Source organism: Natrix helvetica, assembly GCF_964273705.1.
Source record: "Natrix helvetica genome assembly, chromosome: 4".
NCBI classification, from domain to species: domain Eukaryota; kingdom Metazoa; phylum Chordata; class Lepidosauria; order Squamata; family Natricidae; genus Natrix; species Natrix helvetica.
The window spans coordinates 59,971,358-60,077,183 of record NC_138550.1 but is presented as its reverse complement, the minus strand read 5'-3'; the positions used below and the strand labels follow the sequence as shown (position 1 = coordinate 60,077,183).

The window sequence follows — 105,826 nt, the reverse complement described above, 5'->3', positions numbered from 1 at the left end:
AAGATTATGTCTGCATACCAAACATGTGGATTGTTATCTAATTTCATTAATATATTCAGTGACATCAACAGTTGTACATTTTACTACTCCTATCCCATGTCATTGGCAGACAGTAGGAAGTGCTGTGAGATAATAATGCTGTGATGTCATTACTAAAGCTGTGATGTTATTCCATTTGTTGCTTATGGTGGGTATTTAAGAGAGGGAAGAAAGAGGCACAAAACAATGCCAGGTTTTGTTAAAGTTTACTTTGATCCTTTCCTTTGCATTTTTTCTTGTTTATTTAAAATGATTTCAACCAATTAATCAATCAATCAGAATAGAACTGGAAGGCACCTTGAAGGTCTTCTAGTCCAGCCCCCTGTTCAAGCAGGAGACCTACAGTGTTTCATACAAGTGACTGTCCAGTCTCTTCTTAAAAACCTCTAGTGATGAAACACCCACAACATCTGGAACTGCTTAATTGTCCTCACAGGAAATTTCTTCTTAATTTCAGATTGCTTCTCTCCTTGATTAGTTTCCATCTATTGCTTCTTGCACTGCCTTCAGGTGCTTTGGAAAATAAGTTGACCCCCCTCCTCTTTGCGGCAGCTTTTTAATACTGAAATACTGCTATCATGTTCCCCTCTAGTCCTTCTTTTCTCTAGACTAGCCAAACCCAAATCCTGCAGCCATTCTTCATATATTTTAGTCTCCAGGTTTTAATCCTCTTAATTGCTCTTCTTTGTACTTTTTTCAAAGTCTCAACACCTTTTTTGTAATGTGGTGATCATAACTCAGTGACGTGCGGTGAGGTTTATGACTGGTGAGGCACTGACACAGTGCTGGGTTTCAAATATTTTTAGACTTGTGGACTTCAACTCCCAGAATTCCACAGCCAGGCATGCTCAGTTCCAATTTAAAGCGACAGCATTTGTTTTTCCTCCTTTGCTTCTTCTTTCTTTTTCTTTTTCTTCTCTTTCCCCTCCTTCCTCCCTCTCTCCCTTCCTCCCCCTCTCTCAAACACACACACACACACACACACACACACACACACACACACACACACAGAAGTTGGATTGGACTATCTCTCCTACCCCTTCCCTCTCTCACTCACTCTCAAACAAACCCCCACACACACAAATGTTGGACTGGATATCTTTTCCAGTGGCTTGAAAGCAGCTCCTTTGCCATCCCCCCCCCCCCCATTCCCCTGCTGCCTTTCCCAAACACCTCCACCATTGCAAATGCAGCCTGCTGTCTGGGTGGGAAATGCCTGGAACACAATAAAGCCCACCTACCACCTCCTGCTGGCAGGCTGGGGTGAGAGGAGAGGCAGAGAAGCCGGAGGGGAGCCGAGCCGAGCCTTCCAAAAGAAAGAGGCTGGGGGGAAGTGTGTGTACTACAGCATGGCTCTTTGCCTGGCTTCCTGCCTCCTCCTGTGGTCTCCTCAGTGCTCGCTTGTGCTCTCCCTCCCCAAGTGTAGTTTGATTGCAGGTGGAGCCACATTGCCTTTTCAAACTTGTAATCAGTGAAGCTGGGCTAGATTTTTATATAGTTTTATCCAGCTGTGTGTGTGAGAGAGAGAAATGAATGGGGGCCTGGGGAGGAAGTCACTACACTTGGGGAGGGAGAGCACCAGTGAGGTTAAGCAGAGTCATCCACGGTGAGGCAGCAACTAGCTCAGCTTTTTCCTTTTACTTTTTTTTTTCATGATGAGAGTGGTGAGGCTGTGCCTCACTTGCCTCACCTGACTGCACGTCACTGTCATAACTAGATGCAGTATTCCACTGTGGCCTTACTAAGGCTTTATAAAGCAGTACTAATACTTCACGTAATTTTGATTCTATGTCTCTATTTATACAACCAAGGATTATATTAGCTTTTTTGGCTGCTGCCACATACTGTTGACTCATGTTTAAGTGATTGTCTACTGGGACTCCAAGGTCCATCTCATGTAACTTTTACGTTACACCATCTGTTACATGTAACATTGCATGTAACAGATCTGGGAGAATCCTGTGTGAGAGCGTTTGGAAAGGCTCTGCTAGTCAGAACATACCATGGGATAACCCAGGCTCCTCCAGCCTGGCACTCTGCAGATAATTCTTGAAATTTCCAGATTTCAGCTATCTTCTAAAGTTACTGTTACTCCTCAAGCCATTAAAGAGCACAAGGCTATAAAAAGCCAAAATGTTATTTTTATTACATGGTAACAGACAAGGCTTGTTCTTTTTTCATATTGAGAAGTAAACAGGGGGACCCAAACTAATTCTGACCACCTATATCTACCACCAGAATGTTAAAACCACCTCACTGAAATTAAGAGGCTTCTTCCTTACTCCCACCCCCAAGTGAAAAATTGATTCTCTTAAATTTCTTGAATCCCGATCTACACTATTACTTTTTATGAGAAAGACACTTGAGAAAAAAAGTGCTACTTATTAAATGAAGAGTTTAGTGTGAACCTGAGAAGGCAGACTTCTATTAAATACTGCATATTTCAGTATGATGTCCGATTGTAGCATCTGATTACCAGAGTACTTAATTTAAAAATACTAAACAGTGCAATTCCAAGTATCTACATTCAGAATGAGATCCATTTCAATGAAATTGCTTTCTACAAAGTCTGCAGGCCCTCAGATGCAATCATCTGAGAAGGGCAATCCAAGAAGAGTCAAATAGAAAGATGAGAAATCTAGTTTAGAAATTATATGTGCAAATCACTTCATTGATATAAATCTATCTCTAGCAGTATAACCCAAAACATTTTTTTAAGAAATAAAATCAACTTCTCTCTTTCCACCCACTTGAATATTATCAAATAAGGAGCGAGCCAACACATGATATTAAGAAATCCTTTCAATCTATAAAAATACATTAATATCAGGTGGGGAATGAAAGGGATCTCATCCAAAAGCAGTTTGGAGGAAGCAGAAGAAAGGGAAAAACATTCTAATACTATAGCTAAACATTTTTCAAAATTAAATCTCTTTATGTCTGTCAATCCTTAAACAAGATTTAGGCCTGATTATATTTTTAAGAAGGATATTATAATCCTGAAAAAAGGTATTCAATTTTTTAAAAAGCCAACATATATCCATTTATCATATTTAAGAAAAAGAGAGTATGAAAGATATTTCTTAAAAAGTTAGTGAAATCCTAGACAGCTGTTTCATAGGCCAGGTAGAGGTTCAAAAATTCTTCCATTTGCTCTTCACTGATCCTAAATAATGGGATTACTGATTAAGATATGCAAGTAATCCTCACTTAACCGGCACAACTGATCCTGGAATTTCAGTTATAAGTTGTTGCAATTGTTAAGTGAGTTATCATGTCACCTAACTCAATTTTATGACATTTTTATTAAAGTCTCATAAAGTGAATCACTATAGTTAATAATCAGCAAAAACTCAGAAATCTGCAAAGACATCACAAACTGTGGTTATGTGACCACAGGACACTGCAACAGATCATATATGCATCTGATTACCAAATGTGTGAAATGCAATCACATGACTGTATGTGTGCTTGTGTGTAGCAGTTATAATTTCAAAGATAGCTTGTAAGTAACATTTTTGGGTGTTTGCTTTTTGCTGCCAATCTGACTCCCTTTAGGATCCAACTTCTGCCGTGTCGATTTGCTGCACACTTGTGCTGCCACATTTGTTTTGCTTCCTTCCCTTTCTCTACAATATTCTTCAGCCTGGTAATCACTCATCAAGGTAACTAATTTGCAGATTTTGTCCCCCTCTTTCTAGACATGCAGTAAATTTAACAAATCAGATGGTTAAAGGGATTGAGATTGGAGGGCAGGCAGAGAATTTAGTTTTAGCCTCTAATGGTGAGGGAAGAAAAATCAACAAGTTTATCCCAAGATTTTTTGCTTTCTTTCTTGAACAAATGTAGATACCCAGGGCAGGATGGGGATGGGGAGAGAGGCAGGAGATGCTGCAGAGTCTCTGTGGTCAGACATAAGGGTGAATGAATAGCTCGAGGACTACCTGTAATTGGATTCCAGACAACTATATTATTTTTATAGCAGCCAAATTGTATAGTGCCTTTGGAAACAGATGACTCCAAGACACCTTGAACTAATAGGCAGAATACAGATAATTGCAATCAACAGTCTAAATCAGGGGTCCCCAACCTTTGTAGCCATGGCCTAGCTGGGAGTGGGGAGAGGGGAACCGGACCATTCGAGCGGCAGGTCGGGGCACAGGCACACAGCTTGACTTGTGCAAGTGGCAGGCCAGCATACACGCACATATGTGCACAGCTTGACTTGTGCAAGTTGAGCTCTCTGTGTGTTTGTGCGCAAATGTGTCAGCCCGCTGCTCATGCAAGTCAAGCAGTATGCACACATGTGCCAGTTCCAATTAGGCCACAGCCCAGTAGTGGGCTGCAGCCCAGATGTTGAGGACCCCTAGTCTAAATGGGAAGGAAATGATTGTGTTAATGTATATAAATTTGCAGACCAAATTGTATAGTTTGCTATTAGCACATCTGTTTTCAGTTTTGCACTAAGAGATCCTTTTTATAGGCAAAGAACCCAGCTGCAGCCACTGATGTAAAGAAAACAGAGAACCCCATCAATTTCAGTAGCCCAGGAACAGAAGGCAAGTTCCTTTCCCAAAATGTTGCAGTTATTGGCAGGGCTGGCACATCCTGGATGGAAGAACATTCACAATTAATGGGGGTTATTTTTTTTTCAATATTGTCAGAAAACAACAACAAAACACAGTTTTCTTATGTTAAACAATTACAGCTTTCTAGTATTGTTGGAGCAGGAATTAAAGTAGAGCGTGATTAAAGTAGAGCGGCCCACATTTTTCAAGCAGAACACTACCCAGACTAATATATTAAGTCAGATCAGACCAGAGGTTGGTTCCTACCAATTCGGACTGGTTCAGCCCGAACCAGTAGTGGAACCGGCAGCAACCCAGGCATGTCATGCCCCCGAACTGGTTCTCCAGGCAGCGTCATAGGCACCACCATCTTGGTTTGTTTTTTTTTTTTGCTTCTGCGCATGCACAGAACTATTTTTATTGCACTGTGCAAGCGCACGTCATGCACACACAAGCAAACAGGCAGTAGTGCCTGTCGGAACCCACCCCCAGATCAAACCTGAGCATTTAAGGCCCCTGGGGCACATCTGCCTGTTTGACTGTCCCTATCTGGTCTGCATGAGATCAAACAGAAATTAGAAATCAAATGTAAATATGTGTATGCCATGCACATAACACAACTGCATTGCTTTTATTTTGAATGTGACTATTGGGTTTTTTTTTATTTACATATGTGTGTCTGTGAGTGCCTACAGACCTTCAAAGCCCTTTTGGTTCAGTCCTTTATCTTAGCTCCAGTTTCTCATGTGGCCTCTTGTGAAAATTAATTGGCTACTTCAGGGTTAGATGTTCCTATCCTTCTGACTGCAAGTTTCATGTTTCAAGCAATTCTAAATATTTAAGGAGTTGTTGCAGATAATAATAAATGTACATATATGGAGAGAGAAAGGGAGGGAGAGAGTGAGAGATTTTCAATCACACTCCCAGACACCTTTGGCAAGAGGTGGCAAGAATCTGAATTTTAATCACATGATCATGGGGATGCTGCAAAGGTTGCAACTGTGAAAAACGGCCAGAAGTCAGTTTTTTCAGTACTGTTGTAACTTCAAACAGTCACTAAATGAACTGTTGTAAGTTGAGTTACAATGTCACCTAGCTCAATTTTATGTCTTTTTATTAAAATCTCATAAAATGAGTCACCATATTTATTAATCAGCAAAAACTCAGAAATCTGCAAAAACATCATGAACTGTGGTTATGTGACCGCAGGACACTGAAATTGATCATAGATGCAGCTGATTACCAAATGCGTGAAATGCAATCACATGATTGCATGTGTGTGTTGTGTGTAGCAGTCCTAGATACAAGCTATTCAAAGATCGCTTGTAAGTTACATTTTTGGGTGTTTGCTTTTTGCTGCCAAAAACCTACCTTCAAATCATGTTTGCATAACCATAATCTAAACACACTCATTGTGAAAAATGTACTATAGCTTTTATTTATGTTGGAGGAGTGAAATCAAACATTTGGATGGCTTACAATATTAAACGATAAAATTTTGCAAAACCTGTACACAATAGTATGTAAATACAGTGGTATCTTAGTACGCAACTGCTTTGAAACTCATCAAATTTGGTACTGAATCCATTTTGATGTGGAAATTTTGCTCAATACTCATCGTTTGTTTGGTACTCAACACACAAGCTAGAAATTGTTGGTGTTCAGCTACCTTGTGACTCACTATATTATTCCTTATGGGAAAAAACTGGTACTCATCGTTCTTGGTACTCATCACACCTCCTGGAACCAATTAACAAGGAGTACCAAAGCACCACTGTAATAAAAAAAAAGATAAATACACAACCCTAAGTAAAGATGGGGAGGGAGCAGGATGAGGAGGGGAGAAGGTGGGATCTGTTATTAGTTTGTCAACTACCTCCAATATGACAACCCCTCCTCATGGGAGCTCCAAGCCAGCTGACAGAGCCAGGTCTTAAGTTCTTGTGGAAGGTCAGGGGGGATGGAGCTAACTTCACTCCAGGGGGTGTGAAAATCATATTTATTTACAAGAGCTATTCAGCAGGTCAAAACAATTGGTGGTTTTTACAATATGGGCTATCATGGCTATTGTTAAAGGCATATTGTTGGTGAGATTTTAAATTGCATTCCTATAATTAACTTACTATACAGGTAGTCCTTGACTTATGACTACAGTTGGGACTGGAACTTCCATCACTATGTGATGAGGTCATGTTGTAGCTTTTAACAGTGGCTAAACAAATGGTCGTAAATCAAGGACTGCTTGTAGTTCATTTATTATGTTCAAAACAGAGTGAGAACCAAACCGTTCCTTTCCAAATGGTCCCTTCTCTAAGTTTGGGTATTAATTTCACATCTTCTTCTACATCAAATAAAACACTGCATACTGACAGGTGTCCCAAAGATGCTTCTTCAAGAGGCAACTGGACTTTCTGGTTTTTCTTTGAAGATGTTTCACTTCTCATCGAAGAAGCTTCTTCAGAACTTCTGAGAGCTGAAGAGGCTTCTTGGATAAGAAACGAAACATCTTTTAAAAACACAGAAAATCCAGTTGCCTCTTGAAATGCACCCTTTGGACAACTATGACCTGGATGACTGAGAATCTCCATTGCCATACTTACAGGTGATTCTGGTTCAGATTTCCATATTTCTCCTGAATATCTTCCCATCGATTGTAGTACCTGAAAAGAGGTGATTTAAGTCTTATATAGAAAGCAGGTGATCAAAAGCTTTTCCAACGGGCATTTTAAAAGATATTCTGCTTCTGGTCAAAGTTCAGAAATAATACATTATAGGGACTGTAAATATGCAAATATGCAAATCTTATTCACATAAATGGGAATTTTATAAAAGTGCAACTTCATTAAAAAAGCAGTCAAGACATGTCAGATCAGATTCTTTTGCACAATCTTTTTCTCATCAACAAACATGAGATTAGATTCCTCATCCACATAGCAATCTATTCATTTTTAAAAATAGGCTGTTTTGAATGACTAATACAGAATAATGCAGCTTTATCTCTGTTTCTAGTATTCAGTTTCATTTTCTCTTTTACATTGGAGATTTTTTCCTTTTCATCAGTATGCAAGCCATCCTATCACCATCAGAACTTTAGAGTCTTATTTAGCCAGACCAGGATATTCAGAGACAGCTCAGTGAAACTGCCTCTTTTGATACTCTAATGCCTTTTTAAGAACTCTCCATTTGCCATTTTCCGGGATTTATTTAAGTCCTAAATACACATATGACATCCAGCTTCTGTAAGTTTGGTTTTAGCTTTTGATATTTAATGCTTTTTGCTTGCTTTTGTCAAGCGCCAGGGAAATCAGGAGATTCAGGTAGTTCAAATGAGTAGAAAGATTTATTTATTGCATCATGACTAATGCTCTGTTTGACTCCTCCCTCAAGTTCAGCCTGGTCATCTCATATAGCTTATTTTTATTACAAGATTAATAAATAATTTATCTTTAAGTGGCAGTCATGCAAACCAACATGAGGATGCTTTGGGTTGGAAATTCATCCAAAGAATCATCACGAAAACCTAAGTGAAATTATTTGATGCAACAGACTCCCTACCTCTCTGGCTGCTCTTTCTCCAGCCTGAACAGCACCTTCCATGTAGCCGCTCCATTCTGAAGCTGTTTCAGTACCTGCAAAGAAGATCTTCCCAACTGGCTCACGAAGAATCCTTTGAAAGCAAGTGCAGATCATGAAATGCCTTTCTCTGATTATAAACAGTAAAAAATTATTCCTAACATTAGCATCTAAAAGGCATCACCTATGACCTTTTATTTCTGATCAACTTGAAACTTGCTCCAGTATATTCAGGGCAAAATTAAATGTGGTATTAATTGAATGCAATAAACATGCACATTTCCCCAGGCCCTTGAAACCGTAATTTGCAACAGGGGAAAGAGTCTCTGTTGGCAGAAATAGAAACTTTTCTTTAATGCAGTAACATGTAGCCAGGATGATGCATTATAATATACAACCATGTTTTCCCTTACCCCACTTCTCCATCAATGAGTCTCCTGAAAAACTGGCCAAAATAAATTCAGCTCTAGCCATTTTAGTGGAATTGAGATCTTGACAGCCCAAGCCCTATTTGCCGTTTGTAAGGCTGTGAAGACCATTTATTTAGACATTCAGGACAGGAGGCTACCCTAGCTCTGTTGTTGATATGTTTTTATGATTGGAAGATGCTCTTTACCTGAGGTACCATGGATTATTGTTCTAATTGTTGGGTTTTAACCTTTGCATATCACCCAGAGTTATTAGTGTGAAATAGATGGCCATATAATGAGTGGCCTCTCTTCTTTCTCTGCAATAAAGCAATATCAAGCCTGTCAAGCTTTTGCTGTTATATAGTCCCTGAATATATTTGGCAGCCAAGCCTAGATTGATGTGATAACAAGCCAAGAGAATGAATTGCAGTCCTAGCTTCAAGAATTCTCTAAAGGAATCCATCAATTCCTGATTGAAGGAGGTGTAAATTTGGGCTTTTATCTCTATCACCATCCTTTTATATATTGACTTGTGATTATTTGACTTCAAAGTACAGCAAAGTTATATACTTAACAGTATTTATACAATTGCATTATATCTATAATTCCGTTTTTATATTAATACATTTTTCAAATGTGTATTAGAATTAGCATTATCCTTTACACGTAAGCCTTGACTTACAATAGTTCATTTAGTGACCATTCAAAGCTGCAACGGGACTGAAAAAAAATGATTTATGACCATTTTTCACACAACCATTATAGCACCTCCATGGTCATATAATCAAAATTTAGAAGTTGGCAACTGACTCATACTTATGACAGTTGCAGTGTCCTGGAGTCATATGATCACCTTTTGTGACCTTCCAACAAGCAAAATCAAGGGGGAAGCCTCATTCAATTAACAACTGTGGCAAGAAAGGTCATAAAATGGGGCAAAATTCACTTAACAAATGTTTTGCTTAGCAACAGAAATTTGGGGCTCAATTGTGGTCATAAGTTGAGGATTATCTGTTTTAAATACCGGTAGCCATAATATATTACAAAATTGTATTTTTAAAGTGTTAAAGTAAATTTTATTAAATACATGTCCAGAGACTAATCATGTTAAGCGTCATTAAACTTTTAATTACATGTAAATGTAAACAAAATAAAACCATATCGGGTTTCTTGCTGGACCCGGTTATTACTTTTTGGATTTTTTTCAAAAATATGTGGTGTGAAAGCTATATGTGCCCCAGTGGTGGGTTTCAAAAAAATGTAGAACCTATTCTAACCTATTTGTGGCCTGTTTTGCGGGAGTGGCTTGGCGGTCATGTGACCAGGTGGGTGTGGCCAACTTGGAAAATGTGGTGAAACTGTGGGGAAGCCTCTGCACAAGCCTGAGCGAGTGAGAACAAGTTCCTGCCATTACAAAGGCTCTGGGATGAGGGATGGAATCTTCGCCGCGGGACAGTAAAGCTCCGTCCGCCAGAAGCAGCAGGACCAAACCCCTCTCCGAACTGGCCCTTCCTCCCTCTGAGGGCGAGGGACCCAGCTGCCCTGCTGCCTCTGGCTTCCTTCCAAGAGTCTCCGTTCTCCGGGGCTGTAGTTTGGCAGTGTGTGTGCACGCCTATGTTTTTCATGGCATGAAGCAACTCCAGAGCCCATCCACGACCCCTGGTGAAAAACAATTGGAAATGAGGCGGCTGTGAAAGACAAGGGAGCATGACCCATGCGGCGTGTACAAACAGCAAAAGAAGGAACAGAGGAGTAGTTCGGCTGTTTGAAAAGCCACGCATGGAACGCCTCTCCTGTTCCTTTTTTTTGCTGTTGTACATGCCGCACGGGGTGTGCTGCCTTGCCTTTCACAGCCGCCTCATTTCCAATTGGGGTGGGGATCCATGGAGAGGGACGGAAAAGATAGATTTCTCCCCCCCCCCATTGGAAAAAAGGCGGCTGTCAAAGACAAGGGAGCGCGACCCCGTGCGGCATGTGGCTTGTTCAAACAGCAGAAGAAGAAACAGGAGGGGAGGATTCATTGGACAAGCCCACGGGGGCGTGCTGCTCTCTCTTCTGACAGACTGGCTGAAACCCACCTCTGATGTGCCCCTCACATGGAAAAAGCTGTGCACAGTTTTGTTAGGAATGTTTTTGCAGGCTGATGGTGCATGTAAACAGCTTTAATACTCTAAAAAGAATGATATTCAACTTGATTAAATAAGAAAAAGGAAACGTAACTCTGATGATAAGACTATCCTATTTACTACCCAACCACTCGTACAAAGCTGAAAAAAATTATCCAAGAGTAATTTATAAATAAGACTCAGTTATCTGATACATATATAAAATTTTAGAAAGAAAACAAAACATAACAATAGACATGTACAATATCCAGAGATTATATCAGAGATATAATCATGGGACCGATTACATCTTATTAATAAATGGGTTTAATGGTGTTTATAGAAAACTGAGATAGTGGAAATATGGTGGAATTTGAGTTAATAATACTGTTTAAAGATAAAGAGAGGAATATGGAAGAACCCCAACAAGTGGGGAGGGGAGAAATAAGCACAAATTGTGTGTGGGGGGGGAAGTATTATATGTATTGATACATAAAAGAATATATTATAATTATAATGAGCATGTTAAGGTTAGAAGTTGGAGGATAAAAATATGTATACGTAATTATATTATTATTGTTAGCACTGTTTAAAAATATATTGACCTAGTTATTACACTGTCCACAAAATATGTTGGCTGTTAAAGGAAAACTGCAAATAAAACATATACAACAAAAAAACTCTTTCTTTCTTTCTTTCTTTCTTTCTTTCTTTCTTCTCTTGTAACTCATATTTTTTTTCTCTCTTTCCTTTTTCTTCCCTTAATTTCCTATTTTTATTCTTCTTTGTATTTTATAAATTGATAAAATAATGAAGTTATGATATAAAAAATCTTTTTCTATGAACTCAGGGAGCACACGTGCTCTTTTCTGCTTTAGGGTGTGTTTTTCTGATGTTTTTCAGAGTACCGTATTTTTTGCACTATAAGATGACTTCTCTCCCCCCCACCCAAAAAAAGTGGGTGGAAGTGTATGTGCATCTTATAGACCAAATGTTGCCAAAACCCCGGCCACCCATCAGCTCCCATCCTTCAGCCTCTGCCTCCAAGCAATTTGCCTCCTTGCAGCAAACAGCAAACAGCCTGGTCAGCATCAGCACAGCCTGATTCAGCATGAGCAGCTGATTGGCGGTTGGATCTGCCTTGCAGAATACCACCGATCAGCTGTTCCAGGCTGCGAGGATCACCACCACCCATCACCGCTGTTCCACCCATCGCCACTGCCAACTATCGCTGCCTCCATGTGCCCCATTTTCTGTCTCCACATGTCCAAATTTTTTGCCTCTGCGTACTATGTTTTCGGTCTCTGCATGTCATGTTTTCAGGCCATTCCAGGCAGCAGGGATCCCAGTCTCTGCCACCTACCCCCACCGCCTGGAACAGGCTAAAAATGGGGCATGTAGAGGCAGCGATGGGTGCCACCAGCACCAATGGAACCACTACCCCCACCACAACCTGGAACAGCTGATCAGTGGTATTCCGGGAGGCAGATCCAACCATCAATCAGTTGCTTGTGCTAAATCAGGCTGTGCTGAAGCTGACCTGGCTGTTTGCTGCAAGGAGGCAAATTGTTGGGAGGCAGAGGCAGATTCTTTCTTATTGTTTTCCTCCCCAAAAGTTAGGTGCATCTTATAGTCCGAAAAATACAGTAATCTATCAATAAGGTTGAAGTCCTGCTAAACTCTGAAATTAGCTCCAAATCATTGCTCAAGAAGGCTACACTTAATCATTCATAAATATTTCATGCATGACTTGCTGCAAAACATATCACTTTATGCAAAAATGATATAAAGCAAAATATTCTGTATATATGGGAAGAGTACAAAAACTTATCATGGCCATTAAAAACAATTATATTTATGCAGTCCCAATCTAGTAGTTTTAATGGTAAGTAAAATAGCAAAGGAATAAATGGATATAAAATCACTGAAATCCCTCACTCTTACTGGATCAAGGCATTAAAAACAATAAAGAATCTATCAGTTTAATATATAATTAGTATTAATATTCAGTTCCAATAGTAAACCCATTATAAATATAGATTTTGAACTGCAAATTAATATACACTATTTTATAGGATGATACATAAATTTAAATAATTCCTAGATATATTTTCCAATTACAAATATTATCTTGATGCAGGGAGTATTTGTTATCTATATAGTGTATAACTACAATTCTGGTAAAAATATTTAATTAATTGTGCAATTCTTTACACAATCACCAGAAGTTATATCTATGGAGCAAGTCCTTCATATTCTTCATTAACTCCTTAATCTTAACATTCCTACTTATGATTACCATACCTTCCATATTGAGTCATTATCCCGGGTGGAAAATAAGCTGTATAGCATCCTCCAGAATATTGCTCTTCACACCAGTTCTTCTCTTCATAGTGCACTGGCTATAAAATTGTCATTAACAAATAATGAAAGAAGACAAAAATAGATACTTTACAAAATAAACAGAACACTTTGAATTAACTAATTTCCCATGTCATTTCATTTCAAGGTGGCTGACTCAAAAGAATGTACTTAAATGAGTTGGGTGTATTTTCCTTGGTCTCTAATGGGCAATTCAGGCAACCATTCAAAGTAAATGAAGCTTTCACCTAGGCATTCACAGGACTATTTTGTTTTCAGTGTTAAGTTTTGGATATAAAATAAGATGAATGTCAACTTGCTGAAACCAGAATGGACAAATCAAACTAGCTGTTTTGTCAAGAAAATTCCACCTTACACAGGAAATTCATTACTGAATATCCATCTGCTTCTGACACTTTAACTTTTTCTCCCATGTCATTTTTAAAAATGTAATCATCTTTTTTTTTTCAGAAAAGAAAAAAATGACTTCAAGAACAGGTTCTACTGAAACTTACTTTTCTTCATATGAATATTCCTCACAAAACTATGTGAGGAAGCTGAATATTTATTCTATTATTAAAAACTTCATCTGCAAATCTTATGTTTTATATATATTGGATTTATATACTTCTTCATTAGCCTCTTTCCCCATTTCCAGATCTCTTGATATATGTGAGTGGTTCAAGAATACCTATTAAAATTATCAACTGTTGAATTACTATTTTCATATTTTTGTAAGCTATTAACTTACATTGTTTAATTCTGGAGGGTATTAAATAATCTCTCACATTTTGAACTATAAAATAATATATGAACCTTCTTTGAATGTACACTTATCAGATTCCTCATTTGCCCAATTTACATAATTGCAGAAAACCCTAGAGATATTTTGACAGTAATAAATAATTAAATTTGCCCTCACATTTGGACTTTTGCTAACCTGGCCTATGACTGAAATCAACCATTATCTTGAAATTTAGCTTTAATTTGGCTTCTCCAATTGTAGACACATATCTTAACATATTTGCTAAGGTTCATGAATTTTCAATGCTACTTTAAAAAAAAAATCCTGATATATCAGAAATTAAGTTCTTACATGTAAGGCTTCTTGTGTTCCCAGCACCTTTGCATAGAGCTCACAGATTTGTGTTTTCCTGTGAGAGAAACATTAATGAGATATAACTTGCCTCTTTGAAATATCTTTTGGTTTTATTTTAACTCATCTTTTAAGATTTGCCGATTTGTGTTTGCAAGGATTAAAGCTGTATTGTAGAAACTGCCTTCCACAGTCTTTTTTTGTTGATAAACATAGACATCAGAATTACAAACAGATCTTTGTATTTGCCTGGGACTTGGGATCATTGACAAAAATCTTACAAATGACCATTCAAAGACAAAAGATGAAGCATATGTCTTTCCCTACCAACAGCTGACCAGTGGGAGTTTCTATGTTCAAAAAGGGTTCATAAGCTGCCTTTTAGCAAGAGTCATGTGTTTTCTACAAACTGGTTCCACATATGGCTCTTTTTCAAATGCTTGCTCAAAAGAAATATTTTGAATCAATGCATGAAAACTGTAATCCCTATTTAGACAGATTTCCCAAATACTGTATGATTCTTGGGAGAGCAGCGAGGTCTAAACTATGCACGTGACATGGTAGTATGGTGCTGTTAATATTATCAAAAAATCCTCAGGCAGATAATTAATTATGCATCAGACCAGATATTTTTACTCTAGATGAGACAAAACGATCCACATTCTGGTTTTAACTGCTAATCTTTTGAAATCACATGGTACCGTGTGTGTGAGAGGGCGAGGGAGGGAGGGAGGGAGAGGGGGAGAGAGAGAGGAAGAGATTAAACCTCTCTTTACCAAGAAAAAATAGATACATATAAAGAAGTAATATTGACACTGTAGAAAAAAAAGAACTAATATTAAAATTATTGCTTTTTGTTTTGTTTTCCGTGCCAAGCAAGAATTGAGAAAGATATGTTAATATGCTACTCTGTGAATAAATACCACATAGAGATTTGAGGAGCTTGAAGCTATGAATGATTCCTATCAAGAGCAGAGATTCCCCTAAGGGTTATACATAGCAGGTTGGTCATAGAAACGGGTCAGCCTCAATATAATCCATTGGAGAAGAAAATGGTGGTCCATTCCAATTTGTCAAGAAAACTTAATCAACATTTACAATCAAGGGAAATTAGATAAAATACTAGAACATGAGCACCTGATGTCAGAAGATAGGTGCCAAACTACAGGACAAGAACAGATGACTGTGCTTGTGATGTAGCTGGATTAAAATGAAATCAACTTCTGCCTGTTGATTTGGCTAGAGAGAAATGGAAACTTTGATCCTATAAATATATTTGTGTATTGATACATTGAATGTGAAAACCAGGAACCAAGGTTTGATGTTGTCAGAGCAGAAATCTATTCCTGGTGAAAGGTGGATTATGCAAGTTTGTAGCTCAATACTGAAAAATGCACAATTATAGCAATAGGCAATGCCTACTCAATGCAAATTGAAAAGTTGATAATAGACTATTTTTCTAGGCTCAAAACATTTTACTCCACCATCACAAAAGTAAATAGAGTAAAATATTTTACTCTAATATTAAAATAACTACCCCACAAAATATTTTTAAAAACCTTATAAAGAGGGAGAAAAAAAAACATCATAAAGACCTTTGAGTTTCAAAGTCCACCTGCATAAAGTTGTTTTCCCAGTATTCTGAAATGTCAGTAGGTGGGGAATGGCAAAGACCCTGAGGGTAAAATATTTGAAATACCAAATCTCCCATAGAGAAAACCTTAATGTGGAGATATGGTTTTTGCGACTTTGATTTTCTGTGAAGCTGTCCAGATAGAATCATGATCTTCAACAAGCTAGAACAGCGATGGCGAACCTTTTTTGGCTCGTGTGCCACAAGTGGGGGGAGCGCAGAGGGGTCGTGTGCAGGCGTGCCACACCCATAATGCAACACGCCCCCCCCCAGTGCGCATGCACGCACAACGCGCAACCCCCCCATTTTTACATGCTTTTTTTGCCCTCCCCAGGCTCCAGAGGCTTTATAGGAGCCTGGGGAGGGCGAAAAGAACCTCCCCCGCCCCCCCGGAGGCCCTCCGGAGGCTTCAGGGACCGTCCGGAGGCTTCCCTGAAGCCTTCGGAGCGCTTAAAACCACCCTCCGAGCGGTTTTAAGTGCTCCGAAGGCTTCAGGGAACTTGTGGCACGCGTGCCATAGGTTCGCCATCACTGAGCTAGAAACTAAGAAAGAAGCTTCTCCTTGGCTTTCCAATGAATGAAAATGGATGGGGGGGGGGAGATTCCCCCTCTTTTTTATTTCTAGAAATATAAACCATTATGGATTCATACCTTTCTTCCTTGGTGAGATTAATCAGTCTTCTACATTTTCGGGCAAGGATGAAACTGAAATTTAAAATAAAAATGGAAGAAATAAATATTATTTCTTCTACCATTTAATCATTTCAATGCAGGATCAATTTATGTCAGTTAAGTTTTAATTATTTCCTAAAACACATTTCTAAAATCTTCAGATTCCAATTAATAGCATATTTCCCTATTGCAAAATATGAAGCAGTACTGGATTTTCAATCAACGCTTCCACATTTTTACAGAAGGGGAAGTATTTTTTCCTCAATTAAAGGTGAAACCCATAAAAGCTGCACAAAGGCACGATATACAATTGCTAAATAAATATTGTCTGTTATTTGTAACCCACATATGGGTTGATTACAGTAACAGTTTGTTAACAGTGGGTTTTGAAGTTTTAATCTTGCCCTTTTTATTGTTCTACTTTTGTCATTAATATAATAGATAGATGACAGGTTAATAATATGCAAATAGAATTAGTAGCTTAAAAATGTTGGGGGCCTATTTCATAAAGTGTGGGGAACTAATATTGTTGCAATATATTTACAATATTCAATTTGGGGGAATAATATGTGTATATATGTTAGTGTCTCTTTTTAAGACACCCTTTTTAATCTCTTGTTTGTTTGGTGTTTTTTTCCTTTTATTTATTTTTTCTTGTTTGTTCCTGTTAAAAAAATTGGAGTTTTATATTTTAACTTTTTTTGAATAAAATAAAAATAATAAAACTACTGAGAAATTACAAGACAGCTTTCAGTAAGGATTAAATATATGAACATTTATGCATTCTGTTTCAATATTTCTGTGTAACAAACATATTTTTAACCTAAACATATAAAAAGTAAAGCATATAAGATCAAGACAATAATTATTCCTATTTAAAATCTATGAGACATCTTCCTCATAGACAGATTGTCTATCCCAGCGATGGCGAACCTTTTTTGGCTCGCGTGCCACAAGTGGGGGGAGCGCAGGGGGGTCGTGTGCGGGCGTGCCGCACCCATAATGCAATGCGTGACCCCCCCAGTGCGCATGCACGCACAACGTGCGACCCCCCCATTTTTACATGCTTTTTTCACCCTCCCCAGGCTCCAGAGGCTTTATAAGTCACTTCCAGTTTGCTCAGAGGGTCGTTTTAAGCATTCCGAAGGCTTCAGGGAAGCCTCTGGACGGTCCCTGAAGCCTCCGGAGGGCCTCTGGGGGGCGGGGGACGCTCTTTTTGCCCTCCCCAGGCTCCTATAAAGCCTCTGGAGCCTGGGGAGGGTGAAAAATGGCTTTTAAAAAGTGAACTCAGCTGGCCAGCGTGCGCATGCGTGCTGGCCAGCTGACAGGGCAGCACCTCACGTGCCCTGAGAAATGGCTCCACGTGCCACCTCTGGCACGCGTGCCATAGGTTCGCCATCACTGGTCTATCCTATTGTATATATTTTTATCGATGAATAATCATGCACAAGTATACAATATAGTTACAACGGTTACTCGAGACAGTTAATTTTCTTTTAGAGCCTACTTTCCACCCTTCATCTCTGAAGCAATTCTTACCCAATTATGGCTGGAAAGCTTCCATCAGGCTTAGTGTCATCTAATGCCAACCCAATTGGGGCACCCTCATCTTCAATAATCATGGAACCACAATAATCTGGGGGAGGGAAAGGAAGGTCCATCCAGATATCAGTATTTCTACTAGGTTTAGTCAATATGATACTCCCTTAATAAAAGCTCCCAAGTGCTTTATTACAATTATCATTATGACAATAAGTAACATTTGGCATATCTGCAATTCTTTTGCAACAAAACAAATTACTGTAAATAGCATTATGAACTGTTAAGATAATCAGGAGTGGCTGCCTCATAGTAAGATCTCACAAAGAACTGTTTCTCTATCATCCTAAAATCAACTCATATGTGGATACTGTGAGTTAAGCTCAGAATCATATAGGTGGTATAAATGATTTAGGCTTAGAATTATGCAGTGATAAAAACACTGGAGTGTTTTTATAAAAATGGCTTCAGAACCATCATCACTGATTTTCTAAACATTACATTTCTATTATGCAACTGTGTTTTTCCTCTACAGTGCATCACAAGTATTGTCAAAGGTAAAGGGATACAACACCATCTTTAAAATATTCATCAATCTCAAGTAGGTCTCATTGAAATAATTGAAAGTAAAAAAGAAAATAAATGACATGGATTTGTATGCATGTGTGTTTGTGCGTGTGTATATATATGTGTGGGTTTTTATTAGTATTTTATGTTATTGACTCTGGCTGAATGATTTTATTATACGTGGTCTGTTTTCCTATTTTCCTGTTCCTTGCTTGTTTTAAAATATTAAATAATTATTATTACAATCCACTTTTGAAAATGGCAAAACATTTGTCATATATTTCAAAATCTTGAAGTGAAGAAGTGAAAGAACAAGACACTAGCACATTGCAGGACAACTCTATATGTGCTCTCTTGATTTTTTATACCTATGTAGTACCACAAGGTATACACAATATTATTTTCAATATATTTGCCCTAGGGATATATTTCCAAATTTTACACCAATGAAATATAGTATGAGATAAAGGCATGCTTTTGCACACACAAATCTCTTGGAGACCTTCATAAAAGTAGGAACTGATGTGTTATGTATAAGCTGTAAATGCATTATCCTTTTGCCCTGCCCATTCAATTAACATGAAATACCTTTTTTCTTCCAAAACGCATCCTTGTAGTATACTATACACTTGATGACTGACCCCATAGGAATCCGATTAATCATCTGATTCCTCATTGAAGGCAAAGGTGGGTTAAAATGAATCTTCAAGCTAAGCACTGGAGGGATGGCACTAATAATATATTGGGCCTTGAAAAGAAATGCAAACAAAATAGTTGTTACATAATATAGTCACACTTCTGTGGCATGGACGTCCCAGTTATAACAGATCAAGAAAACTGAGCCCCACAATAATACACATTTTGCATGATTGAATTGGAATCTCTGGCTTGTTAACAAGATCTTGTCTTATCTTGATCTCATCTGATCGCTCGATATGCCTACCCAATTCACAAATAGCAACTCAGGATGGCTCACATACAGTTAAGAAACAAAAATTATCTATCTCAAACACAGAAATACACAGTACAGTACTGTATAGCATAGCTAAAGCCAACTCCACATATTCCAAATTCAAAGCCCTTACAGGTCAAGTTCATCCAACAATGACCTAAGGGAAGCACTATTGTAAGTCTTGAAAGTCATATGGAAGGTCCACACAATTAGGTCCAACCACATCTCATACATTATGTGTCAAGGTAGTGATTTAAGAGCTGACCAGTTGCTGCAATGATGCAATGAAGTAATGATGTGAATGAGTCAGCAAGGTTTTTTGGCTGATATCCCTTTAAAAGCCTGTATAATAAGAAGAGGCCCTGTTAGGGCATCTCTCTCACTGTGTGTTTTTCCCTGCTGTAATTGCTGATTGTTTGACCTCTGCCTATAGTGCATGTATGTGTAATATATATTATTTTGTAGATAAGACCACTATTTTATAACAAACCTCTATTTGCTGTTATTGCTCCTGGGTTGTCTCACATAGTAAAGCTATGCACACTCTGATAGTATGGTTTTCTAAAGGGCAATTGCTGCAACAGTGAAGGCATCTTCCTAGGTCAGTGATGGCGAACCTATGGCACGCGTGCCACAGGTGGCACACAGAGCCATTTGTCAGGGCACGTGAGGCACTGCCCTGTCAGCTGGCCAGCACGCATGCACACACTGGCCAGCTGAGTTCACCCTTTTTTAAAGCCATTTTTCGGCCTCCCCAGGCTGCAGAGGCTTTATAGGAGCCTGGGGAGGGCGAAAGGAGTCTCCCCGTCCCCCCAGAGACCCTCCGGAGGCTTCATGAGCTTCCCTGAAGCCTCTGGAGCGCAAAAAACAGCCCTAGGGCAAACCTGAAGTTTGGAAATGGACTTCCGGTTTGCTCGGAGGTTCGTTTTGACTGCTCCGGAGGCTTCAGGGAAGCCTCCTGAAGGTCCCTGAAGCTTCTGGAGGGCTTCCGGTGGGGGGCTGTTCTCGGAGGCTCCCAGCACTGACTTTAAACTACTTAAAGTACTTGCTGTGTTCTAAGGCTCTGCCTTGTTACTGGATTAAAAAAAGCTTTTTGTTATTACCGAACCCTGGCTTTTTGTTCATCACACACAAGGCAGGCTTAGACCAGCCGAGAGTTGGATTCAGCGAGTGTCTCTTGAAAATGGGATGGGGCACTATCTATGGAGATTATCAATTATCCAAGTCATGGTTTGTCCCAAAGGTGTTTTTCCAAAAGGCAACTGGCTTTTCTTGTTTTTTTTCCTTGAAAATATTTTGCTTCTCATCCAAGAAGCTTCTTCTTGGATGAAAGAAGAAGCTTCCCCTTTCTGACTGAAAGATGGGGAATGGAAAGATGTATGTTCTTTGCAGTCATCTGGTTGTGTGAGCATTCAGCAGCATGCCTTCCTCATTTTCATTTTTATATTTGCCATTTTCCCAAGACTGATAAAAACCATGATTTATACAAATTGATATGTTACCCACAAGTGTCTCAAGCCATAATTTCATGTCACTTTAGAAGGGTTCTTGTGTGGAACTATGATTTCTAAGTCCATAGTTTTATTGGTGCAAAGAAACTGGAGTTTATCGCAAATAAGAAGCAAAAACCTTTAAGTTCTTATATTGGGACAATGCAGCTGTTTTTACTCACAGTAACAAATTTTTGTGATTGGAATGCACCCAATTAATAGCTTTGCTTTTATAGAATGTGTGTAGCACTTTCATTTCTTCTGTTCCTCATAAGAACAAAAACAAGGATGCAGATCTTAAAATTCAAATATTTAAATTACCTCATATCTTTCATGGTCCAATGTTTCTACTATGACATTTCCACCAGTCTGATCAACATATGTTACAGGCTTCTCTAATTTAACTCGTTTTCCCAGATATTCCATAATTTTTTCACTAATTTGTCCAGAGCCTCCAATGAACTTCCTCTCCTGGGAAGAGAATAGAAGAAAATGTAAATAAAATAAGATAAAATGGTGGCTTTCACATTCTTCACACATGTACAGTTATGTAATAATTTTGAAAGTAGTAACATGAATCATTTGGAAAGTATATTGGCATTAAGTACCCATTCTTAAAGGGTTGAGGCAGTCATCTCTTTCAAAAGGAAACTACTTTCTTCATCTATTTGATCATGTAGAGCAAAGCAAATTGGTGCTATATGCACATACATGCAGTGACAACAAGAAAGCTTTCCAAAGGACAGTTTTCTCAACCGTTCAAGGAAGCACATTTGGTGTTTTCTGCCAATTTGGTGTAATGGAACTAGGCTAGAAACAGGAAACTCTGAGTTATAATTCTATCTTAGGCAAAAACTAGCCAGGTGATCTTAGACTAGTCACTCTCTGAAAAAGAAAAGACAATGGCAAACCCACTTCTCAAAATATTGCCAAGAAAGCTTGTCTAGGCAGTCACCAAGAATCAAGTCTGAGTAAAAGCGCATGCACACACAATTGCAAATCCATGGCACAGCCATTCTCAGCACGCTTAGGATAAAGCTTTTAAACAAAAAGGTTTTCTCAACTGTGAAGAAACATCAAGAATTGAACTACAGATTTTTAGAATGCAACAGATATGTGCTCAATCTATATACCACAACTTTTCAATTACTCTCCAGGCTCAACATATCAATTAATTTTTGAAATAATGGAAACTCAGTTAATTACTTATGGGGCACCATGAGAGAACTTTTGTGCAAGAGTTGCACAGATTGAGAAGTGTCATGAGGGTCCAATGCATAACAGTGCAAAGAAATTAACAGTATACTCCACCTGGCCTCCATTGGTTGTTGAAAATATTCTGGCTGTACCTCCACACTGTTTAACATACCACAGGAACCAGAGAGCAGAAACCTCATGCGGCTCAGAGGTAACATCAACATTCACAAACAGAGTACCAAACCTCTTGGCAGCACTACATTCAAAACCAACACAAATACATAATATTAAATCAAATGTAATACACGTTGTGGTGCCTACTAGTAGACAAAAAACAGTGTGCCTTTAAATCATTTTCCTTGGTTGGAGGAAATCACTACTGCTTATCTTTCAACCAACAGATTGATTTATTTTTATCACTGCTTTTTTATTTAAAAATTCCTTTAATAAAACTAAAGTAGAAAAACCAAACTTATGGATACAAACTTTTAAAAAGAAAAAAACACACAGAAAACAATTAAAAACACTAATATATATGAGTCCCAGTCTCCATTTTTCCTCTCAGCTGTTTGGTTTTATTAAGCTCGCCTTGGCTTTTTACTGCACATTTTGAAGTTTTTTTTTTCTTTTAGTTTGATTCTTATTTTTAAAAGTTAATTGACTGGTTGAAAGCTCATTTAGTCTAACCCCTTCCTGAATTTTAATGTTAACTTTCTTTCATTGCTTTACTATTTTTGTGTTGGCTCTGAACTACTTTTGCTTTCCCTATTGACAACTTTCTGAGTAGTAAAACTTACCAAATCTATATTGGATATCACTACAGAATTTAACTCTTACAATGTTTTGGTCTGGATTTTTTTTTCTTTTTTACTTTTTGATTGAACTTTTCCTGTTTTTTTCTTCACTTCTGCATTGTGAGAAATATTGTTTTAATGTTCTCTACAACTATTTTGCTACAGTTCATTTATCCTTTTTGTCTTTGAAAGGAATTGTTTTGTTTGTTTGTGTAAGTTCAGATACAAAAGAGTCTGCTTTATATTTAAAATGCAAATAATGCACCAGTTTAAGGTTAAGACCTGGTAGGCTATCTTTGCAGAAAAAATGTTTTTTTAATCTAAAGTTAAAATTGAAAACTTTGGTTTAAAAGCTTGATGAAATTACCTGGGTTATGAGAGGCACATGACATGGATTTTGTCATTTGCTAACTAACATAGTTACTTTGTGTAGAAAGTTAGCGCCCATCCCTCTCCTAGAAGAATGAAATACTTTGAGGAATATTTTTAAAAAAGGCAGGATAAAATATTTTCCTTAAAAGAGAAATAAAAAATCTTAAGGGAGACAGAAACTCAGCCCCAGCTCCCTCCCCCCAGCAGATATTTTGTGCCCATTAAGAGAGACTGGGCCATCCTATCTATGAAACAAAAGACCTTCCGCTTCAGGATGATGGGATTAAGACATGACCTTCCAGGACATAATAGGATTAACCCACTAGCAGCAAAGGTCACCACATTGCACAATCTCCTAACAACATTGCATCACCCAGCAAACTTCAGCCAATAAAATACATGTTCTTACACAGGAGCAGGAAGTTCAAGTTCAAAGCCAAGAGAAGGGCTTCATGTGTTCAGTTGCACCAGAGAATCATGTGCTTGGTGGTTCTGCTTCATCATTAAACCATTTTTCCAATCAGCGTCCAGTGTCTTTCTCCCAGCTTGGAACTGAACCAGATGAATATTTCTTCCAACATTTGCATTTTAATTTGATTTATTTTCTCTCTTTTAAAAAGATGTTCAGGTTTCTTGGCTTTTAATATTACTAAACTGATAAACAAGTTGGAGAATAACTCCAGCTAAGAAAAGGTTTGTTAGTACAAATTGGGGTCTGGTTTATCTATTTGTAAACTCCAAACCTTTTTCCTTACAATTTATGCCCCTTCTGATGTCAGACCTCATTTTAATAACACGTGTGATATTATAAGATGCAAATATGTAACATGTTTCATTACATATAACTGATTTCCTATGCAAAGGGAAGCTTACTTTATCAACTTTTCTCTTGCATTTTCTTTGTTATGTTAACTATAAAAAGGAGTGAAATATGTCACTTGAGGTTCTCTCTCCTTTTTCATAGAAAGGGTACCCTAATAAACTGCTTTTAAATGATCTTCTGACTCGGTTGCTTATTGGGGAGGTAAACCAAGGCAGAACCAAGGGCCAGATTTGGCTTTCAGTTTCAAACCAACCTAAAGATAATATCCAGAGGCAAACAATCACACCCAAGCTAGAACTACAATGGGATGGGATGGAATTTAAGTCTATGCTGGCATATCTGAAAAAGGACCAGTTTCGCTGGAAAACAGGAGGCCTATTGCAGAAATTTAAAGGAGATTTGCATTTTGCAGGCTTAGAATTGACAGATTTGATGAATGTTGAATTGGACTTTCTCAAGAAGATAGACTTACACAAATGATGAACAATTTGGATTGGACTTTTCTGGACAGATGGATCAATTTTGGAAAGCAAATTTATTATATTTAACCAAACTTCCAGCTGACATCGCAGTGAGATCAGACACGAGGAGCAGGTCTCTGTGCTCCTGTGCCAAGTTCTCCCCATTGGTGGGCTCTAAAAGGAGCCAAAGCCGCCCTGTAGGGGTGGCGAAAAAAAGAGGGGCACCTTGTGAGACAGCAGAGAGTCCCAACTCTTCTGCTGGACCCAAAGTTTCTTTCCTGCTCAGCCATGATGAGAAAAGGCAGCCTAAAGATGGCTGCCATAAAGCTGGGGCAGCTGAGGAACACTTAAAACTGTTGCTGGAGCAGAGTTAGTGAACAGTGACTGGAACTGGGTGAGAGATTGCTTTTCTACGGAAAAGAGAAAATCACAACTATTTGTTAAAGCAGCGAGTAAGCACTTAGAGAAAAAAATTCAGAATTGAAAGAAAAGAATCAAAGGGAAAAAAGCAAAAAAAAATTTTTAATATAGAAAATTGGACTTTTAAATTGAGCAGGCATTGTTTTGTAAAAGCATTTTAAAAATACTGGAACTATTTACCTAAAAAACTAACTTTCTTTCTATATTTTGACTTATTATTTTACTAAAACTGGTTAACATTGAAATCTAAACTGAGAGTGCCATCTGCTGATAAAAGAAGAGTATAACATATTCTTAAATTCTGGAAATTTTGACAAGGATATGTTTTATGCACTTACAATGTGACTACTGGAGATTTAAATATGAGAATAAGGAAGATATCTTCATTAAAGAGACCCCTGAATGTTATAATATGATTGAACACATAAAGGGGATTTAAGGAGGTTCTGGAAAACTTCTGGGACTATTTAAAGGAACAGATTGATTAACTATGGAATACAAAAAAATGTGAACATTGAATTTTGTGGGGAGTGACTTTATGCTTGAATATATGGTTTTTGTATCATTGAACGAGAGTGGGACTTATTAAAATAAGATGAGATGTTCCATCAGGAGGGAATGAGTGGAACTTGGGAAGAAATGGTGTTGATGTTTCAAAGCATCAAGGTCATTCTGATAAGAAACCACAAGGTGATTAAGAACTTAATGCATGGCATAGACGAAAAACTGGGAAATATTATACAAAGGACAGTGAGTGACCAAGATGCCCAGGAGCCAATTGAAAGAGCAGATGAAAAAGCAGAACAGGTTAACCAGCAAACAAAACAAGACAACAAGAAGGAGACAATAACAAAAACAACTATGATCCAAGAGAGGAATAGGGGTGTTAGGGTTCTAAATACCATGCAGAAATAAATCATTGTCCAAGGCAAAACATCCTTAATGGTGCAATTTATTCCGCAAGCATGTTAGCACAGCTGGGGCCCTCTCTTTACCACCATGGCGACTGGTACACACATTTGTTCTTCGGCAATTCCCTCCTCCGAGGCCTCCCCCTTGGTAGGACTCTTCGTCACCATAAGTTGGGGATCCTCTTCCAGAGGTCGTTTAGGCTTTTCCCCCTCCGAGGCCTCCCCCTTAGTTGGACTCTTTGTCACCTTAAGTTGGGGATCCTCCTCCGGAGAATGTCTGCCCTTTTCCTCTTCCGAGGCCTCCCCCTTGGTAGGACACTTCCTCACCTTAAGTTGGGGATCCTCTTCCAGAGGTTGTTGGCCCAGATGACTCTTCTGTGGTGGCATCTGGGACCCTCTCTTTACCGCCGTGGTGGTTGGTGCGCACGTTTGTGGCATTGGGGCTGGAGCCAAGCACTCTGACGCTCTGTGGCCAAGTTGACAACAATGGTGGCATTTAATTGGGCCCCACGAGGAATGGAACCTAGTTACATCTCTAAACTCAGGAACCGTTTCATCACACTGCCTTGCTCTCCAACTTGCAGCTGCCCCCTTGGTAAACCCTTCTTCCACGGTGGAGATTGCTTCTCTGTAGGAAGGTGGAGTAAGAACCTTTTGGGGCATTGCAGATGCGCCTTGTCCTGCTTCCCATCTTGCAGGCCTGGCTTTGGTAATCCCTTCTTCCATGTTGGTGATTGCTACTCTGTAGGAAGGTGGGGTAAGAACCACTTGGGGCCTTGCAGGCGCACATTCTCCCGCCATCCACACTGCAGGCCTCTGTTTGGTAATCCCTTCTTCCATGGAGAATTCTTCTCTGTAGGAAGGTCTGGTAAGAACCTTTTTGGGCCTTGCAGGGGAGACTGGAACCGGTGGGGAGGTCAATCCCTCGGTTGGCCACTGCCCAGCTTTCTGCCATGGTGCCATCTGCTGAGGGAGGGCAGGTGCCCACTGGCATCCCTCCCATCCATGACCTGGGGTTAAGACCCATCCCGGGGTTGCCTGCTTCACAGGTTGCAGCTCAACCAATGATGGCTGGCTAAGGGGTTTTACGTGCCAAGGACCCTCCTGCTGGCTTGGAGGAGTTATGGGCCAAGTAGGTGCCCTTTGCTGGCTTGGATGAGTTATGGGCCAAGTAGGTGCCCTCTGCTGGCTTGGAGCATTTCCCCATGCTGATGGCAAAGGAGTTGGTAAATAGCATCTCTTCCATCCAAGTCCTGGGAGGAAAGCCCAATTTACTGCCCAATTTGCTTCATTTACTGGTTGCAGCCCCCTTTGTGGTGGCTTGCAAGTGACAGATGCTGGAAAAATTCCTTCTTCCTGCCTCCTTTGAAATTCCCATTTTGAAAGGGAATCTCTCTCCCATCTAGTTGCAGGGTGATATGCCATTTCATTTATTGCCGTCTGGAAGGAGCCCAAACCTCTGTTCTAGGGTTTTTTTTTTTTCCAAGCCTTGTTTCCAAGCTGGGGGGAAGGAGGGGGAGCATGCACTCACAATTTTGCTGAAGAAGTCCGTCTGAGATTTCCTTCGTCTTGTCGCGTCTCCTCCTGCATTCCTCCAGATGCAATTAAACTGGAAACAGCATTCCATTGCCTTTGAAGTTCCGCACTCAGCTTCTTATCACCAAAAGCTTCTCATTAATTCTTCGCTGATATTTACGCTGTCCTGGTCAGCATTGGGAATGCCGAGACCCCATCACCAGATCTTCCATCACCAGCCCTTCCCCCTTGATAGGGGGAGGGAGCTAGTGAAATATTTTTAAAGTAGAGAGTTGAAATAATGTTAGGGTTCTAAATACCATGCAGAAATAAATCATTGTCCAAGGCAAAACATCCTTAATGGTGCAATTTATTCCGCAAGCATGTTAGCACGGCTATGGAAATTTCAACTCTGAATTACATCCTGTAAGTTCACCTAGTTGAAAGTTCATGATCTCTCCCCACACCCACAAATCCATCACATGTTCCAATCATCATCTTCCACGCTGGCATGTACACCCATCTTCTTCCGGCCAGGTGTTGAGATGCTGAGACAAAAGATGACCTTGGCTTCTACAAAAGAATGTCAACAATCCATTCTACAATCCTACTCCTTTCTATTCCCCCCTCCCAACTACTACACTATTGAAACAGCATAGAAAATTATAAGAAAGTGTGGCAGGCCAAAGATCCTAAAAAGAACATAACTACAGGCCTGACAATGGGAGGCAAGTTAAAAAATGAACAATTAAAGCTTTAAACCAGGCAAGAGATGATGGATAGAAAGGATGTGTTTTTAAATATAATGGTGGCATGATTAAAAGTTAGAATGGGGATAGAAATAAGAGAGAGGGGGAATATTAGTATACATATTTTTATACAAATAAACCAAAGTAATAATAAGAGGGAAGATTAGAAATTGAATGATGGTATTATTTTTTGTGTTTAAACAATATTGTGATTGGCATTGGAATAACGTATTGGAACATTGAATAATTAAATAATGAAAGTCTATAATTTAATACAAAGATGTGTATTAACACTAGAACTATATAAGCTTGAGGAATGTAACAAATATGATTAATGTCACTATTTATTTTTGCACTAAAATGTACGACACCAAGGTGCCACACTGTTCATACATTGATGTGGATATATTGTAAAATAAAAAACTTGAAACAAAAAAGATTTTTTATTTTTAACCAGACAACAATTGACAATTATATTTTGGCTCACATTGAGGCTGCTTCAACAATGGATATGGTGAAGATATTTAAGGCAGGGGTGTAGGGTACTGGAAGATGAGATAATGTTGGCAAAGCTTCCAATAAAAATCTTAAGGAAAAGTTTTATTATTAAAAATCAAATGAAGATATTTGATCCTGAATGGATCAGAGATGATGATTGTAATGATTTATAGCAGTTAAGAAGCTATTGTAGACTATTTATGAAATGAATACAATAATAGATTTTTTTATAGAAACTCTGTCCAGGACCCCGCATGGCCGCTGGCCCACTTCTCCTTGCTCACTGCCACAATGAAGCAGGAGGCTGAGTGATGTACTCAGGGGGGCCTGGATGGGGCTGCTGAAGCCACCACAAGATGAGGCAGTTAGCAGGATGTTGATGCAGCCTGGCTGAGGATCCCTCAGGTAAGCTGGTGTGGGGCACATGAGGCAGCTCCACACTCCCTGCCTTGCTTTGTCCTACCACCACCACCACCACACTTTGTGGCCGCTGTACCAGTGTGTTGCTCAGCCTCCTGCTCCATTGCAGTGGCAAGCAATGAGAAGTTCAAACATTGAAGATGAACAAAGCAAGGCAATGGTGTCTGAAGGATGAGGCAGGCTACCATGGAGAATATAGTGCCGCCTCCATGAGGTGAGGTGAGTGAGCAAGAGAATAATCTAATCAAACCTCTATGTGTGTGTGAGTGAGTGAGAGAAAGAGCGAGAATGAAAGAGAACACTGCAGCCAGCCCTGGTATACCAGTAACTCTCTGAGATTGGATCGGATATATATGTGTGTGTGTGTGTGTGTGTGTGTGTGTGTGTGTGTGTGTGTGTTACAACCCCTGGTATGCCCAAATATGATCTCCCTTTATTTATTTATCAGCACAAATACAACACACAGACACACACACACACAGACAGACAGACAGACAGACAGACAGACAGACAGACAGACAGACAGACAGACAGACAGACAGACAGACATACATACATACATACATATATATATATATATATATATATATATATATATATATCACACACACACACACACACACACACACACACACTGGATTGGATTGCTCTCTTGGGCTCTCTCTCTCTCTCTCTGCAGCAATGGCAGTGGCAGTGTTTCAATGCCTTGCAGGATGCTTCTTACTCAGCCACTTTTCCTCTTTCTCATCTGTTCATTGCAGTGCACCCGGGATTTACTTTGACAGAGGTGGGGCTTGGAGGATGGTCAATCCCTGCTTGTGGCATGGCTGCAGACCACAATGGTGGAGAAGGCAGAAGGGAATCCCACCCAACAGACCAGCCTGGCAAGGGTGTTGGGGGTGGGAAACCAAGGGGCACTGAAAACAGCTGAAAGTGTAGCGTTCCAGCCCTGGAAGATACAATAGTTCACAGGGACAGTGTTGCCTGAAATTCTTGTTACTTGTTCCTTCTAAGCACACACTTTCTGCAATCCTCCAGCTGTTTTTGCCGCCCCCACACCTGCCAGGCTGGTCTGGTCTGGCGGGAGGCACTGCCTTCCATATTCCCCACTGTTGGGGTCTGTGGCCATGCCATGAATGGGGATTTACCATCCCCCAAGCCCCGCTGATATCAAAGTAGATCCTGGGTGCTGCACTACAATGGACAGACAAAAAGCAGAGCAAGGGGGGAGGATGAGGAGAAACAGGGAGAAGAAAGAAGAAAAGTGGAGCATCCCAGCCAGCCAGGCACTGAAGTGCTGTCACCACCACAGAGAGAGAGAGAGAGAGAAAGAGAGAACAAGAGAGTGATCAGATCCGGGGAGAAAGGAGCTGATGTCCCGACGATATGATGTGCGACCTCGGAGCTCCGAGATCACAGTCAACACTTTTGCCACTGGATGGTCCATTTGGACCTAAACTGTCCCAAAGAGACAGTGACAGGGAAGAGTACGTCTTGTTGATCTCAGGGACATCGAAAAGTCCCTGATTGATCCAAGAGAAGCTCTTCTTGCTGGCAACAAAAAGCACAGCCTCAATGCTGAAGTCGGGACAGCTCCACAATGGGAGGAAAGCAGAAAGAGAAAGTGTGTCCATCTGGTGAGGAAAACTTATTTTTATAAAAGACTGCCCAAAAAAGATTGAAGTTAAATTAAACTGGTAAAGAAAAGGAAATAAGTGGCGAAACTAAGCATTATTGGACAGAGTGTTATCTTTTTTTATTTTATTTTTTTCTATCGATAGAAGCACTGTGAACATTTTTTTACTTTTTAAAGTGAAAATATCAGATTTTCTTCTTCTATTTCTTTTTTTACCTATGGATTAAATGTTTTCCTTTATCTCTACAATACTGGTTGGGATGGATTCTTCCTTTTTATTTTGTTTCATTTAAGAATTTTGTTTCTTCTAAGCCTGAAACATAAAGAAGATATAAAAGGAATATAAAGAGGGTAGTGATATTAGAGAGAAAAGAAGTTACACTGCCACTTGGAGATTGGAGGTTGAGACCTGGAAACATTGCTTTTTCTTTTTTCCCTTTGATCATTTTGACCTTGCACTTCAAAGGCTTCAGCTTGTTTATAGAGAAGAGCATGGGTTGTTTACACAGGTGCTATCTGGATGCTTGTTGGTAGCTGGAAAGAAGTGAAAACAAAGATTTGTTTTTAAACTAGAGTGGCAGTATTTACTAATTGGAAGGATGGCACAACATCAAAAAGAAACCATAACATTACAACAGATTGTGTTTGGAATTCAAAAATTGTTAAAAACAACAGAGAGAATTGAGAAGAGATGGGAAAATATTGAAAATATAAATTTTAATGTGGTAAAACCTGATGGAAAAATGGAAGATATCCAGCAAATAGAAAAAGTGGAGGCTAGAGTCCTAAAAGCCCAAGGGAAAAATGAACAAAGAGGCAAGATAACTGTGGATATTGACAGTGAACTGAGTGTGGTTGGAGATGGAAAGAGTGGAACAAGGAAAGGGAAGATAGATGGAAAGGTGCTTTACTTCAGATTTCAAGGTATAGAAAAAGAAAAAAAGAGAAGAATTGATGGACTTAAGGAGAGAAACTTTGACAAAAACACTACTGATAACCAAAGATAAACTGATTGAAGAAGCTGATGAAGGGTTTTGAGATTTTATAAGATATGTAACGAGCAACAAGTTGCGAAGGGAAGTCCAAACAAACTTGATTAAGGAAATAACCAGAAGACTAATTCCACAAATGGCAAAAGAAATAGGACTACACTATTACTGGAAAGACACAGGTTGAGATATGAAAATCAATAATAAAACACTAGTTAAATTTAGTTAAAATTAGAGCATTATGTTAAAAATGTAGTGATAATGGATAAAGTTAGGTAAATAATTGATAATGATAACAATGTATACATAGGTATTGGTTTGATAAGAGGAAATTTGGTACAAAAATTTAAATGGTGAAAAAAGGGGGAAAAGTAAGTTAAACTTAGTCAAACTATTGTTAAATAAATGACTATAATGATAATAATGTAATAATTTGTATTGACATGATAAAAGAGAAACTGGATATAAATTGTAAACAATGATTAAGAAAAGAGGTCTAAAAATTTTGTTATTAAACATAATTAATTTTTATTATGAATGTGTTATAAAGGTATAATGTGGCTGGATGATATTGAAAATAGATAAGGGAATGCCACTATGTGGTTTTGTTTTAAATTTTGGAATGTTTGTTATAAGGAGACGTTAAAACAACTATAGTCATATGAGGGATGAGGGATGATGATAGCAATATATATAAATATATGTGATGTAAAATATATAACTTGATATGAATCATAGGTGATGACTGTGGAAGGGATGCATGAAAGTTCTTTGTAACCAATTGACACGCTTTCTACAATCTGTAATGGAAGATGTTTTTAAGATGTTTGTTTGTGTTTATTCAAAAAATTATGTATGTATGTATGTATGTGTGTGTGTTACAACCCCTGGTATGCCCAAATATGGGAGGGAACTCACTACTCCCCCTTTCTGTCCATCAGCTCACTGCAGGAGACCATCCAGGCAGAAAACCATATTTTTAATGTTGCCTTTTTATATTTGTGTTGTATTTGTGCTGATAAATCATTTTATACAACACACACACACACACACACACACACACACACACACACACACACACACACACACACACACACACACACACACACACACACACACACACACACACACACACACACATATATATATATATATATATATATATATATATATATATATATATATATATATATATATATATATATAAGAGTGATCAGATCTAACCACTGTGTGTGTGTTTCTGTGTGTGTGAGAGAAAGAGAGATCTGATCCAACCATAGAGAGTTATATCAGGGCTGGCAGCAGTGCTCTCTCTTTCTCCTTCCCTCCCTCCCTTCCCCCCCCCTCTCTCTCTCACACACACACGCACACACACAGGTTTGGTAACCTCATGGTGGCAGCACCAGCCATGCTCTCCATGGCAGCTGATGCGAGGCACGCAGGCCAATGCTCTTTGGGCGCCTGCCTCCCTCTACCACCTGCTGCACTTGGTCCCCATGCAGTCCCCACCTCCTCTGCACGTGTGGGGGGTGGGGCACCCAGCTGGGCTGGGCTTTGTGATTAAAAAAATGCATCTCCTGAAAATAAGCCCAAATGCTTATTTCCAGGCCCAAAAGAAAATAAGACAGGGTCTTATTTTTGTGAGAACATGGTATATAATTATATTATTGCAATATATTTATCAGTAATCAATGGGGGGGGATAATATTTGGATATGTTCTTTTATTTCTAACTATATGATCCAGAATTCCTCATTCATTCATGTTATATTAATGTTAAACACACACACACACAGAGAGAGAGAGAGAGAGAGAGAGAGAGATTAAAACTAAGAAATTAAACACTACATAAAAAATATACAAAGCTTAATTGCATCAATATTTAAGGTTATGGCCGAAGGGGTTTATCTGAGCTGCTGTTCAAATGGAAGCAGTACCAAACAAAACTCCCAAGAAATGCATTCTACAACTTCAGAAATACTTTTTCTGGACAAGTGATGAAAATTGGGGTTGCCTTTAGAAGGCATCTGAAATAATCAGTGGAACAGCTTGCCTCCAGAAGTTGTGAATGCCCCAACACTGGAAGTCTTTAAGAAGATGTTGGATAGCCATCTGTCTGAAACAGTATAGGGTTTCCTGCCTAGGCAGGGGGTTGGACTAGAAGACCTCCAAGGTCCCTTCCAACTCTACTATTGTATTGTATTGTATTGTATTGTATTGTATTGTATTGTATTGTATTGTATATTTCATTTAGACATGGTATGGAACCTAAAATTTTAGCTCCTGACTTGGTTGCTCTTGGTTGCAAAACTTTTTATTATCCTGATTCATTTGCATTACAGGTTTGATAAGAGGGCTGAAACGATATCACAGAACACCACATTTTCAATTAAATCTCAATTCCTGATGATGTTTCTGCTTTTTGGGTTCTCCTATATTAGTTATTTCTCCACATGTTTAAGAAGCAGAATAAGCAGAAATAAAGCAGAAATGAAGAAAGGAATAGAGATGAAAAACTGGGAACTGAAAGTACAGATAGAAAACCCAGCTACAGATATCTATAGAAATTCTCGGTAACGCAGGTCATGGTTGTCCCAAAGCTAGGATTAAGCTATCACATCTCTGGGTCCCCTAAGAACCAGCTAATGATTTCCCACTTCTGTGAGGGAAGGAGAGCTGGGGCAGACAATGCTGGTTCTTGCTGTTAGTTCTTTCTTTGTGCAACCAAGTTAGATTGGCACCCATCAGTTTCCATTCTGTTAAAACATCACTTTATGGAGAGTGTTTGAGGAATAACTAGGATAACCATCCTATTCTGTGAAGTTTAATTTTTCAGATAATTTTATTGTTTTATATATTCATATTCTTAATGTTTATCTTTTTGATAAATAGCAGGATTCCTTCAGGAATATGGCATAAATTACCATAAATAAATAATTGCAGATTTTAGTTGCTGAGGATTTTGTTTTTTTACTGTGATGGTTATTTTAACATTTATCCTGCAATATTCCCTTGACTATTACATTTGGCAATCCATCAGCTTTCAAGTAAGTAAATAAATAATGTAGTCATTAAATAACCAGCGAGTTTTGAGTGTAAAAAAAAAACTGTAAGCAAAAAAAAAAGAACATTTTTCCTTTTTTCATTTTCCAGATAACATTTCTTACTCATTTTTAGCAATAAAACATTCAGTGCTTAAAGATGGAGCTGGACTCTGGTGAGACCTGACATTTGGATATGTTTTAAATTCATGCTTCTGAGATGAGGGTAATATTTTTACATGTCAAACACTGGTGGAATGACTCATAATTTTAGGCAATACTGGGGATTTAGGTTTTAACAGTCATATAACTCATATATTATTTATCCCCTTTCTAGGTGCTTTATCATGCCAACAAATAAATAATGCATGGATTTATAAGAAGTACTTATTATCCTTGCTATTTGATCATAAAGAAACCAGTAACATTTGTCTGGCTGGCATAGCTTAGTCATGCTTAGCTTACAGACAGTACAAGTTGAAAGCAGTGGATTGTCACCAAAAATTTTGCCTTGTTGACATTTTGACATGTGTATGTTATTTTTCTTTTAGTAATTAAGTAATTAAAAATAACTCTGTGATTGCTTTCATAAAAATACACTTGCACATCAAACTATATTCGCTCTTCAATCCCAAGCACAACTATTTGAAGTCAAGAAATCAGGCAGAAAAAAATCAAAACAAATTGAAATCAAAATAACTCTGCTATCCCATATTACTGCAGACTCTAGAGCAGCAAATTCCGCCTTCCCTCTCCCGCTTCATGCATAAAGGATATTAAATATATTGCCAATATCCACTCTTTACCAAAGATTTCTAAAACATCCTGGGTACATATGCATGGCCATTTTCACAAATTAAAAAGCAAAACAGTTGAAGAAACCACCAAGCTACCATTTGCCCTTTGCATTTAAATACTTATTTTTGCTATGATGTGAAACTATAACATGTGAGCAATTTTACAATCAGATGCCTTTTATAGTAGCTGCAACCATGGTTGCTTCATACTCTACTGACTAGAGCAGAGATGGGGACTGGCCTGTGGTGCCTCTGCCGGCCAAAACAGGCCCTCTCATGGGGGCCATTTTCAGCCTCCCAGGTCTCTAGCAGCACTCTGCTAGCAAATATGGACCATATGAGACCCCACGAGTACGCTGTGCAGCCCTTTTCTGCCTCCAAGGCCACCCCCAGGTCGCCCATTTTCAGCTGGCAGAGTGCTGCAGGAGGCCATGGAGGCCAAAAAAGAGGCAGAGTGGGCGCACATGCCCCCCCATGCCCTGTTTTGGCCAGAAAAATGCTGCAGGAGGCATCCGCCCCATCTCTCCCCCCCCCCCGGCTCCCTTCCCCGCCAGCCCACAGAGGAGAACTACAATGCTGATCCGGCACTCGAAGAAATGTTTGATAACCCTGGGCTAGAGTGAGAGAGATACACAGTAAACAGTGCCCACAGAAAAACATCAGGAAAAGTATTGCCTGTAGAGATGAGTGAAAGAAAAAGAGGGTGAGTGTCCTGGAACAACTATCCCATCAGTAGCCAACTCCCAGTTGCTAAGGGGGAAAAGAACCTCGAGGAAGCCTCACCATTTATATGGAAGATGATGCACTACCAAGGATCAAGTCATCTTCCCTCAGAGGTGGGTTTCAAAAAGATTTATTACCTATTCTGTGAGTGTGGCCTATTTTGTGGAAATGGCTTGGAGGCCATGTGACTGGGTGGGCATGGCCAACTTGTCACTCACCAAGAGATGTCATGGATTGGGTAAAATGTGGTAAAGCTCACTTAACAACACTCTTGCTTAGCAACCAAAATTTTGGGCTCAATTGTAGTCATAAGTCAAGGACTATCTCTTCCTCTGCATGGCAGTCTTGTCCTAGTAAACTCCTTCTCCTTTCTGGCAATTTTCCTCTCTGTTAGAGGCAACAAAATGATCCAGACAATATAAGGTTTCCTACTGCATTAAGGGGTTGGACTAGATGACCTCTGAGTAGCCTTCTAGCCCGAAATTGCTGTGCTGTTTTCCTTCCTTCCTTCCTTCCTTCCTTCCTTCCTTCCTTTCTTTCTTTCGTTCTTCCCTCTGTGGCAGTGGTGGGTTCCGGGGCCCGGTGTCCTCCACATGAACACGTGCAGCATTCTACCTTCCAGCAACACCTCCACAAGCCTCCTCGATGCTCCAGCTGCTCAGTGGAGCATCATGCAGGTGCTATACATGCCGTGTGTAGAAGCGCCGAAGAGTTTAAAGACAGGTAATGACGACAGGGGGGGGCCCTCCAGAGCACCATACCGGAATGGTACCCAGTACTCCAGGCAGGGACCGGTACGCCCGTACCGGGGCATACCGCCTGCAACCCACCACTGCTCTGTGGGAAGCAAACAAACCTGCCTGAGGTTCATTTCACATTCCTGCCAGATAGAGATAATGAAATAATGAGCCTATAGAAATTTTGGTTCCATTCACACAAGTAGGGAATCATCATTCATATTGCACAAACCCCAAAACTTCAAAAACACAGAGCCATATAAGAATCCTTCCTTTTGTCCAGTTTGTTGTTCAGCTGACCCAGAAACAAACTGCTGAATGTCACTTTGCAAACCTCATTCCTAGCAGCTTTTCCATTTAAAATCCAAAGTTTGCAGCACTAAGACTTGTGGACTTCAACTCCCAGACTGCCACACCCAGGAATGGTCAGTTCTGATTTAAAGTCAGAGTCCCTGCGGGGAGAGGGGGCGGTATATAAATTTAATAAAACTCAAACTCAAACTCAAAGTGACAGCATTTGTTTTTCTCCTTTGCTGAATCTCCTGGCTGAAAAGTGAGTTTCCTTCTTTCTTTCTCTTTCTTTGTCTTTCTCTTTCTTTCTCTCTTCCCTCCCTCCCTCTCTCTCTCTTTTAGTTTTTAAAGCCTTTTTTCCCCTTGCCTGAACCAGCAGGGGGGAAAATCTTTTTTTTAAAAAAGCTTCTGATGGGAGAACAGGTTCGGGGGTATGGCCAGGCCACCATAACTACTGGTCCTATTGGTATGCCAGATTATTACTACCTCTTCTGGAGTATCAGACGGTACCGGGAGGAACCCACCTCTGCTTCCCCTTGCCCTTCTCATGGTCTATGAATTTACGGGAGCAGCAACTATGAAAGCCTCACTCCATCACAGCTTCTATTTTAAACTAATCACAATTCTCTCTCTCTCTCTCTCTCTCTCTCTCCCTCCCTCCCTCCCTCCCTCCCTCCCTCTCTCCTCTCTCTCTCTCCCCGTGTGTGTGTGAGAGAGATAGAGAGACAGAGAGAGAGGGAGGGAGGGAGGGAGAGAGGGAGAGGGAGGGAGAGAGAGAGGGAGACTGCGCGTATGAACAGGGTAGGAGGAGAAATGAGGCAATAATAGCCACCTGTGGGAAAACAGACTTTCCTTTGGGAATCACTTTCCATTTGAGCCTGACCCAAATCAGCTCAGCTGCAGAATATAGATAAGACTCCAATTCTGTAGACTAGCTCTTATGCACACATGTTTCGTAGAAGTTCAATGCATTCTGGGCTCATGTGATCTGTCAGATGGCTCAATTTTGAACATATCTTGACTTTTGAATAATTGAGTAAGGAAACTCTACAATTTACTGGACATCAACTAATCTCCATAATTTTAACAAGTATTTTTGATGCTGAAACTCATCAAATCTACCCAATATGTATCCACTCTCCCCTTCATGCATTTTCTACTGTGAAAGACAACATTCCAACATGCAATATTAGCAAATGCAAGTTTGATCCATTGGCTAGAAAAATTAAAAATTTAAAAATTGGAGATTACCCTTCTGCTCCATTGTATCCTAAGGAGAAGCCATTCAAAAAAACAAAAACACAAAAACACAATAACATATATTTTGATCACAAAGGCACATAAGAAATAAAGACGCACACAAACACACAGCTGTGGCTGATTTTAAAGGAAGAAAAAGAAGGTGCTCTAGTCTGCTGAAACTCTTTGCAAAGATTTGATTTGAAAACCATTTTCACACATTTTATTTAGAATTGAAAGCTAAGTTAGAGGAACACATAGCATTGCAGATTATTGTAATGGTACATTGTGTGCATTCTTGTCATGTTTTCCTATATGACCTCAATCTAGTTTTGGCAGATTTGAAATTGGTGTGGGTCATACAACATGTTAAGTCACAATGTGCTTTATTTACTGTAGTTGTGGCTTAACAAGTTATATGAACGACAATAGGCCTGGTAAATGATGATTTATGGCTTAGCTACATATGGTTTTTCAGTAAACCATGTTTAAATAAATAAGACATAGCATATCATTGGATGGTGGCATAACTGGCTTTCCCAATGACTGGGAAAATCTATTTTATCAGTAAACCATATGCTATACTTATATTTTCCAAGTTGAATTGCTGCTCTGAGAACTTCTCCAATTTCAGTAGCCAATATTCAAGGCAAACATGGGCATGCCGCATTTCATAATTCTGGGAAGAATTAAAGGATGTGGTGGCATGGCGATGACACGAAGTGAGTTGGACCTGGCTGGGAAAGTTTTCTATTTGAGGTGATGGTAGTGTGTGCCTTTCTTTTTAAAAACCATGTTAAACTTATTTTAAACATATGAAAAAGTTGTGTGTGCCCTCTGCACAAGATAGCGGAGGACAAAATGGGATTTCAGATTTCCTCTGTAATTTAGAAGATGGAACAAAACTATGTATCTCACTATTATCTTAGGAACACTCACTATAAACATAAATATTAAATGCTACAAAGAACAAATGTAAATGTTAAGATTGATTTATTGTATCCAGTTTTGATTAATGTGGTATATTTGATGTAGAGTAAAAAGTTTGACCATCCAAACAACTGGACTGGGCAAAAGAAAATCAAAGAGGTTAGTGCCTTCCATAAATTTAAGACTTCAGTTCTTATCACACTCAAAATATGGCTAAGGGCAAGGAATTGTGAGTGCCATAGTCCAAAATATTTGAAAGCACCACTTCCCCTTCTGGGTCCATGCTATCTAAAACATTAGCATCATTTTTGTCCAGGATTGAATGTAAACAGCTGCTAATTACTTTTAGAGATAGGTCTTCTGTTAAGGGCCACATTCCCTGGATGATATTTACTGGGAATCATGCCCACTGTTAGGAGAAGCCAGAGTACTAATATCCTACCAATCTGCTTTTTCTCTTGTTATTTGAGGCATATTTAAGGCACTTAAAACAACTTTAATATTGTTAAGGGGTTTACACGGGACAGACGATTTTCTCAATGGAGTTGTGGAATTTTGAGATGAAAAATGGTTTATTTCATAACAAAGAACAATTATTTTCTTTACAGAAGCATCAGGAGTTCTCTAATAGATTCCTTTTGTAGTAGCCTGACCATTAGACTGCTCTTCCTACATTTATTTATTTCCCATCATTCTGGATTTCTTTCAATTTGTTCCTCAAAATAGCTGATATCGGAATTGTTACTTGTTTGTTTCATACCATCTAGCACAATATATGTTTTAATAAATATAAAGAAAAACATTGTATCCTAGTTATTCTTTAAAGCATTAGCAGAAGTTTTTAACAACGTAAGTCTTCATGTGCCAATTTGAGACATGTTTTTACAGAGTCCACAATACTTACTTTTAAATAAGCAACTATAATTTGCTGCTAATGCAGACCTTTTATTTTAGCATTGTTATATGAAACACCTCCTTGCTCTTGGAGAACAGAGGTTAATCTAGGAAAGATGATGATATTGATGATGATTTCCAAAGAAACTACTTTAGAAAATGAGATTTATGCAGATTTCGGCTTCAAAATGATCTCATGAAGAAAAATAATCACCTGGCTTAAATATCAGAAGCAGTATGTACAGTATGTATGTGTGTGTGTGTGTGTGTGCATGCCTGCATGCATAAAACTCTCTGTATTTTACAGATCTAAATACCTAAACATTAATGTGCAAATTATGTCATCAGACCATTTAATTGTAAAATAAAATTGACTAAGGATTCATTTTCTATGAGGGATAGCATTATTTCTACCTAAGATTCTTTCTATCTTTCAAAATGGAATACTTGTTTTAGATGCTATTATCTTCTATCGTATAGACATGGTATACAATATAAAATTACTTCTCACTTCGTCCAGCACACTTTATCTAGCAACTGTTCCATGGTAATTTTGTCCCATTCCTCTGCATGAGGTGCTTTCCATGGAGCTTCATTAGGAATCTAGGAAAGGAAAGGACACACGTGAAAAGAAAAATCATAACACATAGATGATCATGCAACAGTTTAAAAATTAACCAATCTTTTTATTAGATTCCAATGCTTTTTCCCCAGACTACAACAATGGAATGATTGCTCTTCAAAATTAAAGACTTTCTTGAATTGTTTTAAATTGGTCAGCTTTTATAACAATTCTGTCACTTATGTTACAGGGTTTTAATAGAGGAAGGTATTTTGCTCTGAGCTGGCGTAATAGATGAGTTACATGAATGAATATTTTGAAGCGTTTTTTTTTTAATCACCAAATATTTGCTGATCAAAGATCACTCTTTGACCATGCAGCCTATTTCATAGAGTTGCTTTTTGTGGGGATAAAACGAAAGGAAATTCTCACATAAATTATGATTATTTTAAATCTAATTAATTAAATTTAACTAATAAACTAAATAAATATTTTTGTTTATCTAATGAAACATGACTTAGTACTATAAATAATAGTCTTGAAATTGGGTTGCTTAGGAAATTGGGCCTGTTTCATTCATGCTCTCATAAGTAAAAGAAAAATCGATCCCTTTTCCCCATGGAGGGACAGAGGTATCTTGGAAGTAGAACAAGTGAATGGAAACAGACCTGCGTTCTGGAGAACAGTCTGCTTTCCCTAGTTCTGTTGATGTTCAAATTAAAAAATAACTCCTCAGTAACTTTAAGATGTATAGACTTCAGCTTCCAGAATTCCCCAGCCAGCTTTTTGACCAAACAATTGCATCCATATCTCAAGTTGCAATTTGTCCAAATCTTACCTCTTTCCCCATTTCATCCAGTGTCCTCCATAGATTGTTATAGTCTAAATAAGCAATGGGATTCCATATAGGAGGGAAAGGCCCCTTGAAGGGATAAGATTTGCCCTATGAGGTCAATGAAAGAAAAAAACAACTCAAAACCCATAGTTATTCCACCTAGCTACAATTAAAAGGTCCATGAAATGATGTGAATCCTAATGTATATCATTTCCATTATACATCTGTATGGATCAGAGTAATATTAGTGCTAAGAAGTTGTATTAGAATACCATCTATAAATTGCCAGCCTAGGTAAGAACAACTTGAATAACTAAATGAGCAAAGAGAAAACAGCAGAAGGATTCAAAGTCATGACAATGGGATGTTGAAGAAGTTGCATTCTCTCTTTCTGTTCTACTTTCAACTCTGACTTAGCTGTTTTCCAAAATGTTAGGAAATCATCTGTCAGCGACCACATCCTTTTGGTCATGGCTTGTACCATCAGGTAGATTCAGCAACCACATTGATAGGAAGCCTACATGCCACCCACTTTTCTTACCCCAATCTCTTCACTATCCAATCTTGCCTTTTAAACTATATTTACTAGTACCAATATTTTGGCAATATCAAGAGTATAAGAGATTTATATTCTCTCCAGATCGGTACCTGATGCTAGAGGAGTTGGCGGCCTTTGGAAAACCAAGGGTTAATTAAGAGGGTTTACACTTCTACATAAGAATACTTAAGAATTATTTTCCAATTTCAGATAAATCCAGGATTATTGGGAATACCAACTGAAAAACATCAGAATGCTTATTCACTATTTAGAACATGTAAGAAATGCTTATCACAGTCTAGAAATGTTCATAATAGTGATAAGCCATATAAGGTAATATATAAGGATTTTTGACCAGATTGGCCTTTTTGTTTCCATCAATGTAGCTTAATTGCTTTCTATTCTTGATATCATTGGATTTGGTTAGGCTGTTTTCATAAGCATTTGATAAAGTATCTGGTTAAATTGAAAAATTAATTAAAAATACAAGTTAAGCATGATAATCACATGTTAATAAATTGATCACAATATGTATAATTGGATAGGAAAGATTTTATGAGCCAGGGTTACATCTCAATTTATTGGTATCTTTAATAATAATGTCTGATAGAAGATATACAGAATTGTATTCATTTAAATGTGCAATAATTCAGGTTTGAAAGAAGGCTTCTCTCTTTTGGCACCTTTACTTGTATACTCAGGATTCTATAAACAGGGCAGTAAAATCGAAACCTTGGAGAGACTTCAGAGCCCATAATGCCTAATGCCAGCTGGGTGATTTTGGTATAGTCAATTTCTTTCATAATAGACATCTGCTATTATAATTATTGTAAAATTCATGAGATTTGCCAAATACAATGTAATAACAGTAGTTTATATTTCTGCATTTCTCTAACATAAAGGTAAATGGCCCAAATAATTATTACTAATCTTCCTCTATGAAATAAACTAAATTTGTATAATAGGGCAATCAATTTGAGGCTTGTTTTAAACAATTATGTACTAAGTCCTGATATTGGTTTGGTGACCTAATTAAGGAAACTTCCCATACATTTATATTTCTCAGTGTAGCCAGTGGGTGGGTCTTTCTCCAAAAAGTTTGCTTTCACTAGAAAATTGCACTTTTAAATTATATCCTACTAAATTTTGCTTCTTATTTTTTAAGAGGAAAAAATGGAAAAAAATCACTATCAAACATAATTTTTGCCAATGAATTTTTGCATGTAACACAGAGTGGTCTGAAAGCCACAAAACTGGTATTGTGCATTACTTATGGCTCCCTGAATTTTCTGAAAGCAATGCACATATGGGGTTCTCTCCCTGCATTTTATCCTTAAAAATGAACTATGGTTTGGACTGACAATTGGTGTTAGCTATGTTAGCTAACACAAAAATATTCATGACTAGAGGTCAACCGCTAAACAGATTTGATAGGAGATGCCTGCAAAAGAAATAGCCAACTGGCTAAACTATATATCATCCCAGCTGTGTCTATCTTTCAATCTTTATGCTAAATAAAATATTCTGCCTATTCTGCCTTCCTGAAATAATAAGAATTGAAGAAAACTTTTGGAAATTATACAAATTGAAGAAAACAATTCAATCATATTTTTAGTCAAATGATTCTCATTAACCTTCAGAATACTTTCATATCTTCTTAATCTGAGTATTTAACAAACCATTCCAAATTATAAAATGTCAAAAATTCTTAAAGCTTTGTGAGTCTCCCACATCATAAAAGAAGAAGTTAAGAAATAGTTGCTCTTACATTGACATGATGAATAAGATGCTCAACTTCATTCACTTTGTAAGTCTCTAGTCCTAACTCCTTAGACAGCCGTAAAACACGATTTTGTGTGGGTCCCACATATGCTCCTCCCAAGTCAACATACTTGACATGCTTATTCTGGTTGAGGGGGAAAAATAGCATATTGGTAAATGAATATACGTGTCCCTAACATGAATGGAAAAAAGAAAAATGTGTGTCAATGATAATTTTTTGCATAATAATTACAATATCTTTTTTCCTGGTCAGAAAGGTAATCTTTTAAGGAATCTGCATATACAACAAGGATAAGATCTTGGCTCAAAGAAGTCTGATCCAATTTTGATGAAGCTGTTCATGCTTAAGGTAAAAGTAAAGGTTCCCCTTGCACATATGTGCAAGCCGTTCCTGATTCTAGGGGGCGGTGCTCATCTCTGTTTCAAAGCCAAAGAGCCAGCACTGTCCAAAGACACCTCCATGGTCATGTGACCGGCATGACTAAACACTGAAGGTGCACAGAAAGCTGTTACCTTCCCACCAAACGTGGTTTCTACTTTTCTATTTGCATTTTTACATGCTTTCAAACCGCTAGGTTGGCAGAAGCTGGGACAAGTAACAGGAACTCACTCTGTTACGTGGCGCTAGGGATTCGAACTGCTGAACTGCCAACCTTTCTGATCGACAAGCTTAGCATCTTAGCCCTGAGCCACAGCATCCCTGAGTTCATGCTTGGGTATGGTTAATTTTTATTCATTTGTTTGTTTAACTGGTGATTATAATTATCCACTCAACATATGATTAAGAGTAGCATATTTATTTTTAAATATTTAAAATATTTAAATATTATATTTAATATTTAAATATATATTATATTATATTTAAAAAACAAAAATAAATCCGTAAGATTACGTCATAAAAAGACAAAAAACATAAACCATTCAGATATATATAGTCACATACATTATTGGGAGGGTGGGGGGTAGAATTCATCCAAGGTCGTATGTTTCCCAAACTCAATGTTTGAATAAGAATAATTCTTTAATGCCTCCCTAAAGGTTTTCAGAATTACTGCCGGGTAGATTTCAAGGGGTATGTTGTTCTTTTGGGAAGGAACAGCAACAAAGAAAGCACATCTTCTGAATACTGCCAGTAAGATAGCCTGTATGGTAGGCCCTAGAGCAGATGTATCAAACTCAAGGCCCGGACGCCAGATCCAGCCTGTGGGGTACTTAGATCTGGTCCACGGGCCACCCTGGAAACAGCAAATGACTGGCCTGTGGTGCATGTAGCCCTTCCAAGCAAAAATGGAGCTTGGGAGGGCTACATGCGGAACTCTGGAGCTCCGTTTTCATTGGCAGAGGGTTGCAGGAGGCCGTTGCAGTTGAAAACAGACTGTTTTCTCTGGCAGAGCATTTGGGCCATTACAGAAGCCTTCAACATGAGTGATGTCAAGCTGGCCATACCCACCCTGGCCATGCCCATCCCAGCCCCCTGAAGTCAAACACAACCCTGAACTCAATGAAATTTAATTTGACACCCCTGCCCTAGAGCACACCGACTCTTTATAGGTCTTATTGGGCAGATAGAAAGCATTGAGATAGAGAGTTCTGCAAATAGCCTGGCTCTATACCATGAAGATTTTCATAAGACCAGCACCTAGGAGTGAACTGGTAAGCAGTGTGACTTATGAATTAGAACAGCAGTCACAAACGTCTGTGGCTTGGTGAGGGGGTGAGGGGAACTGGGTTGGTATGCACACAAGCGACTGGCGGTATGCACACACATACATACTCAGCTCAACTGCAAGTCGAGCTGCATGTGTGTGTGCGCAGGCCCATCACTTGTGCAAGTTGAGCATCGTGTTGCGTCAGCCCACCATTCACATGGCCCAGTTGTGAATAGGCCATGGCCAAGTAGTGGCCCATGGCCTGGAGATTGGGGACCCCTGAATTATAAGAGTTACATTGGGATAGTAAGACGTGCCAATAACTATTCATGCCACTGTATCCTGGATCAATTGAAATTCCCAAGGGGTCATCAAGGGCATTTCCATTAACAAAAATCCAGTCATAAAGTGACTAAGGCATGAGTGGCTGTCAACAGGGCTTCCTGATTAAAGGAGCAGATGCAACTGGAACATAACATGCAGAGCCATTTTGAACAGCAAAATATTGGGGAACCCTACGTTTTCACATTGTATAATGGAAAATTACACAGACACAAAAAGACATACACACACACATAGTACTTACTCTTACTGTGTAAGTTCTGCCTCCAACCCTGTCTCGGGCTTCTAAGACTACAACATCCAGTCCTGAGTCATACAATAACTTGGCTGCAGATAAACCTAAACAACAGAAAGCTTCATTGCACAATGCTACAAAAAATTTCATAACAATTTAAGTTTTGCAATAAATAAGCTACAAATAAAAATGTGAAAAATAACTCTTTAGCATTAAATTAAGAATATAAGACCAAAATCTTAGACAATGGCTAAGATTCCAAATTCTACTTTATTCTAGTTTTAGTTGATAGAATCTTGAGGGCTTAGCAGATGAGACTTTTATTATGTAACCGCCTATTCTAGTAATGAAGATTTAAAACAGATTTTCAGAATTTTGTCCTTCCATATCTTTTCACTTTCACTTTTTTTCTCTTTAGTGCATTTTGATAAGTAATGTATGAACTGTCCCTTCTGAAGCACGCTATAAACTTGATATCGTTCCAACAGCTACAGGAATAAAGTTGGATTCAATGGACATATTAAAATGTCTAACAATTTGAATATTTAACACCAAGAACAGAATTAATTACTGTAAGTGTGAAGTACAGAACATCCAATATTTAAGCTAGTGATTTTCAGTAATGCTAGTATACCTTGAAATTCCACAGGGTTCACCCAAGAACTCACAGCTTTTCTGGGCTTACTACCTATGGGAGGAGATGGTCTTTTTCCCAATTTGGAATGACAAGCCAGAAAAGGAGTTCAAAGGATGAAGGCTTGAGAAAGGTGGAAATAAAAAAGAGATTGACGGGTGATACTGCTGATATTGATGGGGATATGTGATGGTTCCTCCACTTTCTTGAAGCTGCCTGATAAGGCCAGATACCATGCTTTCATTGTAGAAAATGGAATTTTATAATAAATCCAATGTAACATTTTCTACAGAAGCATTTTTGTCAATGTCTGCACTTTAGGGAAACATAAAGGTTTCCCCTGACCACTTATCTCCAACTTGACACCAACAAATGGTGCTACAAGGACTGTTCTTGGGGCTGCCAAAATTGTCTGCGCTGCCACACTCAGCACCAGCTGTAGCTTCCAAATGTTTTTCAAGGGTAGTCCCATGTAGAGCATTTTACAATAGTCCAACCGTTAGATGACTAGGACTGAATAACTGAACATGGGGAGTCCTGATCCAGGAAAGGCTGCAACTGGCACATAATACAAAGTTGTACAAAGGCTCTCCTAATTGCAACTGCCACCTGTTCCTCAAACAGGAGTTGCAAGTCTAGGAGAACCCCCAAATTGCGGATGGGTTCTTTCTGGGGCAGAACCCAGAGTCAAAGATGACAGGTTCCAGATCCTGGAGACCCACATACCCAAAGCCATTTGGCCTTGCCAGGGTTCAGCCAAAGCCTGTTGTCACCCATCCAGGCCCCCACAGCCTCCAGGCACTGCAACAGTATGGCCATAGCATCACTTGGGTCATCAAGAGTGGAAATATAGAGTTTACTTTCAATATTCTTTCTAGTTCCTCCTTCAGGGTTCCTCCTAGTACTTTTCTAGCTTCTCATACTCCTTCTTCCTGATGTTGCATAGCTATATCTATCTCTGTGCTATCTTCTGGTCCTTGTCTACTACCACAATGTTTGGTTGATTGGCCAGTAGCTGTCTATCCATCTGGATGTCCCACAAGATCTTAGCCCTGTTATTCACCACAACCATCTGTGGCATCTGCATTTGGGATGGTCTAGCTCAGGGGTGTCAAATTCACAGGCAGCAGGCTGGATGCATCACACACTGGCCATGCCCACCCCATTTTAGCAAATGGGGGGAAAGTCATGATACATCACGTGACATCAACATGACGACGCAAGTTTGACACCCCTAATGTAGCTCATATCCTGTACGGATATTCCTGTACCCAATGCTAGCTTGGTTTGCTTTCAGTGTATGTTACTCCTGCCTGAAAATTACACCTTGCCACTATGTGTTGGACTGTCTCTTAGCCTCTTTGCACAGTCTGCACCTTGGGTCCTGTTTAATGTGGTAGACCCCTGCCATGCTTCAAGATCCGAGGGCCGTGCGAGGGGGTGAGCTCCCATTCTTGCCCTAGCTCTTGCTCACCTAGCAGTTCAAAAGCATGCAAATGTGAATAGATATATAGGTAACACTTCAGTGGAAAGTTAACAGCCTGGCCACATGACCACAGAAATGTCTTTGGACAACACTGGCTCCCTTGGCTCAGAAACAGAGATGAACATCAGCCTCTAAAGTCCTGATCCTGGAAATGTGTCTCTGAGGCCTCTTTGCACAGTCTGCATCTTGGGTCCTGTTTAATGTGGTAGGCTCCTGCTTCTATGGACTCGGTGTTCAGTGCCTGCTAATGGATCTGGTGCTAATTCAATCTAAAATCCAAGTAATTCTGTGGTTCTTAGTGCCCACTGAGCAAAGATCCTGTTCCAACATATTTAGTGAGGAATCAATAACATAATGACAATTATATAAACAAACATAAGCACTTCCAAGTATCATGTATTTTAATCAGGAAAATTGATTTCATTTTATTCTATGAAAAGGGAAAATATTTATTTATTTATATTTCTTACATTTCTAAATGTATATTTCCTATTTCTAAATTGCCCATCTCCCTAAAATGCCCTTCTACCACCAGCACTTCATATATACTTGAATTCTGGTAGAAAATGTGCCTTCCGGACATTTAGTATCTCCATTTCTCTTTGTTTATTTTATGAATAAAGCTTTGAACTTTGCCAGCAGAAAAAAAGAAAATATATATTTATAAATGCAAATAGGAATAGAGCATTCCCGAACCATAAATTTTGCTAATCCTGATCTAAAATAATCTCTGAATTACCAAAATTTACTGGCAAAATGAAAAAACAAAAATAAGCAAAAAGTTAATGAGGTCCTATTTACTTGTTTGAAATGATGATTTATGATGTAGCTTAAAGCATAGTAAAACAGAAGGTTGAATGAAATATTGTGCATTGTGACATTTTAGTAGCTTTAACTTTGATTTTTCCAAGACAAATATTAAACAAATTACACAAATTGATAAGCATACATTTTATATAAGCAACAACATTTTTTTTATTATGTTGGTTTATAACTTGATATATTATACTGTTTCAGTGCAGTGATATTTATATAATACAATTACAATTATTAATGTTTATTTAGATAGCTTAGACTACTGAGAAGAGAGAACAGAAAAAAATTGTTCTATCAATAATAATTATAATTTAACATGTCAATATTACAAGCATAAAATTATTTGGCTTGTTTATACAAAGTTGAATATAACATTGAAAAAAGAAACACTACGACTCACATAAAGTATTTGTTGTATAACAGAGGTTTTTAAGATGATTACTTAATATCAATGACTTCATTGTATTACTACTTAGGGTGTGTGCTTGTGTGTTAATGAAAGGGGGGAATAGATAATGGAGCAAATTTAACAAGATTTAACGTACCAAAAAGAGAAAGGAAAAAAAGGATAGTAACATTTAGATGGAGGATAAGGCTAATGATTCAAGCTTCCATAAGTAACTATGGCAACCTGTTTTCAGACAGCTTCCCCTTGGAAGATTACATTAGAGGAGATTGACATTGTAAGGGCTTTTATAGAGCTGCAGAGCTTGTTCCCGTTCTCATAGGAATTTGTATTAAATTTATGTGTGATTAAAATGTCAGCAGCCATGACTAAGGATTTCATTTATCAGAACATTCAACCTTAATATTATTATAAAACATGTTAGATGGAAAAGTAAAATAAGAAAAAAGTTAAATTCCCCCATTGTATAATTCAATAAATATATGTTTTGACTGACTGTAGACATGGAACAAAAAAAATACATTTTTGAGGAGGAAATAGGATTTGTTTCATGAAATAATTAGATATGCTGATAAAGACATTTCTTTCATTCTGCTATCACATTTATTCACATTTGAACATATGCAAAATGCTGGGTAAAATTCATTTTTGGTTAAACTTTTTAAATCAGTTAATCCTTGTCCACAAATTCGGTTCCTCTTAGAAAAAAAAAAGCAAAGCTTCGTATGGTCTCTTTTGGGTTTTTTTACTCAATTGTTTACAATGCTTAGGATCTGACAGTGGCTTTACAGGAGGTCCAGCAGCTATTCTGGACTTATTTCTTATTTCTCACCACTGCCTATGGGACAGATCTAGGGGTGGGTTCCTGCCAGTTCTAACCTCTTCTATAGAAGAGGTTCCACAAATATACAGTGCCGTTTAGAACCGGTTCCAGCTCTCTCCCCCCGCCCGTCCGCACATCACCAAGATGAAGAGCAAGAGGAGGAATTCTGGGAGTTGAAGTCCACAAGTCTTAAAGCTGTCAAGTTTGAACACCCCTGGTTTTTTTTTTCTAAAGGGTTAGGGGTGCAAGGGTCTTGTAACTTGAACAGCTTTAAGATTTGCGTGTTTCAAATGCCAGAGTTTCTGAGCCAACATTTTAGTTGCTAAGCAAGAGCATTGTTAAGTGAGTTTCACCACATTTTACAAGTTGGCCACGCCCACCCAGTCACATGGCTGGCAAGCACTCCCACCTGGTCACATGGCTGGCAAGCCACTCCAACCGGTCACATGGCCAGCAAGCCACTCCCACCCGGTCACATGGCCAGCAGGCCACTCCCACAAAGCAGGCCACACCTACAGAAGAGGTTCTAAAACAATTTGAAACCCACCACTGGACAGATCCTTTTCTTTTCCTAAGTGTTTGTATATCATTCATTCTGTTTATTACAGAAGAGCATTTAATCTCACCAGTTTAATTTTTTACCATCAGTATTCTGGAATGGGGCTAGAATAATTTTCTCTTCCAAAGCTAAATCTATCCTATGTAGAAGGTGTCACTTTATCCATGTCCCATGTTTTGTTGAACCATTCATGGCATTCTGAATTAATACCACCCTTCCTTGTAAATCACTCCAGCTGGTTGTATTGGAAGAGAATACATTTTCCAATTAACTGATAAATTCTTTAAAAACATTTTTAAAGGTAGGAAAAAGTTATGAGTGTCAGAAGAAATTCAAGGAAACTCTGGGAATAATTAAATTCTGATAGATTATTTCCAAATTAGAACAGAAATAGCTATGCATTTATTTTATTATTTTATTGTATCTTATGCTGTTTGATATTTTGTAAAAATTCTATGATCTATTAACATAAATAAAATTGTATTGACTCCTTAAACATTAAATGAAAGTATTAAATTAAATACAGTAGTTGAAGGGTAGCTTTAAGCTACTTCATTTTTCCATTATTTTTCTATAACTTTAGTTTAGATTCTTGGACCGTCTACATATTATTTACTGATCTAGAGAAAATTGAGGTGCATTAGGAAGATGTAATGTCAGACTAATTTTATGTAGCCTCCAGAATCTTCTAATGTTTCATATTGTTGCTGGTCCATCTTTCCTCTTCTAACTATATTGGGAATAATTCCATCCTAGCCAGATTTTTTTTCCATTAGTCAACTTCCTAAGAAAAAATGTTTCCCTACCCTGATTCAGAGTGTTAATTCCTAAGAAAATAGAGATAATCTATCTTCCTTCAAAAGTTTAAAAGCCCAGAACAACTTCATACATTTTACTGAAGTGAAGATAAAGAAAGCACTTGTTCAGAAACAACACAGTTCTAAGCTGCATAAATAGAGGGATAGAATCAAGATCACGTGAAGTGTTAATACCACTTTATAATGCCTTGGTAAGGCCACACTTGGAATACTGCATTCAGTTCTGGTCGCCACAATGTAGAAAAGATGTGGAGACTCTGGAGACAGTGCAGAGAAGAGCAACAAAGATGATTAGGGGACTGGAGACTAAAACATATGAAGAGCGGTTGCAGGAACTGGGTATGTTTAGTTTAAGGGAAAGAAGGACTAGGGGAGACATGATAGCAGTGTTCCAATATCTCAGGGGTTGCTACAAAGAAGAGGGAGTCAAACTATTTTCCAAGGCACCTGACGGTAGAACAAGAAGCAATGGGTGGAAACTAATCAAGGAGAGAGGCAACTTAGAACTGAGGAGAAATTTCCTGACAGTTAGAACAATTAATCAGTGGAACAGCTTGCCTCCAGAAATTGTGAATGCCCCAACACTGGAAGTCTTTAAGAAGATGTTGGATAGCCATCTGTCTGAAATGGTATAGGGTTTCCTGCCTAGGCAGGGGGTTGGACTAGAAGACCTCCAAGGTCCCTTCCAACTCTACTATTGTATTGTATTGTATTGTATTGTAAACTGTAAAACAGTTCATGCACATTTTACATTCTTGGGAAATAGGTGTGCATTCTCTCATATGAGATGTATGCAATTATATATAAGGGAATTTCAGCTAAGTGTACCTTAAATATCTCTGGGAAAGAAAAACAGGTAACATTTGCATTTCTTCTGTCCTTTAAAGCAACTCTTACTTACAGGGTAACAAATAATTTTATTTGTTTAATGTTCAACAAAGTATTAGGAACAATTATAAGTTTTAAAATCTTAGAGAAGAGCTAATTCTCCAGATTATTTTTATTCACAGGATTTCAATTAATATCCATTAATATGCTTAATAAAGTATCTACTGCTTTTTCTAAACAATAAAATAAATCATAACCGGAGGTGGGTTGCTCCTGATTTGGCCCAGATTGGACAAACTGGTAGTAGCGGCGGCGGGAGCGTGCGTGCGTCCTCAAGCGAACCGGTAGTAAAAAAAAATGGCAACCCACCTCTGATCATGACAAAATAGAAGTGGGAAAAGCTAGGGCTTCAAAACTTTACAAAAGGCTACTATAGGAGGATAGGGGCTTCCTGAACTTCAGGAGACAGAGTGTTCCATAGGGCAGGGGCTGCACAGGAAAGGCATGCTTCTTAGTTCCCATTAGATGACAATATTTGGAGGAAGGAACTAGGAGAATGCCCACCCTATCTGATCTGGTAGGATGGATATATTTCCTTAAGGAAGCTGCAGATAATCTTTCTCTGTGCCACATATACATTCCCTTCCCTCCTTCCAGAAGGGAAAAAAGAAGAAAATAAAGAACCAAGAGTGGAAATGGGATACTTTTTCCCCCTATAAGCCAGAGATGGGGAACTATGGCCCTTTTTTGACTGGTAGACATCAAACTTCCAGAATTCCTGGGAGTATGGCTGGCTCAGGAATTCTAGAACTTAGACCACAAATCATAAAAGGGCCATAGTTCCCCATCCCTACTATAAGTTATAGAGAGAAGAGAAGGTGAGAGATAAATGTATCAGGAATTCAAATCAATTCCCTCTGTGATCAAAACCAGACCTGGTTACATCTCTTACATGTTACCTTAACATCTGAGTCAAATGCTTCCTTGAAAGCAAGAGCATCATCTTTGCAGAGATACTAAAGATGTGATGCCTGATGGGGGAACAAGATAGGACAACCCTTTTTATTTGCAGATAAGACAGCCAATCCCCCAAAGCTGAGGTTTTTTTTTTTCATAGCTCCAATGTCCATTGATTGCATTACACTGTCTGAGATTTGGATTTAATAGCATTGAGATCATTAAAACTGTGGACACGATACAAATAATCAGATTACTGAGATTATTGCTACTGAGATATTGAACTTGACATTAGGCACCTTTATCTCCCTTCCTGTTAAATAACCAATTATGTTTTTGTTAATAAATGGCACCCGAATTATTCAATTTCACATTCCATTAAAGAGGAGGCAAGAGGGTGACAATAGATTTAGGCTCAAAAAATAATTGTTCAAGAACCTCATGAATTTAATTATTAATTTAGTTCATCATCATTATATATGAAAAAGAATAGAAAGAATGAAAGAAAGTTTTCTACTTTTATCCATATGCTTGATGAGATAAATACTTCCCATCATAGACATGGGGGGGGGGAGAATAAGCATTTTTTGAAACCAATATTTTACTTTGTTTTAATTTATATCATTCATTTCTCTATCAATTCACCAGTTGCCGGAAGAAAGAACTGCAATGGAGTCAGTCAACATTTTAGTTTCAGAAGATAATGCATGCATTTTTAATATCTAATTTCAAATGTCAAAAATTACAAAATTAGTCCAGGAAACATGTAGTTTGTACTTCTACATAGATGTACAAATTAAACTTTGCATGCACATATTGGGAGTTGGAAATATAATGCAAGAATTGTAACATTGGATGCCACTCTTATGTATGTTGACCTGAACAAGTTCACACATGATTTTTCTTACATATGTATTCAGAACAAAGGGCAAAATGGAACTTGCTCGTTAAATGTATCCTTTTATGTCTTCTTCTTTTCACAGGATCCTGATAAATTTTTATATAAGACATAGGAGTAGTTGAAGTGAAAAGCTTGCACAATGTCCCAAAGTTGCTTTTTCAAAAAGCAACTGGACTTTGTTGTCTTTTGAAGTCCAGTCTAGTTGTCTTTTTAAAAAGCACATTTGGGACAACTATGATCTGGATGGCTAAGAATCTCCATAGGCGGGGCAAGCGGCAGGTGGTTGGGCGGGGTGAGAGGTGATGGGGTGGATGGGGGTGGGGTCAGCCAGATGTGGTATTTGCCAGTTGTCGGAACGAGTTAAAATTTCTGTTCCCAGTTCACTCGAATGGGTCTGAAGTAGCTGAATCACACCTCTGCCTTCATACTATTATTTTTTAAGTTGCTCAGTACTTTTACTATCTTTCGTGCTTTTATTTTTTTCTTTCATGGATGCCATGTTTTTTGGAACCTTGTTTAAACCAAGTTAATGCCTTTTAGGCTTCCTCCACGTGAGTAGGAATTCACTTTTTCAATAGTAAGTATTATATGTCACGGGGGGCGGGGGTGGCCTTCAGGATTTTAGAGATGCTTAGGTAAATTACCTAAGATTTTCTTTGAGATGACAGATAATCTAGCATTAATAGACTCATGGAGATATAAAAATGGAGATGCCAGAGAATATACCTTCTTCTGATATAATACAGATATCTAAAAATCTCACAAATAAAATTCTGAAAGTGGACATTCTGCCTAAATCTTTCTCTGACCATAATCCGGTGCTTTTGGTTTTAAGAAAAAAGAGCTCGAGTTTTAGATGGAGATTAAATGAAGTTATTCTGCAAAAGGAAAGGATTGTAAAAGACTGTAAAAAGAAACTGCAGGAATACTTTGAGAATAATTTGGGAAAAGGTACAAGCTTAACAACAGTATGGAAGGCTAGTAAAGCGATTATGAGAGGCTATTTCATACAGTATAATCATTTAGAGAAGAAAAATCCCAGGAAAAGACATAAAAGATATTGGATGATATTAGACAGAAAGAAATTCAGTTGCAAAAGACACCTATGGATACTAACATTTTACACCATATTAAACTGTTATGGTAATAATTATCTATGTTAACTATACAGGTAATAGAAACAAAACTGAACTATGCCAAACAAAGACATTTTGACATCTACCACCAGGTAGATGGTTAGCATATTAATTAAGAAAAGAAAGAGAAATGACAATAATTGGAAAAAATTGTGAAGGCAATAAATAGACAATGAACTCATTAAAAAGTCCTTTCATAACTTTTACTCAAATTTGTATAAAAGACAGGAGATTGACACATTAAAAATAGATGAATACCTTTTAAAACAACAGTACCTAGACTAACACAAACTCAGAGACAACTTATGAATGATCCGATAACTGCTTTTGAGATATGAGAAGCTATTTTTAAAAATGAGGCCAGGCAAAGCATCAGGCTTAGATGGCCTTACAAGCCAATGCTATAAGTGTTTTGAGGATGAACATCTTCAACCACTAAAAGACACAATGAATTATACACTGCATGGGGAAAATATACCCCAGACATAGAAAGAAGCCAATATTGTGTTGCTCCTAAAGGAGGGTCAAGATGTTACAAAGACAAAGGACTATAGACCAATCTCATTACTAAATAAAGACTATAATCTTTTTGCTGCTCTTCTGGCAGAAAGACTAAAGAAGATTTTACAACTACATATACATGAAGACCAGCAAGCTTTCTGCTGAAAAGACAGCTAAGAGATAATGTGAGGGCTGTCCTAAATATTATTCAATATTTACAATATCATAATGAAAAACAGGCTGCCTTAATTTTTTTAGATGCAGAGAAGGCCTTCGACAACCTGAATTGGGGCTGTATGTTTAAGGTGCTGGAAGAAATGGACTTTGGAGTGAATTTTATCCAAGGAATTAAAGCAATCGACACATACAGAATGCAAAAATTGTTATAAATGGTGATTTAACTAATTCATGTGAAATTCAAAAGAGTACAAGACAACGATGCCCTTTGTCCCCTCTGCTGTTTATTTTGGTTTTGGAAGTTTTGAATAGAGTTATCAGACAAGATGACAAAATAAGGAGTATAAATATTAAGAAATAAGTTAATAAATTGAGGGCTTTCGTGGTGATCTGGTTATATTTCTCCAGAATCCAAAAAATAATATAGAATATTTGATGAGGAAATTGAATGAGTTTGTTGTTTTGGCAGGTTTCAAAATAAATAAACAGAAAACAACAATATTGATCAAGAATATGTATTCTCGGGATAGTGATATATTGAATAAAAAGTTGGGTTTTAGGGTTGAGGAAAAAGTGAAATACTTAGGGGTTATGTTGACAAATACAAACATAAAACCAGGGGTGAAATCCAACAGGTTCTGACAGGTTCTGGAGAACTGGTAGCGGAAATTTTGAATAGTTCCGAGAATCACCAAATGCCACCTCTAGAGTGCGATGGGAATGGAGATTTTGCACTATCCTTCCCCTGCCACACACCCCAAACCACACCTACCAAAACACAGCACGCCCACCAAGACACACCCACAAAACCGGTAGTAAAGAAATTTGAATTTCACCACTGCATAAAACATCTCCACACTCCTCCAGGCCCAGCTTGCTGAGGAGGGGGGAGCATCCCTGATGCCTCCACTTTCCCCCCCCCCTCCCCACGGCCCCAGCCATCACTGCCCAGCTTCCTCAAAGGTGGCAGCTTGCGTCTGGAGGTGCCAAATGGTGTTCTGCTGCGAAAGAAAGGCCAGGTCTCTCCACTGTCCAATGGGGGCGCTTCTGCCAGGCCAGTCACCCCCCCCTCCCGCTGGGCTTTTGTGATCAGCACTCAGCCAGGGGAGGGAAGTGCTTTCCCACACTGTCCCCTTCTTTTTCTTGGCCCTGCCATCAAGGGAGGAAGAAGGCCAGGCTTGAGGGATGGCCCCCACCCCACAAGTTCCAGCCCCACCATTCTCTCCCAGCCCTCTTTGATGGCGGCAACAGCAAATGTACTGCGATAAAGGCAGAATCCTGTTGTTGTGCAAAGGCAAGTGCAGGGACACTTTGCTCCCGCACTAAGGCTCCACCCATCGCCACCGCCATGACAGGGGGACAGCTCTTTCATCCCTCTGCTGCAACAGGGCCACAGGGAGCTGCAGCAGAGGGGTGAAAGAGCGCATTGAGGCTCCGTGTCATTATGGGCTTCAGGAGGTGGACGGGACCCTACCTCCCCCATTGTGAAGTGCGTGAGTGAAAAAGTTAACTCAATCAATTGCAACTTCGCAAGATCTTTTTCTTTCGCAAGAAGTTGGAGTTGATTGAGTGAAACACAATGGGAGTTGGGCTGGGGAGATGGCATGCTGGGCTGAGGAGAGGGCTCTGCATGCCACGTCTGGCACACGTGCCATAGGTTTGCCATCACGGCTATATATGTTGACAGCAGCAAGTCTATTGTATGCATAAAAATGGAAGCACACTTTAATAATAATAATAATAATAATAATAATAATAATAATAATAATAATAATAATAATAATAATAATAATAATAATAATAATAATAAAATTTATTTCTTAGCCGCACCCTCTCCCGAAGGACTCGGGGCGGCGTACAATAAAAAACACATAAAATACAATATGGACAATACACACACAAAATAAACGAATACGTGTACATGGAGGAGGTAGGCAGATGAATAAAGACAATTAAAAACACAATTTAAAATCCCCTAATAAAATTCCAAAAACCACAAAATTAAAAAACCCGTCAGGAGCAGTGTGAACGAACTATGGTTGAGCCAGGCCAGCTACTTGGAATAGGTGGGTCTTGAGCTTTATCCGGAAGGCGCGGAGGTCAGAGGTGGTCCTAATATCCGGGGGATACTTTGATTCTTACTATGGCTGAATGGTTGCAGAAGTTGATGGAGTTGGCTGAAATGGCAAAATTGACTACTTTGATTAAACAAAAGAACATAAGTACTTTTGTTTCCACATTGGGACCGCTTCTGAACTTCGTACTCGATGTGGAAAAGAATGAAACTCTGGCTTTGGGTTTTACCAAACAGACTGATAGATCTTTATAGAAATGTTTTGTTCATATTATTATGGAAAAATAAAAAGCTGTGATTTGATGTTAATGCCTTATTTTACTGTAACAGAGAGAGTTGGAAATCAATGCTTCTTTTCCTTTTCCCTATCTATCCTCACTTCTCTTCCCCCTTTCCACTCCTCCCCTCACTGCTCTTCTATTTACTTTCGTATTTTGCATTTTACAATACTCTGTATCTCAATAAAAAATATTTAAATGGGTAAGGGTGACTCCCCTTGTCCTCCCTTCACAGTTGTCCTTCTTTCTGATGAACCATTTAAGCTTCAATGAGTCCCCCAGGCTCACAGCTTCCTCCGCCATATGACAGAGTTCGCTTCTGGGTGAGACTTAGCAGAGGTTTCACCCCAGCATTCAGCTTCCTCCTGGTCATTGCCTTGAGTAGACATTGTTGGCACGATCCCCACGGTAGGGCAGATGCCTCTCCAGGTTGACCATTTTTCAGATTCCACCTAATTTAAGTATCTGCCTCAGCTATCTTCTCAGGAAAACATAACTCTGGAAACAGACTCTTTACATCGTATTTCAAAAGACACTTGTACAGAGAGAAGTGATTGCAGAGAAATCAAGCAGAGTCTAATGATTCCCATGTGAAACGTTAAGCTAATTTTCTCTGTTCAACCCCCCACCCAGTGCCCCATGTCCACCAGTAGCCAATACGATGCCACAAAGATGTCATGAGAATTTTGAGGCGGGATGGCGATAGCAGATCATCTTTGGGACAGCACAACCTTGGCTAACAAGCTGGAACTGGCTGGGAGGGAATCCATCCTGGCAATCCAGTCCCCCTCCCTAATTCCCATGCGGTTACAGCAAAAGCAAAAGCATTCAAAGCGTTCAACCGCAAGAAACATTCCCCCTCCCCTTTGGAATGGCAGCGTTCCAGCAGGGACTTGACAGGCTCATTAATTTTTTAAAAGAGCTCTTTGGAAGCCCTGATCAAGGGGGAAAAAATGAAGTGGGTTGGTGATCAGGAGTGTTTAAATTATTTTCTGACTCATGATCATTCATATTGCCTCTACTGGAGGATGAGGATATACATCCTGCTAAAAACAATAAAAAAGGAGAGAGCAAGATAGAAAGATGGAGAGTGTGAATTCACAGTAATACATCCAGTAATTTTATCTCATGCCTCAGAAAATAGCTATATGAAAAAAAAGTGTGTGTAACTTCTTCAATATCTGATAGTTCCTTAGCAGGAATTAAAATCTAATTAATCTTGATGTGTATAAGGTGTGCAAGCAATTACACTGTGTGGCATGAACTATTTGATCAGCTGATTCACAGTGCTGTAAGCCAAGCAGACCTTATGTGACCTGTTTAAATCATGTATAAATAGCAGCTGTGGGTGACAGGCAAGAAGATGCATAAAGGAAAGAAGTCCATCAGAAATTGTATAATATAAAAATGGATCTGTTTCAGCAGATAGTAGCACCTTGTCTAAGTAGGCATTTTTAGTTCTTGGACACGTGCAGAGAATACCAGCATTGTAGGCTAGACTAATATTTTCCTATGTTAGCAACTTGAAGATATGTAGACTTCAATTCCCAGAATTCCTGGGAAAGCATGAGCATGCTGGAATTGAAGTCCAATATTAAATTGCCCAGGCTGAGAAGCACTGTGTCAGGCCTGCAGTCATATTCCTGTTAGGATCTTTGGCCTGCCACACTCTCTATTACTTTACTATGCTGTTTCATTAGTGTGATAATTGGGAGGGGGAATAGTAAGAAGTAGAATGTGTTGTTGTCAAAATAAAACATTCCTTTCTAGAAGCCCAAGGTCATTCTTTGTCTCCGCACCTCTGCACCTGACCGGAACTAGATGGGTGGAAATGTCAGCGTGACAGTGGAAGACTGGACGATGTGATGAACTTGTGGGTTTGGGGGCAAGATCATGAACTTTCAACTGGGTGGAAAACCCAGGAAGCTTTCAGATTCAGGTTTTCCACAGATGTGCCAACATGTCTCTCTTCATAAATTGGAACTTTGAGGAAAGATCTGCCCTGAAATCTGATTTAATTTTGGATGATATTTGGAACGCTGACACACTGGTCTTCAATTACAGTTTTCAAACTTTTTTAGGCTGCAAAAAATGTTAAGTTTTTTTAAAGAGATCTCTGGAAACCCTGATCAAGAGAAAGAAACCTCATAATGCAGTAGATAATTTGTTGCATTTAAGTGGACTCCTTTGTTGTTGTTGTTTTGTTGGTCTTTTTTTGTCCTTTAGTTTCTCATTCAAAATAAGAAACCCATTCAAAAAAAATTTCCCCAGCTCATCCTATCCCTCCCTCCCCATCTTTTATTCAGGCTTGAGTATTTATATTTTTATAGTATTTAATTTGTATTATGTATATATTGTGTATAGCAGTGACGTGCGGTGAGATTTATGACTGGTGAGGCACTGACACAGTGTTGGGTTTCAAATATTTTTAGACTTGTGGACTTCAACTCCCAGAATTCCACAGCCAGGCATGCTCAGTTCCAATTTAAAGCGACAGCATTTGTTTTTCTCCTTTGCTCCTTCTTTCTTTTTCTTTTTCTTCTCCTTCCCCTCCTTCCTCCATCTCTCCCTTCCTCCCCCTCACTCAAACACACACACACACACACACACACACACACAGAAGTTGGATTGGACTATCTCTCCTACCCCTTCCCTCTCTCACTCACTCTCAAACAAAACCCCCACACACACAAAAGTTGGATTGGATATCTTTTCCAGTGGCTTGAAAGCAGCTCCTCTGCCATCCCCCCCATTCCCCTGCTGCCTTTCCCAAACACCTCCCCCATTGCAAATGCAGCATGCTGTCTGGGTGGGAAATGCCTGGAACGGAATAAAGCCCACCCACTCACCTCCTGCTGGCAGGCTGGGGTGAGAGGAGAGGCAGAGAAGCCGGAGGGGAGCAGATCTGAGCCTTCCAAAAGAAAGAGGCTGGGGGGAAGTGTGTGTACTACAGCATGGCTCTTTGCCTGGCTTCCTGCCTCCTCCTGTGGTCTCCTCAGTGCTCGCTTGTGCTCTCCCTCCCCAAGTGTAGTTTGATTGCAGGCGGAGCCACGTTGCCTTTTCAAACTTGTAATCAGTGAAGCTGGGCTAGATTTTTATATAGTTTTATCCAGCTGTGTGTGTGTGAGAGAGAAATGAATGGGGGCCTGGGGAGGAAGTCACTACACTTGGGGAGGGAGAGCACCAGTGAGGAGACCACAGGAGGAGGCAGGAAGCCAGGCAAAGAGCCATGCTGTACACACACACTGGGCCCACAACGTGGCTCTGCCTGCAATCAAACTACTCTTGGGGAGGGAGAGCACAAGCGAGCCAGAGTCCTTCCCTCCAGCCTTTGTCCAAAGCCCTGCACAGCACCAGGAGGATAAAGTTTGAATTCCTCCCCCTCCCTCCAACCCACACGTACCTTTTCCAGCTTTTTTTAACAGTTAAGCAGAGTCATCCATGGTGAGGCAGTAACTAGCTCAGCTTACAATAATAATACAATAGTAGAGTTGGAAGGGACCTTGGAGGTCTTCTAGTCCAACCCCCTGCCTAGGCAGGAAACCCTATACCGTTCCAGACAAATGGCTATCCAACATCTTCTTAAAGACTTCCAGTGTTGGGGCATTCACAACTTCTGGAGGCAAGCTGTTCCACTGATTAATTGTTCTAACTGTCAGGAAATTTCTCCTCAGTTCTAAGTTGCTTCTCTCCTTGATTAGTTTCCACCCATTGCTTCTTGTTCTGTCCTCAGGTGCCTTGGAGAATAGCTTGACTCCCTCTTCTTTGTGGCAACCCCTGAGCTTTTTCCTTTTACTTTTTTTTTCATGATGAGAGTGGTGAGGCTGTGCCTCACTTGCCTCACCTGACTGCATGTCACTGGTGTATAGTTTTATTGTTATAATTTTATAAGCCACCCAGAGTTACCCTCCATTAAGATGGGAGGCCAATAAAATAAATAAATAAATAAACTAACAAACTAACAAATTATAATGGGGTGAAATTATTCTGAATAATTTTAATTTCACCCTAGATAAGAAAGAATAAAAACATCTTTAAAAATTGCTTTATATGTTTCCCATTTCATAAGTGTTATCTTTCTCTGTGTATAATATATAGGAAGAAGAAAGGCAATGGACACAGAAAAAGATATTATATATAATAATGTATATTCAAGTGGGTAATTAACATATTCATTGTACCCATTTATGTAAATGCTTTGAAAATCCCTAGTATCTTATAATCACATCACCATGCTTAAAAAAAAAACCCTTTGGGGTATTTCATAGATTTCAAAGCCAATATCAACCTTAGCAATTTTAAGATGTGTCAGATGCAACTCCGCTCTCCCACTAACTAATGATTAGGGGACTGGAGACTAAAACATATGAAGAATGGTTGCAGGAACTGGGTTTGTCTAGTTTAATGAAAAGAAGGACTAGGGGAGACATGATAGCAGTGTTCCAATATCTCAGGGGTTGCCACAAAGAAGAGGGAGTCAAACTATTCTCCAAGGCACCTGAGGGTAGAACAAGAAGCAATGGGTGGAAACTAATCAAGGAGAGAAGCAACTTAGAACTGAGGAGAAACTTCCTGACAGTTAGAACAATTAATCAGTGGAACAGCTTGTCTCCAGAAGTTGTGAATGCCCCAATACTGGAAGACTTTAAGAAGATGTTAGCCAACATTTGTCTGAAACGGTATAGGGCAGTGGTGGTGGCACGCATGCGCATGCTGGCCAGCTGAGTTCACCCTTTTTAAAGCCATTTTTCACCCTCCCCAGGCTCCAGAGCCTCCCCCTCCCCCCTGGAGGCCCCCCGGAGGCTTCATGAGCCTTCTGAGTGCAAAAAACCAGCCCTACGGGCAAACAGGAAGTTTGGGAAGTTCGGGCGAAAACAGCCCTCCCCCCCCCCCCGGAAGCCCTCCGGAGGCTTCAGCGACCTTCAGGAGGCTTCCCTGAAGCCTCCGAAGCAGTGAAAACGACCCTCCGAGCAAACCGGAAGTCACTTCCGATTTGCTCGGAGGGTTGTTTTGAGCGCTCTGAAGGCTTCAGGGAAGCCTCTTGATGGTCCTTGAAGCCTTCGGAGCACTTAAAATGACCCTCTGAGCAAACCAGAAGTGACTTCCGGTTTGCTCGGAGGGTTATTTTGACTGCTTTGGAGGCTTCAGGGAAGCCTCCTGAAGGTTGCTGAAGCCTCCGGAGGGCTTCCGAGGGGGTGGGGGAGGCTGTTTTTCTGGGGAGGGTGAAAAAAGCATGCAAAAATGGGGGGATGCGCCTGTAGTGCGCGCATGCACACTGGGGGGTCACGCATTGCATTATGGGTGCGGCACACCTGCACATGACCCCCCTGCACTCCCCCCACTTATGGCACGTGAGCCAAAAAAGGTTCGCCATCGCTGGTATAGGGTTTCCTGCCTAGGCAGGGGGTTGGACTAGAAGACCTCCAAGGTCCTTCCAACTCTGCTATTGTATTGTATTGTATAGTGCCAGTTTGGGATTCTGGGAATTGAAATCCTCTCATCTTAAAGTTGCTGTGCTTGAAAAACACTGCTTTAAATAATGTTCAGTTCTGCACTAAATTCTATTTGTCATGTTGAGTAAATGTAAGGTTTTCAACTTTGTGAAGCATTGGTAATAAAATCAAACCAGCCTTTGACCAGAAGATGTTGTGACATGCTCACAAAATTTATTTATTCGCATGGCGCAATAAACTGATAAGAACACAACATTGTTTTCACCTTTCAAAGAGTCCAACTATTGCTAGACATTTGTCCTAAGAAGACATGAATGACAGGAACTATGCTTAGCAATATTCAGTTGACATACAGTATATACTTAAATATTTACAAATGTGAGGGAGTGTACTCACTTCTGTGATATACTGTAAATTGCAACAACCACTAATTAAGATTGGTTGCCAATTTTCTTTTAATAGACCTTTGCCTCCGGGGAGAGGGGGCGGTCTAGAAATTTAATAAATTATTATTATTAATAATAATCAGGGTTTCTGAAAATTTTTTTTACTGATAGGTACTATGGCCTGAAAAAGCTGAATGCCACTGAACTAGACTATGCTGGGAGATGGAGATAGGACTGAGGCCATCAGGTGAGCTTTGGCATTAGGGACTCAATTGCTTCTACAATTGTTTCAATTGAACTGTACTAATTGTCAATAATTACAGCATTACCTACGGTTACAATTTATTCATTGTGTTTTAACTATGATCTATGATCCAACAATGAGTGGGTTTAAACAAACCCATGATAGTTTATTGTTTAAATCCAGCTTAAATAGACATCTATATCAGCGGTGGGTTTCTGCAGGCATTACTGCCAGCTCTGTGCATGTGCAATTTGTGCGAGTTCAATCCTAGGTAGTGACAAATATTTATCTCTCTGGACACAATGAGTAATATCTGCTGCAAACTTTGCATTGGCAACAAGGGCTTCCCGCCAGTAAACATTCAGCTCTGTTGCCCTGATTCCACCCCGATGTAAGGGATTATGGGGTCATTAAAAGACACACACACAAAAATCTGAATGTGTATGTATCAGTGACGTGCAGTCAGGGGAGGCAGGGGAGGCGGAGCCTCACCGCTCTCATCATGAAAATAAAAAAAAATACTCCGGGAAGCCATGAAAGTGGCTGGGAGAGGCGCGCGGCTTGGTTTAGCCTCCCTGGACATCTCAGCAGCAGCCCCAAGTGTGCCGATCTCACCATTTTTTGCATTGGGTGAGCCCGGGATCCTTGCAAGGGGAATGGGACCACGTGTGCAGGAGGCTCCTCAGCTCCAGCCTCAATCAGTGCAGCCGCGGTCCCCTTCATGTTGGCTCAGGAAGGAGAGGAATGGGACCACGTGTGCAGGGGAAAGGGATCGCGGCTGTGCTAATCTGAGGCTCTGCGCTGCTGAGGAGCCGCTTGCACACGTGGTCCCATTCCCCTTGCAAGGATCCCGGGCTCGCCAGATGCAAAAAATGCCAAGGTAACATCATCAGTGCTAGAAGGGGGGGAGGAGGAGAAAGGAGAAGTTTCTCTTCTCAGAAATGTCTTCTCAGTGGAGCTGAAGCAGCCTGTCTGTCCCTTTCTGACATTTCTGAGAAGAGAAACTTCTCCATTTGGGCTGCGCCTGTGCGATCGGAGCAACCACGCGGTTTGATGACGTCACCAGCCTCACCAATCATAAACCTCACCGCACGTCACTGGTATGTATATATGAATGCACCCACATTCATCTCAAACAGCCTTCTGTCCTGCAAAAGTGCTACTTGGCAACCCAGAATTCCCAACCAGCTAGCTCATGAGCCTAATTACTGGAAATGCTGAGAATTACTATTATTATTGAAAGTCGTAGAATATTGGCCTAGACTTAAATCATAGCATAATATGGAGTTAAAAATCAGCAGAACAGAATTTATGAGTAAGCGATTCAGCTTCGTCATGCGAGTCAACAAGTTGAATTAGTTTCACAATAACTTCAACAGTCTTTCAAAAAGTTAATGCTGTGCAGAAAAATAAATATACCAGTTCTCATATAATTCAATGAAAGAAAATTAGTTTTTGAAATGTCTTGTTGAAAGAAAGAATGTCAATCAGCTTTTTCTAGGAGAGTGATATTCTTGCATTCATTTAGTTTCAAAGTGGTCATGGAAAGCATATCACTGTTCTCTGTGTCATTGTATAGTAGTTCCCAACTTATGACCGAATTTTGACCAAAATTTCAGTTGCTAAGTAAGGCAGTTGTTAAATAATTCATGTCCAATTTTATGACCATTTTGCCACAATTGTTATGCAAATCGTGTGGTTGACCTGGGCATGCTGCAACTGTCATGAATACAGGCCGATTGCCAAGCATCCAAATTTTGATCATGTGACTTTGGAAATGTTACTACAGTTGTAAGTATGAGGATCCATTATAAGCAACTTTTTTCGGTATTGTTGTAAATTTGATTGGTCACTTAATTGATGATTTTAAGTCAAGGACTACCTGTAAAAATTTCTCCTGAAAAACAAGTTGAAAAGGCAGCCACATATATCATAGTGTTTTTTATGTTTGTTACAAAAAGGGAAATTGTTACTTTTATTTAATTGGTCTCACATTCTTCAATTCTGTTTATTTTACATTATAGTAACTGTTTATGCAAAATGTTGCATTTATTGCACCTACATTTACAGCAATAATGTCTTCTTTGATAATTTCTAAATAGTGCTTGGACTTCTAACATTATTGTTAAATAATGTCAACTGAGCATGAAGTCCATCACTGAAAACTTGAATCACCCCAGAAAATGAGAACTTGGCAAATCATTTTTCTAAATAATCTCTGGCAGATGCATAAATTTAATATCCAATCACTTGGCTGCATGAGAATGCCATAAATTCATCAATAATAGGATATATGTAGTATTTTTTTTCTTGAATAGGAAATATCACTTGTAATCCAGGGGTTTCAAACTCAAGGCCTGTGGGCCAGTTCTGGCCCATGATGTGGTTAGATCTGGCCCATGGGGAGGGGGCTGGAAACAGTGAAGGATCTAAGGCTGACCATGTTCCGGCCCAGATGGCTGCCACAAGTTGTAGATCAGTGCCATGCCCACCACCAGTGCCTCCATGGCCCGCTCACCAAACTGAACTCGTAGCACATAAGTGCTACCCTGTCACCGGGACTGCCCTTGCATGGAAAAGCCATGGTTGCTGGCAATCTCTCCCCCTCCCCTCATCTCTTCCTGAGCCGGAGAGAGGGAGAAAGGAAGGAGATGGGAATGAGAAGGAGGAAGTGAAAGGAGGGGGAGGGAGGGAGGGAGGGAAAGAAGGAAGGAAGGGATGAGGATGAGGATGAGAATGAGAAGAGCTCACTTGGAAGAAGCGCTTATTGAAAAATTTGCCTGCACATACCAATGGAAATGATATGTGAATGCTGGTCTTTCAAACACGAGGATAGACAAAGCATTGCCATTAGAAACATTTCCATTGATTTATATTAGGCTGTCCTCTAAAAGACTTTTCAGGCAAATATGCCATCAATTATATTCAAAACCATGCAATCTTATCCCAAGTTTCATCTATCAATGGCAAAGATCCAATCTCTCACAGCTGTGTGTGTCAGAATATGCAGGCAGATTAGCCAGCTAATAGCACAGCAAGGAGGGTGGAGAAGGTGACGGGGAAGAGAGGCTTGCCTTTAACCTAACCAGAAATGCAGAAGGAAGGAAGGAAGGAAGGAAGGAAGGAAGGAAGGAAGGAAGGAAGGAAGGAAGGAAGGAAGGCAGGCAGGCAGGCAGGCAGGCAGGCAGGCAGGCAGGCAGGCAGGAAGGAAGGAAGGAAGGAAGGAAGGAAGGAAGGAAGGAAGGAAGGAAGGAAGGAAGGAAGGAAGGAAAAAGATGGGAATGAGAAAGAGGGAGGGAGGGAGAAAGGAGATGGGAATGAGGACAGAGGGAGGGAAACAGGAAGGAGGGGGAGGGAGATTGGAATGAGGGAGGGAGAGTCTGAGGGAAGTCCTGTCTTAGCACTTGGCCACCAGCAGCCCTGCTGCCCTTTTGTCATCCCCTTGGTCCCTCCTCCTGGTGGTCTCCCATCCTATCACTAAGGATTCATTGGTTACAAAGCTGGATCTCCTCACACGGAGAGGGAATGGGCCTCCCTCTGATCCACACACTTTTCCCTCTTGCACACACCATGAGCAATCTGGCCAAGGAGAGTGAGCACAGCAGGAGCAGCCTCAAGGAGGTAAGCATAGCCAGGCATCCCCTCAGGGAAGCAGGACAGGACTGGGCTGTGGGGTCTTGGAGCCCCAGGAGCTTGAGGGCTGGGCTAGGCACTTGCCCTCTACTGCCCAGGGTTCCGTGTCAGTCTCTTTTGCTGCCACATTTAATGCCTGGGAAAATTGTAGGGGGGACTGTAAGGAGTGCTGGAGGATAGCCATAACAACATTCCTTTCTCTGAGAGTCAAGGGCATTCAGCCTGCACCTGGATGGGAGTGACTGGGAGTTTGTCTCCAGTAGGGATGGTGAATTGATTGGACCACATGATGGACTTGTGGGTGCAGAGAATGGATCTTTGACTTTCTTTTGCGTGGGGAAAACTCGGAACTCTCAGATTCCGGTTTTCCCAGATGTGCTTCTCTAATAAAATGGAACTTTGAGGAACTTTAAGCCTCAGAATCTTCTTTTGTTGGGGGTGTTACTTGGAATCTGGACACTCAGGGAACCCACACTGTCATCTGGGGGTCCTCTGCATGGCCTGAGAGGGACAGTTTGGCTCCTCTAGTGGACTAGGCATTGCCGCTCACTCTGGTCTCACCTTCCTCTGCTGGAGCCCTTCAGATCCCCCCACCCGCCTTGCTTTGCCCCCCACAGTAGGCAAAGGGTGATGCTGCTTTGTATGGAAGCATGGAGGAGAAAGTTTGCAGGAAGCTGTTTCCTCCAAGTCCAACTTCTGCCTTGACAGATCTCTGGAGAGGAGGAGGGGATGGCGAGGGAACTGTATGAGGGGAGGCTGCCCCAGCAAGCCAGCATCCTTATGTCACCTGATTGGAAATGGGGATTCCCTTTCAAGAAGGGGCAGCCTCCCTTGTTCAGGACCAGGGAGCACTGCTCCCCTGCCTCCTCCTCTTGCTCTCCAGAGATCTGTTAAAGCAGAAGTTGGGCTCGGAGGAAACTGCTTCCTGCAAACTTTCTCCTCCGCGCTTCCACACATAGCAGTGCAGAGGTGGGTTGCTCCTGGTTCGGCCTGGATCAGGCAAACTGGTAGTGGCAGTGGCGGGAGGCTCTGCCTACCCACCCACCCAGACGTTTCTGGGCATACACAGAAATGTCGCACGCATGCACATGCGAGCACGGGTGAGCCAGTAGCACTGGGGTTTGCAACCCACCTGTGCAGCAGTGCTGACCTCCACCTCCTGCTTTCCTGGGAGGGGGGCACCAGACAGGGAAATGCCAATGATGTCTGGGATTTGGAGAAGAATGTTTTCTTTGGCATGCTGTGCACATGTGCCCACACTCACACAGAAACCATTCCAAGCTTAGAGACTTTTATCCACATCTGAGCTTACAAAGTGCCAATCATGCCTGGGCTTAGAGAGAAGGCCCTATCCTTCCTCTGTGGATAAATGTCCCCAAACTTGGCTGCCAGAAGTTTGGCAAGGCAAGGAGCTGGTGGGGCACCAAATTGTCCCCACGTCAAGTTAGTTGGTATGACTTGTTCCGTCCCGACCCAGTCGTCCTGAGTAAACCACGCTCAGTGAGCAGCATCAAGCCAGCCAGCCACCCCCACCCATCCAAACCCACCTAGTCATGGTGACCTGGCTATTGGCCCTTTGAGGGCAACCTAATGTTGATCTGGCCCTCAATGAAATTGAGGTTGACACTCCTACTGTAACCATACCACATAACCAAGTTAATGATTTTAATTCTTATCTTTCATTTCAATGATACATTTAAGGATAGTGAGCAATTATTAATCTAATTTTTTCTCTAAATTGCAAGCTGTATCAACGTTAGTTAGCACTTTGATTATTGTCCCCTTTCCCTTCAATTTCATCTGATTCTTGGATACTGCTTTGACAAATCCCTGCATTTTCTTTGCAAGATTTCAGAAGTGATTTTCCTTTGTTTCCTTCCTGGGGATGAGAGAAAGTGACTGGTCCAAGATTAAACAGCTAGCTTTGTGCCTAAAACAGAACTAGAACTCACAATCTCTTGGCTTCTAGTTTGATGCCTAAATGCCTACGTTAAACTGAAGTGTTATGTGTGTATAAAGGCAGACCAGCAGTATATTAGCTTGCACAAGAAACATACATACTGTTTATGCGTAGGAATTCCCATCATAAATTCCTTTGTTTCGTGTTATTTTAATGGGATGTAGACAGAGGGGACCAACAAATCAATCTAGAGAAGTAAAAACCTGAAATTGCAGAATTGTGCAATAACATCACACTATCCAATTCATTCTTCAATACTGATTTGCAAAACAAGACAGCAGCAAAGCCAGATGAAAAAAACAATCAGCATTTCTGTAAGGACTGATGCACTCAAATCAATACATTATAATTTGGCAGAGAGTCACAACAGAGCAGAATATAAATTCATGGATAATTAATACTATGGAGGCATGTATGATGGAGAGATGACTTGTGTTTTAAATCAACACATGGGAAATGGGTTTAGAATAGGACTTATATGTTCATAACTATGAACATGACTTCTCAACTAAATCAGATATGAGACTAATGCTATAATGTCAGATACTTCAAACTTTATATATTGATATGTTTTGACTGAAAGAGCAGACTAGGATAAAAGAAAGCAGGTTCAAATTCTCTCTTAAATAAACTTAACTCACTGTGTTATTGTGCAAATTAAATGAAAAAGTCTGCTACTCTGATCTCCATGAAAGAAAAATCGGATAAAAGGCTTGTTTGACTTCCATCTGCTACTTAATAATCTGACATTGTTCCGTTGCTAGCCAACCAAAACATTTTTTTTAATTTTAACTCTTGAGTTAACATTAAGAGTCGTTGTTACAGAAGGTTTCAAATCTAATCTAAATCTTTACTGTTGGTTGAGCATTTGTTTTCTAGTTGTTCATTATCAAATAATGTCATATTAATGCCCTATAATTCTTCTTTAATGAATAAGGAATGCTTATCTAATGGTTTCCCCAAAATATAATATTTTAGCTAACACATATTACAACACCTGAGAAGTATGCCAACCTGAACAATCAATCATACAATTTTTTGCAGCATCTTTCCATAAAAGCATCAGTATTTTATTGAATTAACTGGCTAACTTATAACAACTAATGCCAGAATAGTAAATCCTCCACTTTTGCTATATAGTGCAGTTGTTCAGCATAAATCTCTTAACCATGAAATAAGCAAAATACAAGACTAGCAAAAATTTAACTTGCAAGCTATTTACATATGAATCCTTTTCCAATGTGGTGCTCTCCAAATGTGGTGTCCTCCAAATGTTGATTGGGAATGTTGGGAATTCCCAGAAAGCCCTAGGATTGCGGATATCAGCATATACGGTTAGCCATTTCTAAGACAAATGTTCTGGACATTTGCCAATGGCACAGCAGAAATACACCCAATGTAGCTTATTTTTTATTGTATAGCCATGAAGGAGAAAATGATTTTCTACCTGTTATATGTTTCAGGTATAGAAATCCAAGCCAACAAGGTATTGCAGAATGCTACTTAGTTAAGCAAATAACAATCAAGAATTTATAGAGCATCTTTATAAAGCTAGTCAGATCTGAATAATTAATCAAACAATAAACTTACTAGCAATTTATTACAATTCAAAAGAAAGGAAGAATAACAGTGATTGCAGAATTGATAGAAGTCAATTACATTCTTCTTCGTCTTGTGGCATATCTGTCATCGGACATTAGCAATCATGTTGGCAATCCTATTTTTGTCAACAGCCGCATGAAAAATGCCGCTGAGTTTTGTCCAAACCAGTCCCTTAGGTTTTGAAGCCATGATGTTCTTCTTCTGCCTGGACCTCATTTGTCTTCAATCTTTCCCTGGAGGATTAAGTGAAGGATGTCATATTTTTCTGTGTGTCGCATCGCATGTCCAAAACATTCTAACTTTCACTTTTTTATGGTTTTGATGATTTACCTTGGCTTTCCTAGGCGGATTATCACTTCCTCATTTCTGATTTTGTCAACCCAGCTTATATGTAACAGCCACCTGTAAATTCACATTTCAAATGCTTCTAGTTTCTTCAAGTGGTTTTCTGTCAGAGACCAAATCTGTACTCCACGGAGCAGGATAGAAAAGATGTAACATCTGAAAAGCCTGATTTTCAGACTTAGGCTTCAGAAGACCTTTTTCATTTTGAAGAATGCTGTTCGAGCTTTCTCTATCCTTGTCTTTACTTCACTGATCATGTCCCAGCTTTCATGTAAATTAAAACCAAGGTATGTGCTCCTTTCAACTTTTTCTAGTGGTATTCCTTCCAAATTTATCAGTGGTAAATTAATGGGTTGTTTGCTGACGACCATGATCTTGGTTTTTGAGGTGTTAAGCTTCAAGCCATATTTTTCAGATATTTCTGAGACTTGATGAGGAATTGAAGGTCTTCATGCTTACTGGAAAGCAGAACTGTATATCAGCATATCTTAAATGGTTGGTCTGAACACCATTTACTTTGAGGCCAGCATCAATGTTTTCCAGTGCTTCGTTGAAAATTGACTCAGAGTAGATATTAAACAACAGCAGAGACAGAATACAGCCCTGTCTGACCCCTCTTCGTATTTCTGCATCATCTGAGTATTTTTGGTCTAGTCTCACATTTGCTATCTGATGTCAATGTAGATTCTTTATGATTCGGATGTCTTTGTCATGTAGTCCCACCTGTTTCAGGATTTGTAATAGTTTGCTGTGACTTATTTTATCAAATGATTTTTCAAAATTGATGAAGCACACGTAAACACTTAGATTGCACCATTAAACCAGTTTGGAAATTGACAGTGCCATCATAACTGTGTCCATCAGAAGTCATTCCCACTGAATTCATTTATCAATGTGGGGTGGGGCATAAGTACGTATGCTTATCATTTATTTTAGAGTATTCTGATGCCAACCACACCTTAGTTCTATGTACTCTAAAAATAATAGAGGTACAATTAAAGCAAATGGGTAAGGCAAGAGGAAATAAAACAAACAAGCATAGTTTGAGCCCTCTCCCAATATGGTAATGCTTTAATCCCAGGGATAGGTTGTTCTGCAATCTAGGTCTACCATGAAAAAAACAGGATTAACCAGAATCTCAAATAAATACAGGGAAGGGCTTGCAAAAGATGCCCTAATGGCTGAACAAAACCCCAGACTGAAAGATTTATAGACAGACTTTCTGTTTTTGTTTTTTATTTGGGATTACAATCTCACAATTCTTTTGCAATAAACAGGATTCAGGACCAGCCATTACTTTTTTATTATTAGCAGATGGGAGGTGACCCCATTCAGCTGCCTCCTGGGCTGAGGCAGAATGAAAGAATGGGGTCACTTCCCATATTCTAATTAAAAAAACATTTGTCTGTGATGTTTCTGAATTCTGATTATCACAAAGGAATTGTGAGCAAAGGGTGGGACTCTAATCTCAAACCAAAAACCAAAACAGAGTGTCTGCTTGTAATTCTTTCGACCGGAGGCCTGTATATTGTTCAGCCACCGGGATATTTTATTCTAGTCTACTTTTTTCACCAAATGATAAGTAAAGAATTTGAAGCATTTTGTAACCTTCCATTGACCCTTCTGCTATATTTATCCATTTATTTATTTTGTCATCACTGAATAATGCTGCCACTATCTGAAAAAAACACAAAACTAAAGGAACTTAGTGTCTATGATCCAGCTTTACTGGTGAAGGAGAGGATGGCTTGCACTCTCAACAAACTCAAAAGGCATCTGAAGTACTGGTTCCACTAACTCCACTAGAGGAAATAGAGACATGGAGCCCAAGAGTCTGGAACAAAGAGTGATCCTACCAGCCTAGATGTTCATGGTTTATGGTTAGTATCTAGAGCTCAGATGGATAACATTTATAGAATAGGATTTGCGGGTGGGGGTGGAGATGTACAGTACAAGCAAATACACTTCGAACTTTGGCCTTGGTTCTACCAGCACAGAGTATGTAGATATGTTAGAAATGTTGAGATGTTGAACCTAAACTGCCTGGCGGATTAGGGGCACCGAATTTACGAAGGGCTCAAGTGCACCAACTTGAACCAAACCATTCCTGTTTTAATCTTTCCTACTGCACGGCGATTCAATTCCGGGTTCATTGCCGGCGGACAAAGGAGTTCTTGGTGAGAAGGCTGAGGAAAAGAAGCGTGATCAAGAACAGTCTCCGCCTGCCACTCCAGAAGAGAATGGCGTTCAGCTGTGCGCCAAGAGAAAGAGCAGGGCACGGCGCTCACAGCTGGCCAGTGGCCTCTCTCATGCTAGCGGGACTTCATTTCCTCCCCGACTCCCACTCCGAAATCTTAAAAAAAAAAATCCTTTCAGCCTTCTGCCGAAAAGAACCACAATCCAATTCTGCCAACCTTGGGCCCGATGCCCCAGAATAGTCCGACGCCCTGTCTTCTGTCCGCCAGCGCCTGTCTCGGGAGTATCTGCAGCCCGCTCTCCCGCTGACTTACCTGAGATGCCTCCTCCGATCACGATCACGTCGCACTTGTTGTGGTCGCGGCTCATGATGGCTGGTCACCGGCTCCAACTGTAGCGGTTGTTCCTGCAATCGCAGAGGTTGCTAACCGACTGCCACCCGGACACAGCGACAGGGGCAGCCGTTTTAATGAGCCACACGCCGCTTGCGCTAGCTCAGCGGGAGACTCCGCCCGCTGCTGGCAAAGGGCGGCCAAGTCTGTGGCTCAGCCAGTGAGCCTCACCTGAGCGGACGCCCCGTTCGCTCAAGGATTCCCCGAGTCGCCCCTGTAGTTCCCCGGCGGCAGGGATACAGCCGCTGCTTAAGGCAGGAATCACCAGGCAGGAAATCAGTAAATGAAGTCGACTGGAGAAGCAGACAACGGTGAAGGCTTCACCTGTTGAATGCCCTGGTGCTGTTCAAGGCAGAAATAAGTTCTTAAAATATTTCCTAAAGGAATAATGGGTCTGATACCACTGGACTGATTCTTGCCCAAAAGTACAGTGTAGAGATCCAGTCTCTTATATGCTTCTGTTCTACTCATAGCTACACACACGCACGCACCAGTGATCCATGCAAAACCTCTCTGCATAGCTTTCCTTCACAATAAGCCTGTCAGTCCAATTTCTATCCAGTTATTTTCTGCTGTCATTTTATTTTAGCCCGTTAGCCATTGTACACCTGTGCTTCTACTGAAATCCAATGGGCATTCAGCTTCATTTCAATGCATTCATACTGAACGTAAGCATTCTTTACAATGCAATGAGTACTTCGCTTGACTTGACTCTCATGGAAGCAGTGGATTGATATATGGGATGTTAATTTATATTTAAAAATGACTTTCCCACTATATAGTTTGGAATATATATATTTCAGTGTTTTAATGTAGCAAGCATTGATTTTAAATCCTAATATATAATTGCAAAATAATAATGGAAACAGTCACCTAATTTCCAGATAATTTAAATAGGAACAACCACAATCCAAATATTACTCATTGAACCCACAAAAAATTACCCTTTGGTTTTCTGATTTATGCTTGATTTGTTGTTACTATTATTGGTTCTTTGCCTAGCCCTAGACAGCCAGATGTTTAGACTGGATTTTGCATTTTTATCCACCTATCGAATCCTTCCGGGGATCTGGGATAGGCAGATGTTGATGTTTGCTAGACACACTCATTTTTTTTTCTAAAGGCAGGATATAATTGCTACTGAAGATACCAACATTGACAATTGCATTATTGAGAGTGATTTTCATCTGCAGACCTAAAGCATCTGGGTTAATTTCTTGCTTCTTTTCCATTTCTAGATTTTTTGCATTTTGCTCGATTAATTATTCTGATGAACTTGCATGCTCATTTGTGACCATTTGGATAGCCACCATCCTCATTTTGGATTTTGGAAGATGCAATGCCCCGTGCATATTTACTTCTAGGTTTAAAAAGAAACAAAGCATAGGATTAGATAGTTATGCACGAGCTGCAACGCTCAAAATTAAAAAATTTTGGAAAATTTCAAAACTTTGTGGGGAGAGCAATGTGATAATAATATACAGATTACTAGAGTTGTAAATTACCTAATTCGGGAATAATTTTAATTTTTCAAAATTCTGATATTTGTTTGGAGGCAGCTGGATAATTCTGGGTGGAATTTCCAGTTAAAGGAAAGAAAGATTAATTAGCAGCAGGAAGAATATATACTCCAAAACCCTTATAACAGGATCTTCATCATCATTGGACTCAAAGCCTGGTAAAATACTCACTCAGATCTTCAATAGTTTCCTGAACATTATCAGAGTGGGAAGTGTCGAAGTCTCTGAAAGGATATGTTCCATAAGGCAGGTGCCAGGTGTCATAAAAGTATTCTGATAAAAAACAAAGGGAAACCACAAGCAATAAATCTTACTTTAAGATTCAGAGGTTTATTTCATAAGCAATTTGGAACATGAATAGCCAACATAGCAATGCAATTTCATAACAAACTTATATGATTAAATCATTGCAATGGGGTCCAATGATACATAGCAAGTCCTGCAAGTACTGCAGGATGCCATTCTCATCTCAAGTCACATTTCTTATACCTTCTTTTTTATTGACATACGCATTCCACAGTTTTACGTCCTTGTTCTTTCCTACTTTCTTACTGACCGTCACTTTCTGTAAACATCCATGTATATTTGAAGTTCTCAGCTATTTGTTACTTTCAGTTCCTCATTTCCCACCATCTCTTTCTTCCTGCTCTAAATATATTCATAAAATTACCTACTTTGCAGAGAATGCAGCACACAAGTCATGTCAGGTACTGAGGATTTAATAGCTGCCAGCTGAAGTAAGGTTGTAAGCTGTAATTTGTAAGCTGATACAATGAGGATGATTCAGCAATACATGTATCGCCAGTTTAAGACTCTGGTGGGGTGGAGACTCTGGTAATCTCTCTCTCTCTCTCTCTCTCTCTCTATATATATATATATATATATATATATATATATATATGTGTGTGTGTGTGTGTGTGTGTGTGTGTGTGTGTGTGTGTGTGTGTGTAAGCATTTCTCTCTCTCTCATATATTTCATTTCTCTCCTTGTGTCCAAGCTGAGTGATAAGGAATTTATATACTATGTGTTTGTCTGTATATATGTATATATAAACCACTATTAACTGTATAAAGGCTGTGTGTGCTGTGTACTCTGTTTTGCTCCTGGATTTATCTCATATTAATAGTCATGCTGCCAAAATTCTTACAAGTCAGCACATTAGAAATATGTCTGGTACATTTTGCAATTATGTTAGTTTAAAATTTTGATTCAGTGAGGCCTGCAAGACCACTCCTAGACCTTATTACCTGCAACTTTCCAATGGAAAGTCCAATGGTGCATTCTGGTCCTGCATGAGGGAGACTGCCCTTCTTGAAAGGGAATCCCCATTTCCAATTGTGTCTGGAAAGGTTTCTGGCTTGTTCAGGCAGCCTTCCCTCATGCAGTTGCCTGACCACTCCCTCTTCCTCTCCAGAGGTCTCTCAAAGGCAGAAGTCAAACTTGGAGGAAACTGCAGCAATGTCATCCTCTGCCTCCTGGGGGGGGGGGGGGGCAGGCAAGGCTGGAAGAGGGGATCCAGAAGTCTCCAGCAGAGGAAGGTGAGACCAGGATAAGCACCAAAGCCTAGTCCACCAGAGGAGCTTTGCTTTCCCTCTTAGGCCATGTAGAATGCTCCCTACCTAATGGTGATGTGGGCTGCCCGGAGCCCTGGGCAGTGGAGGGCAAGTGGCCAGCCCAGCTCCTTGGGCACTGGGACCCCACTGCCCAGCACAAACCCTGCTTCCCCAAAGGGGTACCTGGCTGTGCTTACCTCCTCCTCAAGGCTGCTGCTGTGCTTGCTCTCCTTGGCCAGTTGCTCATGGTGGGTGCGGGAGGGAAAAGTTCATGGGTCAGAGGGAGACTCATTTTCTCTCCATGTGAGGACCCAGATTTGCAACCAAAGCACCTCAGTGATAGGATGGGGACCACCAGGAGGAGGAGGCTAGGAGATGACAAAAGGGCAGCAAGGCTGCTTGTGGCCAGGTGCTAAGGCAGGACTTCCTTCAGACCCCCCCTCCCTCTTTCCAATCTCCTTCCTTCCTTCCTTGCCCTCCACTGCTCAGGGCTCCAGGCAGCCAACACCACCATCTGGGGGTCCTCTGCATGACCTGAGAGGGACAGCGAGGCTCCTCTGGTGGGCTAGGCTTTGGCATCCATCGTGGTCTCACCTTCCTCTGCTGGAAACCTCCGGATCCCCCCTTCCAGGCTTGGCTGGCCCCCCACAGTAGGCAGAAGGTGATGCTGCTTTGTGTGGAAGTTTGGAGGAGAATGTTTGCAGAAAGCTGTTTCCTCCAAGTCCAACTTCTGCCTTGACAGATCTCTGGAGAGGAGGAGGGGATGGCGAGGGAACTGTATGAGGGGAGGCTGCCCCAACAAGCCAGCATCCTTATGTCACATGATTGGAAATGGGGATTTCCTTTCAAGAAGGGGAAGCCTCCCTCATGCAGAACCAGGGAGCACTGCTCCCTTGCTTCCTCCTTTTGCTCTTCTGTCAAGGCAGAAGTTGAACTCAGAGGAAACTGCTACCTGCATTTTTTTCCCTCTGCACTTCCACATGCAGCAGTTTTGCTGGGAGGAGACACCAGGCAGCGAAATGCCAATGATGTCATGGACTGGGAGAAGAAAATCAATCTCTCTCTCTCTCTCTCTCACACACACACACACACACACACACACACACACACACACAAACACCAAGCTTGGAGACTTTTATCCACATCTGCACTTGCAAACTGCCAATCATTCTTGGGCTTGGGGAGAAGACTCTCTTCTTCCTTTGTGGATAAAAGTCCCCATACTTGGAATGTGCATGTGTGTGCATGTGTGCGCATGCACGCACTTGGCTGCCAGAGGTTTGGGGAGGCAAGAAGCTTGTGGGGCACCTAATTGTCCCCACTTCAAGTTAGCCGGTGAAATTTGTTCTGTCCCGACTCAGCTATCCAGAGTCAGGCGTGCCCAGTGAGCAGCGTAGAGCCAGCCATGCCCACCTGGCCAAACCCACCTTGTTGCAGTGACCCTTTGAGGGCAGCCTAGTGACCATCATGCTGATCAAGCCCTCGTTGAAATTGAGTCTGACACCACAGATGTCCATGAGAATAGATTCCTCATGAGAAGCAGATAGTTTTCTTTGCAGAAGATAGTTTGAAACAGAATAAACCTTTTTTTCACCTGTATGGAAAAGCTGAGTTGATGTATTACGGTAAGAGAAGAGGGGGAAAACATTCTGATATTCTTGCATATTCTTCAAAGCATGTGGGAATCCTAAAGAGCTCCCAAAGAAGTCCATTTAACTTCTTCAAGTTAAGTTTGCAGGCAGGAGCCTCCCAATTTTTTATTATATTCTCCAGATGGTGACCTGATCATAATGACTATGGCCCTAATTTAGTGTCACCACAAACACAGCAATGAAATATAAATCTGCAGTGACATGGATGGATAATATACTGTTCTGTATATTTAGCTGACAATAATATACATTTAGCTCTCTTTTGCTTCTTCTCTCCTTCTCTCTCTCTCCCTCCCACCCTCCCTCCCGAAAACAAATTGCCATCATCTCTCAAGCATTTTCAGATCTGCCTTAATATAAAAAATAGGCAAACCACAGACCTTACTTTGTTATCAGCTGCTCTGGTGCTTAGCAACTGTCTATTCCACTCCAAAGCATCCATTCATCGGGATGCTTCTTGCATTATCTTTTAAAGATACAAATACTCGTTTGCCAAAACAAGTAGTCATGTCTGCAATATGGCAGAAGGAGGAGCCCTATCAATTTGAAAAAAATTGTGATCAGAAGCGTTCAAGCAAGATAGTGGGGACATGTATTCTATATAAAGCCTGACTTATCATTATTTTTATATCCTTGAGGTGTAACCAAATAATTATAAAATTGATTGAAGCAATATAAACAATAGTAACCTGCTGGCCCAAGTCACTGTAGAACACAGGCAAAGATTGCAAAAAATAGCAGGGTTTGCCAGGAGGTAGAGTCCCTATGACTATTGGGTCTCTCTCCCTGCACTTTCTTTCCCCTAAAACATAAAGAAATCCTGAATTGGTCAGCAGACCACATCTTGTCCATCAAGGGTGATTGAGTCAAAGTGAATTAAAATCCATTGCTGCAAGCTGGCACGATTACCTGGTTCTTTGAATTATTCATGCCACATCATGCATAGTCACAATATATTTATCTCCAATATTTTATTCGATCATTCAGCAAAGTAAGTGGAAAGCATCCAATGACAACAAAGCAAACATTCATTTTTTTTGTTTCCCCCCTAAACACATTATTATTTTTTGAAGTCAATATTTATGACAATGTGAGTGTAAAATCCATCCACGTAGTACATAGACCACACAGAAGACAGTATGGAGCTAGGATATCTTTTTAATGCTAAACTCTTTTGACAATAAACTTGAAAACAAAACGCAGACAATGAAGACAATGTACAATTTAGAATTCATCATTTTTCCTTTCAAACCATTGTCCAATGCAACATTATTCAACCCAACATTAATCAATAAACTTTAAAGGAAGATCAATGTAACAGTACACATGAGTTCACACCTTCAGTGACTGATAATGAGAAGCCTGCATTTCTTGCCCTTTCTCCCATAATATCTATGTGGGCCAAACCAGTTATGATGTCATTTGGCTGAATGAAATTAGCAGGTACATTTTTAAAAAATTGCAAGCATTTTAGCAGCGTTCTTCCTCCAGTTTCACTCCAACTTTCACTTAATTAAGGGAGCTGTCCAGCACAGAGCACAGCTGTATGTTTCAGACATACCTATGTCCCAATGAGGAATTTTATAGAAAGATTTTCTGCTTTCTCCTTCTTGGCAACCTTGGGATCTGTGATCCAAAGGTAAGCATGCTTTCTCACAAATTATATTCCAAAGTATCTAACACACAGCAGTGTTGTCAGTTCATTTTTGATTCTCATACTGTAGCAATGAATCATTTTGTTCTTGGAAATTGGGTGATGATGCTGATGAATGGCCAATGAATCAAATCAGTCAGCATAAGGACTGTTATGGCAGTCCTCTGGGCAGTATACAGGAAGAACTATTGGCTTTTCAGTTCCTTTGATCTATAAATAAAAGACAGCAGTACAATTCTCCTCATTCAGATGGATGGTGCTCTTGTTTGGAAAGTGGTAGGTCACAACACTGGAATATAATCAAATTGGGTAGAAGAGTTATTTTTCCCCCTTTCTCTTAATCCTGCTGCACATGCATTCATTACATTCTCACAATAAATGTTACAAAAATAGAGAGAGACAAGATTGTTGTTGATTGAAAAACTTAAAATGTGCCTGCCATAGCAGGCAGAAAAGCATAGGAGGATGGTAGTGTAGAAGGATGGTGCTATTCATTTCAGGTGCAACCCCTAACAATATATTACTCTTTGACACTGAATGTGTTCTTCTCTTAATCTGACTAGGGATTCTGAGATTGTCAATCCCAATACACCTTCAGAGTACTACATTAGGAAAATCTGTTTTAAAAGCCCTGGCTTGCCCTGTTTATACATTTATCAGTACAGTACTCTCTTTATGTAAGAGAGCAGGACAGCTTTTCATCCCTAAGAACATAAAGATATAAAAATCCAAATTAAAAGATAAATACTATAAAAACAATTATACAAATCCTAGGTCAGGGATGTCAAACTCAAGGCCTGCTGGCCAGATTAGGCCCACAATGTGGTTAGATCTGGCCCATGAGGCTGCCCTGGAAGCAGTGAAGGACCGGCCTGCAGTTTCTCATCCCCGGCCCAGACCGGCTGGGTGCTGATCTATTATTTGATGGTGGCCATCCAGGCTGGAACATGGTCAGCCTTAGATCCACAGGGATGCCTTGGAGCCAGTGAGGGGCTGTCCCTGCCCCACCCCTGAACATGTGCAAAGAAGGCAGCAAGTGCATGGAGCCTGGCAGGGACGTGCAGTCAGGGGAGGCAGGGGAGGCAGGGCCTCACCTCTATTCATGAAATAATAGTATATAATATTATATACTATATATATATAATATTATATACATCCGTCCGGGCGCGCCCGGGAGCTGCGGAAGGTGGAGGCAGAAATGTTGTCGGCGCTGCCAGATGACGAAGGCACGAAACGACTGGGGAACAACGGAACCTTCCTGCCTCTGCTGGATTTCGCGCGCACCTCGCAACTGCAATATGCAGTCACGAGGAGCGCGTAAAGTCCAGCAGAGGCAGGAAGGTTCTTGTCGTTCCCCAGTCGCTTTCGAGGACTGCGGAGCGTGAGCCGGCGGAGCATGCTCAGGAAGGCGGGGTGGGATCACGTGTGCTGGAGGCTGAGGCAGCCTGAGCCTCCAGCACAAGTGGTCCCATTCCCCGCCTTCCTGATGATGTCACCAGCCTCACCAGCCATAAGCCTCACACCACGTCACTGGAGCCTGGTGTCCCTGGTTACTCTCTTACCCTGCAGGCTGAATGTGTTTTGACCACTTCCATTTCACCCAGGATGCCAACCTCTGTCTGCTCACCACCTCCTGGCCACACGCCCAGGGAGTGGGACTGAGCTGGCAGGGATCCCCCTTGCTGGCTCCAGGGCAGCCCCGTGGGCCAGATCTAAGGTTTACCGTGTTCCGGCCCAGATGGCTACACAAATTGTAGATCATTGCCACACCCACCACCATTGCCTCCATGTCCTTGCAGCATCAAGCACATCCCTTACACTGCCCACCCACCCCCATATGGGAAACCACAACCACCACAAGCATGGCCACCGACAGGGGTGCCAATGTCTCCCTCTCCTTGTCCCTTCCTGAGCACAGAGAAAGGGAGGAAGGAAGGAAATGGAAATGAGAAGGGATAAGGAAAGGAAAGGAAAGGAAAGGAAAGGGAGGGAGGGAGGGAGGGAGGAAGGAAGGAGATTTGAATGAGGGGGGGTCTGAAGCAGAGGTGGTTTCCGCTTGGTACGCGCCACTACGGGTGTACTGGAGCCAGAAATTTGCCGTACTTTTGCATACCCATTCCACAGCGGCAATGTCATGCCTCATACCAGTATGCTTGTCTGCCTTGTCCCATTTGCAAGGCACTTCTCAAAGAGAAGGAATCGGGGGTGGTGCTTCTTCAGAGGACCCGAGGCAAGAGCAGCTTTGAAGCCCTCTCTGAAGCAGCTCGAAAAGGTACGCGTGGGTCAGAGTGGGGGTGGATTTCAAACTTCATCCTCCTGGTGCGGTGCGGGGCTTTGGGCTCTGGCTCGCTCATGCTCTCTCCCTTGTTCCCTCCCTCCCTCCCTTGTGTAGTTTGGTGCAGCCTGCAGTCAGTGAAGCTGGGAGCGCACACACACAGAAGTTGGATTGTATATCTCTCCCAATGGTTTGAAAACAGCTCCTCTGCCATCCCCCTCCATTCCCTCGCTGCCTTCCCCAAACACCTCACCCATTGCAAATGCGTGCTATCCGGGTGGGAAATGCCTGGACTGCAATAAAGCCCACCCACTCACCTCCTGCTGGCAGGCTGGGGTGAGAGGAGACGCAGAGAAGCCAGAGGGGAGCCGATCGGAGCTTCTGAAAGAACAGGGCTGAGGGAAAGCATGTGTGCTATAGCATGGCCCCTTGCCTGGTTTCCTGCCTCCTTCTGTGGTCTCCTCATTGCTCACTCATGCTCTCCCTCTCCAAGTATAGTTTGATTGCAGGCGGAGCCATGTTGCCTTTTCAAACCTGTAGTCAGTGAAACTGGATTGCATTTTTATATAGCTATATCCAGCTATGTGTGTGGGGGGGAGAAATGGATGGGGGCCTGGGGAGGAAGTTATTCCCCCTCCCCCGATAGCTGGATAAAGATATGCAAACATCCAGCTCAGCTTCACTGATTACAGGTTTGAAAAGGCAGTGGCTCCGCCTGCAATCAAACTAGACTGGGGAGGGAGAGCCCCATTTCAGAAAGCTCTGATTGGCTCCCCTCTCTGCCTGTCCTCTCACCCCAGCCTAGAGGTGGCAAGTGTTTGGGGCCTGTGTTTGGGGCCTGGCATCCCTGGTTACTATCTTATCCTGCAGCCTGAATGTGTTCTGAGTGCTTCGCTTCTACCCAGGATACCAGTCCCCCCATGCTCACCACCTCCTGGGCATATGCCCAGGGGGCAGGGCTGAGGCAGTAGGAGTAGCCCTTCATGGGCTCAAGGATGGCCCCATGAGTCATATCTAAGGCTGACCATGATCTGGCCTGGATGGCTACCATAAGTTGTAGATATGTGTCATGCCCACCATCAGTGCCTTTATGGCCCACTCGCTGACCTGGCCTTGCAGCATACAAGCATTTCCCTTTCACTGGGACCATCCATGCCCCTGTATGGGAAAGCCACAACCACCAGGAAAACAGCCATCGGCAGCGCTGTCAATCTCTTCCTCTCCTCTTGTCCCTTCCTGAGCACAGAGAAAGGGAGAAAGGAAGATTCATGCCCCCAGCTGCTCTCTGGCTCCTTCCCCACTTCCCTGCATTTGTCCCTAGCCTATCATGAGGCGTTCGCACCCCAGCTGCTCTCTGGCTCCTTCCCCACTTCCCTGCCTTTGCCTCTAGCCTATCATGAGGCGACTGGAAGGGGTGAGCGAGTGAGCGGGCGGGCATGGGCGGGGCCAACCAGGGATGGTTTTTACCAGTTCAGCAAACCAATTCAAATAATCCCTAACGGTTGACCCGAACCAGTCCGAACCAAATTTCATCCCTGGTATAGGGGTGTGTGTGTGTGTGTGTGTGTGTGTACATACACATACACATACAGTATATATAGTACCTACTGTTTCTTTTTGTGGGCCTATACACACTCTATACTATTTAATGTATATGTACACATATGGAATATTTACAAAGGATTAAATAGTGCATTTTGGCTATTCACTAGTAGTAAATAAATAGAGAGTGAAATTGTATCTTGTTGAAGCCTTTGAGGTAATTGGCCAGGAGGCGTGGCCAGGTGTGATGAGTGGCATTGAGTTGGCCACACCCACCCAGTCACATGACCACCCAGACACGCCTACCCATCCAATCATTAGGCAGAGAAACAGTTGTTAAATTATTTGAAACCCACCACTGCTTCAAATCACTCTCAAATGTTCCAAAGATACTTGATTTGATTAAAAGCTGAGGGTGTAATTTGATTGACTCTCCTTCTACTCAAATCATCCATTAAAACTGTCAAAATCATATGATTACAGGACAAAAAGAGTATTAAAAAAAGATAAATGAACAGAAGGATTCTAAGACCTCTTTATGTGTTTTCCTGTACAAATTAGGATTTACTGTTGGTATCGCTATCTGTCTTTGGCCATACTGCTGCTCTCCACCTATAGGCATCTATGTACAACCATTGACATTTAAAGGGAAATCTTGCCATATAGACTTCAGTGCAGCCAGAATAGTAATACAAGCAGATGTTTTATCTGCAACATTGTTGATATTCAAGAGTCTTATTGGATGAAAACCTTTGTCATGACCACTCTATACCGCTCTATGTGTGAAGGGATCGGGATTTACAAAGGTACAATCAAGAGTTTAGTATACACATATTTAATTTAAAAGGACACCAACATACTAAATTTTAACAATTAAATTATAAACTTAGTCATTAGTTCTCTTATTATTTCTCTTCTATAGATTGTTTTTTGTGTTGAAAGTCATAAAGGTGTTTTGGGAAAATGATAAATAAACATAAATGGTTAACCTAACAATATATATGAGAATTATTTCAAGGAAATTGCAAAATGATATCAAGAAAAATTTTTGATAACCAAACGATATTCTTGTCAATGGGTTTCTTATGTATAATTAGCTAAAATCTGTAAAGTGAATAAAAGATTATGGTTTTGAACAAAGCAAGACTGAATTTGAAATAAAAAATACGCACTAATGATGAAGCTTTAGCTGTTGCTAAAGTGTACAAACTCTTGCCGAAATATGAGAAAGAAGAACAAGTGAAAGAATAGATGATAAAACGGTCTAAAGTTGTGGACTATAATATACCAGTAAGGAAAAACCAATGGGAAAATACATGGTTGAAAGTATTGAAATTTATGGCTATGGAGATTCTTGGTCATTCAGGTCATGGTTGTCCCAAAGATGCTTTTTCAAGAGGCAACTGAACTTTCTTGCTTTTCTTTGAAGACATTACACTTTTCATCCAAGAAGCTTCTTTAGGTTTTACCAGATGGTGGGAAATGGAAAGATTTATATTCCTTTCAGAAAGCTGTCCATTTGCATTCTTTTAGAGAGTCATTAAGGCCACTTGAAGGAGTATCTGTGTGATCAGGGTCACCTGATATTGAAAGGACTGTGTTGTAGATTGGAGATAGATCCTGTCATATCCCTCCCCCTCTGTTGAGAGAAGGATGTTCAATTTTGACATAGATGGCCTCTTTGACCCCTCTTTCAAACCAGTGGTCCTCTCTGTCCAAAATGTTGACATTGCTGTCTTCAAAATAGTAGCCTTTGTCTTTTAAATGCAGATGGACTGCTGACTCTTGTCCTGATGGGTTTGTTCTCCTATGTTGTGCCACGTGTTTATGAAGTGGTTGTTTTGTTTCCCCAATGAACAGATCTGCACATCAGTGGTGGGATTAAAAACTTTTTACTACCAGTTCTGTGGGCGTGGCTTGATGGGCATGGGGTGGCTTGGTGGGCATGGCTTGGTGGGCGTGGCAGGGGAAGAACACTGTAAAATCTCCATTCCCCACCCCACTCCAAGGGAAGAATACTGTAAAATCCCCATTCCCTCCTGATCAGCTGGGACTTGGGAGACAGAGAATAGATGGGGGTGTTTTATCCTTGGGGTGGACAAGCTTCTGCCTTAGTGTATTGTTGGGTTTAAAGTATGCACGTATGTTGTGTTTGCTGAAGATCCTCCTGAGCTTTTCAGATATTCATACAACATATGGAGTGATAACATTGCTTCATTTATTGTTCTCTTCTGTTTTGGAGGAGCTCCTGCTGGGTCTTTTTTGAGATTTGATGAAGGCCCAGTTCAGATAACCACATGTTCTGAGGGCTTCCTTGATGTGTTGTAGTTCTTTTTCTTTCCCATCTTTGCTAGTAGTCATGGCTTCAGCTCAGTGATAAAGGATTCTGATAACTCCCATTTTGTGCTGCAGTGGATGGTGAGAATCAAAATGTAAATATTGATCTGTCTGTGTGGATTTTCTCTAAACTTCGATATTAAGGCTTCTGTCTTCCTTAATGCATACTGCACAGTCCAGGAAGGCTAGACTATTTTCCTTAATATCTTCCCACGTGAATTTGATATATCTGTCCACAGAGTTTATATGTTTGGTGAATGCTTCCAATTCCTCTGTTTTGATCTTGACATATCCCAAGTATCATCCACATACCTATACCAGTGAATGGGTGGAATTCCTGTGAAAAAATTTAGGGCTTTGGTTTCTGCCTCTTCCATGTAGAGATTGGCCACAACGGGGGACACAGGTGAATCCATAGTGCAGCTGTGTTTTTGTCTATAGAAGCCTTCATTGTATTTAAAATACGTAGTGGTCGGGCAGAAGTTGAGCATGGCACATATGTGGTCTGGGCTGATGTTGGTAATCTATCATTGATATTTGTCACCAGAAAAATTGTCTGGAGTGTATAAAGGTTGGAAATGCGAACTACACAAAGAGACATTTTATCATGTTTGGACATGTAAAAAAGCCAGAAAATTTGGGATACAACTATATGGATTAATTCAAAACATTTTAAAGGTTAAAGTACAACTGAACCACAGTCTTTTCTTTTGGGATAAATGAACAAGGAACTAGAAAAAAGTCACAAAATTTTGTATTTATATATAACAACTGCAGTGAGATTATTATATCCATTGAAGTAGAAAGATTCGACATCAGCCACAGTGGAGAAATAATGAAGATGATAAAACGTGCAGAGATGGCTAAGTTAAAATTTTTGATTAGAGGAAAAAAACAATATCTACATTTATAGATATTTTTTAAGAAACAGAGATCAATTTCACCTCCTACTTGTGGTTTTGATGGGAAGAAAAGGGAAAGTGGGGGAGGGGTTGTAACCATAGAATAAAAGACAATTTTGTATCTATTTTTATTTTCTTTCTGCACTTTCACTTTTCGTCTTTCTTTAATTGCTTCTGCTCTTTATTAGTGTTAGTTTTTGTGTTTTGTAAATTCTTAATTTTTTTATTAACAACTTAGTTATCTTTTAACGCTGCATACAGCTAAACAGCAATATACCTATGTAATTATTTTATTCTTATATAAAAGACTGTAAACAAGAAATTTAATCTATTTAATGAAAAGTTATGGAGTAGGAAGACAGGAAAAGGTGAAAGATCTACACTAAACTATTTAAGAAAGAAAAGGGGGGAAAGGTATAAGGTATAAATCTTTATTACGGTCAAAGTCCAGCAATACACATTAGTTTTTACAATATGTTAAAAAGTACTGACATTAAGATATAATTAAAAAGTATTGACGTTAAAAGTGGAAAATAACATACATATTCTCAGATTGTTCGGGTCACTCCCTGATTTACCTGGGTACAAAGCCGTTAAGTAAGGGAGTAAATACAATGGTCCAAAGATTGTTAGAGATATGTCCAGATAATTGGTACAAGATGACAACTATACTTCTGTAGCCAATTTTTTTCTTATGGATATTGCAGCAGCATAGAACTTTGCCACTGCATACATGGTAACCGGGTTAGTGTCCTGGAGGAGAAAGCCTAGATAAAAATTGTCTGCCCTCCCTGGCAATCTCTCCAACAACGGGAGAATATGTGCAGACCTACAAGTTCTGTATAGCTCACAGTGTAATAGAACATGTGAATTATCTTCCACTTCTCCTTTACCACATATACAAACCCGTTCTGCTATAGGTGTCCTCTTATACCTGCCCTGGAGGAGTGCTGAAGGAAGAACATTAAATCTGGTTCTGAAGAAAGCTATTCTTTGTTTTGGGAAGATCAGGTCATTTAGATTTCTTGCCGATTCCCACACACCCTGTTTGATTCTGTCCCTACTGTGGAGAGGCAACCTGTTTAGTTCTTCTTGGAACTCCATGTCCTTCATTCTATTCATTACTACTTGCTTTGCTTGATCAAAGCCTAGGGACATTAAGAATACCGGTGAGAGCCCATAAGAGCCCAGCTTGAGATCAATTGCCTCTTTTCCAGGGGGAGGGGAAGTTGTCAGTCAACACTAGTGGGGACAGTCCCTCTGGAAAGAAATGCATTTTAAGCCAATGAATGATCATCATCTTCCAGGCTCTTACCTGAATTTGAGGCATGCCTATCTCAATTCTTAACTGGGCATTTGGAGTTCCTTTGGGTGCAGCTAAGATGGCTCGCAGGAATTTGGTTTGTATGATTTCTAGCAAGTCTTTCTTTGCAAGGATTCCTGTTTGTGCCCCATATAGAATTTGTGCCAATGTTTTGGCCTCAAAAAGTTTTAAGACAGCAGGTACTAACTGACCTCCACCTGTATAAAAGAAATGTTTAATTGCATTTGAGGACCTATTGGCTACTTGCAGTGTGTGATCCAGGTGTGCCTTCCATGTCCCTTGCAAGTGGAAAACCACCCCAAGGTATCTAAATGTTCTAACCTGTTCCAAACTATGTCGTTCTATTTTCCAGGGTTATTGGCTAGGTCTTTTAGCAAAAACTAAAATTTTTATTTATCAAAGTTAAGGACCAGCTTATTTTGCCTCCGAGTGTTGCCCTAATTGCTCTCTTCAGTCCTACAGGGGGTTGTGAAATGATAGCGGTATCATCAGCATATAAGAGAATTGGCACTTTGTGTTGTGCTAGGTTAGGAGGATGGAGATCAGGATTCTGTAAGAGATCAATCAGGGGATTAATATAGAAGTTAAAGAGGGAGGGGGACAGAATGCAACCCTGCATTACCCCTTTTTGTACCCTTACTAGGCTGATTAAACTCCCTTGGGGATTGCACCTCACTTTCAAGGTAGAATTGGCATACAATTTTTGTATGAGGAAGAGGAGGCGTTTATCGATAGTGGTGCATTTTAATTTCTCCCAGAGGGTGATCCTGGATATTGAATCAAAGGCCTGCTTAAAATCAAGGAAGGCCACAAAAAGAGGGGATTTTTTTTATATGTGTATTTTTGTACTAAATGGTGGAGTACCAAGATATGATCCACCGTAGATCTTCCTTCTCTAAAACCAGCTTGTTTGTCTTTGATTATCCCCCCTGAAATTAGCCAATCCTGAAGTTTATAATTTAGGTGTTTGGCATACAGTTTAGTAATAATGCTTAGAAGACTAATGGGTCTATAATTGCCTGGGTCATTTCTATTACCTTTTTTATAAATTGGTATGATAATTGCTACTTCCCAATCTCTAGGCATATGGCCTGTTTTATCTATAAATGTAAATAGTGATGCTAAAAGTGGAGCCCACCAACTGGCGTTCTTTTTGATTATTTCTGGCAGGACATTATCAGCCCCAGGTGCCTTATTAGCCTTTAGGGCTCCAATCAACCAGGATATCTCTTCTGGTGTAACAGGGGGCCAGTAAGGAGTTTGGTCCAAACTAGCTTGGCTCTCCTTGGTTACGTAGCCAGAATCTGTATAAAGCTCCCTAAAATACTCTTCCCAGGCATGAATCGGAACCTGATTTGTTGGGAGAAATTTTTCCCAATCCCCTGGTGATGTACCAAAAAAGGGATGTATTTTTTGTCCTGACTGCCATAGTTAGTGTATGCCAAGACTCTTTCAGAACCACACTTTTCTTTTCTTTTAGAAGGTTCTTATATTGTGCTTTCAGCTGCTTTAAGTAATAAGTGTCATCCTCAAAGGGGGCACTTTTACTTTTCTTGTATTCCATATTATATATCCTTTTTAGTTGCATGCAATCTCTATCGAACCATTTTTGTTCTTTGAAACCGGCCTTTTGGAGTGAGCTAGTGATCTGTTACTGAGAACAGAATTCAAATTTAAAATTAAGGATTCAAACCCTTCTAGGTACGATCCTCCACACTTATTTCTTAGTAGAGATGTACATAGCTCTATGGTTTCAGGGGCTAACATCCATTTGGTAACTTCCTTAGCATTTTTCTCGTTCCATTTAATTTTTTCCAGGGTATTTTGAGTCTCTAACCTGGGTAGGTAGGCTATGCCTGCCCTTAGAGATTTCTGGTGCAATGTGAGAGTAAGGAGTATTGTATTATGATCGCTTTCCATTCGCGAATCTACCTCCATATTCTGTAAGAACTTCAGGAGGTCATATGATATTATCCAGTAATCAACTGTGGATTTTCTTCCTGCTCCCCGATAAGTATATAGTCACCCCATGGATAGTCACCCCATGGGGACCCGTTAAGGATGCAAATATCCAACCGTACAGTCATTTGTCTTACACACAAACCTGCCCGATTAGCTTTAGGGTCTTTAAATTGTCTGGAATGCAAAGATTCTCCTGTTACATTTTCATCATAGTGAATCTTAAAATGATTAAATAATTCTTGATCATTTGGTCCCATTCTAGCGTTTAAGCCCCCCCCCCTTTAATTATTGCAGCTTTGGGGAATTTAGCTGAACAGCCAAGAATAAAATCTATGCTGTCCCAAATCTTGTTAATCACATAATTCTTATTAAATGGAGGAATATAGATATTAAAAAGCAAAATCTCCACCTGTTTAAATAAGAGTAATGTAGTTACAACCCATGGCTGGAAAAGTGGCAGTGGTATACATTTAAATTGCAAAAATGTATTAACTAATGTCACAATACCCCTTTTAGCTCTCCCCCCACCCACCTTGCTTGGGACAGCCGGGATTGAGTTAACTCAATAACCATCTAACTGAATCTCTGTGGAGGCTCAGGTTTCCTGCAAGAAGAGGATGTCTAATTGTGACATATAATCAAAAAAGAGTTGGTCTTTTGATGGAACAGACCTGCTATATTCCAGGTTATAAGGGAAAGTAGGTCATCTTTTGCAGTTCATCAGGAAACTTGATTTATACAAAGGGAAGTTGTCTGGTTGTTACCAAGGATTGAGGTATCATTGCGCACTGAATTGACCTTTAAAAATAGGGAGGACCCGTCTAGGTCATGTGTAGACTCTTGAGGAATTTGTTCAGGGTAAGAGGTTTTAGCACCAGTTAACAGAACTTGCCATTCCGATGCCTCTTCTCTGGGTGTAGGACAAGGTGTTATTAGGTTGTCTTTCATTCTTTGAGATGGTGGTTCTGACGTGGGTTGACTCTCAGTTTCTTGGTTTGGTGCTGAAGATGCTGAAGATGTCATGGGATATTCACACAGGAATGGAAACATCTCCATTTCTACTGGGATCTCTAATGCCCCCTTTGGGTCTTGGCTTATATTTTCCATGATCTTGTATTCATATAGTCCCTTGTCCTCTGGGGGAAGAAGTGAGAGGCTCAATTATTGGGGAAACCAGATCTATAAGCGGCTCTGCTGTGTCCATTGTGACCAATAAGGATTTATTTAAATTTTCTAACTTGCATAATACTGTATATTTTCTTGTTCTTTCCTTGGGAGAGCACCAAAAGCGTTAATGAGACCAGCTTCTGTGCTGTTAAGTATCTCTTTGGGCAGGGCTGGTTGACTCCCACTGTCTTTCTCTCTCTCTTCCAAGGTTGAAAATGAGGAGGAGGCAGCCACCTTGGGAGCTCGCATACTAGCAATTAACAGAGTAACCCTTTCCTCACCAAAGACTCTGATGGGAAAGATTTGAAAGGAGACTAAATATGCCTTCATCTTGAATAACATCTGTGGTATGGTGGGCTGTTTGAAAGACAGGAGAATCCATTTCCAATTTGGGGCCTCAGGTAACCACTCCACAGCATGGAGATCAATCATGCCCCTGTGACAGTGAAGAAGCTGGCTTAGGGAATTTAGTATTGCACTTCTGGAATTCCAACATCCATAATTAAGTCTGTTCATATGGATTCTAAAAGCTATCCATTGGGTTTGTAGTGAGCGATGTGATTGTTGTAATTGAGGGAGGGATGCTTTCCTGATTTCTTCTTTATTAATACCTTTTCCTCTCGTTGCCTTGTCTGGGAAGGGACTGTTTTTCTAAGAGGGCTGCCACCTTTTATCCGACTCTTTAACTGTTTCTCTGGCTCTTTGTTCTTTTTCCTTTTCCTTATCCTGCATATGGGAGTTAACCAAGTCTTCTGCAAGAACTTTAGTGGGGGTACCTGGGGCTCGATATTGTACTTGAAGAAAAACAGCTAAGTCTTTTTTCAATGTCTCTACATCATGTTGGATGGCAATAAATTGTTCGAATATTGAAATCACAATTTGCGCTGTGAGAAGGCATTGCTTTGCCATAAACTCAGTTGAATTTTCCCAAGGTAAACTCTCCATACTCTGAATTATCTGGTTGTTGGTCGCCTTTTTTGCCTTTAGCTCAGCCTCCATATAGGAAGTTATTGGGCTAGTTGTTTGTGGGAAGAGCTGGCTTTCAGTTTGGTCCGTCCGTCCCCCCCCCACCAGATCGGGGAAGTCTATTAAATACTATTTTGCCACATCTTTTTGGCAGTCCCCGTTCTAATCTCTCCAGATTGTTGGGGATGGTTTTACTTACAGATCTCTTGCCAACAAAGAGCTCCTCAATTCTTGGTTGTTTTTCTGTCTTCACAGGAGGGAGAGATCCTGGGCTGGTGCCATGGCGTTTCTTTCTTTTTCCCATCCTTTTTTTAATTCTTGACAGCAACAAAAGTTTTTGTTTGTATTATGTTCTACACTGTTATCTCCACCGAAAAATGTTAATTAAATTTAAAAGGATCCAATGGAAGTACTACAAATTGATAAAATAAAATAAAACCTGGAGGCACTACTGCAAACACGCTCCAGCTACTCCGGCTGCAGCTCCGCCTCCCGGGGGGAAAGGAAAGTAGTGAAAATGGTGAAAAACTTTTAAAAAGTAAAAAATCAGAAACCACTAAACAAAAGTAAAAACTGAAAAAGTACAAGAGCATAATGTTGAGTACAGTATACATAGGAAAAAATTTAAAGGAAGAAAAAACAGACTGTTACAATTATATAATGTCCTTCAATTTCAACATTATAGTATAGTTTTGAAAATGAATTACATGTAGATCATAAAAGAACATACTTTCCAGTCTTACCTCTGTTTGAATAAAAAGCTAATTCAAGAGTTGAGACTCGACCATTAGCCAACTGGTAGAATTTGTAAGAAACTGATGGAGATAATGTTGTTTTTACAAAGAAAACAATTTTTAAGAGTTGTGGGTATAAAAGTTCAGTAGGACATTGGGATATTAAAGGTAAAAAGTTGAAGACTGGAAAACAGGAAGAGATTGCAATTCCAATAAATGAGTCAGCTTGGCCAAGCAGATTAGTTAACAGTTTTAACCACACAGTCTAGTATAAAGTAATTAATTAACCACTTGCTTCAATTTATTACGCTTGTGCTGCAAGGATTGTAAGGAAACAAGAAATATAGGCTAAGAAATAATAATAATAATAATAATAATAATAATAATAATAATAATAATAATAATAATAATAATAATAATAATAATAATAATAATAATAATAATAATAATAATAATACTTTAATTTATAGACCGCACCCTTTCCTAAACAGGACTCGGGGCGGTGATAAAAATGAAAAAGGAATAAAAGGTAATGTGGAAAAGGGGGAACTGGGCAAAAGGTGGGTAAAAAAAATTAAGCATGGGGAAATTCATGGAGAAACAGGCATTATGGGAAGATCGTAACCCTGTGGTCTTTGTCAAAGGGGGCTGCAGAGAGGGAATAAAAAGTTGAAGAAATGGATTCCTCAGTGTGCCTTCTTGTTAGCCACCCGCTCTTGCAAGAATGTATTTTACATGCAATAAACTGCTTGCTGCTTCACTTAATGACACTGTTAAGGTGACCAACTGTCCTCCTTTAGGGAGGACAGTTCTTCTTTTGTAAGTTCTGTCCTCCCTCGAAAAGTGTCCTCCTACATGTCCTCCTTTTTGATATTTGAAGGCTAATCTGTTGCGCGTTATGTAACATATTTTATTAAACAGTTTTTAATGGGTTTTTTTTACTTCATCGCAAGTATATTGAACAGATATTGAATCTTGTGTTGAATTTTTATCTAAAGAAATGCTAGACATTAAAATAGACGACAATTGTCTCTTTGAAGAAATTAGAAGACTGAATGTATATTTAAATTCTGAAAAATTAATACAATGGGAAAATCAACATGTTGAAATTGATAAAAGATGGGTGGATATTTTCAGCCATTTCAAAAATGAACATATTCCATGTGAACATTTATTTATACTTGTTCAATTTACGTTGTGCTGCCCTGGAACTAATGCAGCAGTTGAAAGAGTTTTTTTCAATTGCCAATGATTTTTCGACAAGTGAGAAATCGAGATTGAATGTTGATACTCTAGCTGCAGCACTTGCCGTAAAATTCAATATGAAGGATATTTCTTGTTCAGATATTTCCAATATATTGTTAGAAGATGATACCTTGACAAAAAATATTAATTAAATGGAAAAGTACTCATTCAAATAATAATTAACAGGCATGTAAGCATAATTACAATATAAAATGTTGCAAATGTTTTTATTATGCATATATCATATTTTAGTGTATTATTGTTGCAATGAATAAAATATTTCTTTTATTTACGATATATTTTTTCCAATTTATTTGTCCTCCTTTTCATTGTAAAAAAGTTGGTCACCTTAGACACTGTTGAATTTCTGACAGGTGAGTCTGTTTCCACAAGTTGAACTGAAAAACAAACATTCTTCCACAAGTACACAATTATCTTTTTCTCAATAGTCCAAGCTTGTTGCATTCTAAGATCTTATTATATTGAGAAATTCTTGGGTTGTGAAATATAATTTAGCAAAACATTCGCATGACAAACTTAATTGCCCTCCAGGACTTTTTATATGCTCCAGATTTTCTTCAGTTTGTTGTTTTACTCTTAGTAATAATAAAGTGTTGGTTTACTTTTCTAAAAGCATTCTTCAATTTAATGACTCCAGAGTGCCAGAGATCACAAGAGCATCAGGACCCAACAATGTATGTGTTGCAGTTTGGTCTGTAAAAGTACGTTGTATTATTTTTATAAAATCTCGGATTTTAAAAAAATAGAATTATCTAACCACTGTTTAAAGGTAACCATGCTTTCCATAAAAAAATAGAACAGCCGCTGCTAAATGAGAATTGTTCCACCACCCCACTGGAGATTCTTGTCTTTTATTTTTAAAACAGCCTTGCAGAAGCAAATATTCCTGCGTCCCAAATCATGTGCTTAAAATAGCATTCTAGTCAAATGTGTTGGGCAATACCAATAAGTGCTTTCCTTGTTTAAGAGCATGACTGCTGTGAAATTAGACTGACATAATTTTGGTATTAATACTACTGTCCCCAACCGCATCACCAAAAGGGCTGCTTCCTCTGCTTCTTTGGAAATTCAGCAATGCATTAGCGCCACCTGCAGGTAACATGAATATTCTTGTTCACTGCTATCAAGAGAATAAAATTGAACAAAACGTTAACAGCAAAAATGTTTTCCTCTTTTGGTGTGTGGATGTTCTAATTGCCTTTATTCATTGCTTTATATATACTGTATGCAAACTTAGAATTATAGGCGAGTATATTTACCTACAAGGGAGGGAGGTGTCTAATGATCATGATGCCTCATAACTTCTCAACAAAGTATGGTAGAACAATGAAAAAGGTACCACATGGAAGTGTATAAATTTATCTTCACTTTGAGAACAGCAAGGCAGGTGACTATGAAAAACATGTGGAAAATTTGCAAAGGTCCTATAAAGTACTTGGTGCAAACACGTTAATAAAAATCACTTCTTACACCCACATTTAGACTATTTCCCTTTGAACTGTGAGGCAGTGAGTGATGAGCACGGAGAGAGATTCCACTAGAATATCACAGGTTTGGAGAAAAGTTACCAAGGGAAATGGAGTCCTCCCATGCTTGCCAATTACTGCTGGAATCTCCCCAGGGATGATCCTATTGCAGTTTACAAGAGAAAAATCGAAAAGCTCAGTTTAGACACCAAATAGAGATGGAAACGTATTATTTAATCTGATGTTAGAGCTTGTCAGTTTTTCATGCAAAAAGCATGAAAATGTTACACAAAAAACCAATAAATGAATGGAAAGTTATGTTATTGGTATCAATAAAAATATAAATTTATAATGATTGGTGTGGTACCATTGCCATTGCTATATTATATTTTGCAGAAAGGTTATAGAGCATAATTGCACATCCCTCTCATAATTTTGAATTATTTTGATGCATTTTTGACCAGAAGCTGTATCTTGGAAACTGGAGCCAATTAATACTTAGGACTTAATTTTCTGCTAAAATTAAGCTATTTTCATTTCCGAGGCTTTGTAGACCAGTGTTATCGGAGGATCTTGAAAGATGATTCTTGGACTCTCTCTAACCTAGGTGGTCAAATAAATGAAAAGAAGCCGGTTCCTTTTGTTGTTGAGTTGGAAAAACGACATGTTGGCTGCTGGACATGGTTTCAGCGGAAGTTGTCTGCGTTAACATATTCTCAACAGGAGCAGCGTCTGTACCCATTTATATTTCAATCACTTATTTTGAATTCAGATCTCTAAACAGACCTATGACTTATTTTTCTTTTAGGATAGCATTGTATGACGTAAGGAAAGTAAATGGATAATAAATATAAAACAATATTAGCATAAAACAGGCTGAGAACATTAATATCAAAAGAAGCATAAAATACATTAAAAAACACCACAACATCCCACACATCCCACAGATTTTTAAAGCCATCTCCATACCAGGCAAACATTTCCACCTTGCTGTTTAATAAGGCCAGGTAGTTTATTTTTAGTTTTCTGCTGTTTTATTGATTGCTATCATTAAATTATTTAAACATTGTTTTATTGAACCTCCTCTAAAATTATTTATTGAATTGTGGGATTCATTTGTTTCATTCATTCAATAATGGATGTATTTATTTGTTTGGGTTTAATCAGTTAAAAACTACTCACTATGTACTGTAATTCTGAACAGCTAAAGGCATATTGTGCTGATAAAAGCTTTGCTATTATTGTAAAAATAAATGTATTTTAAACGGGAACGCTTTTTCAAAGTTCCCTGTGCAGAGTCAATTCATTCAAAGCAACATGTTATGGAAAAGCCATTTTACTTTGTTGTATTTCTGATTCACAAAAGTGCACTCCAGTGTAGTCATTGAATAACCATTTAACCTCTACAGAAATATTAAGAGCTCAGCTTGAAAGGGGACAAATTATTTAGTCACGTTGTGCCTATTTCATGATACTACTTTATAAAACTGCCCACAGATGTTGCTGGGGTATTTGTTTGTTTGTTTGTTTGTTTGTTTGTTACACACAGGCTTTTCTGTATTACTCCAATCTGTTGACTTTGAACTGCTTACAAACCTCAATTAAGGTTCAAAATATACAATCGTCCCGAAGCAACTAAAAAGAAAAGAGCAATTACCACCTGTTTAATCTAGCCGGCTTGGCCTAATTCTAGCTCTCCCACCTCAGTCTGTATTTTTAAATTTCGTGGGTGGTCTTAGGCTGAGTTTTTAATTTTTATAAATTTGTACAGGGGTTTAAAGTTTAATTCAATTTTAACTATATTTATGATTATTTGTATGGTTTTTAATTTGGTACCTGTACACCGCCCCGAGTCCCTTCGGGGAGAGGGGGCGGTCTAGAAATCAAATAAAATAAATAAAAATAAATAAATATTTCTCATAGAAATTTTAGATGTGTGTCAGGCATCTGAAGCATTTTTCAAAATAAAGGCCAGGATGGTTTTTAAACCATTCTCTGCCTTCCTTGGAACCCAAGAATCACTGAGGCAGAGCAGCCTTTTCCCTGAAGGTGCAATGTTTAATGTTAGTCAGACATGACACCTGCTGGTTAATTAAATAAAGCTTCCATTGAACAGCAGATGGCAAAGAAGCCTGGGGAAACTTAGCAATAAAATAAATTACAAGTAATATTATACTATCTATTTAAACTTTGGGAGATAATTTTATATATACCAATATGAGGAAAAAAAACAAGACTGAAAAGATCGTAACAATAAAAATAACAGTAAATAGACAGGTGTACAAGAGTGTTCAAAAAATAATCATAGCATGAAGCACTTGGATTCAGTATTCTGATCATTTGTGCTACACCACCATTGGTTTGTTTTTGTTATTTTTGTTATTTCGCTCTTCTTCCCCAATAGATAATCTACATATATGTTACTTGGAGGGAAATTCCTCTATTGCCATTTGGGTTTCGGGTTTAGAAGTCATGTTTGGTGATGCCCAATCCCAGCTTCTTTAAAATCTTAAATTTCCACTCCACGGATTTCTAGGTCATTGGAATTCCATTCAGAAAATAATTATCTAGATCAGGGGTGTCCAAACTTGGGAACTTTAAGACTTGTGGACTTCAACTCCCAGAATTCCCCAGCCAGGCTGGCTGGGGAATTCTGGGAGTTGAAGTCCACAAGTCTTAAAGTTCCCAAGTTTGGACACCCCTGATCTAGAGAATGAAGTGACTCAAGCTTAACATTGTACCATGATCTATCTAAATGCTTGACTTTGGGTGAACATGAGCTAGGAATATAAAGTAATTTCACTATCAGAATCCAGGGTAGGATTAATGCAGTCCAGGAGCAAAAAACAGACTAAAGTTCAACTTCACTTTTAAAAATTAACCATGCTAGATGACAATTGAAAATAAACCTATGTACAGTGTGGCCAAAGGCTTTCTTTAAACTTCCCTCGCTGAATTTTCTCCTTCTCAATTGCTTTCTGAACTGCCATATGAACCTTTAAAAACATTAAATAGAGAGACTGTTCTGCCAGAAGTAATGTAGATTTCTGATGAGCGACACGTTTTTAGCATCTTTTTCTCCATTATGATATTATGGACAAATATCATTTAGAAAAAACATTCTTTTTTTCCCCCTTTAATAAGAAATGTCTATTCATGACTTCTTCTTTTGGTAGATGATTTTTTTTCTTTCTATCCTGATTTCAGTTTTTGTCAGTCCATTGAGTTTGACCAGTCTTTGTAACCAAAGCTAGGAAAACTAAAAAGAGTTTTAGCATAGGGCTACAGTAATAAAATCTTGCATTTCTGAAAGCGCCACCTCCCTCCCTGCATTTATCTACAAGAGAACTAGGAAGACTCAGATCTGAGATGTTTTCTCAAATTTCATTTCTGCTTTGGACTCAGATTCCTTTAATTTAACCATTGTCTTGGTTGTCTTGTCTTATCCGATTCTTCAAAGCTATTCTCACAGCCCACTACAGTATTTCTTCTCTTTCAGTTTCCTTAGCTGAATCATTAGAATAATTTTTGGCCATATTTGTGATTGATAATGTCTCATGACAGCAGATGTGAATTGATTGAACCTTAGATAAATTCTATTTGATATTTCCATGAATAGTACAGGGTTGAGCAACAATTTTGTGTCTGAAGGGCATACTGTACTTTAAAACAATTGGGAGCATCACAACGTCACCACCAGAGGGAACAGGCCAATGATATATCTTTCGTGTGCCTGGTAGAAAGGATTTTTTTTTAATCCAAGCTTCAGGAGACTGCCCACTAGTCTTGCCCATCAGGATCCTCTGGGGATTTTCTTTCTGGAATGTTTTTCTCCACATTCTGGACTTAGTTCCTTTTCAAATTCAATCTCTCTTTTGATGGCTTCACCACCACCACCCCCTACCAAATTTGGTCTTTGCTTTGTTCAATTTTTGGAGAGTTATTCTGTTGGTATATAGACAAACTGAATAATTTTGGGGTCATTTCCCATCATGCATGTCCAACACTTGTCTGAAAAGGGTGGCTATAGAAACTGAATGAAAGAAAAACAAATACATTAAATATCCTTTGAATTGAAAATAACTACAAAAGGTGGCAGTCTCTCTATCTCTTCCCCTCCCTCCCCCCCCCCTCTTTCTTAGGACTGGGTTCCAGAAATGGTTGAACCAAAGATCCCATAGTCCGTGCCTTTTTACTGTGTTGGTAGGAATAACTAAGAGTTATACTTTAGTGATATATAGATGTATATGTTGTTCGGTGTGGAAAAACCTCAGTTTTCATTTCCTGGATGTGCTTCTGGAGACTTTGATGGAAGTGTCCCATTATTCCAAGTGCCAGCTCTGTTCAAAGTATTGCTCTCTGAATGAAATCAACGAAGGCTCAGAGAGAGATGTAAAAAAGAAGAATGGGCAGAAAGGCACTGAGAATAAATTCTGCCTTGAAAGTGTCTAACTGAGTATCATGAGTGACTGTTATGTATTCCAGGGGTTTCTGTTCTGAACGTGCAGTTTCACTTAGGCTCCATAACTGATTATATAATTTTCTGTTGTAGCTGCCAAATAAACAGGACTCTTTGGAATTGTCTCTAGCTAGCTGTTTCTAATAAAGTCTTGACATTTGTTGGCTTAATGCTTCACTGAAAAATGCAAGTCTTTACTCTTTCTGAAAACTATGCATTTTTGAAGACAGCTTTACTAAGAAAAAATAAAATGCAGTATCATTGTTTTAAAAAAGGTTAACCTTATTCTTAAAGTAAGGAAGTGAAAATACAGATGTGTGAAAAAAGTCCTGCAGGCTTTCAGTTTTAAGCTGTATTTACATGTTTAATCAACTTTTCACTCATCGAAACCACGCAAAATTAGTACTTTGATGAAAATTTCTGTAGTCAAATTGAGAGGCATAATTTTTATTAATATAACCAAAGTCTTTTTAAGGCTTTGAGTGAGTTTATGTGCTAAAACAAACACAACTGGAATTTTCGAGAATGTTAGGCTCGGAAGTAGCCAATCAGCAGGCGCTTTGGCTGACCAATCAAAATGCACAGAGGCTAAATCTATGAGCCTATCAATGTTGTCATATTCTCTGACTATAAATAGGCATGAAAAGCATCAAGAAATTTAATTTAGCTCTGGCTGCGGGCAAGGATGAAGGCCTTCGTTTTCACCAGTCCTGAGCAGCGGCATCGCATCATTGTGCTTCATAAAGAGGGTTACTCCTGTACAGAAATAGCCAAGAGAGTGAAAAGCCATCACACCACAGTGAGCAGAGTGGTTGAAAAATACCAAATAACTGGTTCAGTTGATGACATGCTCCACTCTGGAAGACCAAGAAAGTCGACAAAACGGCAAGATCGGGCTCTGAAACACATTTTGATGGCTGACAGGAAGCTCACCTCACCTCAGATTACATGAATTTGGGGTGAAACATGTGATGTAAAACTGTGCACAAGCACAGTGCATTGCAGACTGCTTGCCAGAGGGCTCAAAGGCTGCAGGGCTCAAAGTAAATATTTGCTCACAGACGCTCACCACTCGTTGACTTGCGTGGGCCAAAAAGTATGCCAAGTGGACCAACGAACAGTGGGCCAAGGTCATCTTCAGTGAGGAGAGCAATTTCTACTTGACTGGGAATCAATGCAATAAGTATGTCAGAAGATTTCCAGCTGAAGAATTTAGGCCGTACTGCCTGAATCTATCTGTGAAGCATCCATTGCACCTGATGATCTGGGGCTGTATCGCTGATTCTAGTATTGGTCGGATACAAATCGTGCAGGGAATCATGAATTCCAAGCAGTATGTTGAAGTCCTGGAAAAGACCATGCTTTCTTCAGCTCAGCAACTTGTAGGGAAGACCTTTACTTCCAGGATGACAACGCTCCTTGTCATCGAGCCAAGTCCGTCCAGCAGTTGAAGAAGAAGCATGGTCTTCGACTCCTGGATTGGCCAACTCAGAGCCCGGATTTGAACTCAATTGAGAACTTGTGGGCCAAGATTGGTTACAAAATAAGCAAGAAGCATCTGAAGACCAAGCAGGAGCTGATTGAATCCATTATTGCAGCCTGGCACCACATTGTCACCAAAGATCACGTGCAAAGGCTTATACAGTCTATGACGAAGCAATGTCGCCTGGTGATAAGCAATAAGGGCTGGCCAATTTCATATTAGTAACCGTGTTTGGTTACCTAAACGATCCTTTTCAGGGCCACAATCTATAAAAATGTTAACAAAACACTAGCATCAGCCTTAGTAATTGCAACACATATGCCACTGGGTATGCATCAGTTAATATGTTTTCAGAGTCATTGTAAGCATGCAAGAAAATTCACAATCCCCATCCAAACAGCACCAAATTGCAAAAAGCTTATGCTTTTCACTTAAAAACCACCAGTATTTATTTAAATATAACAATATTTGCATAGCAATTAGCATAAAATATCATAAAATCAATGGCCTATATATCATAAATTGTAAAATGTAAACCATAAAGCGTGCAGGACTTTTTAACACAGCTGTACAATGCAGTTTGAAATATTGCAAAGTGTCATGTTTATTATAAGTCAAAGCAGTCAAGAATGTTTTACAAACCTTTTAAAACAGCCACAGATTGAGCCATGGAATCATGTCCTGTTTTTTAACTGGCAAAGGATAGCCCTTCTGTTGTTGGTAGATCCCTCAAAACCTCTCCGAACCCCCATGCAGAAAGAGGACAAAAACAAACAAACAAACAAACAAACAGGCAAATAGACATCCCTGTCTACCCTGAAAGGCTCTGGGGAACAGAAATGCAGGAATAGGATATGTGTGTCCCATGCATTGCCCATCCTTGAAGGGGAACTATATGGAACCACAATAAAGTTGAAACATCCACTAAAGCAGGGGTGTCAAACTCAAGGCCTGTGGGCCACATCTGGCCTACGAGGTGGTTAGATCTGGCCCGTGGGACCACGCTGGAAACAGCAAAGAACCAGCCTGTGGCACCTCGGCCCGGCCCAGGCCAACTGGGCACTGATATGCAACCTGGTGGTGGTCATCCTGGCTGCACTGTGGTCAGCCTTAGACCCACGGTGCCACCTCATCCCCACCCCCTGGACGTGTGCACAGGAGGCAGTGAGTGCATCCCTGGGGACTGCATTCTGAGCACTTCCTTTCACCCAGGATGCCAGCACTTGCAGGCTTGCTGCCTCCTGCATGCACGCCCAGGGGCGGGGCTGAGGCGGCGCCAGCACGAAGATGCAGATCAGCCCCAAGGCTGCATCAGCATTTCCATGCCCTGCTTGCTGGCCTTTCACTGGGATTGCCCCGCCCCTGTGCGGGAAAGCTGCACTGCCAATATCTCCCCCTCCCCTCATCCCTTCCTGAGCATGGACAAAGTAATGAGATGGGAATGAGATGGAATGGGGCCTTTAGGCCATGGGGCTTTTGTCTGCCAGGTGCAATGGGGGATAGGCAATTGCCAGGGTTGTGGGAAGGACATAGCAGGCAAATGGTGGTGGTGTACAGTTTCTGGCTTCAAGCGGGGGAGCAGAACTGCCCTCTCAGCATCAGGTGTGGAGGCAACAGAAGGGAGGGTGGTCAAAAAGGGAAGCCGCTGTTGTGACCCAGGCTTAACAGAATCACGAAACAGACTCCTTGTCCTGAAAAAAGCCTAAATATTTGGTTAATGTGAATGTCTGACATTCATATCCAGAAAAGTCCTGGCAATAAGCCTTTCAGGGTTTAATTGCAAAAACAGACCTTATCAGTCCTTGGATAGTTGCCAGGCTGAGAGCTTCCAGTTGCAATGCTATAAAATGAAATACCTGGCAATGAGTCTCTGTGAGGCATGAACTCACATAAGCAAATCTTCACAATAATAAGCGAACTAATTGTCTCCTGCAAACACCCCTCCCCTTTTGCTTCTATTTACTCCCCAGCCAGGGAGGGGCCATTCAGCATCCCCATGTGCCTTTCTTCTGCGTTGACTCCTGTTCCTCAGTTGTTCTCTTCTCCTGACATTTACGCTAATCTTCTCTGTATTGTTCCAATTTTAGTATATGTGCGGCCGAAGCGAGCACTCTACCATTTGAGCTAATTCCCCCAAAGAGACTGGAGCCTCAATCCAGCTCATACGTAAATGTCATACGTACAACTGTAACAGGCCCCAGCTGTTCCTCTTCCCTGCTTATCTCCAACTCTAAAGGCCGCTGGGGAATGACGGCCCTGGCTCTTTCTCTGCTTCCGACACAGAGCATCCATCAGAACCTTCCCCAGACTCCAGGACTTGCCTACGTTCCTCCCCAACCTCCTCATCATCCAAGTCTGATGCCAGCTCCACTGGCAGCTGGTGGGCCACAACAGCCACTGCTCCACAAGTTTTTTTAAAGCTGCCAGAGGTTCCAGACAGAAGCTTCCTATTTTGATCCTTCCCCCATCGTTGTCTCTGCATGGCTCTCCATTCACTTCTCACAGACCCCTGCACATGTCTGTGTGTGTGAATGCATGCATGCAGGGGTCTCCCCCCTTGCAGCCTGTGCTGAG

General features: G+C 40.0%; 1 protein-coding gene across 1 annotated transcript; it reads right to left on the bottom strand.

The window, feature by feature from the left end:
- Positions 1-4,491: 4,491 nt before the first annotated feature.
- LOC309390747 (amine oxidase [flavin-containing] B-like) lies at positions 4,492-75,071 on the bottom strand (the record flags this gene model as incomplete). Its single annotated transcript, XM_081950411.1, has 15 exons — positions 74,912-75,071; positions 46,394-46,488; positions 44,145-44,282; positions 41,842-41,946; positions 40,953-41,044; positions 22,317-22,458; positions 21,327-21,476; positions 19,152-19,311; positions 17,997-18,093; positions 16,437-16,490; positions 14,153-14,210; positions 13,000-13,097; positions 8,163-8,274; positions 7,208-7,267; positions 4,492-4,647 (listed from the first exon to the last, which is right to left on the bottom strand). The coding sequence occupies exons 1-15, from the start codon at positions 74,964-74,966 to the stop codon at positions 4,492-4,494; spliced, it is 1,572 nt and encodes a 523-aa protein (XP_081806537.1). The 5' UTR covers positions 74,967-75,071.
- Between the last annotated feature and the right edge of the window lie 30,755 nt (positions 75,072-105,826).